The following is a 130224-nucleotide window of genomic DNA, read 5'->3' as shown; positions in this document are numbered from 1 at the left end:
CTAGGGCGATGGCTAGAAAACAAGATGAGAATTTGCAAGAAGACCAGTTTGATTACATGGACCTTTCTGACACTTTCCTAGCAGACATTGAAGGTCCTGGTAGCTCAGAAAAGGCCATAATAAGATCACCTAGTGTTAACAAGAATGTTATTATGCCATGGCCAGACGTAAACAGCCATTTATTAGACCGAAAGAATTTATTCGAAGAACAACATAAAGACCCTGAGGTTCTCCAGCTCAACCAGCGGGCGCAACCACAGGAGGAAGCAGACAAAGTGGCCGAATGCTATTACCATCAGGACGGCATTTTAATGAGGAAGTGGAGGTCTCCTGATGCTACCCCAGAGGAGGAATGGAGAGTGGTATACCAAGTGGTGGTGCCTAAAGTGTATAGGCAAGAAATTATTGGTCTTGCCCATGACATCCCCTTGGCTGGACACTTAGGTATAAGGAAGACTTGCCTTAAGATATTGCAGCATTTCTACTGGCCCAGACTTCGAAATGATGTCGCAGAATACTGCAAATCATGCCATATATGCAAGGTTGTTGGTAAGCCTAACCAGAAAATACCACCAGCACCACTTCTGCCTATTCCAGCCTTTGACAAACCTTTCAGCAGAGTTCTAATTGACTGCGTTGGACCTTTACCAAAGACCAAAACTGGAAATGCCTATTTATTGACAATCATGTGTACATCCACTCGCTTTCCTGAGGCTATTCCGCTTAGAAATATCAAGACACCTACTATTGCCAAAGCTCTTATCAAATTTTTCACATTAGTAGGACTTCCTAAGTTTATACAGTCCGACCAGGGATCAAATTTCATGTCAGGTTTATTTCAGCAAGTCGTGTACCAGTTAGGGATTGCTCAGTATAGATCAAGTGCGTACCATCCAGAATCTCAAGGTGCCTTAGAACGTTTTCATCAAACGTTGAAGAACATGATTAGAACTTTTTGTCTTCAATTTAACAGAGACTGGGATGATGGAGTTCACTTTCTACTTTTTGCAGTCCGAGAGGCTGTTCAAGAATCCCTTGGATTTAGTCCCTTTGAGTTGGTATTTGGCCATACTGTAAGGGGACCGTTAAAATTGATTAAGGAAAAGTGGCTTACTGAACATACTGACTTGAATCTTTTAGACAATGTATCTAGATTTAAAGAAAAATTGTATACTGCTTGTCAAATTGCTCAGAAAAACTTTTAAAAATGTACAGAACAAGATGAAAATTTGGTATGATAAAGATGCCAGGGATAGAGTTTTTGAGCCTGGTGATAAGGTACTTGTATTTTTGCCAGTCCCTGGACATCCTTTACAGGCTAAATATTGTGGTCCTTATACAATAGAGAGTAAAATCAATGATTTGAATTACATGTATATTGTAAAAACTCCAGGTCGGCGCAAACAAAATAGAGTGTGTCATATTAATATGTTAAAACCATATTTTGAGCGTACTAATGAATGTGAGAGTAAACCAGTTGCCACTTTAGGCATGGTTAAATTTGAGAACAATCATGACAAACCAGATGTAATTGAACAACCTTTTAGTTCTAAAACTATGGAAGAGACGGTTAGATTGAAAAATTCAGAAATTTTGTCAAATTTAGACTCAAAACTTGCACATCTGTCTTTTGATCGTAGAAAAAAAATAAAAGCTTTGGTATTTTCTTTCAAAAATCTTTTTCCAGATGTGCCAAACAAAACCACTGCTGTTTTTCATGATGTTGATGTAGGATATGCTTCTCCCATTAAGCAACATCCTTACCGGCTCAATCCACTCAAACTTGAAGTTATGAGAAAAGAAATTAAATATATGCTTGACAATGATATTATTGAGCCGAGTAACACTGAATGGAGCTCTCCTTGTCTCCTTGTGCCAAAACCAGATAAAACCTTTCGTTTCGTGACTGATTTCAGAAAAGTAAATTCAGTCTCAAAATCTGATTCCTATCCGATTCCAAGGATAGACGATTGTATTGATAACATTGGTCAAGCAAAATTTGTGAGTAAATATGATTTGTTGAAAGGTTATTGGCAAGTTCCACTGACACAGAGAGCTCGTGAAATATCAGCTTTTGTTACACCAGATGGCTTGTTTCAATATACTGTAATGCCGTTTGGCATGAAAAGTGCACCAGTTACATTTCAAAGAATGATCAATAATGTTATAAAAGATTTAAACTGTTGTTATGCTTATATTGATGGTCTAATTGTATGTAGTGATAGCTGTGAACAGCATTTAACACATTTGTATGATACTTTTGATAGATTGTCACAATCGAATTTTGTCAGGCCACTGTTGAATATTTAGGGCATATAGTTGGCCAAGGTCAAGTGAAACCTATTATGGCTAAAGTAGAAGCCATTACCAAATTTCCTCCTCCTACAAATAGAAAACAATTTTATGAGATATTTAGACATGATTGGATTTTACAGAAAATTTTGTTCAAATTTTGCTACTGTGGTTCAACCATTGACTCATCTTTTACGAAAAGATTCTAAATTTTTTCTGGAGTGAAAATTGTCAAAACGCTTTTGAAAATAGCAAATCACTTTTAATTAATAGTCCAGTTCTGATTACTCCAGACTTTGAAAAACAATTTAAACTTGCCGTTGATGCAAGCGATGTAGGAATTGGAGCTGTTTTATATCAAGAGACAGATGATAATGTTGAGAAATCTATATCATATTTTTCCAAGAAATTAGATAAACATCAGAAAAATTATTCAACTATTGAAAAAGCGTGTTTTGCAATGTTGTCAGCATTTCAACATTTTGATGTATATTTGAATCCCGCTGTATATCCTATTCTTGTTTGTACTGATCATAATCCTCTCACCTTCATACATAAAATGAGAAACAAAAATCAGAGGTTGACTAGGTGGAGTTTTTTTGTTACAGGAATATGATGTAATTGTAAAACATATTAAGGGTAAAGATAATGTTATAGCTGATGCTTTATCTAGAGATTATTAAAACACTTTGTATATACTATGTATTTTTGTTCATTTTATTCATGATAAGTTTTTGTTACACAAAAATTTCTTTTAAGGGGGATCGAGGTGTTATGATATTGTAGTTATTATATTTATTTATGTTGGCCTGATTTGTGTTGTGTGGCCTGATAGTTGTCTACAGAATAATCTTAGAACTGTGCAGTTTAGAAATCACTGGAACAATTACAGAATGATTGGAACTTTCCAGAATGATCTTAATAAAAGATGCGTTATATAAACTTCTACATTTTACTAGAAACTTTTGTTGTAACTTTCTAGGATGTTCCATTATAGACTGTTCTAGAATCTTCCATGATAACTATATATATACAGACACTAAAGTTAAACAATCACTCTTGGACTTGGACTTAGACATCGATAGACATTAGCATTCACAGCATTTGGATTGACACTTTTATTCTACAAACAACATCATACTGGATTTTGACCTTAGTAGTGAACGTAATATTCAGATTGGAATCCGAAAGATATCCGGATACAGATAAAGATAAAAGATTGGACTCATATTTTGACAGTTAAGTTGACAGTAATATTTGTGTAATATTCTTGTAAACTTTTATATAATAAATATTGTTAAATTTTATTATTGATTTGTGTCTTTTGTTGGCTACAATTTAAAGGCGATTTCTGGCCGTAACAATATACTGTTAAAGTCGTCTGATCTGTAAATCACTTGTTGTGGGTTGATACGGCTATCCATAAAACTATGTTCAATCCACAATGTTTTTCTAAAAATGTCCTTTACCAAGTCACGAATCAGGCAGTTGTCATCTAATAGTTCGTTTCAATTTATGCTGCATTGTTGTTTATTTTTTTGTTGTATTTCATTTTTCTGTTGTTTTGTTGTTTTCCTTTTAAGCTGGGGTCACACATTCACGGTTTTTACTGCCGTCCTTGAAAGGACCATTCCCGAATAAAATGTGTCAAAAGTCTGATTACGATCCTGTGAATCGTGGATGGAAATTCAAACTTTAATTAAAATTTGTAAAAAAAATAATTTTATCACGACAATGATAATTGAGGATAGTAATCCGACTTTTTCACTTTTTGTTTCGTTTCGCTGTCTGATTTCAAACAGGAGCAATAATCGGCAATGTGTGAACCCCGCATTATATATGATGTATTTCCCTCGGTTTTAGCTAGTAACCCAGATTTTTTTTCTCTCAATCGAAATATGATTTTAGAACAGTAGTATACTACTGATGCATGTATTCACCCCTACCCCACCGGGATCCTTGTGAAAAGTAAAATGACAAAAATACCGACCTTCCAGGACAATTCAAAACAGAAAGTCCCTTACCAAATGGCAAAATTAGAATTATTGAATTTGAAGTAGTAAAGTCTTTTACTCATGACGTGCGAGACTTAAAATAGGAACATCATCAAACATTTTTGTTTAATAAACTATATATGTGAGCAGATTATATATATATATATATGTTACAGACATTTTCTAAATTTAGGCATTTCGTAAAATGACTGAATTTTCAGGGATTTTATAAAATGCCTTACCTTGACAGGCATTATACAAAATGACTTAACTTACCTAGTCATTTTGTAAAACGACTAAAATTTTGAAGCAAAATTCAACAAATTACCTGTTTAATTTTAGGCAATTTGTAGAAGAAGGTTATCATTGACAAAAGTGGACAAAACCCAATATCTTAAAAAGAACATATCTAATGGTTCGGTAGAATTAATTTATTTTCTAAAAAATCCAGCTGGGAAGGTTTGCATGTCATATGATGCATACTTTTTGAGAAACTACATAAAGTACATACTCACTCTGTTTTTCAGATACCAGAAATGAATTTGTGTCAATTTTGTCAAAATGGCAGAAAGACAAGTTCTTCTGTCAGTAGAAAATAATGTATAATAGAAATTTTAGAAATTCTGGATTCAAAACAGAAAATTAAAACAAAACATATGAAGCAGAGAAAAAGATTTCTTTCTAATTAACTGATTGTTGTTTGTTTGCTTTCAGTCACAAATATGCCATCCATTTTTTTAGACGTAAGAAATTTGGTTATAATATTAATTCATATGGGTTATTTCTGTAGGGGATTGACCCGGATTAAGGATAAAAGTTTCAACTGCTGCTTGCAATTAAAAATGAAGGTATTTTGGATAGGGACATAAATTCAACCTGCAGAAAAGCCATAAATATAAATAAAAAAAATGTAGAGTTCTTTACGTGAAGAAAGATTTGCATTTTTCTAACATATGACAATATTTAATAATCCAATTCAGAAATAATGATAATTATAATTTTACACACCCACATCGAAACAAATTCCCATCTACAATATGGGTTTTGCCATACAAGGCTGTGTTTTGATGTGATGCAAATATATGGTCGGTAACGTCATCGGATACATTTTTCAATCAAGATAGCCTATTGCAAATTGTGGCTAGGTTTAAATTTATTTGTGCAAAAGATCACAATTGTTTGAAAAAAATGTTTTAAATTGACAATAAAGGGCAATTACTTCATAAGGGGTCAATTGACAATTGATTATCACGAAACACAATGCTGTCAAACGTTAAGTGTTTTGTCAGTAAAGGTAATGGAAGAACTAATGTGCGATGATTCTGGTTTCTCCAAATATGGTTGTAGTGCTAAAACCCGATTTTACGCCAATTAATTATGTATCTACAAAAGTTCAGGACAAATATTATGTTACAGTTCTGTCATCCACACATTTTGAGAAATGATAAATAATTGTCGAGTTTTTTTGAATAATTCAGTAAAATTTATTCTTGATTATTTAAACTCTCCTTTTTAAATTCAGTAATACTTTCCATAAATAAAATAGTTCTGGTGTTCAAAGCTTTCAATTGTTTTTATTTCTAATATTTCATTCTTAAATAATTTCAGGCATTTTTTGTAAAATGCCTAGAAAAATAAGTCATTATGTATAATGACTGAATCTTGCAGGCTATTTAGAGAATGCCTAAACTTTTCAGGCATTTTACAAAATTCCTTAAGTTAGAAAATGCCTGTAACATACATATAAACAAGTCTTAATTGAAAACAACGTTCAAACCTAGGATTGCATTTGATAAAAACCGCAATTTATTTACGTGTGCCTGCAAAACCAATCTCTTGGTAGAGGGGTATAATTAAGGCATAAGCAATAATTTCCAAAATACAAAACGCATTTGACTAACAGGTCAAACAACTGATGTTTTTGAACCCTGTCATAGGCAATTGCCAAATAAACGGATAACAAGATGTTGCAAAATCATTCTTAATATGAAATTAATACCTACGTGTGTAATAGAAAACGATTAACCTGCGGAAAAGATGGAATACCGCAAATAATAGGTGCAAACATTAGTACACCATATCCGGATTTCGACAATAAATAGCTCTTCAGTGATGTTAGGGTTCGAAACAGTATTTTGAAGGCCATGAAACTTACATCAATTTAGGATAGAATCTTGTACTTAAAAGAGTCAGACTAGGATAAACGGATCATATAAACCCAAAGGAAAATATAATACCAGCAAAAAGAAAATCTAAATTGAAAACAACTTTCATACCTATGATTGCTTTTGATTTAAACCGCAACTTGTATACGTGTGCATAAAAAACAAATGTCTTGATAGAGGGGTCTAAATACAGCACAAACAACATTATCCAAAAGACCCAAAAAGTGATAAAGTATATTTTCACAAAACGTATTTGACTGTATATTTATATAGTCGACGTATTGTCTTGTTCATGCTGGGGCAAATCATACGTTAGTCTGTCTTTTTTTCCTTGACATATACATGTTCCTTCATCTGAATAAAAGTGGTTTCAAATAGACCTTTACCAAGAACTTACGAAGCAATGTCATTCAACTTCGCTGAACAATTGTTATTATAGGCTGGTACTGGGTATATTCCTAAACAAACACTCTGCACAACTATTGAAACTAATAAGATGTTCTCAAACTTTTTTTAATGAAGATATATATATATATATATATATAAAATTAAAAAAACATGGTTTTACCAGAAAATATTCTTGTCTATACGAGGCAAATAGACATTGAAATTAGTACAGTTTTGATGCCTACAATGTATTGGAGTCCAATTACAGCTGTGCTCAGATTAATCATTTGTGTCCTTTTTTAATTACTTCTGTACTTCAAAGACAAATCATAAGCTTCACCGCTACAGAACAAGGAAAAGGTTGATGGATTGATGAGATTAGAAAGCGTTATGTTCTAATTCGTTACCTCAACCGAACATAAAGCATTTATCAATATCAAACACAACTCTCACTTGGGAGTAGCCACTTGCAAAAGTCAATGCATTTTTATTCCGATAATAAATAGACGTAATTCATTTTATATCAATGAAAATTGTGAGAATTGTCTGTCTCTGACTAGCGCATCAATATTTGCGACCTATCCTGGACTATCAACCTGTGCATAAATAATTTTTAAAATTATTTATTTGGAAAAGGCACCTAGAACACTTGACTGCATGACTCGAATGACTTGAACTACTATCAAACCACCCGTGCATGAAATGCTACCCGAATTCCTTATATATATCCAATCAAGCAGACCTATCTATAAATAGCATTTACACGTGTACCTTTTAGGCGAGTGATATGACAGCCAAATTTACATTTTTAATGCACCTACCTAACACACGGCTAAATCATATATCACTGGAAAGCTAAGAATGTGTACTTTCTAAATATCCCGGTCGTCAAAAGAAATTATGGTGCATTTTTTTTTTAAATCGAGGTCAAAGGTCATGGGTGCAATTTCAATTCACGGATACTTCCAGTAGAAAAATCGAGTCAAAACAAATGCAAAAACGAAATATTTTTATAGGAATGCTGTATTACTGTTGGGAAAATATATTTCTATCATGGTATTAATTAATTTTGGTTGATTTTAACGGTAACGCATGTTACGTAACGTTTTCTCTCGGAGTCTTTGAAAATCAACCATTAAGTCATACAAATGTATCTGTAGTCGCCCTTGCATTATCTAAATCTTATAATACCTCCATATCATTTAATTGCACGTATTTACAAACATATATCTACAAATTTGATATAAATAATCAGAAACAATATATTTGAAGCAAGGGGAAAATATAACATATGACGTATTTTTAATTGTTCAGAAAAGTCCCATGATGAGCTGTACATTAAAATTGAGGAAGCGTATGGTCTCCTGTTAGTTTGAAAGCCTGCCAACCGCTTCAAGATCAGACAACCATAGGGCAGATTTTTTTTTTATTATTGTTATGCAATATGTTGAGTCTGGATCATTTCATTTACATCACTAAATCAGATATGATAAGAGTACTAACTAACATTACTAAAATGAGTAAAGTGCTACTAGTATATTTATATCAACAAATTGACAATTTTAATATAAAACATCACAAGGAAAATATGATCACTCATTGTACGTCAGTCTGTGTTTGATTTTACTTTAGTCGGCCGCCGTGTTTCTTGGGATATCTAATTAATCAAACAACACTTGACAAAGTAGTTTGTATTTTTTTTTTAATTACGCTAGTGATGACGTTCGGCTACTTTGTCACTAAGTATTACTTTTTTATATCTTGTTTCACGGCTTCAAACGGAGGAGAAGGTTATCCTTATATTGAACCTTTTATTTGACTTTCTTATGTTAAAATCCCGTTAGCGTATAACCTAAATGACCAAAACGTCGGACCAATGGGAAGTTGGACCATTTAGGTGTCGGAATATTGCGATATCGGAATATTATAGCTTCATTTTAACTTGTAATCTCATCATTCTTATCGGTCAACATATCCATACAAAGACAACTTCCTTGGCATGGGAATATATCAGTACAGCAGAGGTTTTGCTCAAAGACGACACAAGATCTACTATATACAGATTGAATTAATTTTTAGGAATGTACATGAGGGATTTGTCAAAGAGACACCAACCCGTTCAAAAAGCAGGCAACAACTGAAGACCACCAATGGGTCATCAATGCAGCAAGAAACTCCAAAACCCGGAGGCGTTCTTCAACTGGCCCCTAAACAAAAATGTACTAGTTTGAAATGATAATGGACATCATACTAAGCTTCGAAATATACTCAAGAAATTAAAATAAAAAAAATCATACAAAACTAAGAAAGGCCAGATGCTCCTGACTTGGGACAGGCGCAAAATTGAGGCGGGTTTAACATTTTTTGGAAATCTCAACCCTCCCCCTATACCTAAACCAATGCGTAAACAGATCAAATCATGTAGAAAGTTGGATGACATCATACCGGACCGATGTTGCCTTTTAGCCAACCAAAGTCATACGGAGAACTTTTATTGTTTCTGTAGTTACATGTAGGTCGACATTGTCTTGGATAAAATGTTGACCCCCAGAAGAAAAATAATGCCATGTAGAATGTATGCCCCATTTTCAATTTTTCTAATCTCCTGATCAGTCAAACTTGTTAATAGTTATCAAAGGTGTGAACATAAATACGGTGCATTTGTAATGATAAACCTAAATGAAAAAAATTTAAAAAAAATATTTATAGATTATATACATTCTACTAAAGCCATACATCTAAGAACTTTGTCAATATATCGTACGCTTTATTCACTACCGCAGATGCGCCATCATCCAAAAGACAATACAGAAATGTTTTTAAAGCAGGAGGCATAATTGCAATTGAATATCCAGTGAATTTTTTTTTAGATAATGGATATTCATCTGATTGGATTAGCTTTAGGTGTCATACCACCAATTACTCCCTTAATTTAGAACGTGAAAGTAGGCCTACTCGGACAAAAAATAGTGCATTTGATGTCATTGTTCACCAAAACTAACCAACAAATTTGCAGAAATGAAAGTTTTGATGAAAGAGAAATATATTAAGACCATTTTGAGTCAAAATTTACCTGTCTATGAGTTTGCATTAAAAACTGAGGATTAATGCGCTCCAGAATATACTAATTTAAGATTTCCAGAAAACCATGGGTTATTTTTAGTGGTACCTCCTTTCGGAAGCTCTCTGCTTTCTTATATGATTTTGAATGTATGTTGAAAATTGGCATGCAGAAATTTGACACCTGTACAATTCAGGATATACCTAGTTTCTATGAAGTTAAACTTAAGGTAAAATATTTAGAAAGCTGTGAAAATTGCAAAATTTGGTTGAACAGATAGGGACTTTTAATTGGTGGTATGACACCCCCTAAATTTGCTTCCGTAAAATACTAGTAGCATAAAGTGCTTGCAACCAGTTTCGCAGTCACTGCTCAGATCTTTAAATTTGACAGACTGAATATCACAGTCATTTTAAACAGGTAATTTTCCGTCATAACGGCATAATACAAAATTATAGAGCTACTGTATACAATATTGGATGTACCTTGGCCTTGTTGAGGCTGTATACATGTAACTATAAATTGACCATATATTTTTAGTTTTTGTTCAAAATGTTGTGTAGTTTTCTCGTTGGATCCTCGGGCAGAAATCAAGCCCGGTTAACTGATCAAGTAATTAAAGTTGTTAACCAGAACTTCCTTGTGTACAGGCACGTCATCTTTAATCGTCGAAATGTTAGTAAAAGCTGTTTCATGTTCAGAATTACATAGCTCTTTACTTTCTGATTTCAAATTTTTAGCAAATATTTAGCGATGCAAGCTCGATGGTATAAAGATTTAATATAAAATTATCATGAGTTATTTTGTAAAACAGATCATTGTAGGAGATATATGTAGTAACACTCAATACAGCTTGAGTTTGCTCTTTAGAGGATACCTTATGAAGTTGTGTAACTTGCTTATAGGCTTTATACATTTGCAAAATAAACAAACCGAGACAAATCAGAATGAGCTGTAAATCTACTGCCCTCGTTGATATATGAGAAGAGACTGGTCGGTAGAATTAGTACATGTAGTACAAAGTCTTTGTACAGACAAAACAGAAGATGATAGGTTGTGCTTACTTTTGAAATATTTAAAGCAACTCTTATGATATTTGTATTTTCAAATGGGATGTTTTCATTTTTTTCATATTCATCGACCAGTCTTCTGTAGGCTCTCTGTGAACTTCATCTTTTCGTTTTCCCACTGCGGCAATACAACTGTATCTTCGTTTAAGTGTTTTTAGTTTCTATGTAGTAAATACATGACAGACTATGCATTTCAATCAATGGATAGTTTTTGATTAGTTTTTACTTTTTAGCATAGATAGGGTTACATCGTGAACTGGACTGTGAAAATTTGACACGACTCGGAAGATTTTCTACAATTTTCCGATACGATTCCTTATTTAGAAAGGGGTAAATTCACAGAACTCAAAAACTATGTTTTACTTTGATTTGATCTTAAATTCGGACGATATTATATCTATTTAAGCTACACTGAAGTTAAAGATAGAAATAGAACCGTTTAAATATGATTTATCGTACTCTAATAGCACTATTAGGTACACGGAAATCGACTAATATATTCAGTAAAAAAACGATAACGAAATGGATAAGGGATTCCGGAAACTATAGTGATTTTACCCAACATCATAAAATAACAGAAATTCGTGATTTTAAGAAATGTTGAGATAAAATCTTGATCTTGAATGAAAAATCGATAACTGATGAGTAATTTGGTGTGTTCTAAAACGGATAGAGTGCAAAAGCATTTAATAAAAATCTAATTGTAGATCCGAAAAGGTCAGGATTATGAAAATTTTCGTACAAAATGTCAAATATTTAGAAGGAATGCAAAAGCATGCGGACTTACAGTTGTAAATATTGTTTTTCATTTTTTTAAGAATCTAATTCACTTAATTATTCTATCTAAAAGAAGAGATACGACTAATTTCCTCTGCTTGAAAAATATGTCGTAATTTTATATTTTTCAACTAATTTCTGAAATAAACGTCAATTTTACAAAAACTGCACCGTACGATTTTGTGACGACCGGGCAAAAATCAAAGTTAAATCATTATTCTTTCATTTAAAAAAGAAATTAGCCGTGTGTTAGGTGGGTGCATTAAAGTCCTTAACTAGACGTCTTTTTCAAATATTACACTCGCCTATTTATACCAAACACAACAAACTTGCATCGATATATGCACAACTTTGATAAATATAAATAATCTACTCCATTATGCCTCTGCATTGTCATAGATTGTCTACAGATTCAGGATGCATACGAATTGCAGCTACGATAAATATAAATTAATATTATTAATTGCAGAATCAAGATGTATTTGTTGTTTGTGACATTTGTGGTAGCAATTGTATCGCTGGGTGTTCATAACCATGAATGTAAAGACTATAACCTGTCGGCATCAGACCAATCTCTGATAGATATGATGAAACATTACCTGCATACTTCAAGAAGAGAGGAATGTCCAACACAAAGCAAAACATCCAATACAGGTTTTGTATTATTTTCGCCTTTTTCTACCCAATCTTGTTTCGATCTTTTTAGAGGTTTTGTTTAAGAAGTTTCTTTTCCAAATATTTCGCTTTGTTTAAAAATGTGAATCATTAAATATAAATGTATTATACGAAAGTAGGTTGGTTAAAAAAAAAGCAATTTTTTTCTTTTATGATTATGAGTATGTTTAATTATAAAAATCAACATTTGCTATTTTTAAACAAAAGTGTAGATCATATAATAAAGAGCAGCAGTTTGAATTTATAATAAGATAGTTTTACTGTATTTAAAGAAAATGATTTCGTAGACAAACATTTGATACACAGTTTTTTGGTTACTAACAGGTTTATTTTGTTCATTTCTTTAGGAGTAACATATGTACGTTGGGGAAAGAAAAATTGTCCAAAAGGAGCTGACACAGTGTATACAGGTAAACGAAAGTAATTCTTATATAAACATTCTATACCGTTAGTTTTCCTGTTTGAATGGTTTGAAATTAGACATGCTTAGCACTCTTTATAGCTTGCTGGTCAGTGTGAGCCAAGGCTCGATCGAAGACCGTACTTTGACTTGTAATGGCTAAATTATACAAATTCTGACTTGAATGGAGAGATGTCTCATTGTCACTCATACCACATCTTCCGATATCTATATACCAAGTATTCAGTTCCTTAAAGTTCCAAAATTATCATTTCTTTTGCAAAAAGACACTTTTTTAATAATTATCTTTTATGAATATATGGAACATTACCAGCTGACATCAGATTTGGAAGCCATGAATTACTAATGTATCCCTACTGGCAGACAAAAAACATGTTATTTAAATCACAATAACTATGATATTTGTATAAAGTATCCGTTCAATTTGAATGAGTTGATTTTGTTATTAAAAAGTAATGCTTTTCTGTTAAATTTGTTTTTTTATGGTCTCAAGATATTATCTGATTAATTGATTCAAATTTGTTATGTAATTCATATAATTCACTTTCCATTTTCCCTTGATTGATACATATGGTTGTCTCATTTGCAATGATGTATCACCTTATTTTCATACTTAAGAAAGGCGGAAGATATTAAAAATCTATTTTGTTTTAATTGAATGATTGATATTTTGTTGCCTTTTAGGACAAGGATGTGGGAATTATCAAACACATAAAGGAGGTGGCGTGAATTATTTATGTCTCCCAAATGACCCAGAGAATGGGCAGCATCAATCGTATGACAATGCTCAAGTATATGGAGGTGAATATGAAGTTAGTTCAACATCCAAACCATCGGGGTGGTCAGGAAGTATGAGCAGCAAGGAAGTTCCTTGCTCTGTGTGTTACCGCAAACAGAGATCAGCTGTACTTATGATACCAGGTATTGTAATCCTTTATATTTTGGCAGATACTTCTTTCCCGAGTTAAGTCTTTTGAAGTGCACGTCGCGCTGATTAGATTTCGCAATTAACAAATTCAGTTTATGCAGTTGAATGAAAAAGTTACAATCTTTAAATAGTATTTAAATTTCCATTTCTTTAATTGAATATAATGCAATTTCTATGGAACGCCACAGCTGTCTTAGGTGTAACTCTGATATTACTTTATGTTGGTTTATTATTACTTAATGATATTTTGTCTTTACTTAATATGTTTTTGACGTTACGTAATGATGTTTTAATATAAATCAATATGGAATAGTCATTACTTAATGATATTTTAATATTACACGATGTGGTTTCGTCTTGACTTGATAAAGTTTTGTCATTACTCAATATGCTTTTGTCATTACTCGATGTGGTTTCACTATTATTTTATATGGTTGTGTCATTATTCAATGTGGTTTAATCATTACTTGATGTGTATGCGACTTAACGAAATGTAGTTGTTTCATTATATGATGTGGTTTTGTTATTTCGTAATGATAATTTGCATATTCTTTATATGGTTTACACATTACCTTATGATGTTTCAAAAGTTAAAGTTCAAATTGAAGTTTGAGTTGTTATTCAAAGTTATTTGGTATGAAAAAGGGGAACGGCAGACAATAATAATAAAAAAAAATAATAAAAATTTTACAGTATTTCGGATTTCGGACATAATTGGGATATCCCCAAACCGCTTGGTCCTGTTATTTTATCCGTAGCTCTCATTTAGAAGCAGTATTATAATAAATTTGTAAAATATTCCACGGAATGCTGTGTCTCGCCTCATATTGCTGCTTTCAGTGTAAAAGCGTAATGTTGATCGGCTGTACATTCATCGGTCATAAAAAAGTGGTTTTTTTTTTATAGAGGAACAACTCCTATACAAGTTTTACAAAACTTCATGGAGGTAATACATCTATCATGTCAAAACAGTTTAATTCGGTTTTATTTAACTAAAACAACACTGTATGGTTTTCAACAACGAGCAATTCCTATACCCCATAGAAAGCTATAAAAGGTCCCGAAATGACGCCACTATCGACGACGTTGTTGTGTCTCACTGCCTCTACATTGATGTAGCAGGCTCGACACAAATTAAAAGACTAAAACCTTATTGTTATCAAATGAGACACTTCAAATCAACTTCGAATCAACTCACACTTAAGGTACAGAAAATCGGGGGAGGGGGGCTCGGACTAATCGACAAAGCATCAATACTATAAAATAAGAATTCTCTGATTTTTTTTAGCGTGAATGATCATTTGAACATATATACGAATATCAATCTATTATTGTTACAAATGTAATCAGTTGAATTTCCTGATCTATCTCACACTAATTGAAAAATTAACTTTTGGAATATCTGTTTCATTCTTCTTACCTTTCTTGGGAACCCGAGATCCCCCCGAATGATTTCAATTACCCATTCATAACGATCTATTAAGACAGCCAATTGAAACTGTTTTTAAGCCACTGCAACTTTACCGCAACTGAAAGTTGGGGGCATAGTGTTTAACATCTGTCTGTCCGTCCGTCTATCCGTCCAATTATGGGTACATTGTATATAGTTATTCCGCATAACTCATCCAACAGTTTGAATCCTGGCAAGTTTTCTCTTATCTGTCTGTTTGTAAAATTGAGAATGGAAATGGGGAATGTGTCAAAGAGACAACAACCCGACCAAATAAAAAACAACAGCAGAGGGTCACCAACAGGTCTTCAATGTAGCGAGAAATTCCCGCACCCGGAGGCGTCCTTCAGCTGGCCCCTAAACAAATATATACTAGTCCAGTGATAATGAACGCCATACTTATTTCCAAATTGTACACAAGAAACTAAAATTAAAATAATGCAAGACTAACAAAGGCCAGAGGCTCCTGACTTGGGACAGGCGCAAAAATGCGGCGGGGTTAAACATGTTTGTGAGATCTCAACCCTCCCCCTATACCTCTAACCAATGTAGAAAAGTAAACGAATAACAATACGCACATTAAAATTCAGTTCAAGAGAAGTCCGAGTCTGATGTCAGAAGATGTAACCAAAGAAAATAAACAAAATGACAATAATACATAAATAACAACAGACTACTAGCAGTTAACTGACATGCCAGCTCCAGACTTCAATTAAACTGACTGAAATATTATGATTTCATCATATGAATATCAGGCACAATCCTTCCCGTTAGGGGTTTAGTATCATACCATCATAACATATATGAGAAGAACATAACCCGTGTCATGCCAACAACTGTTTTTAGAATAAATGTGTTTAGTTCCGATGCAAAGACCTTATCAGTGACTCAATATTAACGCCAAAATATGCAATCTTTAATGACTTGACAACAGTATCGTAATTATATCCCTTCTTAATAAGTCTATTCAAAGGTTTTGTAAGTTTCTGAGGTGAATACTGACACCTTTGTGCTTTATTAAGAATATTTCCATAAAAAATTGGATGTGAAATACCTGAACTTATTAGAAGTCTGCATGTTGAGCTATATTTACGAATGATGTCTTTATACCGATGATAAAATTTAGTAAATGTTTTGACTAGTTTGTGATATCGAAAACCCTGGTGTAATAATTTTTCAGTAATACATAAATTTCTGTCATTAAAATCTAAAACATTGTTACATACACGAGCGAATCGTACAAGTTGAGATATATAAACACCGTAAGATGGTGACAAGGGAACGGTTTCTATCCGGTTTAGTTATAAAAAAGGAGGTACTTTGATTACCGTATCATTGAGATAATCATCGATCCGAGACGATGATATAGGCAGCCATACTACAATGCATTCAACAATTAGTAAAACCGTTACTTTATAGTAAACTATAAACTACTTTGACATGTAAATTATATGAAAGAATTCAAACAATAAATTAGCGGCTATAAATAAGCTTACTCAACAGACTCAAAAACAATTATGACAAATAACAATCAACAAAAAACACTAATATAGAGGCGTCTGACTTGGTTCAGGCGCTAAAAAGTCTGACTTTGTTGAACATATGTTTCAAGGATCAATTATATGTAAACATGTAGCAGTGCTGTAACAGAACAAAATAATAACAAACTTTAAAAAAAAAGTTTTGTATCGTTGTGTTTTTTGTTTATCTACCTAAGTGGACTGTGCAATATTTATCCGAGGGTGGGGCCGGTGTACAGCAAATATTAAAAAGAAAACTGTATGCCCCGCCAATATTTATCATAAAAAAATTCTTGCCCCGCTTCAATTAATGAAAAAAAAGTCCTTGCCCCGCTGGAAAAAAATGAAACACATATATGGAAACATGATATTTATTTTAACTAAAATGCACAACATTCAATAATACATGTATATCAGAGTTAATATTTCAACTCAAATGCATATTATTCAATATTATAAAGATTTTATTTTTGAAGGAAGTCAACTTAGGAGCGCTGTGATTGAATGTTATGGTACAATATATTTTTTTGTATTTATCTATGAATAATTGCAGTGTGTATATTTACAATATAAATTTTATAACCTATTGAAATATTTTCTAGAGAATTATTTGAAAAAAAATTTCATAAATTTGGTGTAAAATGACGGTGGGCATCAGACGTCAGTTATGTTTTACTATTTTGAAGCTTTGGATATGTACATTTGATTTTTATCACAAAGAATAAAAATTATTCACTGAGAACAATACTGTGTTGAGAAAAGTGCTGATTCATCATAATAAGTCAAATTGATGGGTACTGATATAAAACTTTATTCTAGGAGTTCACTATAAACTATATTGTATAAAATGCACCAAACTATAGTTCTTTTATATTTCTTTTCACCTTTTCCAATAAATAGTTCAATTGGAAACACCAGAATTCAAGTCGCGACAAATGTTTTTAACTGAGATATTTGCCTTCTTTGCTGTGTAATTCCCTAAATGTATCACTTTGGTATTTCTCTAGCTATTAAAATTGGAAATGTTCTCGTTAAGTTTGTACTTTTTATGGAGTAAGGCAATATTTAGTCATACTAGAAGCATTTTCAATGTTAAAATTGGCAATCTAAGAAAACAAGAGGCCCACTTGAGGCCAAATTTAGATCCTGTGTAAAGAATTTGTTCACATCATTGGCAATTCATGCAGAAAATATTTCAATAGTGCTTGATATTGTAATAAATATTTTTAATTCTATCAGGCATATATAATTTTTCATTTTCTACTGTTTGCAAGGACTTTTGATGGAAATTAATACTCCCAAGGAACATAATTTAGCTTTTTCATAGATTAAGCTGTAATTCTTTTAATGTTTAAGAATTTAATTTTGTCATATTAAAGATTTATTAAAAATACAATTGAAGTTGTTTTATGTTTAAGGTAGATGGGGTGTCTAAATTATAATTCATAGATTTTTTTTATAATTTGCCAAAATGTATGTGTATCCTTCTTGTTTAAAAACATTAATTAAAAGAATGGGTCACGGGACTTATTTTCACACTACAGGTTGTGCAAAATTGACAGATTTTGTATAGATTATGCATGGAAAACCCAATTTTCCGCCATAAAACAAAAACTACACCTTAGAATTTTGAGATAAAATATGAGAAGACAGCTCTAATATTAAGCTTTCAGATAAGTAAATAAAAAAATTGGGTCACCGGACTCGTTTTCTTGCTACATAATAAAATGGGTAAATTCCTAACACATTCTATGGAATAAGTAACACTATCTGAATTATCTGCCCTTATATTTGAGTTGCATCCCCTTATTTTGTATGGAAGTGGAATTAAATAAAAGTATTCGTTTTTTTTTGTAAAATACAACCATAAAGATGATGAAACATGGCATTTTCTATATTATAATAAAAATTCTTACACATGAATTACCTACTGCTCTCAAAATTTGCACATTTTATCAAAGATCTATACCTTGTTTTCTTGTATTTCAAAATCCAATATGAAGGAAGACACCCTATCTACCTTAAGCATTTATTTACCATATGTTATGTCATATGTTTAATTAACAAAACATTGTTTATAGTTTTCCAGATATTTTATTTATATAGACAATGCTTAATAATAATGTACTATAAGCAATTTCATATTTTCATAAGTGCCAAACATTTATTTTTCTTATTTTAGTTTCAAAATTCTTAGTACGTACAATGTACATGTATATTTGGTACATTCTGGTGATCAGAATTTTTATAAATGATTATTAAAAGCATAAACACACAAAAATATATTGAAGCACTGTATTAGGTTATTTTGTTTTAGAATAGAACACAAATAGTTTTAATCTGTTATACTCTGATTTAATTTTTTTTATGCACACACGAAGGGTTTTTAAAAAAGTGTGCGCCCAAAACACTTTGGGCCCCGCTCATTAATTGCATGAAAAAAGTATGTGCCCCGTTCATGTTTTCACCGGCCCCACCCTCAAATACATAATGCACAGTCCCTAAACTCTTCAAAACTTTCAATGTCATGTATGTAGAGCCTTAAAATAGAAAAATAAAGCAAAAAACAAAAAAACAAATAAGATTACATTCCGCATTTATAAAAGTTTAAATGAAGTACATTACGCAAAAAATAGTTATTTTATACTGTACTTAGTATTAAAATTCAGATAAATTGTATTTGTGATACAATCATCGGAAAGCATGCTGTATATGTATCAGCCACCCTTGATGGTATCGGTATCAGCAAGGTTGCAAAGGCTTTATCACACCTTTAACCTGTTTGACGTCACGTCATCGATTGCAATCACGGTTGCAAAGACTTTATCAAACACTTAATCTGTATGACGTCATTGCAAACCTTATAACCGTATAACGTCATGTCACATAAAATTATTTACGTGAGGTATATGTATTTATCATATACTTAGCATTGTAATGAGCGGAAGTACACAAGTCATAATTTCCCAACCGGGCTGACAACCCATATCAGGGGGATCTCGTGCATTACTATACATTCGACACATCTGAACAGTATAATCTTTATCTTCCTAAAATTTTAAAATCAAATTTCAATATTTGGAGAAATTTTTTAAGTCATATCATATTTTCGTAATCTTGTAACAATAGGAGGTCTGCGAATGCATGCTTGTGAGTGATCAATACTTTGCTGATAAGCTTGGAGAGTTACATATTACATTGCCAATTACAAATTACTTCCTTATCATACAGGTCTGTTCGTACGGTTGTTTTTCCCCGAATCCAAGACATTAGTATCACATGTCGGCACATTTTGCAATATGTTGTACAATCTTTATAAGATAGTCTCTTCTGTGCTTTCTTAAACACTCGTTTATAAATATCGTTAATTCCTCAAACATATTTGCTTTCATACAAACTTGTTATTTCTGCACATAAAGAAAGATCATGTTTATATTGTTCTGCGTATCCTTTTTTTAATAGACAAATACATAATGTCGTTAATTTCTGTTATCGCAAATCAACTTTTTCGTGAAATTGTCTTTTTTTGTCTTAAAAATGATCCCTGACCAACTTTCTTGAAACATATTTCCAGCATTTTAATATGCACAGATATAATAATATTAAATCGAAAAGACTGTCAGTCAGGTATCAGCACAGAAATACGTTTTTCTTACTTTATTTTAAAAGTTAAATCAATTTGTGTCCACTCATGAAAAACTTCCCTGAATAAACTCAATACTACTCCACTTTTACTTTTAGAATGTGTCAATGATAATTTAAAGTTGATGCACTAATAGTTTCACTACACTCATATATTCAGATTTTAAACTTCATTATAAATATATAATTTAGAATATATTAGCTCTGCGTACTTTATCGATATGTACCATTTTAATCCCTTCCTACAAAACGATTTTTAACATGATTTCTTTTAATGTGATACATCTCATTGTGTCATTCATACAACATTCTCTTATTTCTTGTTAACAGTCTGCAGAAAAACCCGTCGTTTCAATTACTCTAAAATTCTACGTTCTTTGTAGAGCAATTGACAAAGAGGGACAAAAGATACCAAAGGGACAGTCAAACTCATAAATCGAAAATAAACTGACAACGCCATGACTAAAAATGAAAAAAGACAAACAGACAAACAATAGTACACATGACACAACATAGATCACTACAGTATAAGCAACATGAACCCCACCAAAACAAGAGGTGATCTAAGGTGCTCCGGAAGGGTTAGCAGATCCTGCCCCACATGTGGCACCCGTAGTGTTAGTTATGTGATAATACATCCGGTAAATAGTCTAATTCGGTATGTCACATTCATGAAAGGGAAGATGATTGTAGTTACGACGTAAAGAACATATCTGATATCATTTGTGAAACGGCTATTCCATAACGGTCAACCAACTCGTGATGGCGTCCGTAAATTTTACGAAGGGATGTTTTCAACCTCAACATTTGGAACTCTTGGTTTAATAGCTTCCTTGTGAGCAGCACCCCTCTATCAAGAAAATCATGATAGGAAATGCAAGCACGGGAATATCGTATCAATTGGGAGATATATACCCCGTACAACTGCCAAGTCTAACGTTTGACACTGTCCGAGATAAAAAAGACAATCAGTACTTTAATGTTAGCATACAAGAAGAGCATGATACTACGACATCATTACTTTAATTACAATATTGAAATGAACACATACGAGTATATATTAAGTATATTTAAACAAAAATAAAGTGTTATCAAAATTTTTGAAGTACACAAGTATATTATACATGTTAGATATGATACAATAATATGTTTCAAATATAAATGCAATTAGAATATCATTTATCAAAAATATATAACACAGTACATAGATTTTGATTTCGACCATCATCAATATATATCAATAATCATGTTCCCCGCAAATATCTCCAAACAAAACTATGGTTACGTTGTGAAACATAATTATATATACAAAAAGAGATGAGAACAATGAAGTAGTGACATGGTTAGGTAGCCGAGCTACTTGAATTAAACAAAACATTTCAGTATCTCTGATTATGATAAAACAATTAATAAATGTATTTATTACTTTCGTTCATTTTTCTCCTAGAGATTATTTAATAACGATGATCAGTTTTCTGTTTCAGGACTTTTATCTTCACTGGTCGAATCTGTCTTGTCCTGATCATTATGATCATTTAAACTTAGGCCGAGTTCCATCGGCTGTGTCTCTCCTCTAAATAAAGCAAATCATTTTTATTTATTATTTGAATCAAAAAACAGTCAAAACCGAAAAAAATAAAAAAAAATGTTTTTAATGATATCTGCAGATGGTCAAACGATTTACAAAAATATGATTAGGAATTAACTAACAATTGCGAAATAGTAGGGATAATTTAGTAAATACGGTGGCTCACATTAAACATTCAAAAGTAGTATTATTAGAAATAAAAAAATGTTAAGAAATTGTCATCCAGATCTTTTGCTTTAACCGACAACACATGCACAATATACGAGATAAATGTTCCTTTACAAATTAACCGTTGATGCAAAATCGTTGTGATTCTTTTCAAAAGGTTAAAGTGTCAATTGGTTTACTTATTATATACATGTTATAGTTAAAACATACTTAAAATTCTCTTTTGAATTTAAAGAGGAGTTCATTTTGCACACAATTGCAATCTCCTATAATGTTTTTTGGTTTATAATATTTGAAAGATATGGATACGTATACCTTTAAGTATAAATAACATGTGTTTTTTTCTCCCCTTTTTCAGATTAAAACTAATAACGGCATAAGGGGATTCGACTTTATGCAAAAACTATATCGGAATTAGCTTGTAAGTGTGTTTTAATATAGCGAGATGATTTCAAACGCCTTTAAAACAGCAACCCATGACGAACACACACAAAACGGATCTTTAGATCAATATACAATATAATATAGTACTGTTCAAACGTTTGGTACTATGTTATGTTATACTATGTGTATATGATAACAGGATTGATCAAATGAAAGACCGATTGAAAATTGACAAGTTAAACCACAACGTTTGATTGATATATAAGGTAAACTTTGGATTAGCTCTATTACTTACTCATCTAAAACTTTTATCGGTTCTGCCGGCTCAGTCCAAGTGTCATCATCTGTTTTTTTTGGGAAAGTTGGGTAATATTGTAATATTTTTTTCTTGTCTGTATTTGTAGTTGGCTGCTGGACTTCCTCGATACCTGTTGTTTCTATATATAGAAACATAATGTATACATAAAAAACTATTTTAAACAAAAGTAGAGTGATAATTGTTTGTGATTTCAGGTTAAGAGGTGTTTTATACAGAAGTAGAATGAACATGAATATAAAACTATAATTTATTATGTAGACTTGTATAGAGACACACAGACAAATAATAGTCCACAAGACACAACATAGAAAATTAAAGACTACGCAACATGAACACCATCAAAACCTTGGAGCAATTTCAGGTGCTCCGGAAGGGAAGGCAGATCCTGCTCCACATGTGGCAGCCGTCGTATTGCTTATGTTATTTCAAATACGATAAATAGTCTAATTCGGTAGGTCACCTTCGTCAAACGAGAAAGGGATTGTAGTTACGAAATAAGAAGCATATTTAATATCACCTTAAACGGTTATTCCATAACGATCAACTAACTCGTGATGGCGTCCATAAAATTTCCAAAATATTCTTTTTTTTTTCGTAAAGTTTTGTTTTCAATCGACCCTCGTTGTCAATTTCTAGATGTTATTTTAGATATGCGACAGACTTTACTGTATCTGTAGTATTCTTTATCTGTAGTTTGATGGGATAGTTTCGTTCAACATAGTCAACAAATTTTGGATTTGTTAGTGAGAAAACATCATCTTTATAGCGGAAAGTAAAATAAAGGATATAAAGTTACCGCAAGTTACATGAAACTTTTAATAACATTTTGTAGATACAAATATTTAGTTCAGAATTTTAGCTGTTGTTGCAAAAAATGTATTCAAAAGGAACAGAACATTCTTAATGTTACAGTGGGTTAACCGAACAGAGAAATGATCCGGTTAAACTTGTCAATCCATGTAAAAAAGTTTTTCTAAAGGTGAGCACATGTAACACTGAAATTAAATAAAAATCGTCATTAAATAGCAATTAATCAAATGACGCCATCAGCAAGTTCCTATTTGTTACTTCACTTTTTCTATTTTCTTATAAAAGTTTCTCTGCATCTTTCATTTTTTTCGAAATAAAAGACAAAATTAAAAAACAAATACACTTGAGGACAATCATTCCAGTGAGGAGTCGTCTGATAGTTTTGACAAAGAAAGACAGCAGGTTTATATTAACCCTCTGAACAATGCTAGTATGCCTTTTCCTGGCAGTTTTAAGATAATATGCAACCTTTCAGTTTACCTTCATCTTCTATTTTTAGCCATGTCCGCACTGTTGGTTGGTAGAAGGAGTCCCAGAATTGCTAAGCAATACAGCAATAGTAATTGTTGCAAGGTTTAACAAATTTGACCAATTAATTCGAGAGGAAAATATTGTAAGAAATCTAAAACAGGTTAAATCATAAAAGGGCAATAACTCCACCAAGGAGATGTCTGAAAATTTTGGCCATGTTGACTTATTTGTAGATCTTGTTTTAGCTATTTTCTAAAAACTTATCTATGTTTATTATAGGTTATAGAATAATAGGGAAAATGAAAAAAAAAATTGTACATTATTACATTTAAGAACAATAACTCCTATAAGAATTCGTTTGGCAGTATAAAAGTCAGCAGGTAGACCTCAACATTCCTAACATGTTTGCCTGTCAGATTTTATCTTTTCATAGAGGTTTTCAATCAAATAGGCACAAATGCTTTGTGGCCTGGTGTTCTATGTTTAACCATGTCGACAAGGTTGGATGGCAGGTTGTGTCACTTTACTTATGGGTTATACTAGATAATCCAAAACTGATTGTGGCGAAGTTTGGTAAAATGAAGCAAAGTAGATTCGGAAGAGAAGATGTTTGTAAAAATAAAAGTCGACGGACAGCGGACGTTAATTGAAAAGAAAAAATCAGATATCAGTCCAAGGCAAACCATTGGTCTGCAACACAGCAAACAAATCACCACCCTAAAGCGGGAGCTATCCTCTAAACAAAAGTATGTACTAGTTCAGTGAAAATAGACATTGAAACTTATCAATAACAAAAATATGAAAAAAACTTACGACTTACGAAGGCAAGATGTCTTGATTTGGGACAGGCTCATAAATGTAGCAGGGACAAACATGTTTGGTGATCTCAACCTCCCTCTATACCTCTCGCTTATTTCGAATAAAAAACACACATTATACGCATAGAAAAACTCAGCTTCAAAGAAGTCCTAATCTGATGTAAGAATATGCAACAGAAGAAACTAAGCAAAATGACTATACACAGATAAACAACACCTTAAAGCACACACTAGTTTACATGGAGAAGAAAGGATAAGACACAAGCTAGTAGGAAAGATATAATTTTAATTGCAAAAGAATTTCAGTCTCTCGTTGAATATAGTAAAATTAAACCGGCACAAATTAAAGTGACTAACCATCAAGGGTTAGTTTTAAACATTAAGACAGGGGCTTCAGAAAGAGGGAATTGATACTGGAAACTAAATAATTCTATTTTAAAGGAGATTGAATATAAAAAACAATCAACAGAGTAATAAATCAGTTCGAAAATTGATTACTCAATAGTGACAGTAGCGATATCCGTCTATCATGGGACAATCTAAAAATTGAAATTAGAGACGAATCTATTCTATACTGTAAAAGAAAATCGAAATTATGAAGGGAGACAACAAGAAAATTAGAAAGCGAATTAGAACACTTAAAAACAATTAGAGACGAACATTTAAACGAAGATGAAACACTAACATATAATATAAAACAATTGGAATTACAATTAGACACAATTTATGAATATAAAGCAAAGGGGGCTCAAACTAGATCAAGGGAGAAATAGATAGAACTAGGGGAAAAGAATAATTCTTATTTTCTGGGATTAGAAAAACAGCGACAAGTAAAAAAATCTATTAACAAACTCAAAAATGAAAATAACGAGGTAACAAAAAACCAAGAACAAATTTTAGAAATGATTAAAAACTATAATAAAATATTCTATACAACCACGGCTCCAGATAAAGATCTACTACATAAATATGTAGGTGATACTGTTATGGCAAGGGAGATAAATGTAGATGACTTTAAAATTTGTGATGGGGAGGTTACTATAGATGAATGCATTGAAGCTATTAACACGATGAAGCTAAATAAATCACCGGGTCTAGATGGTTTAACATTAGAATTTTATAAGACGTTCTGAGAAAAATTAAAAACAATGTTAGTAAAAGTTCTACATAAGGGACATGAGGAAAAACTTCTTTTATATACACAACGAACAGGTGTTCTTACTTTATTTAAAAAAAAATTGATACTTTATCTTTAGACAATTATCGTCCAATATCATTATTAAATGTAGATTTGAAAATTCTATCTCATGTTTTAGCACAGAGACTTAAAAAACTTCTTTCTAAATTAATTAATGAAGATCAAACCGGATATGTAAATAATAGTTTTATTGGATTTAATTTACGGCAAATCCAAGATATAATGGACTATACAGAATCAAACGGAATAGATGGGGCTATAATATTTGTTGATTTTACAAAAGCTTTTGATTCTTTGGAATGGGAATTTATGTTAAGTGTTCTAAAACATTTTTGTTTTAATGAATCATTCATATTATGGGTGGAAACATTATATAAGGGAATACAGACGTGTGTAATAAATAATGGATGGGTATACGAAATTTTTGAAAACTCTAAAGGAATCCGTCAAGGGTGTCCTTTATCGGCTTTAATTTTTTTTATCGGTCGAAATTATGGCCGAGCGATTGAGGCAAACCTCCGACATTAAAGGTTTTCGTATTACTATAGATGATAAAACACATAGCATCAAAATATCACAATTAGCTGATGATACAAGACTGTTTTGTAGTTCAGATATATCTAAAGCTATGAATATAATTGAGACATTTGGTTCTTTCTCAAGGTTGAAGCTAAACCGTAATAAAACAGAAGGAATTTGGATTGGGGCGCTTAAAAACAGCGTAGATAAGATTAAGGGCATACGCTGGACAGACAAACCCGTCAAAGCTTTAGGCATTTATTTTTTCACGATAGACTACAATGTGAAAAGTTAAATTAGGAACCTAAAATTGATAACATTAACAATGGTTGGGAAAATATTGATCATAAAATCTTTAATATTACCAAAATTTATATTTTTGGCTACTTCGTGCAAGTTTTACTTGAAAGAAATTGAAAGCTGCTGTTTCAAATATATTTGGGAAGGAAAAAATGACAAAGTAAAAAGAAACACACTTATTGGCGAATACCAAAAAGTGGGGTTGAAATGATTGATTTTGACAGTTATTTTACAGCACCGAAAGTCTCATGGGTCTCCAAATTAACAACAATCAATCTGCCGAATTGGAAGATTATTCCTATTAAATATTTTAACAATCTTGGTAAAAACTTTCTTGTCTTTAACATGAATCTAGATAATATCAAATCAATAGATGGACTTGGAAAAATACCCGGTTTTTATTTACAAGTAATTTCAACTTGGGTTAAAACAGGAGGAGGTTTATCAACATTTTCTTATCACTTTTCTAATATTAGAAAACAGATTATTTGGGGAAATAAATATATTAAATATCGCAACAAATGCTTGTTTTTCCCGAATTGTGTTTAAAGTGGATTGGTGTATATTAACGACATATTGGATCGTGAAGGAAATGTATCCGAAAGTTTTATTTTTAAAAAGTTAATTAATAAAACAAACTGGATTGCAGAGTTTAAGATGTTAAAATCCTGCATCCCAAAAGAATGGATGCAAGTTTAAAAAAAAAGAAAACTCCGTTAGGAGTATAATCAATATATGTAAGGTTTAATTAAGATGGCAAAATAAACAAATTGAAACAAAAGATATCAACAATAAAATATTCTATAAAACTTTAGTAGATAAAAAAATATATAAAGCCAATCGGTATCAACATTTTGACAAGATATTTAAAATTAGAATACGTACCACATATGTCATTTGTATACGATTTTATATTTAAAATTTTAAAGAAAAATAACTTAACAATTTTCAGATGGATACTGCTTCAGTATATTATTCCTACAAAGCAGCTACTATTAAAGTGGAAATATCTGAAAACGATAAATACAATTTTGGTAAAACAAAAGAAGAAGATTATTTGCATTTCTTTATTACATGTTCATTTTTGAAAGATTTTTGGTAGAAAGTACATTATCTTCTAGCAAAATTTAATTTTCAAAACAAGATATTAGCAAAACATATAGTATTTGGATACAAAATATCAGATCAAGGATATAACGGTTTTAATTATTTCTTGACAATACTAGGTTTATGTATTTTTACAAGTCGTACTATGTATCCGAGCAAAAACTGAAATTTTTAGATTTGTATACTATTTTTTATAAAGGAGCTACGAAGGTTTATGAATGAGAACAAAACAGTATCTCAAAATGTATTTTTCATAAAGTTAAAAACATTGATGTAATTGATGGAAAAAAAAACTAATGTTTATATTTTATTATATTCTGTGTATTTTCCTGGATACTCAGAAAGTATTTCACAGGGATACCTTATTGAAGCTTGGACAATGAAGTAAAGTTGTAACAAGCAATTTGAAGAACAACGAATATTTATTTGTAAAAAAAAAAAAAAAAAAAAAAAAAGATAAACAACACACTACTAGCAGTGACTATCATGCCAGCTTCAGACTTTAATAACACGGCTTAAAAGAAAATGTCACGAACAAGTGATAAGAAAAATGTATTAGTTTGATTAGCAAGTCCAGAATCCTGAATTCGAAACAATATTGGGGAATTGTCATTGGCTATTTGTGAGTCCATTGGAAATTTTCAAAGCCCAAAGCAATGTACATTCTATCTGTGGCAAAGAACAGTATAATTTCAAAACCCTATTTAGTTGAACATCGTTTTTGTGTTAATAATGTTGCTTTCAGAAACATTTCAAATATAGTATGAGCCAGAACGGTAATATGACAAAGGATAGTTTATCTGTTTATTGCAAATGATCAAAACTGAATAGATATCAAGCATTATTCAATTCATAATCGTTCTCAAACACAATATTGAGTTGAATATTACATGTTATAGAGGCCAAATAATTGTAAACTTGGAACTTTATTTTTGTTACTTTCAACTTTTACAATATAATATTTAAGCAACTACATGTAGTACTTTTATTTTGTACTGTAACTCAACCTTATTTGACGTTTTGTTTCATTTTATTTACATTTACGTGTATATATTTTTTTTTACAGATCAATGATAAACTTTCAAGTTTATAATTTTCGTTTTACAATGTTCCAAAAGACTCACACAAATGTGAAGATAATCGTCATTCAAAAAAAGGTGTTCACTGATTTCTTCATCGAATTTACACAATGTCAATAACTTGGAATCTTTTTCCACACCTTATACAAAATGTTATATGTGGCGATGGTTCTATGGAAATATTTGTATCGAAAAGTTTCGAAATAAACAACCATTATTTGACTATTAAGCTGAGCATTTGTTTAAATAGTTCTTCCATTTATAAAATAAAACAGATATGTTTATCTGTTTGTAGTTTGATAATTTTGTTTACTAAAGTTTTATTTACAAATGTGACGTTCACATTACGCATACAGTATATATTTTTATTACAAATATAATGTTATTCACACATACGCTGAAATTATTGACATTTGTTTATTGTAGATCAATAAATTTTCTATTGAACTTTACTGCTACATATATATTATCTGGTAGATTACAATTTACTAAAACTCACCTTCATTTGACGAACTATGTATTGATGATATTGTTTCTTCTTTTTCTGAAATTTAATAAAAAAATTAATCTGTATAGACACAATAGCATGCATTGCCATCTTATAAGTGTTTTTTTAATCATTTGGTTTGTCTCTTGTAAAAGATCGAACTAAGAGCCTTGTGTAAATATTTCATTTCAGCGACATGTGCCTACCCTTTTTAAATCCTCAACAAAGGCTTTAACATGCAAACACATTTTCTTTACACGTCACTTTATATAGCTAGTATTTACAAGTGCTCGGGTGTTCTTATTTGAATCTTTCAACCATCTGATTAACCCAATTTACAGTGAGTACTACTGATAACAGGTTGCTGTTGTGAAGTTTCCGTGGAAGATTTTTTTTTTATACATAATCGATTTATATATTAAATTATAAACTAAATCGAGTACCCTTTACCAAATAGATCGGGAGTATGTTCTAAAAACTAAAGACAAATAAGATCATTTTAGCTTTATACTTGCTCACAGATGCTATATACAGAAAATGTAAAAAAAAAAAAAAAAAAAAAACCCTGCCATCTAAATTAATTCTGAAATATGTAACTGAGGTATTCATCCATTAATTCATATGTGTGTCATGAATGCAATGATTAAAAATAAGATGACCGCAAGTATTTCAACTGGATATTATTAAGGAATATGGTTTTAAAATCTGACCTTAACTTGTCCACATTGATAGTGTTGATCACCGCTTTCCTAATCAAAATCGTTTTGAGTGACGTAATGAAAAAAAACATTTTTAACAATCATATATCCGTCAAACAGAACGTTTTTTCACCGCCTTCTAGTACCTCCTTCTGTAAATTGGTTAACGATTTGTCCATTTAAATGCATGCGAAATTGCACAAAAATTGGAGAAAGTTCGGATCAAAAAACCTTTCCCTTAAACTATTTTTGATTACAGCTCTTTTCATTTGATGCATGAAGATTGATATAATCTGCAATTTACCGTGATAAGATGGATTATCAATCGCAGTTGCTTCGTCTTCATGTTCTAAAAAACAAAGAAACGTGAATTATACTCTGTCAGATAATAGTTCGGATGTTTCTCTGAGTTACTGTATATAATTGCATTATCTTATGGTTGTAAATACTAGATGATATTGTGTATCAAAATCAATACACATGAAATCTCTAGTAGATACGTTTGTTCAAGGCATAAGATATACCAAAAGTATACTTGTTATACCATGATTCCTTTGAACAAACATTCTGGTTGGTCTTAAGATTGTCTGCATTGTGTAGAGTTTAACTGAGTATTGACATCAGTGAAGTTATAAACGGATGCAGTTCTTTCTGAGCTTGAATAATACGTTTCTATCCCAATATACTAATTTTGTAGAAAAGGCAATGAATAATGTCAATTTCTTGGTCAATATGAAAAGCAATAGTATTAATGGAAAGTGACAAAAAGGAATTGATCCATTTGAAACATGTATGGGTATCGGTAATGCGAAGTTCACAGTTGGTTAAATTTTAAAGCCTGCAACAAGAATAACAATCATTGTACATGCAGTTAAAATACTGATGTATGTTTTCATACTAATCATATACAAAATGTATATATAAGAGTTTGAAAGTGAAATGGTGTAGTACAAACTCACCTGAATTTGAATTTGATGAATCATCACAGCTTGACTTATCTTCTTCTTCTAATAGCAAAACAAAACATATGAAATTATGGACAAAAAAGCCAGAATACAATTTAAGTGTTAGATAACTTAGTAACATTCCTCAAAATTAAATATGGGGTTGATGTACATTTAATTCTTTGGAGTTAAGTGACCGATTAAAAGGTAACTAGCCTGAAGGAATACTCTGCGAGGAATGATATAAAGCAGTCGTGCTTTAAAGTTTTGTATGAAGTTGTAAAAAAAACTAAAATCAAATCCTTTTTTTTTCGTAGTTAGTTAATATCAGCTTCCTTAATTGAAAAATATACATCGGAATTCAGTGAGATCATCACAGGACCGAATCGGTAAGTTATATGCTATTGCAGTCTTTTTTGTAATAAAGTTAGTACAGACTACAAGTATAGTGTTTCGCTGGGATATTGTTTTTTCGAATGATTAGTTTTTTAAAGGAGTACTAGCTGTCAAATTCATGTTAACCGATAAGACTCAAATTTTCATATTTGATTGATAACTATGAATTAACAGGGTATGGGATTGATAATATTATTCTTCGTTTCGAGTGTATTGTAGTCCTGACTCCAATTAATAAATACCGAATTGGCCCCCAAACACCTCCGATGGTCATATCATTTTGAAACAGTATACATTAAAACATTTCCTATTCCTTTTCAATCTCATTGTTCACTTACCTAATCGATCTTGTAATAAAGGTTGTATTGAACGTGGTATACTCGGCCTTTGATCCATCGAACCTGGACCTATAAATTAATAAAAGAAATATATAGATCTTTTTTTGTCTAACTTACAAAACGTTGCTGTAGATGTCTTTAATCATTGCTATGAGAAAAAGGAATTGACAAGTGAAAGTCACAGAAGCTAGGATTAATCACCCTTATTTACAAGAAAAACGACCCATTAAATTTAGATAATTATAGACCAATTACCTTATTAAATGTAGATACTAAATGTATAGCATATTCTCTTGCACAAAGACTTAAACCAATATTGCATAAATTATTCATAGTTATCAAATTAAACGGTTGTGTAAAAAACAGATATATTGGATTTAACATTAGACAAATCTAAGATATTATAGATTATCCGGATAAAATCAATGTAGATGAAGCAATTCGTTTTAGACTTCACAAAGGCACTTGACTCGCTAGATTGGGACTTTATGTATTGTTCTTAAAAAAAAATTGGCTCTTAGAAATGTCTTTTAAGTGGATAAATACTTTATATACTGATATAAAGGGTTGTATATTAAATAATGGCTGCATTTCAAGACCCTTCGGCATTAAGCGCAGGATCCGTCAAGGGTGTCCCGCGAGTTTAATAATTTTCGTTATTGCCGTTGAACATTTAGCAAGTAGATTAAGACAAAATGTTTTTTTAAAGGTTTTCAAATTAAACTAAACAACAAAACCCATACTTTAAAATTAATTCAGCTTGCAGATAACACCACATTTAAAAAAAAACTAAAACAGGAAGTTTCATTAACTTTGACTATTATAGTGTTTGGATCACTTTCATGCCTAAAGCTCAAACGAAATAAAACAGAGGGATTTAAAGTACTGCAAAGATAAATTTGAAAACATAAAGTTTACAAAGGAACCGATAAACGTTTTGGGAATATACTTTGGACTTAATAAAAATGAGTGTAAAACATTAAACTTGCAACGACAATACGAAAAATCTAAAATTTTTTTATTAAAGACGGGAATAAATGAAATCAAACTATGTTAGATAAGATAAATCTTGTTAAATCATTAATCTTAACGAATATCATTTATGTTGCATCGGTAACCGAAATTGATGAAGATTACCTATCAAACTTTGAAAATAAAATGTATAGTTTTATATGGAACAATAAACCAGAAAAAGTTAAAAGTGATAAAAATTACAGTTCGGGCAGGCTTAAAATGATAGACATAGAAAAATATCTAGAAGCGGTAAATAGTAGTAAAACACTTTTTTTTAAATTGCAATTATACTTTTTGTGACATGCAAGGTAAAAATGGTAACCTTATGTATTTTTTGTGAAAAAGAAAATCTAACAAAAGAAAACAAACAAACCATGAAATGATGCAAATCCGCTGCTTACGTCGTCCTCTAAAAAAGAGAATAAAAGTCAATGATTCGAACAGAATAAACGATGACTTAGAATACTGTTTGCATTGACAAAATTGAGCGAATCAAATAAATTACGCTGATATGAATCCTAAGCTGTTATATTAACACTGTCGAACAAATGTATTCAAAACCCATTGCAAATCTAAAAACATGTTATAGTCTTGTATTATTTTTAACTTTAGTTTATTGTGTATAATTTGCAGTTAAGTATGGCGTTCACTGAACTATTATATATATTTATTTAGGGGCCAGCTGAAAAATGTCTCCAGGTGAAGGAATTTCTCGCTGCATTGAAGACCTATTGGTGACCTTCTGCAGTTGTCTGTTATATGATCGGGTTGTTGTCTCTTTGACACATTCCCCATTTGTATTCTTACATACTTTAGTTATTCCATGCTAATTTCTATAACTTTATCAAATCCTAGCTCTCTTTAATGGAAATGCTAGAAAATAGAAGATACATTGACTATTTCAATAAAATCGTTTAATATTTAGCTTCATATAGCTTATTGTTCTTAACAAAACATATAATCATAAGATATTGAATATTCAAAAAATGTCATGCACATAGTTTAATCTTATAAATGCTAATTGGTTTGATAATTGTGAAATACTTGTTTTTCATATGTTCGATGTATTACCTTCAACTGGTGGGGAAGGTGGCGGGGATCGTGATATGGGTGTTGCATGGTTTATTGTCTGTGGTTGTTCACTCGATATACTTTCTGTAAATAAAATGCCTAGTCAACATGGAGCAACATACACATTTTAATTCAAAAAAATTAGTTCAAATTTGCATAAACAATTGGTGATGGCGTTTTCACTGCACGAGACAACAAAACAGATGGTAGAGTATAAATACAATTTCACCCCGCGAATAAACATTGCTTCTGTAAAATTTCAAAACATAATAGAAAAGTTCAACTGTATTAATCGCTTGCCTTATAAAGATCTTACATATCATATATAATAGCACCAACTTTCGGGTTTCTTTAAACTTTTACAATCATATTTGCTACAAATAACATAGCGCATAGCAACCTAATGGATACAAGTAAAACAGTTTGTACATAATAAGGTTTTCAATATGTCACCTTGTCCATAAAACATAACAAAAAATTATTGCACTACTTAAAATACTGTCAGTAAATGACACAACAATATTTAAGATTGTGAATCTATAATTTGGAAGGAAACGTACGCACCCTCTTAAATCTACATTAAACACATGGTCATTGTAAAAAAATTAAACGACAATCATTAAAAGAGCATACATAAAGAAAAACATAGTATTTTGTATGGGGAAGAGCAAGTTATTTGCCTAGTAGTAACAACTCAAAATATAGCATTTACAGACAAAGTCTGTTAATACAACTTGTTGTATACAGACCCTTCGAATTTTAGTGTTTAAAATTCGACAGATGATATATTGTTTACATTCATATCAAAATCGCAGCTAAAACATGCGTAAGTGTGTTAGTAGAAATAAAATATCAGAATACAAATTAAAAGAAAAAAATGCTTGGAAAGAAGGAAGGAACCATTATATTTTTTTTTTTTTTTTTTTATAGATCATCACTTTCACATCGTAATTTAAGCTATGGTTTATAACCTGTTGTAAATCTTGTTGGTAGACATTTAGTCTGGTTGCTTATACCGTCTGATGTGTTGATTAATGGATGTTCTGCAAATATAATTGTTTTGTTTTAGTAATTGAAAAACTAAATTCAATACTTACACATGCTTGTTAAAATCAGGGAACATGCTAATTGAATATTAAATAGGGTTTACAATACAACATTCTTCTCTAAAGTCTCATGATAATATAAAAGCAACGACGTGCGGATTGATTCAGAAGAGATAACTCAGTTCGCAGTTTTATACAAATAAATACCACCGTATGGCATTCAAAACAAGAAAGAAGAAGAAGAAAATAAACCCGAACCAGACCAAATGCACAGCTAAATAGTTTTCGACTGAGAGCAACATTGTCGCGTTTTTATAGACAAATATTTAAAATTAACACTATTAGTGAAAATTAGGAAATATTTTTCTTTTAATATTATTTCGTGTTCTTGCGAATGATATGACTATCTACTTTAAGTAAAATGACGTTGAAGGTAGCATAACGACCTTTATCAGCGACATACATCAAAACATCTAAACACTAAACGTGGAATAAGTAAGGTCTTTCCAATGTGCCTTCTTTAACATGATTCAAATATATAAATAAACATATTATATTCCTAAAATGTTATCAAATAATTCCTGGTATGAACGGGTCAGGTATCTGGTTTAAAGCTTTACTTTTAGAAGGTTGGGTGTATTCTGCGTCTATGGATGTAATTTCTGCAAATGGATTGTAGTCTTTAATATCTAAAATTATTAAAAGCACATCAATAACTCAGAGTTTTTTTAAATATTTAAAGAAACAACAAATTAGGAAATTGCATATGTACTAACATATACTTGTCTGAGACATTCCCACATTGAAAAAAGCCGAAACTAAACATTGACTTATTTAATGGAATAGAAGATTCATTATACATATATATGAATGATGTCAATAATTGAAATTGTTAAGTAAGGTTAAAATACTGAAGAATATTAAAAGACACCGTAGAAAAGGCATCTACAAGTTTGTTAATTTTTCTTGTCAATAAATACCTTCAATGGAAGGAGATGATGATAGTGATGGTAATGGTTTCTGGGAACGGGTTAGAGGTCCTGGTTCCTCTTGAAGCGGTTCCATGCGTATATTATCTATAAATATCATATTTTTTTTTAAAACAGTGTAGAACAAAACAACGAATAGTGTGCTTGTAAATATATCTGCGTATAGTCATACAGAAGTAGACTTTTTAGACGATTTAGTACTCTATTATATATTGTTAAAGTGTCAATTGAATAAATATGTAATTGTCTGTAACTCACTGGGATTCGCTTTTAACAAACATATCACTCCGTCAAAGAAAATGTGTAACTACTAATACTAATTGTTTTACTGGCTGAAAGTTGATATACGCCATGCCGTCGAACAGTTCAAGGTATGTATGTTGTATAAAATATGTCTTAAAATTGTTGCAAACTTTATTCATTAATATTCTATAATGATATTACATATTGTACATGTATATATGAATAAGTGATAAACATGTTAATCATTTCCCTAATATTAAAAACTGTACATGAATTTAAATTATATGACCTCTACAAATGTTTAAATCAGCTCTGAAATCGATAGTTTCATTATGCAAATTAAAGAAGATATGAGATACTGTCAAAGTACTTTTATTCGTTAAGTAACTTTTTTTGCAGAAACAGTTTATTGAAATTTGTTCAATAAATAAAACACAGTTAGAGATATTGAAAAGAAGAAGGATTAAATTTGTTCATTTATCTTGTCAGTAAATACCTTCAATGGAAAGAGATCGTAGCAGTGATGCTGGTAATGGTATCTGTGAACGGGGTATAAGTTTTGGTGGATCGTGAAGTGGTTCCATACATATGTTATCTATAAATAGCACGAGTTGTTAATATAATAATTTAAAACAAAAATGCGAATAGTGTGTTTATAGATGACTATGCTATTCGTCATACAACCGATTTGTTTTAGACTCGATACGATTCTCTATTTTTTATACTTTATATATTATTGAAGTGTTAATTTATCGAAAACATTGAACGTCTTTAAATTCTTTTTACTCGCTGGGTTGGGTCGTTAACAAACATCTCACTTAAAAAAAGAAGGTTAACATTTAATAGGAGTTATACAGTTTCATTGACTGAAAGTTGAAGTCCGTGATGCCATTGAACAGCTGAAGTTATAAATGGATGCAACTTAAAAAAATAAGCTATGATAATCGGATTATCATACGCATTTCATTTTGTACTTCTAGTAAAAAAACTCATCATAGATACCAGGATTCAAATTTTAGTATTACGCCAGACGCGCGTTTCGTCTACAGAAGACTCATCAGTGACCCTCGATTCAACAAATGTTAAAAGGTCAAATAAAGTACGATGTTTTAGAGCATTGAAGTCCAAACATTCCTAAAAGTTTTGCCAAATACAGCTTAGGTAATTTATTCCTAAAAAAAGCCTAAGTTTTTCAAAAATTAAGAAATATTTGTTAACAGTTAATTTTATAATTATGAACATATCAATGATAACTCAAGTCAACACAGAAGTGCTGAATACTGGGCGGATGCTACCCACGGGGAAATAAATATCAACCAGCAGTGGCATCGACCCAGTTGTTGTAAATAAACTCATCAAATATACCAGGATTCAAATTTTAGTTTTACGCCAGACGCGCGTTTCTTCTACAGAAGACTCATCAGTGACGCTCGATTCAAAAACTGGGGTCATAAAATAATCAGAAAGTTGATTAAGTGATAAAAAATACATGTAATCGTTGGGTACCAATTTTTAAAATTTTCGTGAACGGCTTTATCACCGTCATTTAGTGTCCAAAGATATAAAAAAAAACTGTTGCACTAATATTGACGTGGAAAGAGCACATGCATCTCATGAAAAAACATGCTATCATGAAGTATTCATTTTGGAATTTGTAAGAATAGATGACTCGGCTTATTTCCGAAATAAATTATTCAAAAACAAAATAATTAATGTATTGAGTAATGAAAGACAAATAAGTAAGTGACTACTAACACTTTATTTTGCAATGTTCTTCAAATAATCCTAATGCCTCATACGAGTGTCACAGTATCTCAGATTCTTTTTGTCTGATTGCTTAAATTTATTGATTTGTTTTCAGAAAAAAAATGGTTTTAATGAATTTCAGAACCAATGAACATGTAAATTTTGGTAAAACCACTCAAACGAAACACAGGAATAAAAATACATTTTTAACTTGCCTAATCCGACACGAGTATTATTCCAACATCCTTGTTTAACAGACACATGTTCATGGTCCGAATATTGTCCTATCATTGCAGTACAAAGCAAAGTATTCTGACACCCTGCTTAATCCGAAATTGTTTTTCTAAGCAGTGTATTTGAACGACTGGGAGAATCCATGGGGACTATAAAATGCGATGATCACGCTGAACTGCGATGGTCTGCGCCGATGACCGATAGTCTATATAGGTTATGAGTCACAGTTTTATACTAAATGAGAGATCGTTCTCTTGAAACTGGCTGCATGAGTACATTCTGTGTTAACAGTTTATCTTTTCTTTGTTCCACTTATCTGAGATAACAAAATGTGTTAAAGTAATATCAGCTCTGAGCTCTCAGTTCTGACAAGTTTCACGTTGACCTTTTTATCATAATACAGAGAGTATCTCTCCGGATCGATATGTAGAGAATTCCAATAACAGTATACGTAAAAAAATCTCATTTAATTTCCGCTATCTACTAATTATTGCCGTTAGTATTACAAAAATAAATACAAGTTCGGCAGGGGCATTGCAATGTACATTTATGAAATAAAAATAAATTCCACGAAATTTCATGATTGGTTTTTCAACAAAGACGATATAGCTAATCGTGACGTCATATAAATGAAAACAAACAAATTGACGGTCATAATGTTACTTATACGATTCAAATTTTGATAAAATTACACCATAACGGCGATTTTGAGGTAGGTGTTGTTTGAATTTCGATAATATTGTAGTTATCGAACATTAGTTAATCAAAGCAATTAAAAATGGCGGGTCCCTCCTTTTTTTCAATTATTTGAATTCGAGTTATCTCCCTGTGTACGCAAACCTTACTTTAATTGAATAAACATGAAAAGCTGCCTTTGATAAGTAAACTTACGTTTTCCTCTACATGAAACATATTTACCAAAAGTTCAGGTAATTCATCGCACTTCAGAGTAATACCGCAGTCCCATTAGGCCACGATCGCACTACGATCTGTGAAAAAAATGAAAATTTTGACGATCGATTTGGTCGTAGTGAGTTTTTCTAGATCGTGATGAGCGTGGCCAACTTTAAACATGTTCAAAACAATCGTGATGTGGTCGTCGCGAAATCAGGTCGTAGTAGACACGTAGTTAGAGTGCAGTAAGGTTGTTAGATCGCAAAGGTCGCAATACCATCGAAACGAGAGTGTAGCAAAAGCGTGATTATATTCGAAGAGACGGCGCTTTAAGCTAACAGCGACGTTATTACTACCTCACTACGACCATCACGTTCTCTCTGCGACCCAACTACGCTTTCACTACGACTATACCACGCTTACACCAAGCTGTTAAAGACCATAGTACGACTCTAGCACGCCCATGCCGTCATTATCCCGCTCTTCTTACGACCTGGCTACGTTCATACTACGACCATCATGATAATTGTCATTTTCACATAAAATATATACAAGCTCTCAAGGCTTAGTTTGTTTGTTTGTCATTTGGACCTCTTGTTCTTTTTCTCTAACGGCATCATGACCATGGTTAACACATCTGTGTTATCTCTGCTATCGTTCACTTAAACATTGAGCTTGATGGACCAGCAATAGGTTGTGATTGGTCGGTCAAAATCTCTGCTTGATCAGGACTCTTAGGGCTCCCTCATTCTCAACATCTACCCTTACCACCAAATCCAAATGTTTAAGTAGATTTTGATGGCATAACTGTTTTTTTCAAAAACATCTACGTATTAATCAGAAATAAAAGGAATGGAACAGAATTGATACGGAACACGATATTGACGTTATTTTAACAGCGTAACTTGAGATCGCGGTATGAACGTAGTATAATCGTGGCAAGAACGTGCTATAATCGCAGTAGAAGCGTATTGCAATCGGATAACTCGTGGTATGATCGTAGTGGAAACATGATGAGCGTAGTAGGATCATGATAATCGTAGAAATAGTGAGAAAGTTGATTAAACATAGCGGGATCATACATGTAGTAACAGCGTAATGAAGCCGTAGTATCATCGTGATAACAACGAAAATAAACATTATCATGCCGCTCATAGCGCGACCTCACCACGATCTGAATAAACTTTAGATCGCGGTGAGCGTGGTGCGATTGTGGTCTAGTGGAACTGGGCCATAACCGCCATTGAATTTCAGCGTAGATACCAACAAAATAGCATCACAATGCCACAATCGCACCCAAGAATGAACAAAAATACACTTCAGCGGCAAACAATCGCACTTCAGTGTGAACATCGCAGTTCGGAGTACCATCAAGGTTTACAGTCCTTCATTTTTATAGCGATGAAAAAAAATGTTGCATTGATCCATTTAACAAGAATATGACTTTGTCGAATTACTTTGTACTATAAATTTGTTTAACTTGAGAAAATGACAACCCTATAAATCAATAATTGTAAATCGACAGAAACCATCAAAAGATAAAAAGTTATTATTAAACTTGTCAGTAATAACCTTCTATTGATGATGATTGCAGATGTGATGTTCGTGGCAATTGTTGCGATGATGTTGGTGGTGATGGTGAGATGGTTTTCCGTATAACCGGTATTTTTCTTGTTTCTGTCGGCACATCAACTGTAAATGTAACAAGGTCAGATATATGATAATTGTGTTCCGCTCGTTATGTGGTTGATACGTTTGTTTTTGTCAGTATATTTTGTTCCCTTTTTTATGTTCACCAGTTGCAGCCCAGGCAGTGAATAAGAGTTGTGCACATGATGATCAGTGTGACTCAGATTGATACTTTTCTCATTGACATGTAACTCTGCTACATTTTCAATCGTTAATTAGTTCAGGGAACTTCGGCTCGGTAAAATAAAAGGAAAAGAGTACCTCTATCTCTTGTAATTTCTGCAATACTACTGAATGAAATCTTTCAAAAAAGGTGAATATCTGTATAGTAATCACATGAAATCGTCGAAAAAACTATCATAAATTTACCCTTAAATCATTTTTTTTATTTTCCTCCATAGATTCGTCTTAAATGAATGAATGTTGTTAATACATATATTTCCGTTTTAAGGATTAAGAAATAAGCATATGGTCACCGACTTAGTTTTTTTTGTAATTAACAATCCGTGTCATGGTAGGTAGTGAAAAACGTCTAAAATCTTCGTTTCATGGGTTATAACTTAATGACTTTACGATTAATTCAACGTTTGTTTTATTTTTTCATCTAGAACAATGCTTTAATTAATTATGTGTACCGTAAAAACGAAGTCAGTTACACTACTATTATTTTATACAATTAAAACAGAAATGTGTGTACCAACAACATATAGTTTTGTAAGAAAAATACAAATTTAGATTGTTTTTCGCCGATTTCAAATGCTTTCTATACAAATAGACACCTATTTCGAACGAATTTAATCAGTAGTATTTCATGGAAAAAAATAAAAAGCACAATATTTTTTGATTTTATGATACAGTTTTACGATCCAAAGGTGATGATAAATGTCTCTTTCGGTTTGTCGAAATGCAACTACTTTTGATTTAGATTCAGATATATTATTAGTGGAGTGATAGATCAAGAAAAAGGTGCTTATTCTACGACCTAAATGGACCGGCATACCTGCAGGCTAAAAACGATTTCTTTGCAAAGCCAATACATTAAGCTAATTTTTTGCCCGGTCGTAGACATTTCATGCTGTGTAGTTTTTCATAAAATGGAAAGAAGAAACAAATTTGGGTATTTTTTCAAATTTCAAGATGTGAAAAATTTAAAATTTGGTTTCTTTGTTTTTGTCTTTTGACATATGGATTTGTATTGTATACAGAGTTTAATTGTTTATACATAATGTTAAACTAGAATTCTTTATTTTTGATCTTAATTTTTTCCATTTTCACTCAGTTTATTAGCGACAGCACACTTTGTATTATTTAAACGAAGAGGTTACAACATTTGTAAATTTAGATTTCATTGATAATTTCATGATTTTCCGAATTAAAATGTTTTACACTTCCTATTGTAAAGTTTCGAAGCCATTTCAAGTCGTAACTTCTTAATAACTTAGCTTATCATTGAGGATTTTCAACTTTGCATTATAGTTCAAGGAATATGTTATGACCTACTCATCATTATGATGCTCATTTAAATATTGTAGTAATGTTTCTAACCTTCCTGTCGACAAACTGCGAAAAGTAATGGCAATAACAAAATGCATACTTGCTTTAAACATAAACCTGTTAACTATATTTTATCTTGCTTTGGTATAACAATTACACCATGAGTTTGGTTTTAAATTTTTTATTTAAAATCAAAACTCTCGTGGTCTTTGTGCATGTTATTCTAAAGTTCGTAGATATCGGACTAGTTTAGCAAATTTGGAAATAGACAGAATCCAAGATGTCCTATGTGCCTAATGCTATTGCTGTTCTTAGAAAAGGTGGTCGTATTATACATCAGGGAGCAGAAAATATTGACTTAAATGCTGAAACAATCGATGGTAAAAATACGTTTCACTCCATGCCAGGAGTTGTATTTCAGTATCAGAACGAATCATCGAACGCCAATATGAGTTCCATAAAGGTTAAACGGGGACTAGAAAGATGTTTGACGTTGAATGATCCGAATACCAATCTTATGGCATGTTTACCTTTCGACAAGCCAGTATGGACCTCCTAATTATTCTAATGTTTATTGGAAGATTGTGTCTTGTTTCATCAAAAGCCGAGATATATCTGTCCTGTCTTTGGCATTTCTTTTCTTTCGAGACAAAACATAGATTCGATTCCATTTTCTGCAGAAAGTATTGAACAAATGTCCCATTTTGGACCGGTTCTTACGAGAGGCTAAATCTGAAATGTCGTCTGTAGCCTATGCTCCGGTTATAGATGCCAAGCCTCGACATGGAAATATTATTTACAACTATGAAACATGGTTTAGATATACCAAACCGTGCTGGTCAACAATATGTTGTGCAAACTTTTGACAACTAACTGTTTGCTGTTGCCCATATGTAAAATGGTCTATTTCAGACGTGTTCGAGGATGAACTTTGGTATATGAGGCTAGCTCTCATGGCTCTTTTGTTTAATTTTAAAGCATTCGTCAATTGGTGTTAAGACGGAAATCGTTAATTAATATTGAACAAAAGAGGTACGAAAGATACCAAAGGGACAGTTAAACTCATAAATCTAAAACAAACTGACAACGCCATGGCTAAAAATGAAAAAGACAAACAGAAAAACAATAGTACACAACAATGAAAACTAAAGAATAAACAACACGAACCCCACCAAAAAACTAGGGGTGATCTCCGGAAGTGCTCCGGAAGGGTAAGCAGATCTTGCTCCACATGTGGCACCCGTCGTGTTGCTTATGTGATTACAAATGCGGTAAATAGTCTAATTCGGTAGGTCACATTCATGAAAGGGAAGGGGATTGTAGTTACGACGTAAGGAACATATCCGATATCATGTGTGAAACGGTTATTCCATAACGGTCAACCAACTCGTGATGGCGTCCGTAAAATTTACGAAGGGATGATTTCAACTTCACCATTTGGAACTCTTGGTTTAATAGCTACCTTGTGAGCAGTCACCCTCTATCAAGAAAATCATGATAAGAAATGCAAGCACGGGAATATCGTATCAATTGGGAGATATATACCCCGTAAGCAGGTGCTGCTGGAATGTTGCTACTTAGAAATGGAAAGTTCACAATTGGAAAGCTGAAATCATCTCTTTTGTCGTAAAGTTTTGTTTTCAACCGACCCTCATTGTCAATTTCTAGATGTAAGTCAAGATATGAAGCCGACTTAACTGTATCTGTAGTATCCTTTATCTCCAATTCGATGGGATAGATGCGTTCCACATAGTCACCAAATTTTGAATTGTTTAGTGAAAGAACGTCATCTATATAGCGGAAAGTAGAGTTAAAGGATATTGCTAACTTCTTATCTTTCTTCCTAAGAAGTTCCTGCATGAAGTCAGCCTCATAATAATAAAGAAACAAGTCGGCAAGTAGAGGGGCAAAGTTTGTTCCTATTGGGATGCCGACAGTCTGTTGAAAAACACGTCCTCCGAACGTTACAAATATGTTGTCAATCAGAAAATCAAGCATCTTGATAATATCGGTTTCAGAGAATTTTTTGTTTGAATCAGAGTGATTCTTTACAAAGTATGATTTATCCCTCCCTAGGACAAGATACTTGTATCTACGTTGGCCATTCTTTTTTATGAAGCAAAGTAATACCAACTCTTTCAATTTGTCTTTTAGTTTGGAATGTGGAATACTTGTGTAAAGAGTAGAAAAGTCAAATGTTTTAATACTGTTACAAGATGAAAGAGAGTTAGATTGTATGTACTCTAAAAGATCTTTGGAATATTTAAGTATCCATATCTGATTCACGCCAAATGTATATATGTCACAGTTCATTTGCTGAAACACCCAAAAGCGCTGAAGGTATTGCACAGGTTTTTTTCTGATTTTAAAGAACAAATATTGCCATTGCTTGAAGAATTCAGAATACACTCTAGCTTGTAAACAATCACCAGCCTTCGCATTTTGGGATTTGTTTCTTCGTGCAGTTGATATATTGTTGTAGAACATTAGGGCTGAACGGAATTGGCAGTGACTTTTACATTTGAAAATGGTAGCTGCAATGTTGCGATGCTTTTTCATTACCAATCGGACGAACTATGCTAGGTGGACACCAGCCTAAATATTGGATATGTTGAATATGTCTGAAACGGTAAAATCTGTCTTTAGGTCAGGTGGGTTTTCAATCAGACATAAACATGGAGCCTTAAATAGTATCTGGAGTAATATGGCTATTATGAAAGATTCTCAGATCACAATAGTTAAAAAGGCCAAACAAGTATAAAGTTGAATAGCATTGAAGACAAAAATTCGAAAAAGTTGTGCCAAATCTCAAGTTTTTAAACGGGAGATTAGGAATCGCCGTTAACATTGGAAATGCATTCATTGTATGATCCGAAGCGAAAGTTTAGGTATTTTCATGATGATCTAAACAAGCTAAGGGTGGAGTTTGCCGCCACATAGGATCCCAGTCTTGTGAAAATTCCTCCCTGTGAAAACACGTTTTTACTGCACATCCAACGTGCAATGCTTCAAACGAAAGTTGGGATAAACTCTCATATTGCTAAACCAGAGATCATACTTTTCAAAGACTCTGGTTGGTAAGAGGGTAAAAATTGGTTAGCTCTCGGTTTTCTTTGAGGGACCTTTGTCAGTAGATTTCCTTCAAGACCTTGTTTTTACGTATACGGACAAGGGAAAACAGCTTGCAATAACAACTGTGCATGCAACCAACAGAAATCCGCGTATACCAATATTTGTTCATATGAAGGGTCTGATGGTTGTAGAAATTACTTAACTCACCGAACACTATTAGAAGAAGACGACGATGAAAACGATGACTGATGTCAGGTTTTCAAAAGTTGTCATGCTCTTTGTTTATTAGAATACCCCATACAACCACTCTTTCTAAGGGGTCCATGTGTGTTTTTGTAAGACAAAGGCACACAAAACCTAAAACGTTCATTGAGCTAGAATATAAGCTAAAACTTTAGTCCATCATTAATCTCATTTGATTTAGTTGCCTTGTGAAATATTTGTGACTGCAATAAATAAACATTAAAGCAAAAACCAAATTGACTACGATTCTGTTTATAAATGCCGTAAGATTCAGAAATATATCTTTAGAAGTACATGCGATGTAAAAAAAATTGTATTGGAATTCGGTTGTTTCATTCTTCCTTTTAACATGTGCATTTGGTGGTTTTATTATTTTCAAATTAATTTGAAAATGAAGTGTCACAGTTTATTTCAGTATGAGTTTCTTGTTAAGTAAAAATTCAGATATTTTTTTGGAGACTTTTTATAATCTCTTGTGAAATAAATTGACAATAGTAAAAAAAATCACTTATCTTTGACCTTATTTAAAAACAAAATTGCATCATATTTCAATTCTACGACCAGGCAAAAATTAAAGAATAAACATTTCTCTCTCCAAAAAGTCATAATTTAGCCTGCAGGTAGGGTGGTCTATTAAAGTTGAAAAATTGTTGGCTTGGTCACTCCACTATATAACCCAGAACTGCATTTTACCCAAATGTTATATTTTTAGCCATGGCAGACGGAGTCATCGGACACATTTCTAAAACTAGTTACCCTTAAAATGAGTGTGTCAGGTTTGGTAAAATTTGTTAAAGAAGTGTTTATACCACATCTTCTTATATCTTACCAGAGGACATGAAAGAGAAGAATTTTGTAAAATACTACAAATATTTACGAATAATTGTTAGAAATTGACTATATAACTATTAAAGGGGTCAATTGACAATTTTGGTCATGTTTGTCATATTTGTAGATACCATTTTGCGGAACATTATTGCTTTTGACAGTTTATCAATATCTATAATGATATTTAGGATAATAACTAAAAAACTACAAAATGTTCTTAAAATAACCAATTCGGGGACACTAATCAAACAACGTGTTGTCTAATTCTTCTAGAAATTTCAGGAAAGATAGAAATTAACTTGGAGACGATTTTGTAAGATTTACTTTTTTAATGCTTAAGTTTCTGAGATATAAACCAAAACCTGCATTCTACTCCTACACATATCTTCTATTTTTAGACATGGCGGCCATTTTAGGTGTTAAGCGCGGTCATCTGACACATTAATTAAAATATATACTCTAATAATAATTGTGATTGTGGACGCGTAGTTTCACTTGAGAAGATTTGTTTTTTAAGTTAACGGACGACAACGGACGACAGACAACGGATGATGACGATGAACGACGGATGCTAAGTGATAAAAAAAAGCCCATTTTGCCCTTTTGGGACAGGTGATCTCAAAAGGTAGGATATTGACTGAATAAGCATACCCGCAAAACGCACGCGTTTATGATTTTGTGCATAAATTCACTGTTTTTACACACGGATTAATCATGGAAAGATAACCGTTCATATATAACTGTGTCTATTTTTGTTCTCATCTTTTTTAATATTTTGCTTTCATTAAACAAAAGCAAGATATACAAAGCTTTGTACATGCCAATTCTCAAATAATCTTCGACTGTTTGGAAGGCAAATACTACTAGAGATAGTCCCCAGTTTTTTTCTTCAATTTTTGAAGAAATATAATACAGCCGTAAATTTCGTAAATTGACAATGTGTAATTCAAAAATTCATAGACAAGTAAATGTTGGCTAATAATGGTCTGCATATATTTTTTTCACAAATTGATTCCTGCAATTCATTGGCTAGTTTAGGTGTGAACAATGACAGCATTAAGTAAATTAACAAAAATACCGAACTCCAAAGAAAATTGGAGAGTTTACTTCTATGAAAAGTTGGTTACTCCTACTTAAAGTTATTTGACTTACCTTACTTCATATTTCTAAAAAAGTTTCGGAAAGGTTTTCTTGTATAGCCAAATACAGGAAATAAGGATAAAAGTAAATTACTATGACTTGCTCAAACAATCATGTGACATATATTGATATTGCGAATTGCCTTTTTCAGTGGTATTGAAAAATAAGACGGATTGATTCTTATAATATACTTAACATTGCAATCTGCAAAACAATATTCTAATTTTAAAATGTACCTATCTCAAATGTTGGATCAGAAACTGTTACTTCAAATTGTTTCTTGTCGCTGAGTATTTCGTGTGATTTTTTCATCAAGGATTTTTCTGCAAATGTAACCAATCTGATTATGGAGTAGCATCAAAAAAGAGTATCACACAAATCTAACTGAACATACATTCAGGTTTCTTTAAATTCATACACAACAGTAAAAACGGCAGTTGTCATCAACACTATTTTTAAATTGTTTCATGTTCTTTCAATATATTTCAGAACGTGTCATATTGTTTAATTATTATCGTTATATCTCATTCTGAATTTATATATTCTCGTTTTATTATTTTAGTTAAATGACTGGTAATCGTAGAGTGTGGACCTCAATTTGTGCATTACACAGGCAAATTTTACTCACATCAATTTCACGTGAATTTGAATTCACGTGAATCTCACATGAAATTCACATCAATTTCACCTCAAACGAGCTTATACGTGAAACTCACGTGAAAACAATTTTTGTGAGTTGCACGTGATTCTCATGTGAAACTCATGTGAATTTCACATGAAAATCACGTAAAATTTTTCACGTAAAATTCACATGAACTTTTAAAATAGAGTAATTCAAATAACATCGAAATTTTCAAATTTAATTAAAATCATGAAAAATATCAAATTTTTTTGTTGTAAATTTCACGTGAAATTCATGTGAAAAATTTCACATCAGATTCATGTGAATTTCAATTCACGTGAAATTCACATGAAAATTTTCATGTGAGTTTGATGTATAAGCTCGATTGGGGTGAATCTCACGTGAAATTTTTCATGTGAATTTCACGTGAGATTGATGTGAAATTCATATGAGCAAATTTTGCCTGTGTATATGTCATTTTAGGATTCTTTATGATACAAATATCATGGTCAGGACTGTTGGACTGTCTAATTACTCATGAGGAGTATAATCATTTCAAAAAGTTTATAAAAGATACGTTATTTCAATATAAATTTCAATTTCAGACATAGTCTCTGTTCCTTATGTATTGATTTAGCAACGATTGATTTCATATACAAATATAATGTTTATACAGTCGTAGTTATATATTATCAGGTTTACTAGACCTAAAAATGATCGGTTTTTTTAACGTTTATGTTCAAATACATGCATCAATGTAGTTCTGTGTTATAAGCATTCTAACCCATATGTAATACAAAGATTTGTATTTCATTCAGAGGAGTTAGCATGTTCTTTACGTTATAAGCATGCATTTGACAATTCATGAAACGTACTTTCTTAACATATATATAATTTTCCATCATTTATTACTTGGCGTACAACATAACTAGTTAAAATTGATGCAGAAGTTGTCGTCAGTCAATAAATAATAATAATCTGAATTGACTTGAAAGGTCAACAGAATATGCACATAATATTTGATCATTTTTTGTATACTAAATAATAAGATATATCTCCATTTTCCAATTGCAAGACATAGCAACTTGAAAACTGGAGCTTTATTTTTGACCTGATATTATTGTTCCGTGTCCTGTTCAACTTAGCCTTTTATTAAAAACATATCATGTCCTGTAAAACGTCGGTAAAAAGTCCGGGATATGACAGTTTTTTTTTTCCATTTCAACATGTTCAATCCACCATTTTCTACATATTAAGTAAATACCTTCATCAAGTCCGGACTATAACAGTTGTTATCCATTCGTTTGATTCGTTTGAGCTTTTGATTAGGAAATTCCCGTTTTGAATTTTCTTTCGGAGTTAAGAATTCTTTATATTTGACTTGAACCGTTTGATCTTTTGAATTTGCGTTTTGAAATTACCTTGGAGTTCGTTTTTTTACTTAACTTTTTGGAAGATTTAAAAGTGTTTTAACAGTTTGAAATTAGCCATAAGAGTTAAGATGATGGCAAACTTATCAAAAAGTCCCTTTACATGAGCATAATGTCTGAATGGTTAATTCACAACAAAGAAACATGTATAATTTTTTCGTCATATTGTTATGTATTATTTCAATAAAAAAGATAATACATTATGTATAATTTACATACCTGCAGGGCCATTTGGAGATGTGTAATGATGTGAATGGTCCTCTGGATAATTTGCTTAATAAAATACATGAAAGTGGCATGGTAAATACGTTTCAATTCAGAAAGTTTACGTAAATGACATGTATACATCATTGATACTAGTATTTAATAATATCCATTAGTGTGTGCATCAGTTTTAAATCCACAGATACATTAAAAACTTAATTTTAAACAGTTTTAAAGAAAATCTAAGTTAAAAGTCACTTAAAACAAGAAGTAGGATCAAACACGACTACGGAATCTTTTTCTAGAGGTAGAAAATACTCGAGTATCGATGGAAACATAGTTTGCTAGGTTGTATTCAATTTGATATAATTAATAGTCTCTTAAATTAAATTCAATATGAATAAATTGTTTAGTTTATCTTTTCTATAAACGTACAGATATTAAAATATAGAATAGAAGCGGGGAATATGTCATAAAGACTATAACCCGACTAAAGCGTCGGGTCTAGGATAAAAAGGTATACACAAAATCAAAAAAAAGATATGTTCTCAAGACGGCTCTTGAAATGACAATTATGCAGAACCTGCAGAAGTTAAGAAGCATGTGTGGTTTAAACTAATTAAATGAATTTGCTTTTATGTGACTGATATTTCAAATACTATTTTAATGCATTCAAACTTATTTTGGCACATATTATCACTGTTTCAATCAAATCTGATAGTACTGACTCTTTTTAACATTTAACGTACTAAAAATGAATAAGGAATAGTATAATTGTGTAGTTATTAATTAAACCGATTGATTTAGTAAACATAGGAGATCTCAAGAAATGAAACAGTTGGAAACATATTTTATAATCCATAAGGAGTTTTGATAGAATGAACAGCAATTCTTTTTGAACAAACCTAAACACGCATTCTGCTCAATTGTAAATAATAAAATTTATGAAATAAACATAACAAAAATATTTAGGTTCAAAAAGATCAGTTTACCTGTTTTTGAAGGATGTCCATTCTCTAAAAATCAAAAAAATGTGAAGTTAATTCTGAAGTATACATTTACATTATACTAATTCAGCAATGACAGATTAAACTTCAAGCTCTACATCCAGTCCGTAACTTTTTTTTGGGGTCTAGGTACTTTTTAATAATTTTTTTGAGTTTATTTATGCAATGTTGCACAAGTTTATATATCACAAGTAACCTGGCTTAGGTGTGTGCCTGTTTCAATTGTTCAGTGTTTGTTTTTTGTTTATGTATGGCATATTTGTTTTTTTATTAATTGTTTTGTAATGAATTAAGCTGCTAGTTTTTTCATATTGTTAAAGCTTTCTATATGGTATGGGGTTTACTCATTGTTCAAGCCAGAGGGCTTTCTTCATTGCTTATACCTACTTCAATTCAAATGTGTTGCCTCGTGTATATTTATATCATATCACCTTACATGTATGTGTAGCTAACAAACCGTGTGTTCATTTGTTCGACAATATGACCTAAAATTAAATAATGATTTGGCATCGACAGTCTTTTTTCTAGTAAACAAATAGTAAGAACAAATTGATCATACATGTTGATACACTGTTTAAGGATTTCCGAAATATAATCGATATAAGTCACGTATCTTACCATCGATGTTTCGATATTCAGGCACAAGAAGAGGTGCTCTGTTCCTAGGATCTGTAACTTCTTTAAATGATTTAATGCTATCTGAAATCAGTAACAATCTTGTACCGAGTCCTCATGAACATACCTAACAATGTTTTCAATTAAATATTTAAAGAATGATTTTGAGAACCCAAGTTAAAAACCTGTATAATAATAGAGAAGTTCATGAAAACAGATGAAGGATATCAATCAATAACACATATTTACATATAGAAAGGAAAATACTAATTTTTAAGATTAAAAATAATAACTTATTTGAAAAATCTATATATATTTACGTTAATTTCATATATCAAATTTCTCATTAAACTTACCTGGACAGTTGTTCATGTGATAATGGTTTTGTTCAATTCATGTACATCAATGCAACAATTTGCAAAATACATTTATACAGTCGATGTTAAAACTTTGGTGGTAGATAATAAACTACACAAATAAAACACTAACTGATATTTATAAATTATCTTTATGAAGTTTCAGTGCACATATTTGTTACCATTTATGTTTTTGTCCTAGTTGTATTTGTTCTTCCCTTTAAAGTGGATTAGATCCAAGAACAGAAACAATTTGTTTTCACCTTTTGAATAATTGAAATGTAATGATCTAATATTTAGATTGATCAATTGCTTTGAAAATTTATTTCTATATTGTGTTTCATATGTACAGCCAGTCCATTGTTTAGTTTGTTAGTAAATCCTTGCATAACCATATGCATAAATTTCAACATGTTTAACATTACAAACACGTGTTACCGCACACTAAATTTTTTAAACACGATTGTACAAACCACCCTCCTTCCCTTTTATAAATACTGCTGTTTTAGTTAATTTTTGAATTGTTTCAAATATATTACATTATTATTATGTTATAAGTTAATTATCCTCCTTAAGGAGAGTAGGAATATACATGCATATAAAATACAAAATATGGTATGTTACAGATCGAATAACCGTGTTGATGCTGAAAAAGTTCCAATTAGATTGTCATTTATCAGAAAAAATGTCAGACGTTTACAGAAATAATTATATCATACTAGAACACACCGCGAAACTGCGGGCATTTAGAATGTGATTAAAATTATGTAAACTGGTGTAGGATAGATTTGTGTTAAAGATGTTATCACTGGAGAATTTAACGAAAGTGATTAAAAGTCAAAGATACCAATGGACAAGGCAATTCATTTAGCCATCTTTCTTGTTTCAAAGTTCGTCATTATTTTGTTTTTGTTTTCCGTTAATTTCAATAATTTTGGTCCGTGAATGGTAAACCTGAAACTGAAAGTAAATACCAAATACATTTTATTGATGCCTGAATTAACTGAAAATTAACAGTCTTAAACGGAAGTCTTATCGGAAACAATAAACGCACGCCTTCATTTTCGTTTTTTTCCCCAAAATAACCCAAACTAAATAATTTTAAGCAAGGATGATAATTTGACTATACAAGATACCGTTTGATCTAGTGAAAACTGTGCGACAGATTTGATCCATCGGATCACTAGAGACACAAGATGAAAACACATTTTGTATATATAATCCGTCCTAACAGCAGCCTTACCATGTTAGATCTGGCAAATGTATTTATCTTCCCTAGCCTTGATTCGAACTCATGCTAGTTAGATATCGTGGCATAAATCGCCTTGCACTATTATCGGCATGCTTGACCAATCGACCACCTAGGCTCGAGTGACAAGATAAAACAAAACACAGTCTAATGAATAGTATCATAAACTTAAATGTTTGGCTTAGTCTAAATGCTCTATTGAAATGAGTTGTCAGTCCCTTACATGATGCAAACAATTAGTTGGCAATACATGTATATGAACAAAGTTATTATACAAAAAAATAGGATTATAAATTGATTACCATCCTGTTGTTCATTTTCAGGGTCAGTATACATGTCATCCGCAAGGTCACACCGTTCGTCGTCATAAAGTTCTTCTGCAACTGCAACAAAGAACAGATATTTATTTTGAAAAGGTTCATGCACAACAAATTTAAGGCTTATGTTTCATAGTAAGTATTGCAACTAAGTAATACAGCTTCGATGAGGAGGTGACATAAAATAATCAACATCCTTCATTAGGAACAAACAATTACGAAAAGGATAAGCAACCATAGAAAAAGTTTATAAACCAAATATAAGTAACACTAAGAGTTATTGACCCAAATAAAAACTTAGGATGACCTCATGTGCTGCCGTAGGGTATTCAGATCCCGAATTGAACACAGTAGCTGGATGAAAAGAGTAACTTTTATTATTCCAGTTGCTTACACCAAATATATCTATACAAGTATTGATTTAAATCTAAGGTCACTCTTAACAACTATAATGTCGTGCTAACATTTCTGTATCATCTAATTGGATAATGCTTATTTATTGTCAAACAGACATATGAAGACACTTTAAGAAAATAATCAAAAAGAAATTACTTTTTTTGAATATGACCAATGATGTCTTCATAAGACGAATGTATTTCAAAATAGGCTAAATACAACAACTAACTTAGAATTACATGTTATGAAGTGATTTGACATTTAAAAAATAATCTTAATCTCCAAATTGAATTGAAAAGAGTAAACAAAATTTCTTTGGAGCAAATCTCTTAAAGTTACATGATATATGGCTCACTTTCTATGTTGTGATGTGACACTATTGTATTAGATAATAATGAAGGTTGGTAGCTATTCAAAGGTTTGAACCACCTGCATATGTTTGCTCCTGTCCTTTGTCAGGAATCGGATGTTCAGTAGTTATCGTTTGTTGATGTGGTTCATAAGTGTTTCTCGTTTCTTGTTTTTAATATAGATTAGACCGTTTGTTTTCCTGTCTAAATGATTAAAAACTAATCATTTCTGGGTTCCTTTATAACGTGCTGTTCGGAACCACATCTTCTTATATCTACTGAGTCTAAGCCCTTATTCAAATTTAAATGAGTTTTAAGAGCCAACAATAATGCCAAAGTTAAGCTTGATAATACATGTATATGAACATAATAATTATACGAAAAAAAATTAGAAAATCATTACCATGCTGTTGTTCATTTTCAGGAGGAACATACTCGTTATCCGCAGTCTCTCGACGTTCATTGCCATCAGCAACCTTCTTGTCATTTTTATTCGCAACATGAGATGAACTTGTTCCTGAAATATTAATAGTAATTGCCATTCTTAAAGTTTCTATTTGGCATTTATTTCTTTTTTTTTAATATTTTATGCAACTGGAATGTCGCTATCCTTAAGAGCAACACAAAACTGCACTGACAATGCCAGTAACCCATAGTTTTGTAAAAAATGTGACATTTATATGATAAAAAGAAAAAACAATACTTGAAACAAGACTCAAAATCTTCAAATCATTTATCCGAAAATAAATCAAGCACTTTTAGGCACGTTTTTTTTGGTTTTTTTAATGATTCACGATGATAAAAAACAACATCGTTCCTTTTAGTTCAATTTGAAGAAAAAATTGCACGCATAACTACATTTTAACAATCCAAACTTAAAGATAACTCCCAAAAACGTTCATTCGCCTCACAACTTTTTGGAACTTTTGGTCCTCGGCGACCTTCAACTTTGTAGTTGTTATGGCTTTCAAAATTTTTACATCTGAACATAGTTTTGTGTGGACGTATCGCGCGTCTGGCGTATAAAAATATTTGTAACCTGTTACCTTTTGATGGCTATTATTTGTTTGTTTCTATGTCCTATATTTCCTCCCATTTATCTGTTTATTTATTATAACCCTGTCGTGTAATGTTGTCATTTTAATGAAAATTTTTGAAAATACCTTTACGTACGTTATCTTTGTTCTGATCACCTGTGTACAGGTACAGGTGTGTTGTGAACAAATGGTGGACGACAATATTTGGTCGCTTTCAGACTCTGGTTGTAAGGAAAATCTTAATTCCGATTTAGAGAGATTGTTTAGGGGCCATACATAAAAGATAAACACCAGGGCAGATTTTCATAATGTTTAGAAACCTAAAACGAAATGCAGGGTTATCAAGGGAAGTGCATTACCTACTAAACTGAAGTTGACCCACGATAAAGGCCCTCAACAAAACCAAAACTAAACGTTCATCAAAGTCTAATGTCGTGGAAATAGAGAAGTTGAAAAATAGGATAGGGGTTGATAATCTAAATAGATATATAGTTTCTTTAACAGTAGACTTTCCGAAACATATTGCCGGGTAAAACCAAGGCATTTTGTCGCATTCCAATGTTGATAAGAAAAGAGATGAAAGTAGATTATGATTTAATATATCCGTGACACTTAATAGAAATAGACCGGGTGTCAAAAGTAATAAAAGGGTACACGTACCTACACCAAGGTCAGATTTGATCAGCTTGAGTGACCATGATATTGGTCTCGACTCAATACGCAATTATGATTTTAATGAATTTGATTTCTTATCAGATAACTATCACCCTAATATGGGTTTTATAACACCACCTGTAATTGGTGCTAACCAAAATGATGTCTTTCATAGAGCTTGCAATGAACTTACTAGTGAAGTAGACAAAGGTGGGGTCTTCGATGAAAACCTTACAGCTACTGAGTGGAACATTCCTCATTTCTTCAGGAGAAAATTGGGTCTAAATAGCTATAGGGACAAATCTATCAAGAGCAGTTAATGCTTCCTTGTCTATCAAATCTAGTAAATGGTGTATAACTGAAATAACTAAAAGGCATTTAATTCCTGACAATTGTTCCTTGATGGTTATACCCAAGGTAAATACAGAGATATCGAAGAATATCATCAGGCAAGCACTTTCTAGTGATGTGTACTCGCAAGAGTCTGAACAATCTATGATTGCAAATCAATTGGCCATTATAAAAGAGCCAATCGATCCTTCTATAGTCATGAGTGAGTTATCAGACTCCATTAGCTTATTGGATATGTTTATTATAGTTTGTCTATGAAAAGGCAATATGATATTAGAAGATTTTTGAACCCTTGATATCAGAGAGTTTGTTCACATGATATACCAGTTAACCAAAATATCTTTGATGCCAATATTATGCCAAAAATTAAAAAGCTGTGGGATCCAACTAAGATCCCTATTGACATAATACTTATAGTTCAAACAGACGAAACATGTATGGAAGTTTTAACTCTAAAGGATCTGATGCAGGAAGCAAGCAGCAGCAGGGCAACAGGTTTACTTATCTTATTTTCCTTGGTTATTATTGCTCATTTGCTGTTTATCAGAAAAGTAGGGCTTTGGGTAATCTATTTTGCGTGTCTTTTTAGGTGATTATTTTCACATCATTGTTCAAAGTTGTGTAAAATGTATATGAACGAGGAGATGACATCAAAAGGAAAAACAAAATACGAAATAATGACACAAGGGAATAACGTAAAAACGACGCATGATTTGTATACAACATGTATAAGATGTGATTTGTCTTGTTAAACGTTGGGATGTTAAAATACGAAAAAACTCCGAAGATTCAAACGGAAAGTTCCTATTTAAATGGCTACATCAAAAGCTGTCATATTCCTGATTCCAAATGCATGTTTATAAAAATAAATAAGTTTTCATGATATAATTAATTTCTTCAAAACATGCTATATATTCATAAATGCATAATTTGCGTTCATTTAATTTACGACATGTACTTGTTAAAAAGATATAAATGTTGGTTATATAAAAAAGTATACATTTAATAATTTGCATCGTAGGAACCTTTTTTTTTGCTTTCTGTGGCGTTCGGTTTTTGATGGAGAGATGCTTCATCAACAAACATACCAGAAATAATTATATCATACTAGAACACACCGCGAAACTGCGGGCATTTAGATTGTGATTAAAATTATGTAAACTGGTGTAGGATAGATTTGTGTTAAAGATGTTATCGCTGGAGAATTTAACGAAAGTGATTAAAAGTCAAAGATACCAATGGACAAGGCAATTCATTTAGCCATCTTTCTTTTTTCAAAGTTCGTCATTATTTTGTTTTTGTTTTCCGTTAATTTCAATAATTTTGGTCCGTGAATGGTAAACCTGAAACTGAAAGTAAATACCAAATACATGTTATTGATGCCTGAATTAACTGAAAATTAACAGTCTTAAACGGAAGTCTTATCGGAAACAATAAACGCACGCCTTCATTTTCGTTTTTTTCCCAAAATAACCCAAACTAAATAATTTTAAGCAAGGATGATAATTTGACTATACAAGATACCGTTTGATCTAGTGAAAACTGTGCGACAGATTTGATCCATCGGATCACTAGAGACACAAGATGAAAACACATTTTGTATATATAATCCGTCTAAACAGCAGCCTTACCATGTTAGATCTGGCAAATGTATTTATCTTCCCTAGCCTTGATTCGAACTCATGCTAGTAAGATATCGTGGCATAAATGTAAATTATTGCACTATTATCGGCATGCTTGACCAATCGACCACCTAGGCTCGAGTGACAAGATAAAACAAAACACAGTCTAATGAATAGTATCATAAACTTAAATGTTTGGCTTAGTCTAAATGCTCTATTGAAATGAGTTGTCAGTCCCTTACATGATGCAAACAATTAGTTGGCAATACATGTATATGAACAAAGTTATTATACAAAAAAATAGGATTATAAATTGATTACCATCCTGTTGTTCATTTTCAGGGTCAGTATACATGTCATCCGCAGGGTCACACCGTTCATCGTCATAAAGTTCTTCTGCAACTGCAACAAAGAACAGATATTTATTTTGAAAAGGTTCATGCACAACAAATTTAAGGCTTATGTTTCATAGTAAGTATTGCAACTAAGTAATACAGCTTCGATGAGGAGGTGACATAAAATAATCAACATCCTTCATTAGGAACAAACAATTACGAAAAGGATAAGCAACCGTAGAAAAACTTTATAAACCAAATATAAGTAACACTAAGAGTTATTGACCCAAATAAAAACTTAGGATGACCTCATGTGCTCCCGTAGGGTATTCAGATCCCGAATGGAACACAGTAGCTGGATGAAAAGAGTAACTTTTATTATTCCAGTTGCTTACACCAAATATATCTATACAAGTATTGATTTAAATCTAAGGTCACTCTGAACAACTATAATGTCGTGCTAACATTTCTGTATCATCTAATTGGATAATGTTTATTTATTGTCAAACAGACATATGAAGACACTTTAAGAAAATAATCAAAAAGAAATTACTTTTTTTGAATATGACCAATGATGTCTTCATAAGACGAATGTATTTCAAAATAGGCTAAATACAACAACTAACTTAGAATTACATGTTATGAAGTGATTTGACATTTAAAAAATAATCTTAATCTCCAAATTGAATTGAAAAGAGTAAACAAAATTTCTTTGGAGCAAATCTCTTAAAGTTACATGATATATGGCTCACTTTCTATGTTGTGATGTGACACTATTGTATTAGATAATAATGAAGGTTGGTAGCTATTCAAAGGTTTGAACCACCTGCATATGTTTGCTCCTGTCCTTTGTCAGGAATCGGATGTTCAGTAGTTATCGTTTGTTGATGTGGTTCATAAGTGTTTCTCGTTTCTTGTTTTTAATATAGATTAGACCGTTTGTTTTCCTGTCTAAATGATTAAAAACTAATCATTTCTGGGTTCCTTTATAACGTGCTGTTCGGAACCACATCTTCTTATATCTACTGAGTCTAAGCCCTTATTCAAATTTAAATGAGTTTTAAGAGCCAACAATAATGCCAAAGTTAAGCTTGATAATACATGAATATGAACATAATAATTATACAAAAAAATTAGAAAATCATTACCATGCTGTTGTTCATTTTCAGGGGGAACATACTCGTTATCCGCAGTCTCTCGACGTTCATTGCCATCAGCAACCTTCTTGTCATTTTTATTCGCAACATGAGATGAACTTGTTCCTGAAATATAAATAGTAATTGCCATTCTTAAAGTTTCTATTTGGCATTTATTTCTTTTTTTTTAATATTTTATGCAACTGGAATGTCGCTATCCTTAAGAGCAACACAAAACTGCACTGACAATGCCAGTAACCCATAGTTTTGTAAAAAATGTGACATTTATATGATAAAAAGAAAAAACAATACTTGAAACAAGACTCTTCAAATCATTTATCCGAAAATAAATCCAGCACTTTTAGGCACGTTTTTTTTTTTTTTTTTTTTTTAATGATTCACGATAATAAAAAACAACATCGTTCCTTTTAGTTCAATCTGAAGAAAAAATTGCACGCATAACTACAGTTTACCAATCCAAACTTAAAGATAACTCCCAAAAACGTTCATTCGCCTCACAACGTTTTGGAACTTTTGTTCCTCGGTGATCTTCAACTTTATAGTTGCTATGGCTTTCAAACTTTTTACATCTGAACATAGTTTTGTGTGGACGTATCGCGCGTCTGGCGTATAAAAATATTTGTAACCTGTTACCTTTTGATGGCTATTATTTGTTTGTTTCTATGTCCTATATTTCCTCCCATTTATCTGTTTATTTATTATAACCCTGTCGTGTAATGTTGTCATTGTAATGAAAATTTTTGAAAATACCTTTACGTACGTCATCTTTGTTCTGATCACCTGTGTACAGGTACAGGTGTGTTGTGAACAAATGGTGGACGACAATGTATGGTCGCTTTCAGACTCTGGTTGTAAGGAAAATCTTAATTCCGATTTAGAGAGATTGTTTAGGGGTCATACACAAAAGATAAACACCAGGGCAGATTTTCATAATGTTTAGAAACCTAAAACGAAATGCAGGGTTATCAAGGGAAGTGCATTACCTACTAAACTGAAGTTGACCCACGATAAAGGCCCTCAACAAAACCAAACTAAACGTTCATCACAGCCTAATGTCGTGGAAATAGAGAAGTTGACAAATAGGATAGGGGTTGATAATCTAAATAGATATATAGTTTCTTTAACAGCAGACTTTCCGAAACATATTGCCGGGTAAAACCAAAACATTTTGTCGCATTCCAATGTTGATAAGAAAAGAGATGAAAGTAGATTATGATATAATATATCCGTGACACTTAATAGAAATAGACCGGGTGTCAAAAGTAATAAAAGGGTACACGTACCTACACCAAGGTCAGCTTTGATCAGCTTGAGTGACCATGATATTGGTCTCGACCCAATACGCAATTATGATTTTAATGAATTTGATTTCTTATCAGATAATTATCACCCTAATATGGGTTTTATAACACCACCTGTAATTGGTGCTAACCAAAATGATGTCTTTCATAGAGCTTGCAATGAACTTACTAGTGAAGTAGACACAGGTGGGGTCTTCGATGAAAACCTTACAGCTACAGAGTGGAACATTCCTCATTTCTTCAGGAGAAAATTGGGTCTAAATAGCTATAGGGACAAATCTATCAAAAGCAGTTAATGCTTCCTTGTCTATCAAATCTAGTAAATGGTGTATAACTGAAATAACTAAAAGGCATTTAATTCCTGACAATTGTTCCTTGATGGTTATACCCAAGGTAAATACAGAGATATCGAAGAATATCATCAGGCAAGCACTTTCTAGTGATGTGTACTCGCAAGAGTCTGAATAATCTATGATTGCAAATCAATTGGCCATTATAAAAGAGCCAATCGATCCTTCTATAGTCATGAGTGAGTTATCAGACTCCATTAGCTTATTGGCTATGTTTATTATAGTTTGTCTATGAAAAGGCAATATGATATTAGAAGATTTTTGAACCCTTGATATCAGAGAGTTTGTTCACATGATATACCAGTTAACCAAAATATATTTGATGCCAATATTATGCCAAAAATTAAAAAGCTGTTGGATCCAACTAAGATCCCTATTGACATAATACTTATAGTTCAAACAGACGAAACATGTCTGGAAGTTTTAACTCTAAAGGATCTGATGCAGGAAGCAAGCAGCAGCAGGGCAACAGGTCTACTTATCTTATTTTCCTTGGTTATTATTGCTCATTTGCTGTTTATCAGAAAAGTAGGGCTTTGGGTAATCTATTTTGCATGTCTTTTTATGTGATTATTTTCACATCATTGTTCAAAGTTGTATAAAATGTATATGAACGAGGAGATGACACCAAAAGGAAAAACAAAATACGAAATAATGACACAAGGGAATAACGTAAAAACGACGCATGATTTGTATACAACATGTATAAGATGTGATTTGTCTTGTTAAACGTTGGGATGTTAAAATACGAAAAAACTCCGAAGATTCAAACGGGAAGTTCCTATTTAAATGGCTACCTCAAAAGCTGTCATATTCATGATTCCAAATGCATGTTTATAAAAATAAATAAGTTTTCATGATATAATTGATTTCTTCAAAACATGCTATATATTCATAAATGCATAATTTGCTTTCATTTAATTTACGACATGTACTTGTTAAATAGATATAAATGTTGGTTATATAAAAAGTATACATTTAATAATTTGCATCGTAGGAACCTTTTTTTTTGCTTTCTGTGGCGTTCGGTTTTTGATGGAGAGATGTTTCATCAACAAACATACCATGTTTAACTTTTTCACCTCATGTTCATTTTATATTATATAATAATATATATAGGAATAGAAATATGTATGTGTTAATAAAATGGCATATATCTTCATAAAACGAAAAGTATGTCCATAAACGCAAACAGTTGCTCATTAGAAGTAAGTATGTGTTCATAAAGTTGTTATTCAAAAAATCTAAATATGTGTTCATTTAAAAAAGGTTTGTGTACTTTTACACATATAAATGATGGTAATATAACAAAGATATGCGTTCAATTATTCGTATTGAGGTAAAACACGTAAATATGTACTAGTTGATTCCTCCGTTATTAATGGAAGCCCTAGAGAGCATTGAGGGTATAGTGCAACCCGTGTACACTTTCTATCATAAATAACCGAGAGGTGTAACTAACGTATATACACCATTTTTACATGGGAAATGTCCACTACTACATAGAAAGTTCTAGGAAACTGGAAAGTATGTTAGTTTAGTGAAGAGATTCACCAGGCTGCTCGACCGGAACAGACCATCCAAAGGCGTATCAGTAGATTGGTTCCAGGTCAAGTTTGGTGCACCCTAAACTGAATTGCCAGCAGGTACCTATTTAATTTAAACTCTGGTATAGTACTAGAGGAGTGCTTGTTATAACACTTAAATCAGCACCCCAAGTCAGAATTGAACCCAGATCATTCGAAACTGCAGCCATTGGTCTTAACCACTAAATGATGAACCTGCACATCTCTATCAATCCCGAAAGACAGTAACACTGATTCCACTGTACCCTTGCAGTTCTCGATAGGGGCTCCGAATTACTAAGACATATACGAGGACTTACATAAAAATATTATCATCAAATGCCAATAAATTAACGCATATTATTGTTTATGTAACCAACAAATATATTTTTCATGAACACATATTTACTTTTAAATATATATTTCATATATATATACATTTCAATTTATTGTCATATACTTCATTGTATAGACACATATTTTGATATTTTGAGTCTAAATATTTTAATGATATCTGTTTGATGAACAGGTTTTTTCTTTTTAAATATTTTAACGTGTAACAGGCATTAGTCTACAAAAAAGTTTTGATTCCTGGAGTTACATTGTAAGTGTTAGCACTCCTTTTTCACAAAACTTCTTGTACATTTCAACACCAGAAAATGAATACTCAGATTTGAAACAAAGTAATATCTATATATATCAAATGAATAACAAGTCGCTTACAGTACTAATAATGTTAAAAATAAAAACAACAGTAGTAAACTGCAGTTCAAAAGTCATTACAGATTGGGGAAAAAAACAATTATCGGTGATAAATTTAATCCGACTGAAACGTATCAACTATGAGACGAAGACAACGGAACAACAGAAAGACTGACGTGCATATACAAAAAATGCCAACATAAATAGAAACGACAACTGACATACATCTGAATACGTACATGAGATTTTAAGGAACAAAATGGTGGGTTTAATCTGGTTATAATCGAGGAAAACAGAACAGGGTGATTGGGTTTTGTCGAGTGGTACATTTCTATCTACATAACTGATACGAGTATTCCCTTACGTTCAAACAAACCATTACTACATGTACATCCTTATCAAAAACTATCGAACCTATTATTTAAATTTTAAAAATAAGAATCATTGCTCACAAGATATTTTTTTAAGAAGAAACCATATCACGGGAATATATATGTAAAATGCATGCCCTGATTTATCGTATATAGATTGCTTCACAAAACCGGAAGGTTGATATATAATAACCACAATAACATTACTTGTCGAGAAGTAAGATTCTGAACGGATTCAATTTTCAATTTTAAGATGTAAGTCAAGATATGTGGCATCATAATTGTTTGCATTTAACGCAGCCAAAACAGTGACATTATTTTAATTATTAAGTATACGTAACAAGATCTATATTGCTGAATTGGTAGTCAAAGAAAAAACGAACTTATTCCATCTCTATATTGAGAAATTATGTATTAAGTTTGCCTTTATCAGACTAAAGGAACATTTGAAAAGTAGAAAGACACAGTTTGTGCCTATAGGAATTACCGATTGTTGTTAGACTTATTTAATATCTTATTGGTTTACAATTTGAATTGAAGACATGTTTACAACTATTTAATGAGAGCTTACAATATGCTTATATATGTTTGAAATCAAACGGTGCTCCGTAATGGGGACGCATGAGTTCTTTGCCATGGAAATTAGACAAATTGTGGAGAGGCATTACAGATAGTGAAATACTATGAGGAATTCTATTTATGGATTAATTGAATATTTAAATTGTATGTTGATTTTTTTATGCTAGTCATTTTGGAGACAATTGTAGATTGTTGTTAAGTATAAGCCAAGGCTCCGTCTTGAAGGATGTTATGTGACCTATAATTATTGACTTTTTACGAATTGAGACTTGGATGGAGAGTTGTATCAATTTTATTATTCCACATCTTCGTATATCTATGAAATAATAGTCATTTCCGCAAAACTCTGATGAGCAAACTAACTTTCTCTTGGGTATGAATTTTAGAACGTTGAAACATAGTAAACTCATTAAATTAATCTGTAGTGTAGTTATGTTGTTTTGTTTGATGTTTGTTGTGATCTTATGTTTAGTTTTTACATCGACTTCCCTACTTACATAATCTATATGAAATATAATTGTAGATACCATTATTGTAAAACATCAAACATTATATTTCTAAACAAAATGACAAAAAAAAACGCTTTCGAAATTTAAATTTAATATTGATTAACATGGTAGATAATGGTTATAATAGTTGTTTGCACCTTACAGCAAAACAGAAAAAGTGCTTTTATGGGATATCTGACTTCCAAAAAGTAGCAAAGTTCTATACAAAACATGTTTATACTATAATTTATTGTTTTTCAACTTCAAATTCGTTTGTCTGTCCTTTTTCTCATTGGTCTATTTGAGTGGGGATTTCAATTGTTATTCTGAAAATAAACAGAACAAATTTATGAATACATTTGAATTTTGACAGTATTTGTTTTCAATTTCGAATAACAAACAGACTAAATAAAATGAGGACCAAACTGGAATAAAGACAGACAAACAACCCGTAACCCCCTTCATCTTAAATCCTTAAATCCGACTGTTGGTAAACCTGTGTTCAAAAGTCATAAATCGATTAAAGAAAACAAATCTGGGTTACAAAAAACCAAAAGACGCAACATACATATAAACGGACTATATGATAACAACTGCTTATATTCCTGACATGGTACATGACATTGTAAGGGAAACACGGTAGGTTGAACCAGGTTTATTATCTAGCCAAATGTTTCGTTTATATGGCAATGTTAGATAACTTCGACATCCCTTAGAAAAAAGGAAAACGGTACCTTGTCCTTTGAATATATGAAACGAGATGCAAACATTTTATAATTATTTTCACAAAAATAGTATATGAGTATGACGGTCTTGAAATTCGTTTTTTAATTTAAATACTTTACCCACGTCATTAGTATTTGCACTAGCACAACACAATTATTTTCCCATGGAAATGGAAATAATTCCACTATACTGACAAATAATACAAACATTGATGTTTTCACTTCTAATATGTTAATAACCTGCATATAGTGAGCACCAGCTGGTTGCATGTAAAAGTAATCTCCAGAACTTTGTATAAACAACCGCTTTCATGTAAAAATTTATATTGTAATTGCTTGTGATTGGTGTTTCAAGTCAGAAATATGTGTGCAAATATGGAAATATACATTATACCATATAATCGTCATAACCAGTTATGTGATTTCAAATATAAACAATTCAAACTTTGCTAACTCAAATATGTGTTTAGATCACTTTAATATGAAACATTTCAAAAAGGGGTCGTCTTGTTAACGCCTATTTGTCTTGAAGTACATATAAATGTTAATTTAACGTTAGCCAATACTAACTTTTCGTGTTCCTTTCATAAATAACACAATATGCCTTTTTTTTAAATTGATCTGAAGACTATCAGGTTTTTTTTTTAATACAGGTGTAAATTAATTATGGAGTGCAGTTGAAACGGAAACGAAACTGTGTTGATTTTAAATTCACATTGACTAAAATAATTTGAATTACTACAAATGTATGTTGCTATTTTTTAATTGACATATACATTGACACTTACTTCTCTTTTTGTAGATGCATAATGCAGCAGTTATAACTATCACAAGCCCTACAATTGTTATCAAAACAATGCCTGCAGTCTGCCATCCACCATCATGCACGTTCCCATGTTCTACAAATTTAGATAGAGGTTATACTCAAGATATGTTTGATCTGGTCAATTTTATCACTAAAGTATAAAATGAATTCATCAAAAAGGCAAATTTAAACAAGATTTGACCGAAATTGTGATCGATTCATCACATAATTTTACTTCTTATTACATAATATGTATAGGTGGATAAAGGATGATTTCTTGAACATTATGAATTTTAAGTTTTGTTATTTACAGCCTTTATATTCAACTTAAACATAACATTCATCATTGTTCAAGGCAGTACGGTGACCTATAGTTATTATTTTTCTGTACCATGTTGGTGGCTTGTGACAAGTTGTCTCATTGGCAATCATACCACATCTTTTTTTTCATATAAACCAAGTTGATGCTTATACAGTTATTAAGCGAAACAAAAAAAACACATCGAATCGTTGAGCTGTGTAAAAAACAGACAACAATTGCCCTTGTTGCTTTTAATAATAAGTAAATGACTTTGAAATATAACGTATCTATTTTGTCATTCGATACAGCACTTCGGTGTTGACATGAATATCAAGAATATGGTCATTTTATAAATTTACTGTAACAAAACGTTGAACTTTTCGAAAACTAAGGATTTTTTTATCCCATTAGTAGATTACTTAAGCCGTATTTGGCAACACTTTTTTGGAATTTTGGGTCCTCAATGCTCTTCGACTTTGTACTTGGTTGGCTTTATAAATATTCTGATCTGAGCGTCACTGATGAATCTTATGTAGACGAAACGCGTACCTGGCATATTAAATTATAATTATTGTACCTTTGATAACTATAAATACTTTATTTAAACGACCACCTAGCTATATATAGAATGTACAGTTGACAAATAAATGAAATGTTATACAAAATGCAGAACATGTTTACCTGTTGTCTGTACAAGCTCTACAGTTAGAGATATGTTGCCGTATCTATTATGCACTTCACAATAGTATTTGGAGAAATCTTTTACTTCGAGGTTTCTTATAAACAAAGAGATAATGTATCCATCAACATGAATTATTTGTCCATGGAATGAGTCCTGTATTATCGCAGGTGTAATGACTTTCGTGTATTTCTTCGAATTATTTATCAATACATCCCTTCCATCGTCGATCTTAAACCAAAAGATATCTATTGGTGCCGGTTGACTGACGAATTTAACAATCAAAATCGTGTCATCTTCTAGTTTGCCTTTGTTTGAATATACATTTTCAGATGCGGCTGCTGGAGTGCCTATGAAGGAATGAAATACAAATGATGACGATGTGCATGCATTGTATACTGTAAAAACAATAACATATTTTAATGGTATATTCTTGCAACTGTTGGATTCTGCATTTTGCGATAAAGAGTCAAATAAATGGACGTAAAATCAAATGGTATTGATAAGCAAGTCCTTAAATAAAGAAAATATTAAACCAAAATGTTCAAAAGAAAATAACAAAAATCCTGAAATCTGAGGAAAAATATAAATTGAAATTCCCTTAGCAAATGGCAAAAACATAATTCTAGACTTATAAAACAAATGGGTAACAACTTTTATTTGTCGGACTTTGTACAGGCATTTTCTTAATAACAAAATGTTGGATTAAACCTGGTTTTATAACTAGCTAAATATTTCATTTGTATGACAGTCGCACAAAAATCAATTGCATTGACAACGATGTGTGAGCCAAAAGTACAAATGTCAAAAATAGGGGTACAACAGTCAACATTGTGTTATTATCTTAATCCTTATAAAACAAAGAAAAACTTGCCTTCACTGATAAAAGAAACAAATCCATTTTGCATTTTATTACCATATTTGTCCGCGATACCATTTTGTGCACGACATATATATATTCCACTGTCCTGATACCGTTCATTCAAATTTGTAACTGGTAAGATAACTTCACCTGCTCCTGTGGCAGTTTTTCTGCCTTCTAAATGTCGAATGAATTGATTGTGCATGGAGAAATGTTCCCATTTATCAAATTCATAAACAGCAGGGTTTCCATTCGGCTTACAATTGAATTGTCGCAACTCGTCATCTTCTGTAGTGTTCTTGTATGTTATTTCAATTGACGGGTGGTCTGTAAAAAAGTTTAAATGTTGTTACAGCTGACCATTATTTAGTACAGTATTAAACGTCTGGTGTTTGTTTAGAATTCACGATCCATCCGGAGTGCATGCATGATTCAGACTTATAAAACATATAGGGCAGATACATGTAGCACACATGCTGTAAAAACAGAAAAAAAGTTTCACAGAAGGCTTAGGCTATGCATATATTTTTATGAGGCAAACAATAGTCAACGTGTTGCATTTTTGATACCAATGTGAAACAAACATTTGCATAGATAACAGTCTTGCAGTATATGATTATCTAGTATAATAGTATAAACCAAAAGTCAGATGTCACAATGACTGCAAAACAATAAAACATAATGTATTTGATGAGTAGTGGAACTTATGTCAAATTTGTTGTGGTTGATAACGTATTGTATTTTTAATTAATGCAAAGGGCAAAACCACCGACTTTCGATAGAAAAACTGACAATTCTAGTCAATTAAGATTGGAGCCGAGTGCACCTGCACGAGCGGGGTTCGAACTCACAACCTCAGTGTTGACTGGCTAGTAATTACAGTAGTAACTACTCAGACCACTCGTCCACCGAGGCCCTTTCCCAGAGGCTCGAAGAATTAACTGGAAACATAGACAGTTATGACAAGTAACAGTCCAATCCGAATGTTCAAAATACTAATAATGACGAGCAAGTTCTGAGGATATTGACTGTTGCAACACTAATCATTAAACAAAATGTGGTTACATTCCTCAAATGCACTGATGTTGTACAAGGCAAGGATGCAATTTCACCAGATCTAACTTTAATACCAGCACAACAGTCGCAGAGTGTTAATTCCATTTGTCTTACAAGGCAAGATAACAATACATGTAATGCAACAGATAGACGACACTATCACAGTCACACGCCTCAAATATTATCGTTAACCAATTAACTGAGAGCAGCAATCCGTCTCACTAAAATTGTATTAACAAAAGCTGCCAACAGTGTTCTGTGTCAATTGGAGGAACTCCAAATCAAATCAAAATCAGCATGTAGTTAACAATCTAATTTAGTGGCACAAAGCTTTTCTCATTTATTGGGCAACTTATTTTGAAAATTATCCTACTGAATAACCGAGGCTTATAAAATATGCGACTTAATTGCAAACCTGGCAGAAAAAGTTGTTTTTGAGTCAGCATTTTCTTAAGATCAGGAATATAGGCAGTATAGGGAAGTAGATACTCTGCATTTATCATCGGATGGAGTAAATGAGGAGTTGTCCAATAAGGCATAAGCCATGCATGGGGCTTATTGGGAAAACCAATGCCTCGTCTTAACATCTGAATCTGTTTTATGTGTTTTGATGTTGTATCAGGGAAATAGGAACCTCTAATAAAACACACATATGTTCTTTCAGGAAACACGTTGAAGGGTCTCTTGTATTTGCCACTGTCTCATAAATGTGTTATCATGTCAGTATTAGTTATAGTATTATATTAGTTATGTGTAACAAAAGGTTAAGAATTTCACACTTTTTTTAATTTAATTTTCAACCTGTTGCTCTTGCCTAATGTTTTCCTCATTTTAACTAGTAAATATTTATTATTGTATTCGGTGTATTTTCGATACATGAATAAGAATGGAATAATTTAAGGATATTATAGTCGAAAGTGTTTTGATATAGATATTTATCAATTTTATACAGACGTATATTTTACGTGGAATAAGAGAAGGTAAAATTAGGTAGATGTCTTCAAATGAAATGGGGACAGGGACCTCTTCCATTCAATCTTTTATACATGGAGAACTAATTATTGCAGTATGTTGGTTGCCATGGGAACAAATGCCTCTATCAATCATAATAAGAAACGGTATCCCAATGTAGATATAAGTGTCAAAAGACTCTTCATTAAATCTATGTTTGATTTGTGATGAAAAATGAAATGGGGACAAGGGCCTCTTTTTTCAATCTTGTGTATATTGTAGACTTAGGTAACATTGTGTAGTGTATATGATTTTAGCTAGGTGTTGGCTACCATTGGGATCTGACAACCATAATTTGAGAGGATATACATATATGTATAAATAAAAGTGAAAAGATCAGCTTTATTTGTTCTTTGTCATAACTAATTTGAGATATTTGAAAGAGATACAACCATTCTGTATCATTATTTTCGACGATAACTTAAAATGCTTAACACTTAATAAAAACTAAGTATTTACGTTTGCGCATTTAGGCATGCAATAGTATACCTATTTACCCCAATTATCAGAGGATTATAAAACCAACAGTTATAAATCCCCGTCTGCCATTGCAACTGACGATGGGTTAAACTCTTGACCGACCTTCTGTCCTAAATTTTGACATCCCATAAAGTTTGTTGATTAACTATACGAACTGTAATAAACTCAGGGGGACATGCATTTATCTTTCACGAAATTTAGCAGTCGAAAATAATATATCGTATCAACAAAGTAACGAATAAAAAAGATTTTTAACAGGACTAGAGAAATTTGTCAATATAGGTTTATTTGGCGTGTGTTGCCATGGGGACATGGGACTCTGTGACCATTTTTTTATTTGTAAAAACATTATAATCATGGGATAGATGTCATGTCAAAGTTCTCGGAATCCAGAATGAAAGCTCTTAGATAGATGTGGATTACTTAGATTGGTGATTATTTATTGTTTTTATATATAAATTTGTGTTTTTAATTTTGTTAGTTAGGACTAAAGTGTTTTTTTTTTTAATTTTTGATCACAGACTTGGATGGGCTTCTTTTTTATTTTAATTGATAAATATTGTTTGTTTGTAATTATTTCATCCCTTCACACAGAGGAAGCCTGTGTGGACAAAAATGCTAATTTTTATCAAAAATGATTTTTGGCAAACTAGGCGGTAATGTAAAAAGCGACATAACTCTGACTTTATGTTGAAGAAATGCTAATACTTAGATAGTTTCTTCCCCTGATGTTATCTGGTTTCAGATGGTGCTTCCGTTTGCAGATAGAAAGTGGAAGAAACATTTTGGAACTAAAATTAAACCCACCATCCCTCCTGGGATATCTAATTTTGATAGTAAATTATTTTTGAAACCATTTTAAATTTGAAATATATCAACGTTGTTTAATTGTAGTATTGTGTATATTCAACATTCATTCGTTTAGGCACATCAGGTTCATATTCTACTTTGTTATACAAGAAATCAGTGTTATATTCGAATGAAATCCCCATCTTTGATTGGCGAATGAACCCCAAGTACATATGTAGCCGCCGTTTTGAATGTTATCATTCTTGTCATTTATATCAATATTAGATATAGGAAGATGTGGTGTGAGTGCCAATGAGACAACTCTCCATACAAATAACAATTTAAAAAGTAAACCATTATAGGTTAAAGTACGGCCTTCAACACGGAGCCTTAGCTCACACCGAACAACAAGCTATAAAGGGCCCCAAAATTACTAGTGTAAAACCATTCAAACGGGAAAACCAACGGTCTAATCTATATTAACAAAACGAGAAACGAGAAACACGTATATATTACATAAACAAACGACAACTACTGTACATCAGATTCCTGACTTAGGACAGGTGCAAACATTTGCAGCGGGATTAAACGTTTTAATGGATCCAAACCTTCTCCCTTTTTCTGAAACAATAGCATAACATCACAACAAAGAAAAACATACGATAAAATATCAATTGGCAGACTTAACTCAATCAAAAAACGTATGATTAAACAATGAACGAAAAAATTTTGATCTGCGATATCTGAATACAAATGCACAGATAATTAAATATTAGAGACAAACATTCATGACCAAAAAGCTAACAAACAAATTCAAAAACAGGACATGACTGAGAAATATTTAACCAATCAATGTTCACTTTAGAAAAAAACCGGTTTTTTTATAATCTTGGCCTAGATTTACTTATATAACTAGAACGTGTATTTCATGAAAACTCGTACGAGTGATATATATATTTTTTGGTCAACCCTTGGCACATATGTAGATATATATATATCTATATTATGAACAACTTGTTTGTTCTTGTGAAATGTCCTTGTGATTTCAAAAATGATACATGTATTTTTGACAAGTTTATAATGCCAGATAAACGTCACACATGACATTTATACAATGTTGTCTTTTTTTATTCTTTAAACACATATTCATATGATAATATAACTTCATCCTGACAAGCTTTTATAGCCTGGCCAATTTTGAAGTTTTGACTTCCTCGGTTGCTATTCAGTAACTGTATCCTTTATGTAAACTTTTTTGTCCTGAAAAGATAGATATTGAACTTGCATTTCTAAGGATTATTTGTTTAACTTACAATAAACTTCAATCATTCGGGATTGGATGATCCCCTTAGTATCAGCTAAATTATAACTTCGGCATGACAGTTCCTTTCTATTTTGCAACCTATTGAATTCAACGCTTAGTATAGATGTAATTCTGTATGTCTCCGTCGGGTTAATAATCTCACTTTGATCTTCTGAACTATTAGATATCACATATCCATCTATTGTCCATTCAGAGGATGCTTGTGGTCTGCTCCCTATAGATATGCATGAAATGTTCACAAGTTTTCCTTCAAATAAAGTTGGCAACTCAATCATTGTAAGATGAGTCGGTGAAACTAAAAATGACAGAAAGATATGCTTTCATATTTAAAACATCATCATTCATTTCATTAGTTTCTTTTTATTTGAAAAGTTTGCCTGGGATGATTTATAATGCAATTCGCGTGACAAATATGCATGTAATTGATACTTATTTTATTTAACAAGTCATCTAGATTTAACAATAGATACTTTTAAGATATAAATGAACTTTATCTTACAATCGCTAATGCATCTCCCCTTGTATCTTCTTATCTGTTTTGACAAAAGTACGATAGAAAAGGGAAAACCAGTGTCAAGGATAATTGTTAAAAATTTTGTACTTACGATTAAGATAGAACATGGCATGAATCTCTAACGGATGATTTAGTTCTGAATGGTTAGCAGTGCAGGTCACATTCGTGAAATCATCCGTTCTTGTTGGGTTTATAGTGTAAGAAAGCATTCTAGTTTCTTTCCTTGTTAACAAAGTTTCGTTCATCATTAATGATAATACTGGTGGAGGAAATCCACCATCCGCTTCGCATGTGGCATTGAACATTTCATTTGCGTCAACTGTAATAATATTTTCATTGGTTGAGCTTGGAAGTGAAATCTTGCTTGGTGCAACTATATTAAGAAAAATGTCAAGAATTCATAAAATGCATGAAATGGTTATTGATGTGTAAATACTATTTCTACAATATATGTTATTATTGACAGAAGACTGATTTTTTTTTAAAACAAATAAAAGAGACAAATCGAGCAATTAAGGTGACGTGTTTCGTGTTTATTTGCACTGCTTTCCTTTATAACAAACACTACACGTCTTTCTTATCAAATAACTATTTGCTCTTTGATATTAGGTAACATAAAATTTGTGTGTGTAGTTAAATATCAAAAGAAATCGATGGAAATAGTAATTTCTCCTACTTTAATGTGTTGACCATATGTTGGCACATCTCATACATACACAGTCAATTTTGAAGCATCACGAGTAAACACTAAGCATAAACTTTTTAATGCATAATAAGCTTTAACCATATTGTATTTTTTTTAAATGGTCAAGTGCATTCCTTCATATCGGTACAATACACCAAAGATAATAACACAATTTTAACAACTGTACATGTATATCTACTTTTGACATATTTATCTATTGTACCGGTTTCTTTTGTAAAAAGTCAGGTATATGACAGTTGTTACATAATCGTTATACTGAATCAGATAATTGACTCCACATGATAATTTGTCGAGCAAATTATATCACCAAAAATATCAAATCAAAATATGACAAACTTTTTGCAAAACATGTGTATCCTGCACTTGTAGAATTTTCAAACTAAGAAGATTATCTGCATACTAACATTAAAGACTGTAAACAATATGTGTGTATGCTTCAAAAATGTTGCAGGGATACATACTTGTATAATTTCAAATATCAGTTTTACATATGAGTATTAATACAAATATATTTGTTCTTAAACATTTATATTCAAAGACACAAAGTTATGTTATATTTGTAGATGTGAAGATGAAACTATAAATTGGACATTTAGTTGATAATTGTCAAGTGACATAAAGAAAAAATAGTTCCGTGCTTGTCTGGAGAATTTACAAATGTATATGTAAAAATTGAATTAAAAAAAATCTAGGTTTTGGAGAAACTAGTTAGAAATATTTTGGTATTTTTTGCCCAAAATTATGTATACCAATTCAAACTAAAAGATTAGCTTCCTTATGCACTTGTACTAAAATAGACAGAAAAACTTTTATAACTCAGAATTATATATAACAAGAAAATACAACAGAGTTCGTGCACTTGGAAATCTAAAGTCCCTTATGCTACTCATTTATCCTGTATGGTAGTCTCACAACCATATTCTATTGATATATGTTTGGCAATCGCCAATGGCAGTCAGCAGGGTTAAAGAACATCAGTTGTTCGACCTGTTAGTCAAATGCGTTTTGTTTAAATATACTTTTCACTTTTTTTTGGTCTTTTGGAAAATGTTGTTTGTGCTGTATTTAGACCCTTCTACGACGAAATTTGTTTTACATGCACACGTAGAAAAATTGCGGTTTTTATCCAACGCAATCATAGGTTTGAACGTAGTTTTCAATTTAGCAATATTTACCCAGCACATGTGAATCTTATGCCATCTATTTAATAATATATAGATATTTCTATATAAAGAAATTGTGAAACAGGAAAGAGAGAGTGAGAGAGTGATTCAGTGAAGGTGAGGAATATGAGAGACGAAAAGAGATCTTCATGATGATATGCTGCTGGATCGGGAATGATTTTTGAAACCGAATCAGATGCTCTATATATTTTCTCTACGCGGATATCAGGATGGCATTTAGATCTTAAACAAATTGCAATGGTACGAGAACTGTAACTGTTGGTAGGAGTATTCAACATTCCTTATTTAAGTAGTTACGATAGATTTTAGGCTACCTAGAGCAAATCATGGTATTTTTATTTAATTACAAAATGTATCATGTCATTAAAATATTTCGATCATCATGACCTGCGATTTTATTTTTTTTTTAGATATTTCAATGCATCCTCAACTTTCTATGATGTTTTATTTGCTCATATTTTTCTAAAATATATCAACCAATAGTAATACCTTTTGAAATGTACATTTACATTTAAATGTAACCACATACATGTATTTTATTTTGATGGAAAAGTCTCCAGTGTTAATTTTACATGCAAAAATAATGGAAACTGATGAACATTCTGATAATAATGATTATTGGTTTGACTTTCAACACTGTACTATATAAATTCATAAAAAAAGTGTGGTAACAATAAAAAGAATGATCAAAGCTAACAAAAGATTGATAACGTCTACGGTATATCAGTTGAAACGAAAAAAAAAAGATGTTTGTCTTTGTCAAACAAACAATGCTAGATCATCATTGTTGATGTTTATACAGATGTGTGATTCAATTTTTAACTATTTTAGAAACACTTTTCCCACATGTAATTCTTGCAACCTAGCATTTTGTTTTCATCAATTATTTTCTAAATGAACCTGTGCATTTTGTACCTTTAAAGTTTTATCTAACAATATTTAAAAAAAAATGAGGATGTAATGAACATTTGTTGCTAATACCTGTCCATGTTTGTATAAAATTACTCCTGTATAGTCACAATAGATAGGAAATAAGTAACATCTTGATATGTTTTATACTCACCTATAAGGTATAAATTATAATTGAGTGTCCCGTTGTCACTAATGCACTTGTAGCTTCCCTCATCATCTTTGTGTATGTCATTTATAACTAAATTGAATCCATTATCATTTATAATTTGCAGTCTCTGTCTCAGAGAAATCGGAAGACTTTGCAGAATGTTCTTTCCAGTACTGTACTGATGGTCACCAACTCCATACCACCTTACAGAATCATCGTCCCATTCACACGGGAGGAATGCTTGAGATCCATTTTTGGCGTAGATATTTGTAGCAGCAGCAATCTTTCCAATAAATCCTACCAACATATTAAAAAAAATTGTCTTTGAAATAAAGTGCAAATGAGGCGGTAGTAGTTGAAAGATGTTTAAAGCTCGTGAATCGACTTCAGTGTCAATGTTTTAGATAAACATGCACATGCTGTTACTAGACGTGTAAAAAATAAATATCAACCAGAATAGTATACTAATGAAATTAGTAATTCAAAATTCCAAAGAGATTTTTTTTTTTCACAAAAAAGAAAGACACTGAAAATTTGGGGCATTTGAAGGATATGATTTCAACAACAAAACAGGAAGTTGACATTGTAACACACGAAGGAAAGGTCCTTATATACAAAAATGATATTGCTAACTGCTTAAATGATCATTTTAGCACAGTAGGTGAGAAGCTAATACCAAATCCTCACAAAAGTTTTAAATCTGAGAAAATTAATAACTTTGTTAAATCAAAAATAAATGATGATGCTAAAATCTCATTATATACTGTCACAAATAATGAGGTTCTACAAGCCCTAAAGAATCTAGACATACCTAAAGTAATCGGAACTGATGGTGTTGGACAAAATGTTTTAGAATTATCAGGATTGATTGCAGCAATCCCCATTGCTCACATAATAAACAGTTTATGTAAAGGAGTATTTCCTTATATATTAAAATTTGCTAAAAGTTGCTCCCATATTTAAAGGAGGGCAGAAAATAGATCCAAACAATTTTCGACCCATTTCAATTTTACCCATTGTGTCCAAGTTATTTGAAAAAAATGTCTTTAAACAACTACATTTATTCTTAATCACACACAAATTATTAATACAACAGCAGTCTGGATTTAGAGAAAAACATTTTTGTCATACAGCACTCATTAAAATTCTTGTTAGAAGAATTGAACAATGGAAATTTTACCGCTATTATATTTTTTTTTAGATTGAGAAGGCATTTGATACAGTAAATCAAAATATACTTTTATCTAAACTAAAATTATACAGTTGTGATGACCACTCTGTAAAATAGTTTTCATCATATTAGTCTCAGAGAATTCAAAAAAGTTAAGTTAGGAACGACTGAATCTGAATATAAAACTGTAACTTATGGAGTTCCCCGAGTTCTATACTTGGACCTTTATTGTTCAATGATCTACTATTAACCTTAGAATATACAGAGTCCGATCTTTATGCTGATGATACAATTTTACATTTGTCATCTAAATCTATTGTAAAACAAATATATGCTTGAATAAAGACTAGGACAATGTTATTAAATGGTGTAAAGAAAATGATATGATGATCAATAGCAAAAGATCAATATGTATGTTTGTTGGATCAGACAGAAAACTGGAAAGCTGCAATGAATGTGTATGTGCTTTATCACAAGATAAAATCACTTTAAATAATGTTGAATTTGAAAAAACTTCTTGGAATTATTATTGATAAAAATCTATCAAAGTTATAAAATATGCGAAACTAAACCAGCCAGAATATACCTGTTAAAATGGTTGAAACGTTATTTACTGTCAAAGGTTCTTATTCTTTTTTAAAATATCTTTATATTATTAATTTTTGACTACTGTTGTACAGTATGGGAAACATAAGCTCCAAAAACATGCTGCAAGATTAGTTTTATCTGCTTCTTTTGATTTTCCATCAACATTAATGTTTAAAAAGCTTGCATGAATGACTATATTTACGAGGATACAATATTTTCAAGCTGTGTTAATGTTTAATGTATGAATAGTCTAGCACCTGATTTTCTATCTTTGAAATTTAATGCTTGTGCTGATCTTTAAAATTATTGTCTCAGGTCGACAACATCAAGACTTCTTCATGTATCAAGACCTAATTCTGAATTTAAAAAAAAAACATTTAAATATTCTGGTCTTATTTCCTGGAATAATTTACCAAATAATATCAAAGAAATAGATTTTTTAGATACATTTAAGATCATTCAGAAAAATTAGTGAGACAATAAAAGTAATAAATAGAAACCGAGAAAATCGAAAATGCGTGCGGTCATCTATGCTAGTATAATCAGGCATGCAATCAGTCGGAATGAGGATACAATCATATAAATACCGATCAACTAATCATACTGATATCTATCGATCTAGGAAGTGAAAATATGTCGCTAGTAAGTTTAGACAGCAACTCGTCGTATCAGTCAATTCGTGATTTTGACAGTAATATTGATGCTGGATCAAAATCGGTTATTCTGGCTCAAAACTCTATTTGACAGTGTACATGTATGTGCAAGGATCACACACAAACTGATAAAGTCTGACTGATGTTAAAATACGCGTGCTCAACGTATTAACTAAGTTATGTTAATGCCATCCGTAAAGGTTTGGTAGTAGGTTTCTTGCTACATTCGTTGCAGGCCATAAGTTTTTAAGTTGACGATGATAATTATAGGTACATTTACCTATGGGTCATCTCAAAAATACAATTTCCAAAGATATATGGTTAAAGACTTAATAAAACTAAAACAATGTGATATATGATATTAATTTCAAAATGAAATTTAGCGTTATATAATTTTAAAGTCATTCCCTGTTCACATCTAAATGTATCATAAAAAATAACTTGACAAAAGCCTTTTGCCTTTCTAATTTTTATAGCCGCCTGAAAAAACCATATATCATAAATCGAAATTGAATCGTAGATGAGAACCATAGTAGAAACAAATTAAAAACAATATAAAGTTATGTAGTAAATTGTAAAACTATAAAAGAAAAAGTTTGCACTATCATTGAGTTATATAAAGGGAAATTTTACATCATAACAATTTACAAGATCTTGTCTTCCTGTACTTTGTTCATTGAATAATTTATGGAGTTGGTTGATTGTTGTTTGCTTTACCTCCAGTGACAAACATTTCATGCATGTTCAAAACGAGATCAAATAAATTTTTAATACAATAGGTAGATCTTACAAAAGGCGGTAGACATTGAGGTAGGACATGAAAATTGAAATATCACTGGAAACTGATCATGAGGGTTTATTGAATAAAGACAGAAATAAATCCTTGCAAAAGCTGGCAACATCCACAAGCCTTAAATAGTTGGTACAAAAACAGTTAATTTTCAGAGAGCGTTGATCAATGAAATATATTCTGAAACTTTAAGCACCACTTTTATAATAGTAACTATGAAATTTTGGTGCAACTTTATTTTATTTATCTCTGTACATTATATTTTGGTATGATTTTTTGTACTTTAGCTCTCCTAATTTGTTTCGTGTGTTGTCCTTTCAGAATCTCGAACGGGTCAAGCAAAGACGTTAAAACTGGTACATGTATCTGCTGTTTCAAAGCTAAAATATTGGCATATAACAGCAAGAGCACAGATTCGGAGCCAGAAAAGTTTCCGGATAGGATGACTATTCCTCATGCTAAATGATATCTGCATGTGAACTTACGCGTAAACACTGGCTCAGCGTGTCAATCTAGTACAAAGCATGGTTAATACTCATAATATATTTACATGTAATTGTCCGGAGTATTTATTTTGTTATCATAATTTATTTTACCATTATTCTATACAGTGAAGTGTTTTTCTTCTACTGGTTTATATCAAACCTCCTTTAATTTCCTCCGATCGAATTAAAAAAAAAGTGGCAGGGGATGTTTTTCAACCAAACACTTTTGCATCTTATGATATATTTGACGGTAAATACTTTGAAATCAAATGTTCCTATTGTAATAAATATTATTAAATTAACGCTGTATTTTTAAGTCATGGAACAGTTTTGAGGTTATTCTGTATACGCATCTTTCTATAACAAAAGATTAAGTTAACTCTTAATATTTTGATTTGTCTTTATCGTTGGGTAGCTGCCACATTAATGTATACATTTATCTCATTTTATTTAAAACCAAAGTCTTGAATTGGGTATATGAAGATTGGCATATCTGGATCTCTCCAGTCCGACAGTATACCCTTGCTAAAGGACTGTTCGGCTGCCTTTATAACAACAATCATACCTGATATCAAAAAATAGAAAAAGCAAATATTGTCACTTAGACGAGACTATCGTCGTTATACGCTTATGACTTGTTGCCAATCAATGCATTTTTTCTGTTCCACTTCCCTCCTCCTACATATAGTATGGTTGGATAGGATATAATGTAACCAATTTAAGGCGAATGTTGAATAAGTCGCTTAGTTAACGAGTTTCGGTTGACAAATCTCATAACTAACATCTTCTAAAAGTATTTTGTGAACGACGTTTGTAAATACAGTTACTCCTGAACTTCATAAACTATAATGGCAATTGTGTAGTAGTCCAAAATGTGCAGCACAAAGCATCTGAAAATGGTTAACAATAGCACTGAAAAAAAATCATCGTTTTTACTCTAGCATTGTGTGCACGTGTAGTATACGTGTATTTAAAGGTCCAACAGTAAAGCCGCCGTATAATACTTCAATCGACCCGATTTACTTAAATATCTGCATCTAGATTTCAAGTCTGAATATTTGTCACACATTAACCGAATCTGTTGTGGTTTCGAGTTATATGCCCTTACTAGGCGATATAGCTAACGTCATTTGTAGTCATTATCGAGCTCATTTCATGTTCATTTTAGAATTGTCCGAAGCCTTATTATTTCTTTATGTTGAGTTTTAATACGTTTAATATATATTGGACATTACTGCATTGAGTGCAAGCGTGTTATCCTATACAACTAATATAAAATAAATCGCTGTATAATACGCCAATCGATCCGCGACCTGATATACTTTTTGAAGTTATTTCGTAATAAGATAACTATATGGCTTAATATTGGCTTTTTATCCAGATATGTGTTACACATATGTTGTAACTTTAAAATACACATATACTGCACGTGCAAATAATGCTACATGTAGGTAAAAAACGATGATTTGTCTGCTATTTTGAACCATTTGCAGATGTATTGTGTTTCACTTATAGGACTACTAGAAAAATGTCATTATAGTTTTTGAAGTTCAAGAGTAACTGAATTTGCCTTTTACGTTCGCAAATTATTTTTAGAAGGGGTTAGTTATAAGATTTGTCAACCGAATTAGCAGTGTGGTATTCGTTGCAAGTTGGGTAACGTCAGTTAAGGCTGATTTTAACGTAAGTTACGGCTGACTTCAACGTCATTACTGCCAGATTTGATATTTACGACAAAACATTTTCTGAAGCTGAATAATCGATAGACAATTGTATGACATTAAAATTGCATGAGGTATTTAGGTTATTTAAATTTCTAAAATTGTCCTCTCCGCCGCTCCAATTTAAGATTATAACACACCAATGACTGCTTTACCCCATGTTTTGACATATTTACCTAGCCCATTTGTTTGTTTTGCTGACATATTATTGTATATATATATTCTATGAGATGGTAATACAAGTCAGAGGTTTAGCTAGATATGAAACCAGGTAACACCCACCTTTTTTCTTAATTAGAAAATGCCTGTTACAAGTCAGGAACATGAGTTGCGTTCCATTCGTTTTGTTTTGATTAAACTTTTGATTTTGCCATTCGCCAAGAAATTATTCTTTTCGATTTTTCCTTGGAGTTCGTTATTTAGTTTTGTGTACATTTTATTTATATTATGCTCTGTTTGGATGAATTGATTGTTACCGATCATATTTCTTAAAATTGTTCTAATAGTAATCAAGGGTACCAGGCTGATAATTTGATACGCCAGACGCGCGTTTTGTCTCTAAAAGATTAATTATTTTAAAATGAATATATACAAAATGTAAAATCATTGAACTGCATACTGCTCTTTAATCAAAAATATATATTTATTCATTTACAAATACATGTATACGTATTTTCTTAATATACGATAAAAATTAAATGTAAGTTCTAAATATATTCCCTTTGTACATGTAATGGTGAAACATTTTAAATTGACGTTTGTTTGTTTAAAAAGATTTATTTCACAAACGATGACTCAATAAAATTTGATTTCTGTTTTTAAATACTTGATTGTATTGCGCAGTTTAAAACTTCTTTGATTGTGTATGCATATGTTCAGACGGTAGAAAGGAATATTCACGACATTATTTATTATGACCATAGAAAATGTTATCTGTAACCAGCGATTGCATGTCAATGATATACCAAAATTTCTTAAAATAGTAACATTCATATAATTGCATTGCACATTGTTTGATTCTGTAAGGAAAATTCTGTGTGCAACTGTTACAAAAAGGAAAAAAATATGTATAATGCAATTAAAACCTGAAGTCGGCGAAATTTGATACACAGTTTCAAAATGAAAATGACGAACACACTTGTAAACAGTCCATACGCAAATGCAGTTTGTTTATCGGGTAATTTTAACTGTACAGTTACGACATAAATTCATTTGGTAATTCAGTATCTTACTATTCAAAAATAGTTAGTAACCACGATACTCGTTAAATAAAGGAAAACTAAAGAAGCTGACAAAAACTTAATATAAAGCATCATCATTTGCTTACAAAATTAAAACATGTGACAGATTAGTTAATATGATGATCATTCGATAACGGGTTAATGCAGGTCATCACTTTTGACAATGCGTGTGAAACTATCTTCAATCAGAATAATAGATAAAGCAATCATATAGGTATTAATTCAAAGCAATCGTTTTATAAAAACATTCAGAAATGTTGTCAGTAATAAAAGACGAACAACTATGTGAAAAAGATAATGAACACATAATTTAGCAATGTCTCGCAAATCATTATACAACATTTGATCATTTTCAAGAACATACGTTTCTTATCGCTTTAAATTCTTCACTGTCCCCGTAGACAATTACGTTTTTGTCCCCATATATAAATCCTGAAAAACATCGTTTTTGTGTGTTAATCACATTACATAAACTGCTTGATTGGTGAATTAGGTTTTGACAATTCACATCAAATCACGACATTTGATTAAGAGGGAATCTTGGATAATCACAGGTCTGTTCTGTGTTCCTCTGGAATTATTACCTTGGATGAAGAACAGGATTTTCAATCACTGAACTTAATACTTAAACTACATAATTGACCTAGCAAATAACGGTAACTTTCTGGATTTTCAAGTGTTCAACGAAACCTCTTTCTAAATTATTAACCTTAATTTTATCATATCAAAGCCGGGCTTCAAAGTCATTGTGAAACTATATGTATTCTCTAGATGGCGGGAATTAGAACAGGATACTAAACTGCTTTGAAAGTACATGTATGTGGAACTGTACAGCCCTACTGCATGCTACGATATTTTGATCCAAAAGCAAGGTATTTAAGTGTGATTGCTTACTTGAGACCTGGTTCTATCGGATTTCTAGAAAAATTGTTCTGCTTTGCTATTCGAAGGCCGACACGCTGTAATATTTTGTAGAACATATCTGGGGGCATTTAAAGAAAGTGAACAAAGGAGTGTCAAGCCTCCTGCCTATATTAGTAATTATTTGGTCATATAGACCAAAACTGCGTCGTATTAAACCCTCCAGGAATAAGCCATAATCTTCTGCATCATCTCATTTGTCTTCTCTTCTCTTTCTTCCGACAGCTAGTTGGTTACTATTTGTAACTTGTAAGTTCAGTCCGGTCTGAAAAAAAGCTGCTTGATATTAAAAATGTGCTCTTATCTAAGATCCATCATGAATAATAAGCATTCATGACATTAAAGAAATCCGACATAACAGTAATTAGCATTTCTGACACGAAATTTTCAGTTATCATCTATCCATTTTGCATTCGTTACGTATTTCTTTTGTCCGTTATCCTTCTTTTCATGTCCGTTCATCGTTCGTGTTATCCGTTATACGGCCAGTAGAAGTCCGTTGGTAAACGATGAATGACGGACCACTTACGGATACAAAACAGACACGGAACGGACGAGTATCGCAAACTACGGACGACTACCGGACGTTCAACGGACGTTCATCCGTTGGACGTCCGTTCAAAGTTTAAAACATGCTCAAACTTTTCAACCGGATAGAACGGACGTCGACGGCTAAAACGGACAAATTAAACGGACACATTAAACGGACATGGAACGGATATTGACGACGTCTTTAGAAGGGATAAGAACAGACGTTTTACGGACATGGACGTTTTGAAAAAGAGAAAAAGAGTTATCAGTTCGTGCTATTCGGTAAGGTGTGACCGGGGCTAACCATATTTTTGAAATTTACTTTTCTCAATCTTCGTTTAGACTTTGTATTATTTAATAAGTTAATTACGCAACTGTCTTAAATGCAGAAGGAAAGAGGAATATTAGTTTAATAGAGACAGCGAAAGAGCAAATATGAAGAGGTCAATAAAATACATTAAGTCGAGTCAAGGGGACATTTCAAAATAAAGATTAAAATCAACCAAGCAATAACAAAGTACCACACTAATAACATAAAATTGGGCTACATAAAAATCAACCCTTAAACTAAGAGTTAATACCTGGGCGTTCCGAGGAAATAAGCAGTTCTACTACACTATTGGTATTCTCAGAGTTTGCATTTTTGTCTTTGTTAATTTTGCAATATACAAAAAAATGTCAATAACCAATTTCTCTTTCAAATAAATAAATAAATACTTGGCATGAAATACATTTTATCCTGTCCAGTACTACAGTGAAAACTTTAAATAACATTTCATTGCAATTGCACCATCATCGGAACTAAACCAATCAAATTTTCGCCCCTTTTGTCCGTTTTAAAATTTAGCTTTAGTAGCTTTTTCACAAGAAGTTATCGAAATATTTCGTAAATACATGTACAGCAAATACAAAAGGAATGTTGCTTTAAAAAACCCAATATATATGTTTATGACTCAGAATATTTTTTTCTGAAATAAAATGCACGATTAATTTCCTATCAAATTCAAGAAATTTTTTTTGTTACCGTATTTCGTATGAAGCTGGATGTTACGTGCTATGATTGGTGGTATTACACCTCAATGCAATAGAAAATTCGATGGACGAAAAAGTTAGCTTTAATTGATTCATCAATTGATATAATTTCATAACTTTGAACTTATTGAAATCTAAGTACTCAGTTAAAGACAATTTAATTTACGTTGGACATACATGCAACTTACAAGATAAAGATTAACACGGCAACAACGAAAACAAAACAAAGAGACAAATAAATACACATAGAATGAACATATGTATACCTTAACTGCATAGCGCTAGTCAAAAGTAGTATTACAAACGTTAACATTATAGATTTCTAATCAGGAATAAAACATTAGTTGCAAAGCGTTGTAAAAGATTATAATTTTCATTAAACGGTTAAAAGTACCTGTTGCTATAACATAACATGATGTATATAAAACAAATATACATACCTGAGAATAAAAAAAATAATAATAAGGAATGAAAAACTGTTTTCATCGTCGATTTGTAAGTACATGTAGAGGATTTTTAATCGTCATGTTATCATGGTGATTGTTTACACTCTCCCCTAACTTATATACAGTTGCTAGTGGAAAAACCGTTCTATATAAATAACTTCAATTCGAGACCTCATTTTGGATGAATGAAAATCTTTTTTTAAGTAATAATCATTATGGTATTCCCTATTTTTCCTTACCTTTTTTTGTATCGAGTTCGTCTTTGATAGTTGCAGTATGTCTATGTGTGACATTTACAATCTATGTACATAAAAAATGTAATAGCTTTTCAATTGGAGTTTGTATTATGACTGTTTGTATTTCTATCTTATACGTCGTTATTATGTGCAATTTTTACATTTGATATTTTGAGTTCAAAAGTATATCCAAGATTTGATTTTCACCCCGATATATTGTGTCATACAAGTGTGAGGTTTAGCTAGATTTAAAACCAGCTTATCCTTTTACATGCTGCTTTACCATAATATTTCAAAACATGTACCCGAAATGTTTTTTGCATGCACACTCATTAAAAATGCGATTTTCATCCAACTCAATAATAGGTTTTAACGTTGTTTCCAATTTGGAGCATAATTATGTTTGCCTTTTCGTAAAAATTAAGGATTTTCTTATCCCAGAATTAGATTACCTTAGCCGTATTTGGCACAACTTTTTTGAATTTTGTGTCCTCAATGCTCTTCATCTTTGTACTTGTTTGACTTTATAATTATTTTGAGCTGAGCGTCACTGATGAGTTTTATGAGCACGAAACATGTGTGTGGCGTTCTAAATTATAATCCTGGTACCTTTGATAACTACAAACACCACTGGGTCGATGCCACTGCTGGTGTACGTTTCGTCCCCGAGGGTATAACCAGCCCAGTAGTCAGCATTTCGGTGTTGATATGAATATCAATTTTATGCTCATTGTAATAAATTTCCTGTTACAAAACTTTGAACTTTTTGAAAAACTAAGGATTTTCTTATCCCAGGAATATATAGATACCTTAGCCGTATTTGGCACAACTTTATGGATTTTTTGTTCCTCAATGCTCTTCAACTTTGTTCTTGTTTGGCTGTATAACTTTGAATTATAATCCTGGTAACTTTGATAACTATTAAGACCATTGGGTCAATGTCACTGTTGGTGGACGTTTCGTCCCCGAGGTTATCACATGCCTAAGTAGTCAACACTTCGGTGTTGACATGAATATCAATGTTATGGTCATTTTTATAAATTTCCTGTTACAAAACTTTGAACTTTTCAAAATAACTAAGTATTTTTTACCCAAGGAATAGATTACCTTAGCCGTATTTGGCACAACGTTTTTGAATTTTGGTCCTCAAAGCTCTTCAACTTTGTACTTCTTTGGCTTTATAACTTTTTTTGATCTGAGCCTTACTGGTGAGTCTTCTGTAGACAAAACGCGTGTCTGGGGTACTAAATTATAATCCTGGTACCTTTGATAACTATTATATGATCCGTTCATCCTATTTCAATTCTCCAAAATTCAAAAGTCTATTCTTAATGGGGTAAATTATAATATGGCCTTCCAAATATTGTTTCGATTCCTGACATCACTGAGGAGACATTACTTGTCGAAATCCGGATATGGAATACTAATTTTAGCACCTTTAGTTTACGGTATACCATCTTTTTCCACAAGTTTTATAATTTTCTATTTGATATAAAATGTGTAATTAAGATCCATTGTGTTCAATCTGGTGATCTGTTTGTCAATGGTAGTCAGCGGCCTTTTAGAACATTCGTTGTTCGAATAGCTCGAAATGCGTTTTGTGACAATATTATTTTTCACTTTTTTTGTCTTTTGGAAAATGTTGTTTGTGCTGTATTCAGGCCTCTTTATCAACACGTTTGTTTTGTATGCATACGCATATTATCCAACGCAATCATAGGTTAAACTTTGCGTTCAATTTAACATATACATGTATATATAGAGAGATAAGCATGTAATTTTGGTCGTCAATGCACTTCTACTTTGTACTTGTTTTGCTTTCAAACTATTTTGTTCTCAGCATCACTAATGAGTTATATGAAGACGAAACACACGTCTGGTGTATTGACTATTAAGCTTGGTACCTTTGATAACTATGTTACCTATTTATTAAAACTATTTGAACAATTTCAAGGAGTTGAACTGATTATTATAGAGGACAGTGGTCACTTCAACGGAAATTCCACTGTTACACTTTAAATCAATGTGCAAAGGTACATTACTTAACAGTAAACGAAAGTTGAATCGTGCAGTAAGTAAACAGAACATTTAAAAACTTAAAATCGAAATTAAGATTATTTTTTATATTTAAAATTGAATAATTTGGCTTAATATTTATTATGAGTCACAGACACTCTATATATAGCTTGAGAGTGTCCCACTAATTCCCCGTATTTGTAAGTCGTAGTGGCCCACATAGCTTGTTTTTCTTTGAGTCGATTGATTGGTTTTTCAAGGCCATGTCTATCGTTTACATGTTCTATATGGGAAATTACTTTGCAAATATGTGCTGACGTTAAGAAATGGAGCGATCCTAGCCTAATAAACAAAATATAAAAACACTTCAATGTCATAATTCAAGGACTTCAAGTTTTTAAATTGTAAATCTTAAATGTTTATGACCTAAAACAAAATATTGAAGTGGGTTATCGTATTCAAATTACGTTTTCATCTAGATATTATCATGAAACCTTTGATTGCAAAAACAGAACAAAAATCTCTACAACATGTCAAAATAGAACAAATGTAAATTGATTGTTAAATGACAATAATAATGAACATCAATACATTAAATATAGATATATAAAAACACGACAATGTTTGTGTTAACTTTTTTTAAATCTTTAAAAGTCAATTTTTATTGAAAAATATGTCAGAAAATATTACATCACAGTTTTTATTGTATACATGTTGTACCTCTTGTAAATGACGGCTAAATGTGTAAGGTGCTCATGAATTCTCTTGCAAACCGTCACCTTGTATTGAAAAGGATAAAGTCAATTGCAACAAATGTATCCAAGATGTCTAGCAATATCCTTTAACTCTACTTTCCGTTATATAGATGATGTTCTTTCACTAAATAGTTCAAAATTTAGTGACTGTCGAACGCAGTTAAGTCAGCCTCTTATATTGACTTACATCTAGAAATTGACAATGAGGGTCGAATAAAAACAAAACTTTACGACAAAAGAGATGATTCTAGCTTTCCAATTGTGAACTTTCCATTTCTAAGTAGCAACATTCCAGTAGCACCTGCATACGGTGTTTATATGTCCCAATTAATACGATTTCCCGTGCACGTATTTCCTATCATGGTTTTCTTTGAAGCTATTAAATCAAGATTTCTAAATGGTGCAGTTGAAATCATCTCTTCGTAAAATTTACGGACGCCATCATGAGTTGGTTGACCGTTATGGAATAACCGTTTCACAAATGATATCGCAAATGTTTCTTACGTCGTAACTACAATCCACTTCCCTTTCATAAATGTGACCGACCGAATTAGACTATTTACCGGATGTGTTATCCAATAGCAACACGACGAACGCCACATGTGGATCAGGATCTGCGTACCCTTCCTTTGAGATCACCCCTAGTTTTTAGTGGGGTTCGTGTTGTTTATTCTTTAATTTTCTATGTTGTGTCATGTGTACTATTGTTTGTCTGTTTGTCCTTTTCAATTTTAGCCATGGCGTTGTCAATTTATTTTCGAACTATGAGTTTGACTGTCCCTCTGCATATCTTTCGTCCCTCTTTTAGGAAAACAATTATCTAAGATACCTGGCACGATCTCTTGTCACAAAGGATCTCTTTTTTGTATATTTAGTGTTTAACTCTCGTATAAGCCAAGTAATGTTTTATTGACTAAAAGTAAATCGGAAATGTATAATTAGACTCGCCTTTTTGGAATTCGGAGGTAAAAAGGGCAAGTATAATATATCACTATTAAAGATTAATAGAAAAAAACTACACATTTAAATTACTGCGCTGACTCCACCAGTCAGCTTTAAGTAGGTTTAGAAAGATTTCAAGAATGAGTTGTTGGTTTTTATTTCTTTTTTGTTTAACAACAAATATTTACTTTATTCTAAAGATATCTTGTTACAATTATACTTCACTGTCCAAGCGCCAGAGGAGTATTCCTGTGAAAAAAAAACCTTCTGAGTTGCCAGGAACATACTCAGAATATAATAAACAATATTACATAAACTATTACAATATATGCAAATTATTCTATTAAATCAATTTCTTCAAATTTATGAAAAATACACTTTGAGAATTTTTTTTGCTTTCATTCATAACCATTCTTAATTCTTTTATAAACAATTCATACACATCTATATATTTCAATTTTTGCTCTGAAACATAGTATGACTTGAAAATGCAAAAACCTAACACTGTCAAAAAATAGTTTAAACCATAATAACCTTTATCTGATATTTTGTATCCAAAAACTAATTGTTTAACTGATATCTTATTTTTAAATAAAATTGAGTTGTGCAAGAAGATGTTCCACTTTATTCCAAAAGTCTTTTAAAAAAGAACATGTTATAAAGAAATGAAAGTAATCTTCGTCTTCTGTTTGACAAAAATTACATTTACTATTAGTAGTAATTTTCCATTTAAATAGTAATTGCTTTGTGGGAATAATATAATTTAGCAGTTTCCATCTAAACATTTTCATCTTATTCTCTCTTAAATTTTTATATATAAAATCGTTTACGAATGACATACATGTATTTGGCTAGCTATCTAACTTTAAATTTCTTGTCCAAATATTGATACCAATTAGCTGTGTATAGTTTTGATCTACTAGACTATTATATAACATTTTATTATAGATATCTTTTGCTTGTATTTGTTTATTTCCCCATCTCAAATAATCCTTATTGATACTGATTTTACTCTTTAAAGAGTTTTCTTTGATTAGAACATATTTTTATTGTTTGTCTTTTCGGCCGTTGTTTTGCATTGACATTGTCAATCTGTTTTTGTATATTTCTAGTATCTTTCGTCTTTCTTTTATATTGCTTGGTCTTCAAAATACTCATTGAAACTTCTTTTTAAATATTTGCATCAAATTTATAAGTGATGAAAACCGCTTTCACAGTTATTGTGAAATTTCACTATAGGGACGACGGGAATCAATAATAGAAAGAATTATAAAAGTTTTCTAAGTCTCATCTTCTTGCAACAGAATAATAACAAATTTTTATTTTAAACATTTACAAACTAAAAGAAAATTGGAAAAAAAATTGTTTTTTTTCTCTTATATTTGAGTGTGAATTTACATTACTATAAGACGTGTCACGGACTTTTCTATCCCAAATTCATGTATTTGGTTTTGATGTTTTATTTGTAATTCCCATCGGATTTTGTCTAATGCTTAGTCCGTTTCTGTGTGAGTTAAGTGTTAATGTTGTGTCATTGTTCTCCTCTTATATGTAATGCATTTCCTTCAGTTTTGGTTTTTTACCCCAATTTTTTGTCCATAGATTTACGAGTTTTGAACAGCGGTATACTACTTATAATATTGGCCAACGTAAAATATACAATTTTCTTCTCCCATGTAACTTTTAGAGGACTCATTGTTTCACAAACTGTCCATATTCCCACTGGAACCAGCTGTGTTCCTATATTTGCTCTTTTTTAATATGAAGCTGACGTCATATATGGATTCTGTATGATACTTCCTTGTTGTTTATACTTTCTGACCATCAGGATGGCTTCCATGAAGCATAAAGTTCATATTTACCTTCATGTACCTGGTCATTGTCATAAGATTGGTGCTGTCCATTGTCAGGATGATTTGGAGGACATAGATAGTTGACACCTCCTCCTTTGTATAAATATTGATTCCCACTGACTGTAATTTTGTTTAAATCACTTGCAAATAAACCCATTACTCATTACTAAACAGTTTAAGATTTATATACTAGTATTAAATATAAAGCTAATACAAGAATAATTATTACCAGTATAGTCACTCCTTTTGGTGAACTCTTCTTTTCAAAACGTACATATGTCACTCCTAAATATAAACACAAAAGACAACAAAGAAAACCATGACAACGAAATTGAAAATAAAAATGCCTTTTGTTGTTGACTTCTTTTTAGACAATTTATAAATATATCAGGAATATTCAATTTTTACACGCAGGATTATCCTATAATTAGCTATACAGCATCCAACATAGTATTACCTGATTCATGTCTTTTTGTTGTTTGATGAATTAGTTTTTCGATAACGTCATTATCATCACAATTTTTAAAACAGTTGGTCATGTTGATTTGTATAATTCCAAATATGTCAAATTTATTACTCAAACTAGTTACTTTTTTCTTCATATTTTACATTTTACAATGCAGTTATCTTCTACTTTTTAAACAATAGAAAAAAAGATGCACCAAGCTGAAGTGTGTACCTGACATGACCAGCACAATGGTTGTCCTCAAGGATGAACAATAGAGAACCCTTGTGTGGCACATACGATCACCAATTGTTATTGAAGGGGTTTGTAATGCTCAGTCGCAGTGTTTATTTTTATGTTCTTTTTAATTTTTAGATAAATAGAACACTATTGAAGTGTCTTCAAAAATGAAAAGCCCTAATAGTTACACGTCTAATATGATACTTCTAAACAATTGGTAAAGATACTAACAAACATATTCCCGTAGCAGAACCATATTGAATGAGGACAAAGTCTAAGTTCGATATACTTCTTTAGGTTGATACTTATAGATTATCGTTGATCATCTCAACGAGATTGATTTTCTCGCTTAAGCTGGTACAGCGAAAGTGAGAAAAGCAATCGAGTTGAGATGACCAATGATAATCTTTTTATCGCTATTTTACCTATGACGACGTTGTCAATTTCATGTCAATTTCGTTAGCAGCACCACGTGGCCTCCTTAGTTTCTAGCAATAATTTTTCCATTTCAAGTGAGAAGCATGATATGAAAATTATCACAAAAAAAGATCAAAGGAAAAATGCACAAAATAGCGATAAAAGTATATATAGATTTTAACATGACATTTTTCATATCAGATTTTTTATCAGCCCTAGGTCATGATGTCAGCCCGAGAGCCGACAGGCTCGAGTGATGATTTTGACCATGGGCTGAGAAAGGTCCGATATGAAAAATGATATGGTATGTTCTTTTTATGATACATTTCAGTAGAAGACATACAGATTAAAACTATTTTATAAACTTTGAATCAATGCATTCAGTGTTGTTATATTGTTTTGCAGTTTTTGATAATTATATATTTTCTTGATTTTTAATATCTTTTTATCCAACTTTGTTATGTTTTACACACAAAATAACCATTGATGTGTATTTTCCGGACTTTGCCGAATGACGTCGAAATATGACGTCGAAATATCATGCGATAATACGAAAACCGAGAAGGCTTATTTATAATTCAGAATTCAGCATTCAGAATTCGGCATTCAGAATTCGGAATTCGGAATTCAGAATTGGGAAATCATTTTTATCAAATGTTATAACATACATATTGTAATAATTGATATATCATGTTTTAGTTGTGATATGAAAATTGTATGCCTGTCTTTATGTTAACTATTCCACCTTATATAAATAGTTTATATCTTTTTTGTTGTCAATAATATAATCTATAGTGGGAGTTGCTTTTCGTCATATCTTTGTGCTTTTGCCGTTTTGGAATCTACCCCTGTAAGTCTCTGGTTCCAAATGTCCCCATCATCACCGTCCTAACATACACCCCTACGTTGTTTTTCAATCCTAGTTTCATAGTCTATTAGCTCCCTCAAAATATGTCCATTACACGATAATACAAATACTAACTATCCCCACCCCTGACTGTATCATGTCCGAAAAAAAGAAGAAGCAAACAACCGTTTAACGTCATATTAATCAGTTCTTCTTCACTATAGGTGCGAATCCAGGTGGATATCTTCACTGCGAAACGAAAAAGATGCGAATCAGATAAAGATATTTTTTAGATTAAGCATCACTTTATCAGACTCGTATCTAAAACTATCCATCTGTATTTTGTTGCAGATTTCATACTCCCCAAGTAATTAACCCTCTTCAAAAGTCAACACATTGATGTTGACTCGAATTAATCCGACAAAATTTCCAGCAATTGTTTATAAGACTAAGGTAGCTCTTAAGTCATAATCAAAGATAATTAAAAATTTTTGTAAAGATTACAAGAGGTGTTAATTATAATTAGATCTACTAAACATATGAAAAGAAGAGATGACAAAACAAAACATGAGGCTTTTGTGTCGCTCACCTTGGTCTATGTGCTGCAGTGCATATTAAACGAAGGACACTCAAGAACTATATAGGCAAGAATACAAAGAATGAAACTGCCAAATGTCCTAAAAATTAACAATTCAGGCAAGTAATCACACAGCAGGTTGTCCGATGCGTGTGAAAATTTCAACGGTAGATAGATCTTGATGATTAAGTTTCAGAGATATAAGCTTAACTTTTTTTACCCCCTTTTCTATTTTTAGCTATGGCGGCCATTTTGGTTGATGGGCGAGGTTTTCAGATACATTTTGCTAAACAACATTCCCTGAGGATGGTTCAGGCTAAGTTTGGTTTAATTTGGCCCTGCCGTTTCTGAGGATATGAATTTTGTAAAAGATTACAAAAGTGTACAAAAAATGACAAAAAAATGACTTCAAAGGGCAATAATCCTTATGGGGTCAATTAATAAGAATGTGAATCTCCAAGGAACTGAGACAAATATCAGGCAAATATCCATCATGAGGCGAATAATGGGAGTAAAAACGGACAAATACAAATAATATGGAGAATGGAGTTGGTCATTTTAGAGAAACTTAACCCATAAAGTTATGGCAGATGCATTGTCGGTAAAATGAGCTGTCGGAATAATGAGCTGTCGGAGTAATGGGTTGTCTGAATAATAGTTGTAGGACAAACGCGACTCACCTTGCCGGCTCCTATCAGGCAAAATATAATGCAAGGTTGCACGGATGTTTTAAAATTAAAAAATCGTTTTTGAGTTACATTGTCCGAAGTGTGGACGACGGTCGGACGGACAACGGTTATACAACAATACCGTAATAGTGTTGTTTTTAAACGCACATATACAAAATTAATATTTGATCCTGTAAAATCTCTCAATTTCTTCAGCTATTTCAATTTCAACTATTGAAATCTATCATCGTTTTTGTGGAATCTAAATTTTATATTTTTGAAGATATTTTTAAAATATTCTGATACATGTATAAAATACCTATTTGGTATTGATACTCATATGGTCCAGCTGGTAAAATTCCTACCGTACGTGTATGACCCGGCTTAAGTTAATATACAGACCGACTATGACATCATACAACTGTGTTAAGTCGGAAGTAAATAAAACAATGCATTCTCAATACACATTGCGACATGTGAAATAATAAAATTTCACCCAAAAGTCTGCAGACCTTAAGGTGGTATGGGAGTCTAAAATAAAAATGATAGAATTTGTTCATACTTTGCGAAAACGTTGTATCTATTGATACATGTTGAAAAATAACATAAAAATGATAGGTCATCGCGCATTTTCTCAAGCTACAGGACGAGACAAAATGACACATTTTGTATGGATTATATAGGAAAAAACATCATTTTGTGATTAGAAACTAAACAAAATGATAGAACTGTTAAATACTTCAGGGAAAGATAGCTTTCAGACACTGCTTTGAGAATATCAAAAGAAAAGACAGGGTCACCGTACGTTTTTTCCGGCTAAAATACAAAATAGGAAAATTCCATACAGAATCCTTCAGAAAATGCACTTTTTTAGAGTTACCTCCCCTTAAAATGCCAATTTAAAAAAAAAATAAAAACAACCAAAAATAATTAACATTTGCAAAAATATCAATATTTAGAAGTTATATTCTTATAAATTGGTACTTTAAATGAAAATGTACATTAAACATCTGCATTCCTGCATCAAATTTTGCTAACTTGATGGAAAATCTGGACCTTTGATTCTCTGTTTTTTACAATCCAAGATGGAGGAAGACACCCATACCACCTTACTATCACAATAACAACTGTGTAAAGTGTTAAGCCAATTATAAGAGGCATTTTCAAAATACAGCGCGACATATGCGAAATATATTCTCCCTTTAAATATTATTATTAAAAGAAGTCCGTATCTCTTGTAACTAAATACCTAAATGAAAATGTCATAAAAAATTAAACAGACCCTAAGGCTATATATAATAACAAAGAATTGTGTAAAGTTTAAAGCCAATCAGATATCGTTCTTATCGCGTCAGTGGAAAGGAGATTGCAAATAAATATAGGATATAATATATCTTTAAACTTTTTTTCACAATCAAACATCTTTCCGAGAAAACGTTTCACGGAACTAGTAAATATTCCCTTCAGAAACATGCGTTTATACAAGGGCAAATGACAAAAAAGGGATTGTAGTTAGACTCGTAGGCATGTAATATAGTGTTGAGAGAGAGAAAGCCCAAAGTTAGAAAAGTGCTAGAATCCGCGTCACCTGTTTGTCGCCTTGCTTTTTCCCCTTAAATAATCCCTTCCAAATTAATATAGATATAAACTATATGGAGGTCCGTAAATTTACTGTTTACAAATATTTGAATTTTTTGAAATACTAAGGCTTTTCTACCTCAGGCATAGATTACCTTAGCTGTATTTTGCAAAACTTTTAGGAATTTTGGTCCTCAATGCTCTTCAACTTCGTAATTTATTTGGCCTTTTTAACTTTTTTTTATTAGAGCGTCACTGATGAGTCTTTTGTAGACGAAACGCGCGCCTGGCGTATATACTAAATTTAGTCCTGGTATGTATGATGAGTTTATCTACATGTCAAAATACGGATAATTAAGAATATTTTTTTTACAAAGTTTTGCCAGAGAAATTATCTTTCGATCATGAAAAAGATTTTACTACCTAAGTTTTATGTAATTATATATTTAATTTTAACGCTAATCGGATTTTCGCCTTTTGTTTAAAATAAGATATTTTCGGGGTTTGATGAACATGCATGTTTTAAGAGAGTAAATAAAGACAAGGAATATAAACAGCGTAGTGTTGTATGTTGGGATGGTGGTAAGGGTGGAAGTTAAAATCATAGGATTACAGGGGTCGATTTCAAACCAGTAAACACACAAAGATGAAATGAAAGCAAACCCTCCTATATAAATTATGCCATGGACAAATAATTAGAATTTCTTTATATAAGAAGGAGTAGATGATATAAATACAGGTATTAAATTTTCATATCACAATGAAAACAAATAGTAATTATTACAATAATAACTAAGTTGATAACATTATAAAACGAATATTTCCGAATTCTGAATTCCGAATTCTGAATGCTGAATTCCGAATGTTGAATTCTGAATTATATGTGAGCCTTCTCGGCTTTCGTACGATAACGTTACATAAAAGCATGCGATAATATCCGGAAGAAGTGAATATGAAATGGAAGCAGTTGATATAAACCGGAAGCAGTTGATAACATAGAGAATAATACATTGCAAAATCCGTATCATATGCCGTATCATGCCGAGATATCAATGTCATCTAGAGGGCCTTTAGGACCGAGGGATGATATTGGTCGAGGGTGATACGGCACGTGATACGGATTTTGCCATGTTTATTACGCTTTATCATATATTTCAACAGGAGAGTATATATGAACTGCTTCCTGATCCCTAGCACTTGGGTTACCTTCATTTCATCTTTTGACTTTTGTCTTGTTTTAAAAGCTTTAAAAGAAATGCTCGATTACTCATTCGAAACACATGGGTTACCTTACAATTTGCTTGTTGTTGTTTTAAAAAAGATTTTTTTTTGTATGGTATTTCGTTGAATTCTTTTTTTATAGTTGCATTTCTTGTGTCAGAAATATGAAAACTTGACGTTTGCCTTATGTAGATAATGATGGATTAAACTTGGTTCTATAGCAGCTAAAGCTCTCACTTGTATGACAGTTCTGTTATATACTCGACGAGGGTTGGTTAAAACTAGACTTGTTGACAAAAGTGATGATTTCAGCTTTGCAAGTAAATATTGTGAATTCTCAATTTCTATATAGCTACATTTTATAGAATATGTATCTCCATTGTTGATACTATATTCCAAAGTTTGTATTTTCCTAAATGAGTTCCCTGATTGAAGGTGTCTGCTCAAAGGAAAGCTACGACAGTTATGTTCCAATCGCCGTTACCGCAATCTCGTCGTGTCTGTCGCGAATGTGACCTACTGGACTAGATCTGTCACCGGGTTAGTAAATACGTGTTTCAAAAAAAGGGTGCCACATTTCATAACAAGTTTTCGGTGGGGTCTGTATGGCCTTTGTGGCGTTATGATTCAAAAATATTGCATGAAAAGCAAACTAAATGTTATAATTTTACGACGCATATAATGGACATCTGTTTAGATTAATACTACGACAACCATCCGGTTTTATGTGAAAAAGAACAGTCATCGAACATAATTAACACTCATCATTGAAAATAAATACAAGTATTTGAAAGGATGATAATTTACGAAATGTTAAATAGGTCACTCACTAAACATGCGTCAAAATAACCATTTTGATGTAAGTGAAATTAATGCCAATTTGAGATGATAACTATTTAGATAGTACAGTACAAATATTCAAATTTTTAAAAATAGGGACTTTTTCTACAGACTAAAATGATATGTTGTTAGTTATAACTATATATTTCTGAAAGTAATGGTGGGTTACAAAGTACATTGGATATACATGTTCATACTATATGGCGCTGTGCGCAACAGCAAAGCATACATGTATGAGGGCTATGATGTATACAGGCGTCCTTAAACACATGGTAAGTATATATAATTTTCAGGTTCAACATTTGACTGTTTTTTGTAATTATCTTTGAAGTCCCTTTAGCATGACTCGGGTTATTCCTCATTTTCAAAAGGTTTCTGGACCCAACAATATAAACAAACTCACAATTGTCATGACTATGTGTTAACACAAGGCAGGTGTTTTAGTTTTTCTTTCTTTTTTTGATGAGGAAAACCCTGTTCTAAAGTAAAACCTTAAAACACCGGTTAATGTATAAAATTTTCAAACACCTAACAGTTTAGTGTAAAATATAGTGATAGAAATGCACGATTACATGCTAAAATATGTGACAAATGCCAATATTTTCTTTCTATCATGATTTCTCCTTCTTACTGAATTTTTTTGATTTTCCAAATGTGTTTTATGTAGATGTAACAAGTGTACCTGGGTTAGTATATAGTAATTATGGAACAGGAGAAAACAATCAAATTATTCTGAGATGTAAAGTACGCAGTGATGTAGAACCTAATTTTCTGGCAAGTTTAGTTTATGTTTAAACACATCTAAGCTAACACAGTTGTGATACAAAAAAGCCTCAAGTTCCAATAAAACGTTTTATCCATAATAGCACTGAAATTGAAAAAAATCGTTGATTCAACTAGGACATTTTTACGGCAGCCAGTAAGTATCATTGTTTAGTCTTACGACCACACTAACTCGTTATTGATACTTATAATCACGACAAAGATAAACTCGTTTTCTTGAATATGCTAGTTCTTTTTCATGACTAGGATAACTTGTTATTATGACTTAGTAACTTGTTCAATGTATTAACCGTTATGACTAACTAACGAATAAAGTGAAGAAAAAAAAACTATTAAGACACAAACCCAGCTTTCTTAATGCTCCATTTCAAGCATGTGACTGAACTTATGATTTGATTCTGAACATGCATCTTTAAGTTGGTAAAAAAGACTATTTAAGACTTGAAATTTACCTTGTATAACCCATGGAAGTATGCACAAGGGGCACTATGTGTTGACAATGACACCTGGGATAAACGGTGGACTATATTATAAAACAAATCTATGTTATTATTTTTGCACATACATATAAGTTATACATTCATATTCATGACACAGACAGAGTTTGCGTACAAAATATTTATAACATTCTACATTTGATAAATGCACCAAAAGACACACTCGGTCTACATATTACCTTTACTTATAACTGATATTTAAATTTGTATTTTTAAATAAAGGCAACAGTAGTATACCGATGTTCAAACTCATAAATCCATGGACAAAAACAAAATCGGGGTAACAAACTAAAACTGAGGGAAACGCATTAAATATAAGAGGAGAACAACGACACAACACTACAATGTAACACACACAGAAACGGACCAAGCAACAGAAAAATCCCACGAGAATAACAAATATAACATCAAAACCAAATACATGAGTTTGGGATAGACAAGTACCGTGACCCGTCTTATCGCAATGTGAATTTACACTCAACAATAAGAGAAAACAAACGACGCAACTTTAAAATGTAACACATTCAGAAACGAACTATAATATAACAATGGCCATATTCCTGACTTGGTACAGGACTTTAACACCTGGAGTACAGTGTAATGAGTCGGTCAGTGAAGATAAATGTTCTTTACTAAGTCGTTTTTTATTTTTTTATTATGAATATTTTGAAAGTATGATGCACAACAATTTATTTTTTTAACCATATAGTATGACTTTTTACTTTCAATTACTCTGTTCATTATATATACTATGTATTAAATGTCATTCAAAAAGATTCAAATAATCAGTTTCAGTTTTGTATTTTTAATTTGAATGATAAAATGGTTCTTCAGTGTTTATTTTTTTATTGACGGACAGTGGGAGAGGAAGGATAGCATAACATCTACAAAAAGCACAATCAACGCAAGTGAGGTTAACAGATATTCGATAAGATTAAGGAAATGGCCAAATCAGCAATACACGAGTACGCAAGCTTCAAACTCTGGAATTTTTAGATGTCGTGTAAATGCGGGAGGATCAACTGTCTTTGAAAGACAATTTAAAGTTTCTGTTCAAGGTAAATAGGAATATGAAAAAAAAACATGTTTTTTCACGTAACTGTTGTCTTGAATGTAAATTTGTCAATTAAGTCCTATTCTCTAATTAGACATTTTAAAATGTATAGGACTGATATGAAAGGGGATACATGCATAACAGAATATGCTTATCTTTTTGGGTATATTGCTAATAATTTTCAAAGATTTAACAGCGTTATCTACTGCTTATTGGTACATTTTTAGGAGACTTTATTTATCAATGCTTGTCGGCTCACGTCATCTAAATTTGATATAATTTGTTTTATTGTTCAATAGTAATGCCTTTGTTTGGCTTTATTCATGAATAGACTGATCATTCAAAAAAAAAAATAGCACACTTTAAAGATTCAACGAATTGTCTTTTGAAGAAAATGCCAAAGAAAAAAAGAATTTTGCTTTATCAGCTTCATTCTTTACCATGACAGATATAGGAAGATGTGGTGTGAGTGCCAATGAAACAACTCTCCATCCAAATAACAATTTAAAAAAGTAAACCATTATAGGTCAATGTACGGCGTTCAACACGGAGCCTTGGCTCACACCGAACAACAAGCTATAAGAGGCCCCAAAATTACTAGTGTAAAACCATTCAAACGGGAAAACTAACGGTCTAATCTATATAGAAAAAAAAACAAAAAAACAAAAAAAACGAGAAACGAGAAACACGTATAAATTTCATAAACTAACGACAACTACTGTACATCAGATTCCTGACTTAGGACAAGTGCAAACATTTGCAGCAGTTAAACGTTTTAATGGATCCAAACCTTCTCCCTTTTTCTGAAACAATAGCATAACATCACAACATAGAAAAACATTATTTGAGTCCTTTGACAAACCATTCAATATTCAGGATATATTTCGGTCAACACTACAGACCCAAATAGTAAGAAAAATGACAGTCAAATTTTAAATTCCCTCTTTACATTTTATTGATTTGATTTACCCTGAAACGTAAAAATTGGACTGGAGAAAATATTTGACTGTTTATATTAACAAATTGTACCCTTCAATTATCAAAAAACTATGCTATGTATTACCTCAGTGTAAAAAATAGGACATCAGATAATATAACTTGAAACGATAATAGTTATATGAATTCTAGAATCAGTATTAACCACCACTAGACTGGAATCCTATACACAGGAAGGGGAAGGACTTGTTGAAGTTATCCAAGGAAACAAATGGAATCGGTTTGACTTCCGGGGCTTCAGTACAATAGAGGCATCCTTGGTGTGTAGATCACTTGGATATCCGTATGTATACCATTTGATATAATTCTTGTAGAATATACAATTTGAGATATAACTATATTGTGTTTGAAGCTTTACGGACGTCCATTGAAAGTCTTACTTTTGAAACTTTTGTTTACCTGGCGACGCGTAGCAAAGCTGACAATACAATACAGTTATCTCTATTCTTATGCAAAACAAGTACATAATTCAATTTCAATCTTTATTTCAGTAAAAAATATCATTCCAAGAAAAGAGGTTAACTTCTATGGCACCTAAACCAGATGACGTCACTGTTATGCTTCGGGTGTCAAACGTAAACACTAGGAGTTTTCTGGCTTCTTGAACGATTAAAAATGTAACAAAATTTCATAATGGCTTGTAGAAGTTACATCTCAATGCACTCCGCAATTCAAAATGTCGGCTTCCTAAGTCACAGACAAGGAGATAGAAAATTGTATGCTTACTGTCATCCAATCAGAACCATCGATATATAAATAATTCCATTAGAATTATGTTTGCAACATAATCATCTTTACATATTTACAGTTCCTTATGACTTACATGTACATATTTAGATGGTTGTGCGCCTAGCCTGTGTTGCACCGCTCAATTCGATATGTGCCTTTATAAAGTCAGGAACTTGTCAATCAGTTTCTTACTATATATGGTTATATTTAGCTTGTTGGTTGCACATAAATCAGGCTGTTGGTTTTCTGGCAATCATACAATATCTCATTATTTGATTTTTTTAGCACAATCTGCCATTTCGTAAAATAATAAATAGTTTGTCTATTCAAGTATGGAGGAATACCACGCAATCGCTTGATAGATGACAAACCCGTGTTTGAAATACTACTTATCTCAAGACGAAATCGACATCGTATGTGTATATTTGGACTCCGATGCTCTCCGAATGCTACATATATAAGTCAGTGCGACTGCCCGGAACCGAAGACCGACTGTATGTTTCTGGTTGGAGTAACGTGTAGATTACAACCTATAGAAAGTATGTAATAGTGCAATATCTGATAAAAATGTGAAGATGTGGCATGATTGTCAATTAGACAACTTTCCACCATAGTTCAAATGAAGTAAATGTAGGCATTACAAGTATCTATTTATTAATTGACAAACTGAAAGAGTTGGTATTGCTTTGTTATATAAAAAAAGAAAGGTCAACTCAGATACGCGTATCCTGTATTAGGGAAGGATTAGTCCTACTTTGTAAAGAATCACTTTGATTCAAACAAAATATTATCTGAAACTGACATTATCCAGATGCTTGATTTCTTAATTGACAACATATATGTTACGTTTGCATTGGAAGACGTGTTTTTCAACGAACTATCGGCATTCCATGGGAACCAATCGTGCCCTTCTTCTTGTCAAATTGTTCCGTTTTTGTTATGAGGCTGGCTTATACAGAACTGGGGAAGAAAGATAAAAAGTTGGAAATATCATTTGACGTTTAGATAAAGACGATGTTCTCTCATTAAATTATTGAAATTTGGTGACTATGTTAAACGCATCTATCCCATCGAACCAGAGATAAAGGATTCAAAAGGTACAGTTAAGTCTGTCTAATATATTGACTTACACCGAGAAATTGACAATTAGCTATAGGGTCGATTGAAAACAAAGCTTTACGACAAAAGAGATGATTTGCTTCCCAATTGTGAACTTTCCATTTCTATGTAGCAACATTCCGGCAGCACCTACATACAGAATAGATATCTCCAAATTAACACGATATTCTAAAGCCTGTATTTCCTATCATTTACTGGATGAAGGGATGCTTTTCACAAGGAAGCTTTCAAACCAACTGATGAGTTAAAATCATCCCTAGCGACCGTTATGGAATATCCGTTTCACAGATGGTTTCGGATATGTTACTTATGTCATTATTACAATCCCGTTCCCTTTTCACGAATGTAACCTACCGGAATAGACTAGTAGTTACGTTGTGTGTAAGAAAATAAGCAACACAACGGGTGCCACATGTGCAGCATGATCTGCTTACCCTTCCTGACCATTTGAGATCACCCTAAGTTTTTAGTAGTGTTCGTAAGTTTAGTCTTTAGTTTTCTCAGTGGCGTCTTGTGTACTATTATTTGTCTGTTTGTCTTTTTTTTTTAATTTTTAGCCATTGCGTTATCAGTTTATTTTATATCGATGAGTTTGACTGATCCTCTGGTATCTTTCGCCCCTCTTTTACTTTTATCTACATCTGTTTCGTATCATATCAAACAGTATTTTATATTTTTAAAATATAACATTATTGTTAAATCATGCCATGTCTTTGGACCCTTGCTTTGATCAATTCATATTTTGTACATTTCATAATGACACTACATCACAAGTGCTTCATGTTGACTACTTCAAAATGCAGTTAAATTCTATACACAGCACGATAAGTTAATCAGGTTTTTTTTTAATCTAAATAGCTTCTATCAATTACCAATTATTTTGTTTGTTTCAGTTTTTTTTATATAATTCATCGCCTTTGTAATATGTATTATATTTGCTCTTGACCCGCTGTCTATTTTCTTTACAAACAAGCTGACCAATTGAACATTTAGGTTGACTTGAATTTCAAACAAACATCATTTGCTTATTTTTATTATGAAGGAAGGTTATTTGTATTGGAAATAAAAGATTTTACTTTCCAAAATTCAACTGTCTACCGTTTCGCAAGCGAACAATAGTTATTCCTCGTCTAAAAAAAATCCAACAGATCTAATTAATAACAAATGCGTAAATATGATGTTATAAGCTCTGTTATTGTTATCTTAAATTAAATATATTTAACGAAACACCGTTTACGAAAAACAAACAATCCGGTCAAGTGGTAAGATATGCAAAATTCCCGTTTGAATGGTTTAACACTAGTTTTTTTTTTTTACCCTTTATAGTTTGCTGTTCGGTGTGAGCCTAGGCTCCATGTTGAAGGCCGTACCATAACCTATAATGGTTTACTTTTATAAATTGTTACTTGGATGGAGAGTTGTCTCATTGGCACTCATACCACATCTTCCTATATCTAAACATTACAATTTTCTCATGTACACTACAGGAGTTAAATCAGTTCCTGTAAGCCATTTCAATAGTCGAAATTGGTTTAAAAAAAGTAAGAGTTAATTCTATTTTAGGTATTATTGTAGTGGTCATGTAGACAATGTTTCAGAACTATTATATTAAGTTTGTTGAAGTCATGAAATTCAATGATAAATACTTTAAAAACACATGAAGTACTGACTTAAGTTCCAGATGTACCAGTTCGATTGACAGTGAAAGTACCAGGCATGGATCTCAAGAACTTACGCGAAGGTGTTGTTGAAGTGTTCTTCAATGGCCACTGTGGATTTGTGTGCTTCAACGGAATCAACGGGCCGTCAGAAGTCAATGCACTTTGTCACACACTTGGTTTCAGGTACATAATTATAAACGAATTAAAAAATAACATGTGATTTATTTACCCTACTACCTACAATAACACAGTGATATATTGTGATATCTCGTGCAATGTTGATTATCGTTACGTCACATGATATAACAATAAAGAGCTTTTTTCGGGATGAAAAATAATTCATAATTTGTACTGACATTTTACTATATTTGTAGTACAAATTAAGCTTTAATAAAAAACATCAATTTAAGATCAAGATTTAAACTGATCAACTTGGTTTTTTTTTGTGCATTCGGCACGAAACAGTTGGGAGAGTGCAATTCAAATAATATTATAGTAATCTTTTGATATGATAAATAAACGATCCACGTGAATTGAGAGCCTTTCTTGGATTTAAACATGGAATAAAGTTCTGTTTATAATTTGTATTTTTCACCCGAAAAGCAATTATTTACTGAAAAGGGGAAAAAGGCCATTAGTCCGGATAAACAGTTATCGTTCTTTGATTTTCGTTGTCTAAAAATGAAGTACCTAGTGTGAACAGTGTATAACTTGTTTGCATATACATCTCAATTCATTTCTTTCTCTTTTTTACAGACAAATAAATGTTCAGGTATAAATAAAAGCAGTTTGAAAAGTTCAAATATTAGTTTGTCTGACACTGTCAAACTGAATATCAGACCCCTTAACAAAAAAATCATATGTTGTGTTAAAGTCTGTAGAGTTTTCTATAATGTTTATATAATATGTCCCAAAAGCAGCTAACATTGTTAAAGGAAAGAGCCGGTGGGAATTTTGTAATTTTCGTTTTATTTGTTTCTCTACAAAAAAAGTATTCTCTCGATATATTTAGTCACGACAAGTTCACGGTGATCTGTTTTGTGGTTTCATTTAATCATAATTATGAAACATGTTTTAATATCCATGAATTTTTTATCATAAGAATTTACAAAAGCGCAAACAGAACGTAGTTACATGTACTTAAACATGATATTATAGCAAAAATTTTAAACCATTTGTAACTGGCTTTTTTATATATTGCTCAAGGTTTGGTGGTCTGAGTTATAGGAAACAATACGTTTACCTTTCGAAGAATTCATTGGACATGACGAGAGAGTACTTACAAAACATCACGTGCCCCGAGGACCTAATGCATTTTAATCAATGTAGTCATACAGAATGGGGATAACGATGTGAAGCAACATCGTGTGGGTGTGATCTTGGAAATTCTATGGCATTGGCTATAAGATATTGGACCGATATGGAAATAAGTAAGTTTAAAAGCAACACGCATGCGTAGTATGAAAACATCATGTGTATGTGATCTTAGAGTGTTCTGGGCAATGGCTATAAGATGTTGGACCGATACGGTAAAGGTAACACGCATGCGTAGATTGAAAAGATAATTATGTTTATCTGATCGCTATGGACCTTATTAAAATCTTGACTTGTGAAATGCTTATATGTACGGACACTTTATTTTAACACTTTGTATACCCCTGCCCCCCCCCCCACCCCCCAAAAAAAAAATCACGAAAAATAGAAAAATATTATGTTGAGGATATAATAATGACGGATGAGAAATGTGAAGTATCATTGATTCTTCATTTATAGAAATAATGTTCCAATCACTCAAGTTGACGATTGTTTTCTTACATTTTCACTAAATTGTGTTTAATATAGGCAGGTATTGTTTACATAGATATTGATACGAACTATTAAAATAAGCAACTCATAATCAAAAAAAAGTATGTGCTCAAATAAAATTAAGGTTTGATTTACGAAAGAAGAAAAAAACACAATACTGAAATCAAAAATGTACTTTGTCTTGTTTCAATAGTTTTTAAAAACCGATTTATGGAATCCATGATCCAGTAAACGTATCAATAACTTTGTAAAAAATAAATTATTACGGAACAAAACAGTCATAATTACTTGTTTCCATTAAATTACCACTAAGGTATGAATCCAGAAGTGCGTGTACGACTAGCAGGGTCGAATACAGAAAACGAAGGACGAGTTGAACTATATAACAACAACATTTGGGGACCTTTGGCAGACACTTCGATTGGTAATCCGGAAGCAGACCTGTTTTGTAGAATGATGGGATATAAGTGAGTATTACAATAATTTTATTGCTGTACTGGTGCAAAAATACCTGAAGGTTGAGCCGTATAACGCGGGCAAAATATTATGATGGATGTTTGGTGTATCGTTCGAGGATTGAATGAATTTGATAATATACCTTTCGCAAGTTTAGGACCCTCGTAATAAGTTGTTATACTTTATGGTACCTTAGTGTGGTATCATCTCAAGTCAGGATAACATTATTGCATATAGTTGTTACCCTCTATTTAAGATCTGACGTTAGCAAATGGAATATACTAAAAAAAAGTCCCAATAAAACATGTAAAGAAAGAGGCGGAAAATACCAAAGAAACATTAAAAACTCATAGCTTCCCATTTATGCAAATATAAGACTATGACATTGCTGACCAAATGACACAATAAACATGCAGTGCTGCTGCAAGAATTTCTAAAATAAGATTCGACGTAATAAAACTTTATTCTATTAGGATTAAAGTTAGACCTAAACATATTGTTATGGCCCCTATTTGTCTGTTGTTGGTGACCATTAATTTGTCATAATTCGTGTTATTCAGTGGCTGTTCCCGTATTCATTACGTTAAGACCTGGACATTGTTATGGTCCCTATTTGCCTGGTGATAAGGACCATCTTTAATGTGTCATTATTCGTGTTATTTAGAGGCTGTCTCACGTAAAACTATGACATATTGTTATGTTCCCAATTCGGCGATTGATCATCATTTTCAATGTGTCTTTATTCGTTTTATTTAAAGGCTGTCTCACGTTAGACTACGACATATTGTTATGTTCCCAATTTGGCTATTGATGATCATTTTTTAATGTGTCTTTATTCGTGTTTTTTAAAGGCTGTCTCACATAAAACCTGTACATATTGTTATGGTCCCTATTTTACTATTGATGATGACTATTTTTAATGTGTCTTTATTCGTGATATTTAGAGGCTGTCTCACTTAAGACCTGTACATCTTTTACAATTGATGATGACAATCTTTATTTGTCATTATTTGTGTTATTCAGTGGCAGTTCCTTTAATCGTTCATTCAGTGACAAACCGTTACGTCTGATGTTTTGGTTAAAAAAGAGGATTCATTCCCGATTGTCCAACTTTGTAAATTTTTTGAGTTCTCAATGTCCCACATGAAAAGTTCTGATTGTCCAACATTATTTCATGAAGTAAAATGTTCTTAAATAAACAAGGTAACTGTTGTTTGTTTTGCTAAATAAACAAGAATTGATTATTGCACATTTGTCATAGATTTTTTAAAAGTATAAACAAAAAGGTTTTTAAATCATTTTTGATTAAAAAAATGTAATATTTTTGATAAATGAAATATATCAACTATGTTACGTTTTGTTTAAAACAAATGTCAATAACGTAATTTTGACTTTTTTTTCTATATAAAGTTTGTAAATAGATTTAGAAATAATGCATGCAATTATAAAAAAAGAAGGTAAAAATTCATTTACATTTTACACTAAAATTGTTGATAGAGAAATGTTTACACTGGTCTTTGCAATTTTACTGGGGAAGTCAGGGGACATTGATACAACATTCTCTGCACTATTGAAAACAACTAACACCCAACGTCAGATTCATCTTAACTCAACAACTTTCTTTATTGAAAACGAAGTTGCTGTCTTGAATTCTGCCAGATCAACCTTTCCGAGAATCTATACTTGTATTTTTTCAAATACTTCCAGTATCTTTGCAAGAACCAAACTTCCACTAAAAATAAGAAGATGTGGTATGATCGCCAATGAGACAACTCTCCACAAGAGACCAAATGACATAGAAATTAAAAACTACATGTCACCATATGGCTTTCAAAAATGAACATAGCCCATACCGCATATTCAGCTATAAAAGGCCCTGATATGAAACATGTAAAACATATTGTAACCAGTTGAAAAATGCTTATCTCATCAGAGGTGTACTAACAAAAAACCATCTTACTTATGCATCCACGCAATAAAGACACTTAGACACTAAGAATAGATCTGAGAGTACTTGTAGTTACTGACAGTTAGTTCAAAGCCAGTAAAAAAAATCGTGCACCTAAGACTAAAATTTTGATTGTATTTGTTCAATTGTAAAATAGATAAATGTTGGGTTTTTTTTGGTTTTTTTTCATACTTTATGAAATACGTTGATTAGTAACCTGTAATTAACTGCTTCAAACTATAAACATAAGTTATTATCACTATCAAAACAATTCCCAATTGTCCCAAATTTAAAACTTCCCAATTGTCCCACAAAATTCCATTACCTTTTTACCTGTAATTTCAAAAAGTGGGACAATCGGGAAGACACCAAAAAGAGGATGATTTTTACTCCTACAGCTTTGACGCATTACATGCAATTGTATTATCATGCTGTTGGAATAGAAAAGTTTTGAAAGACACATCTTACAGTTAGAAAACTTATTTTCTTGACATAGGTACATGTATCTAAAAGGCTTGGAATTAAAACGCATGTACTTAAGGTATTAAAAACAATAAAACAATATAAAATATATTCTTTTTTGTGTGTTCAAACAACCAGCACAATAGATAGGCGGGATATATTTCAATAAGATTAAAAACCAAACGCACAAATTAAAACAAAACAGATTTTGGCAGGAAAAGCTAAAGTATTTATATTCTTAGCCTGAGCTACATGATTTGTAGTAGATGTTATGGATTTTGAACTAGCGTTCAGTAACTGCGAGTACTCACAGTTATGTCCAGTGTGTTGTCGTCTTATTCACAGATACCAGGAAGATCTGTCTTTTGTGTCTTTTGTAAGTGTTGTTAATGTTATTTGTATCGATCTGATATGTGAATTATTTTTCAATTGATTTTTTATGGATTTATGCGAGTTGTGACGTGTTGTCTCGCATGATTTACTAGCGGTAAACGATACTTACTGATAAAAGTGTCTGTGAGTTGTCGCAAAATGTGGCGAATTGATCATAGCCAACAGCTAGGTTTTTACGGATGCTTGCGATCAATTGCAAGTTGGAGGTCCTTAAGAACTCGTTAGAAAAAAAATTGTAATTGTGAAAAGGAAATAATTTACATCAGATCTGTAAAATATTTTAAGGGATGACATCAATTGGTCTTGTAGCTTCTTCATGTTCTTCGTAAGCAGCAATCTTCGTTGGGGGTAAACCATCAATGATAATATGTGTGAACAGTTCTTATATATATTTGTAGGATGAATGCTGAACTGAACTGTGCAAGAATGGTTCGTTTTAGGCTTCATGAATAAGCGAAGTCCTTAAATAGTTGAGCTAAAGAAAACTCTCGTTCATACTTTAAAATTACTGAACATATTAAATTTAACAAACGATTGAGCATGTCCTTGTAGAAGGTAGACTTCTGACAAATTGCAAATATCTAGAGTAGATGTGTTCATATTCTTTTTAATTTGATTTAAGTTGTTTGAATTGGGTAGTATAAAATTAAGAAGATGTGGTATGGTTGGCAATGAGACAGCTCGCCATATAAACCAATTGACACACAAATTTAAAACTCTTGGACACCGTACCTTGAAGATAATTTGACACTGATAAAAAAAGGTTTTTTCTGAAGTCACAAACGATCGCCATCCAGCTCAAACACAGCATGTTAACATCGTTTGAAACATCTGCTTTATTCGGCAAGAAAGACACCAATTTCAAAAGTAAGTAAGTTACATTCCAATATTTCAATTTGAAATAGTTTAATGAAATGTGTCCTACTACTAAATAATAAGCGAAGTAACTTTTTGTCCAATCATCAAGCAGAAACTGTTCTTACGTGTATGTCCTGAGTTTATTGAACAACCCATATATATGCACTGTCATGTCAAAAGGAAAAATATCAAGGTGAAAGAGGCAATCAAATTGATGTATTTCAAAAGTTAAATCACAAAATACCGAACTCCGGGGAAACTTCAAAAAAGGAAAGTCCCTAGTCAAATGCTAAAATCAAAAGCTCAAACACATCCAACGAATAGATAACACATACCAGATATTACATTCAAATCCGTTGGGTAAAGTTAAAAATGTTATATCATACTTTTAAGTGTAATGAGATTCGAGTAAAGCTTTGGAGTTGAAATTTTATAAACATACTACAATGGAGATATAAACATCCTTTTTGGTTTCAATTATAAATTACTTTGATTCAAATGGATTTAAAGGCTTTTTTTTTAAATTGCCTAAAATAGACCATTGACACATTGCAATATAAAGTTTCTTGTTACAACATTATGTAAACCAAAATATGTCTCCTTAATGTTTTGTCACACATAAAAATGTTTCTGACAGGTCTGTGCTGAATTCATTAACGAAACCGCAATGTTTTGGACGCATAGACTTAAGAAAGTGTTGTTTCTTATCCATACAATTATCATACTTAAAGAGAGAGATGCTACAGATATAAAAGGAACATTGAAACTTATAAGTAAAAACAAACTGACAACGCCATGGCTAAAATAGAAAAAAAGACCAACAGACAAACCACAGTTCACAAAACACAACATAGAAAACTTAAGACTGATCAACACGAATCCTACAAAAACTCAAATGATTTGTGTCGGTGTCTACTCAGCGAATTTGTTACAACTTTCATTCATTCGACACCATAAATTTATCTTGTTCACTACGCCAGGCCGTGTTGGCAATACAGTCAATGAAATATCAGTACATTAACATAAATATATGCAACAGAAAATGTTTAAAAAATAATACTTACACGTTTGAGTGATAAGTCAACGAAAATTTGACAAGAGACATGGGCACAATACATGAAAACTCAATACAAATACCAGATTATGATAGCTAATTACACTGATTCAAAAAATATATGGGTTTGTTATACTCTTGCATGAAATTTAGGAGATATTTTGATACGTTAAGTTTAGAAATAGTCACTTCTGACTTAATTGATAGCTGTATTTACACCGATTCCAAAATGTTATGGCTTCTATATACCTTTGTGTGTAATAAAGGAGATAATGTGCTAATTCAGGTTTAAAGATGGTTTAAAACAGTCCAGAAAATGGTAACTTACCGTTTACGCATGGGCACTACCTTTTTAAAATTTTAAGGTAAAATGTTATCAAATATTTGAAAAAGATCCTATGGCTTTATCCTGTACAATATTGAAACAATATTCATTTAACTGTCATTTTAAATATTTCAGGAGAAATAACACAAATAATATGTCATAGAATTGTTCCACACTAAACACATTATATTGCCATCACAAAAATACATATGCTGATAGGTTTCAGATATGATACAGGAACAAGCGACCTTTTAACATGACCTTGCCTGTTGACCTTAATCTCATTTTACAAGCTATATTAGGACCCATGGATCTCAAATATAAATCGCTAGGTCTAAACAGTTTAGTTTTGAGTATAAAAAAACAAAGCTAAAATTTTAATTATAAAAGATAGATAACTCTAATTAGTTGTTAGTTTGTCAATTCGGTTCGAAGCTGTCAAACCTTCCTGAGAATGTAACAAACATTTTAAAATATAATTTTGTAGATATTTCTTTTGCTTACAAAGATGTAAAAAGAAGTTAAACAGTATTTTGGGAGTTATTTCTAACAACCCATTAAACAGGGTGATTTTCGTATACATAGAAGCTGTATGATATCATATACCAACAATCTAAGAAATAAAAGTGGGTGAAAACAAAATAATCAGAACCAAATCAATTGGGATTTCCATGGAAAAGCGGATATATCTTTTTAGTATCAACAACATGAACAGTACTATTTGTTTTTTGTACCAGATGTGCATTTCGACAGTAAATGTCTTTTCAGTTATGTTTTAGACCAAAATATTTGTAAATCAAAAGCTTATAACAAACCAATACAAATAACTTTTTTTAAACAAACATGGCCAAAAATTACAGCCAAAGCCTGGCCAGGAAGTAAAACTTTGTATGTGGAAGATATATTCCTTGATTTCAAATATTTTCAAAATTGTTGTTACGGCAAATTTTATTATTACAAAATCCGTATTTACATGCATTGCAGTAACATGTATTAATTAATGTAGTACAAGCTTATGTGATTATGAAACCTTGCGGGACTAAGGCCGTGTTTACACCAAAACGCCATGTACAGTAAACATGTTTACATTTAGTTTAATGTAATGTACACTGGTTTCACATTAAATTGTTCACATCTATAAACCTTGTTTAATTACCTGTACATAAGATTTGTTCACACTCGTAAACTATATGTCACATTTACTATTTGTCATTTAAATGTTATTTACGTAGAACCGAATGCAAACTTTTCGGACAACTTTTTTAGCAGTTAGGGAACGACCATTTGACTTCAACAAGGGTGGATGGATTTTTCTTTAAACATATTCGGATCTCCAATTTGATAAAAAAAAAAAGTAAATTCTGGTCATAGAGATGATAAAAAATATTCTAAATCCAGAGTTTGCCCATACATCACAGTGTTAAATATTGAAAAAAAAAATATTTGATTGCTGGCATTGAAAAAAAACTGAATAAAACGTTTGCGCGAAAAAAAATCTGACTCAGAAAAAAAAATATACCCCCCCCCTTTTTTTTGAAGTTAAGTGGGTGCTCCTGTAAGAAAGACATTTTGACGATTTGTAGTAGTTTAAAGATACCATAGATGTCTCGATTACGCATTGAAAAACGTAGGCTTTACCAGTGTGCTTACAGACGAAGAAAAGGGATTGAGATATAAAGAATCACTTCATTTTTATCTTTTCTGTTTCTTTCAAATTGTATTTCATATCCAATGAGTACTTGGCAAAGGGAGGGGGTAATGTTTTTTTATTTTTTTATTTATTTCTAAGTGTATTTGAAGGGATCTGAGATACTAGACATACAAAACAATTTATCTCACACTTTTTTTAGTAATGCATTTATGAGTGAATCGTTGTTTGAGGAAAGACAGTGGCAAATATTTCCGTGTACGTCCAGTCGTTTCGGGAAGACCTTTTCAAATGAATGATAAGGGGTAAAATAAAGCTACCTTAATTTTTTTATAACAAATAAATATATCAAGTTTAGACAAATATTTGTGTAAAATATTTTATTAATAATTGTTATGAATATCCTTTTTTCAAAAATCGTTCCTTCCTTAAATATAAATGGTAAAATTAAAGTTCTAAATGCTAAGTTTTGTGTACACTTAACGTACACAAGGCCTACATTGACTATCGACTGCATGTAGACAAAACATGATTTGAACTACATGTAAACATTACGTTTTATCAATGGTAACGTAATTGTGTTTAGTTTACGTGTGAGTTACACTAACACAACACCGGTCGCGAGTTTAGGTCAATGTGAACAGGGCCATACATGTCATCAGCAGGGATATCGACGTAGTGGTAGTAATAACATTAACGGTACCAGTAAATATTCATTAGCGAGTTTTTACTTGATACAATTCGTCTATAGGAAAGCTCATTGAATACATGTTACTTTTTCATTGCCTGATGACCCCAACTGACGAGTTTAGATATCTTTCGAACATGAAATATCGTGATTATCGCTGTCACAACTATTTATCGAATTTTTTAAAGACTACACTTTCCCAAAGTAATCACTTGAAGTGATAGTCACTGTATGGCCCTACAGTACCGTAGATACCAACTTATCACAATAATTATTTACAATTTATTTCAAATTTTACAATCAATGGACGTGTGAGTACATACTTCATCGTACATTAATTATGTGGTTGAATGACAAAATACATGTATCATGAACGCTCAAAGCCGAATATTTGAAAGCAAACAATTTATAATCATTGAACCTGAAATGCTGTTATCTATAAAAGGTCATTAACAATTAATATTTTTCTTTTCTTAAAGAAAAACAAAACGTGTCAGCCTCGTTCAATGACTAATTAGAAAAAAGAAAATATGAAGTAAATGTCAATGCGGTAACTCTTCAAAAGAGACCGACAAAATAATGCTGAAATTTATAACTTTAGGTCACCGTACGACCTTCAGACAATACACTAAGCCCATACCGCATATCAAGCTAAAGCTTTCATTAGTTTATCTGTCGAAATGTATCTAAATAAACTAAGACTAAGGCATTGTTCAGCAAAAACAAATGTTTATTTCAGCATATTTTTACTTTGTACAAACGACACAAAGAACATCTGCTTCATTAGTATACGGAGGACATCTTAAAGTTCCACACTTAGTTCGAAGAGGATAAAATAAAGCTCCGTTTCCACTTCCATTCTTCTTATCCAATGGTTCTGCATTTTTGTCAACACAGGCGAAGTCCTTTTTGAAGTGACCTTTATGATCGCTCATCAAATAACCGTTATATTCTGAGTTCCACCCTTTATAACAAGTCTGTCTACCTAAATTATTTTGGATTAAACGAAAACGATAAATAGTTACTATTCAGTCTGGATTTGGTTAGATATAAAACATCATAGTAACATCATAGTAACATCATGTGATATCTATGATTAAACACTACTATCAAATGTATGTAAAGTTATTTTATTAAAATGTTCAATGGTGAATTAATTTTTTTTCTATATATTTTCTTACCTAAGATTAAAGAAAGAATAAGATTTCGAAACGTTTAATCATTAACCCATAGGCAAAAACAAGGTCATCGTCAATAATGGCATTGTTACTTATGTGTGAGGGGTTGTATTATCGTCTTGATATTTAATTGTGTAAATCACACTTTTTAAGTTGGTTGCAAGCTTATGTCAAAACATAACTTTGAGTTAAAAATGAATTTGTTCTAAAATTTAACACGAAGTATTTGTATTGTGCTTTGGATATGATATCCGTCTCAAAGTATCTGCAATTGCATTTGAAAATGATCTTCATTTTGGAAATTGTTTTACTCATTTTACCTGGAATCATCATGACAGCTGATCTTCGTTTTTGATAACACACAGCACATGGTATTTCCTTGTCGCCCATACTTTCTGACCATCCTGATGGTTTAGTTTTTGCATCAAGTCTATATTCACCCCCATGTACCTGATCATTGTCATATGATTGATGCTGTCCGTTCTGTGGATCATTAGGGAGACATAGATAGTTGACACCACCTCCTCTATATGAATGTTGATTTCCTCCGACTTGTCCTGAAAAGAAAAAGCATGTGTTTAAAATATCAATTGTAAAACAAAACTTTAGTGAAGAAAAAAACATATCATTCAAATGAGACAAACATCCTTCAAAACAATCAAGTCGGCTTTTTAAATCACAGAAGCGAGTTTGTTCACACGTTCATTATATCAAAATATTTTTCATTTTACGTTTTTCAAATAGTATTTATATCCTTCTTCGGCAGTATAGGCGTAAAAACAAATATAAAACACTACTGACGATATTTAAAGTTATTAGAGTCAGTGTGACACAAACTAAGGCCGTGTTCACACCAAACGCCGTGTGCAGTAAACATGTTTACAACTAGTTTACTGTAATGTACACTAGTTTCACATTAAATTTGTTCACATCTATGCACCTTGTTTCATTACCTGTACATAAGATTTATTCACACTCGTAAACTATATGTCATTTATTAAATGTTCATTACGTAAAACCAAATTTAAATTTTCTGACAACTTTTCTAGCAGTTAAGGAACGACCGCTTCACTTCAAAAAAAGGGGGGATGGATTTTTCCTTGAAAACTAATCTGCTCCACTATATGATAGAAAAAAATATTATTCGGGTTATATAGAGGATTAAGATAAAAAACAATATTCTGAATTCAAAGTTTCCCCTTACATTATAGTGTTAAATATTGAAAATAAAATATTTGATTGCTACCATCGAAAATAAGTGAATAAAAACCTTGGCTTGAATAAAATCTGACTCAGACCCTCCCCTCCCCCCTTATTTGTTTAAAGTAATTAAGTGGTTGCTCCTTTATGAAAGCCATTTTGATGATTTGCAGTAGTTTACAGATACTAAAAATTTCTCGATTACGCATTTAAAAACGTAGGCTGCATCAGCGTATTTACAGGCGAAGAAAAGGGATTGGGATGTTGAAGATGTTGACTACATTTTTATCTTTTCTGTTTGTTTCAAATGGTATTTTTTTTCTCTAAATAGTATTTGGCAAAAGGAGGGGGTAACATTTTTTTAAAGAGTATTTTAACGGATCTGAGATACTTGAGATACTTGCAGTAATGCATATATGAGTGAATCGTTGTTTGAGTAAAGACCAGTGGCAAATATTTCTGTTTACCTCCAGTCGATTCGGGCAGACCTTTTCAAGTACATTGTGTGTTCGGCAATGATCATGATTGAGTCTTGATAAGGAGTTAATAAAGCTACGTAAAATGTTTTTATAACAAATACATATATTAAGTTATGACAAATATTTCTGTAAAGAACTTTATTAATAATTGTTATAAGTACATGTATCAATTTTATTCAAAAATCGTTTCTTCTTTCAATATACATGGTAAAATTAATGTTCTAAATGCCTAGTTTTGTGTACGCTTAACCTACACAAGGCCTACATTGACTTTCGACTGCATGTAGACAAAACATGATTTAAACTGCCTGTAAACACTGAGTTTAACGAATGGGATCATAATTGTGTATAGTTTATGTTTGAGTTTCACTTACACAACACAGACTTAAGGTCAATGTGAAAACAGCCTTAATTAATTAAACTTATACAAGAATTAATTTAGATTACCTGTATACACTATGTCAACTCCCTTTGGACAGTTTGTCTTTCCCCAACGTATATAGGTCACTCCTAAAGATATAACAAAATGAAAGTTATGATAAGAAAACTTCTAAGCCTCTTGTTATTTATGTCTACTTTGAAGGGGTTAAATCAATTAGAATTACAGCTGCATACCACTTTAAGGTAGATCATAAGTAAATATTTTTTGAGACAAAATTTTCTTATACTTATCCAGAATGAAGATTTTAATATGTTCTTTTCAAAAATATAAAAAAAAGTATTATAGGGGTCACCGTGCTATTTTTCAAGCTATGAGTCGTTGAAAATTGCCTAAATTTGGTAAGATTGTTCATGGAAAAACATGTGTGCATAAAAAAAATCTATGAGATAGAATTTTGAAGTAAATTGTGAAAAGATAGGTTTTGTAACATGTTTTAACAAAATAAAAAGGAAAAAGGTGTCACCGAACTTGATTTCTTGCTACATGAAAAAAAAATCACTATCTGTCCAGTATAACTTTGTTACTAAAAGAGTTATCTTCCCTAAAATAGCTCATTTGAAAAGAAAATGATACTAAAAGCAAAACCAATGATATTTTGAATTATACAATAAATTGCCACGTTTTCTTTACATTATTAAACAGCCTAACCATTTAATTGCTAACCTGTCTCCAAATTTGCAGATTTAGGCCAATAACTACACCGATTTTTTACTGTGATTGGTCAATCCAAGAATGCGGTATACCATGAAACTACTTTAATTATTTGAAGCTTCGAACATAGTATTGTATGATGTATATAGTTATTGGTGACGAATGGGTATATTCAAAACAACTTTATAATCATAATCAATATAATTTGTTTTTAATTTACATTTTTACGTTTCCTTCAACATTAAAATGGTAATAAAACAAACATCATGATTGATAAAATTAAAACAACCTGCATTGAGTATTTTGCTTTGTGGTGGACATTCTTCTTTTCTTGACGTATGAAGGTAATGTTTCATCATATCAACCAGCGACTGATCTGAGGCTGACAGGTCATAGTCCTTACAATCATGGCTGTACACAACTATTATTACAGTTACTAGTACAAATTGCACATTATCTAACCACATATTGATTCTACAATTCATAAAGAATTACAATCGTTATCTTAAACATTCTGTATCCTCTAAATAATTGAAGGTTAAGTTTAGAACAGCTAAACTTTATCATTTATCTATCTTGTTGGTCTAAGATGTGGTCTGTTTATTCGATTGGTATTATATAAAAAAGAAGATGTGGTATGATTGCCAAGGAGACAACTATCCACGAAAGACCAAAATGACACAGACATTAACAACTAAAGGTCACCGTACGGCCTTCAACAATGAGCAAAGCCCATACCGCATAGTCAGCTACAAAAGGCCCCGATAAGACAATGTAAAACAATTCAAACGAGAAAACTAACGGCCTTATTTATGTAAAAAAATGAACGAAAAACAAATATGTAACACATAAACAAACGACAACCACTGAATATACAGGCTCCTGACTTGGGACAGGCACATAGTTACATAAATAATGTGGCGGGGATAAACATGTTAGCGGGATCCCAACCCTCCCCTAACATGGCACAGTGGTATAACAGTACAACATAAGAACGAACTATAAAAATCAGTTGAAAAAGGCTTAACTCATCAGATGGACAAAAATATAAGTGGACGTGGCCGGGTACTTATACATCCCGACACAAAAAGACACAATGAACAGATCCTAGATCCGAGAGTACTCACAGTTATCTGACAGCTAGTTCAAAGCCACTAACAACTAATAAAATAATCATGCATCTAAGACTATTGCCTTTTTGGTTGAGTTGGTGTTGCTCGCTGTCTATATTTTAAACTGTTTCAAATAAAAACTAGCATGCATTATCAAAATTACAATACTTAATGATTCTAAAATGCAAAATTGCCATGTATATCATCTCTTTAATGATATTGTATAAAAAAAAACGTTGGTCAAGGATTAATTTCCCTGACTAATAACAGAGGACAGTATTATGCCGATGTATTGTTTATGCAATTGACCAATTCAATGTAAAGTGATGCAGCTCCTATGAACAACAATATACGCCTGGTATTGTTTCTTCGTGAACTTTTTCAGTGTAAATGTTTCTTTCTACCTTTTAACATGTAGAGTAAACGTTAATAACATACCTCTCTCCTTGTATTCTGTTTTGAAAATGCAATATGATAGGTCTACAACATTATCACGGCGGCTGGTGCTATATAATATACAATATAGTATAATGAGGGGTTTGCGTGACTAGATATTGACTTTTTTTATACATATATGTAATATGTATATCAGATATCTAGTGGTATGCAGAATGATAGTTAAAACCAACTAACACTATCTTCGTAATATCTCTCATAGAAAGAGGATGCATCTTCACAGTTTGAGTCAAGCATTTAAGAAAATATGTCTAACACTGTATCACTAAACTTTAAATTGTGACTTGTTTAGAGCTAACATTATATCTGATCCAACATGTAAAAGTGGTTTGGATATTGAGGACATGCACCATTTTTTCTTTGATTGTCCTTTCTATCTAAATGAGAGGGCTATTATGTATAATGGTCTCAGCTGGCTTCCCGAATGATGTGATTTGAACTTAAAACTACTGGTTTTCGGAAAAGAAACTCTTTCCTATGATCAAAATGTGCAAATTGTTAAACAAGTATTCAATTTTATAAAGAGATCAAAACGATTTCTCGTAGTATAGTATTAGGTAAAACGCACATTATCATCATTATCATCATCATCCTAATCTCTGTCGTTCTTTCCTCATTCCCTCTGCTTTTTTTCAGTATAGTTAAGTAATATTTATGTTGTTTATATTATATGATGCATGCTCACGTTCAATTTGTATTGTGATATATTTTGTATTGTGGAGAAGACTTTATAAGTATGTTTTACTTGTGTCTGATCCTTTTTTGCTTTGAACAAATAAAAAATGTTTAAACTAAACTAAACTTTGATAGAAAGGATACTTAAAACAGTCCAATGTAAGTGTCCTTAATATCTTTAAAACAATCTAGATATTGACAAGGTGGAACAATCGAGAAATAAGTATACGGCACATTATGATTTCTGATTTCCAGTTAAGAATCTGTCATTTAAACAAAGTGCATATCAAAGCTTGTGTTTTCAATCATGATAAACTTAATACATGGTAGTAATTTAAGGAGAAGTTATTGGATAATTGGTTTCAAGTATCAAGTCATCCCTTACGCATAACAATGTTTTGTTAGTGTATCCTTCCTATTGTCCATATTGAAGCGCCAATTACTGATGAGTCTTGTGTAAACGATACAAATACTTGGAAAAGGTCTTACAAAAAGGGTTTGTATCAGTGATTTGTTACCAGTTCATTAATTATGATCTGATCATTTGATTGCTTATTACGATTGTTTCAGCATTTAATAATATTTTTTTCAGAAAAATTGAGAAAATTGTGTAATATTTCTTTAATATCGGCTGTTTTCAGTCTTACTTTTGAAATACTTTTGAAGATGTAACTCTGTTTGGTTAAATCAAATTAGCTAGATTATACAAAACATATAATGTATCGTTATGCTCATGGAATTCAAGGTTAAACTTGGTAATACAAAGGTCGTTTTATAACTTTTAATTGAGAATTGAAACGGGGAAAGTGTTAAATAGATAACAATCGGACCAACAAGTAGATAACAGGCAAAAGCAACCAATAGTTTCTCAACACATAGAGAATATACCGCACAAAGAAGCTGGCTTCAGCTGGCCCTTACACACAACATGTACAATAGTTCTAAGAACATAGACGTTACACTAAACTCAAAAACACATAAACAGCAAAATAACAAAACAAACAGATCTCCGAGGTAAATTCATAATCAAATTGCAAAATCTAGATCTCGAAAATATACCACAAATGGATAACAACTGTCTTAGTACAGGCTCGTTTTTACATTGTCTTATGTAGAACATTTTGATTTTGACCTGGTTTTATAGCTAACTGAACCTCTCAGTTGTATTACAGATGCGTGCAGTTCTATCATATTGACGAGGGTTTGTTGTGCACAAGACTGGACAAAAAAGAGATGATTTCAGCTTTACAATTGTGAATTGTCAATTTCTATGTAACTACATTTTATAAGCGCCTGCATATGGAGTATATATCTCCATGTTGATACTATATTCTACAGATTGAATATACTTTAATGAGTTTCTTGATAGTTAGTTGCTACTCACGAGAAAGCCACCAGTTCAAAATGCGAAGTTGAAATGATCCCTTCGCAAATTGTATGGACGCCATTACGAGTTGGTTGATCGTTATTGAATATCTAACTCATAGATAACGACGTACATGTTCCAATCGTCCTTGCCACAATTCTGTTCTCTTTGCTTCAAATGTGACCTAACACTATATACTTATCACTGAGTTAAAAATTACGTGAGAAACAAGACGGGTGTCACAATTTCATCAGGATGGTTACCTTCTGGAGTCCAAGAGTTCGTTCAGAGTTTTTGTAGTGGTCTGAATGACTGTGGTTACATAATGATAATAAGAACATAACATTAAATGCAAACTAAATGTTATAATTGTAATGACACATGAAATATTTCAAGAGTAGCGAATATCTGCTTAGAGTAATACCACAACAACCATCCGATTTTCATATATACTGAGTGCCAATGAAAACGCAACACTTTTGTTTTTAAAAAAAATCTTATAATTTTTATTTTATTTATATTAGAACTTTGTATAGTTGGTTTAAAATTACTTTTAAGACAATTGACGACACCTTTACGGTTGAGTGATTTTAGAACAAATGCGAAGTAAGGGTTATTTTGAACGGACATACACCGAGTTCACCGCTTTTCAACATACGCACCATTTTCACGATTTTGTCATTTAAAGCTTGGCTAATGTCATGAATTTTCCTGCTCTTCTTGTAAGGAAACTGAAATTAACATCTGATTAAATGCCAGGACTTTCTGACAACCAGAGACAACCAGCGACATGCAGTTTTGAACTGCATACAATTACGAGAAGACTGAAGTTGTAGCTTCTACAATAACCCAAATCATCCACAAATTCAACCAAAATGGATCATTTAATGATAAGCGACATCCCGGGGTACAAAAAGCAAGAAACGCTCAGCCAGACCGATGCATTTGGTCTTAAACATATTCGATATTGACTCTGATGGGTGTGTAAAGGTTACGAGAGTATAATGGTGGTCACGTTAGATTCTTTGGAGCAATTTCAGTAAAGCACCATTTGCGCAGAAATTGTTAAAGAGCACCAAAGTCTTTCCTTAGTGACATCTAAACGGCCGTAAGGCGTAAATATCGAATTCTGTAGACCAAAAATCATTCATTGTGTACCAAAAACCGTCAGTGGGGGTTACATAGACATTTGGCACCCATCTTGGCCAAAAGTCATGTCTTTCGCCCGATTTAAGTCCGATCGTGCAAATTTTGCATCAGATTGGACATGGTTTAGACGATGAAAACCACCACCAATATCATAAAGTCAGCTTCAACTTGATATGCGGGACAAGTGGAACAACATTCCTCGAGATCACATTAAACGTCCGGGATGATAAGTTCCACGGCGCTGTCGAAATTGCGCTGCACAACGGGGTTGTAACATGTTTTGTTAGGACTGCGAGTTGATGATTTGACATTGGATGTTTCGTTTACCTATAGCGTCTAAAAGATGACAATGTAAGATTTTTGTTTGATATTGATCTATTGTTAGAATTGTTAATTTTCAAGAACAATTTATTTTGAAAGATTATCATTTCTAACATAAATTTTATTTTTTGAAAAAAGTGTGGCGTTTTCATTGGCACTCAGTATATAAAAATATCAGTCATAAAGACGTAAAATACATACAAAATTGAAAAATTAATTCATGTATTTGAAAGGATGCTAATTTACGAGTTGTTAGATAGGCGAATTGGTAACTAAACATGTGTTCTCGACACTTTAATTTCAAAAATTACCATTTCAATGTAAATGAAAATTAAGGCCAATTTGAGATCATTACTATTTAGATAGTACAGTACAAGTATTCAAATTATTAAAGTCAGTTACCTTTTTCTAGAGAAGTGATATTTTAGTAGATATACCTATATATTTCTAAGAGTTAATAATGGGCTACAAAGTACATTGGATAATTATATTCTTATTGTTTGGTGTTGTGCACCACAACAAAGCTTACATGTATGAAGGCTATGATGTAAATAGGCTCCCTGAAACACATTGTAAGTATATATAATTCTCAGGTTCAACGTTGGACTGTATTTTTATCGTTATCTTTGAAATCTGCTTAAGCATGTCTACAGCTAAATTTTGAAACATCGGAGGGCTACGAAACTTCAAATTAAAAAAGGATGCATTTTGTTTATAAGTAATTGACAAGTTTTCATTATAAAACTTATGTACATATATTTTTTTCTGAAGACAAATCTTAAATTTACCGAAATTTACCTTTTCGTAAAAATCCGGTGATCGCAATTACGCAGTTGCGAAGGGGAAACTAAATTGGCTGAGATAGTCTATACACGTAAACATCACTCCTTCATCTAAATAATATATTACCTGAATATCCATGTAACTTTGTTGATTTTTAACGAAGATGAAAATCGGTCACAAAAATTCAAAATACGACAATAATTTCACAACAACACTGACCGAATGAATTTACTCTTTTTGACGATGATTCGAAATGAATGCGTAAAAATTATACGATCGTGCACAGAAGACTAAGTTTATGATAAATGTATGCATTGGTGTAAGAACTGGATTAAGTTTTTTCAATAGACATGTGTTTCATATGACTTTAAAATATTGTCTGGTCTCTCAGATATAAAAATACCATACAAGAAAGGTCATCATATAAACGAACAATAAACAAAATTAAAAAAATGTTGTAAAAATTGTTTTAATAGCAAAAATATCGGTTTTACTACATTTCAAAAAGGTTTCTGGACCTACCAATATAAACGAACTCACAATTATCATGATAATGCGTAAAACCAAGGCAGGTTTGTTTGTTTTTTGTTTGTTTTTTGTTGTTTTTTTAAACAAAATGGCGCTCTTGTAAAACCTTGAAATAAAGTGTTTGTTTTTTTTTAATTTAGTAACGACATTACAGCTAAGTGTAAAATAAATGATTGAAATGCACGATTACGTACTTATGTGACAAATGCTATTATTTTCTTTCCATCATGGGTGATAAAAATGTTTTCTTTCTTTCTACTGAGGATTTAGATTTTTCAAATGTGTTTTATTTAGATGTAACAAGTGTACCTGGATTAAAATTCCTTCCACCTTACTATAGCAATTATGGATCAGGAGAAAACAATCAAATCATTCTTAGATGTAACGTACGCAGTGATGAAGAACCTAATTTTCAGGTAAAGTTTTTATTTATGTATAAACTCATTATTGGGACTTATAAAGTTGTTAAAATCACTAACTTATTAACATTATAACGAATACAATCTGAAAACAAACAATACCCAGAGACAAACCGGCTTTCATACTGCTCCTCTTTGATCATGTGACTGAACTTATAATTTTAATTTGATTCCAATAATGCAGCCTCTAGTTGGTAAAAAATCCCAATCCATAGTGAATATAACTGACAATGATAAATATCCTCAATTGGATTAATGATATAAAAAGGTCGCTCAGTGATCAGTCTATTTTTCAAACAATGCATATACTTTACCGTTTTGTCGGTACACTAATAGAATATAGATATAGCCTATAAAGATATGGAACTGATATGTTCATTATTTATATTATGTATTAAATGGCACTACAAAAAAGATTCAAATGATCCTTTTTAGTTTCGAATATTGTATTCGAATGATCAATCGTTTCTTCAGTTTAATATTTCTACTGTTGGCCAGTGGGAGAGGATAGATAGCATAACATCTGCAAAAAATACAATCAACGCAAGTGAAGAAAGCAGATATTCGATTGGACGAAGAAAATGGCTAGGTCAGCAATACACGAGTACACTTTTGATACGAAATACACAAGCTTCAGACTCTGACATATTTAGTTGTCGTGTTAATGCAGGAAGATAAACTACATAAGAAAGACATTTCACAGTTAATGTTCAATGTAAAAAAATGAAATAACTTGTTGCACAATATCTGCGTTTTTTTTATTAACAGAACAAGTAATTTGTTATAAATTGTGTCGTATTCTCTAAAGACATTTTGAATCGTTGTGGATTCGTATGACAGGTGATGCATGCATACCAGTAAATGATTATCATATCGACGCAAACAGTATGGCGTCGTTTGAAGCTATTAAGATATCCACGAATATCGTGTTTGGCCTTATGGGGATCTGGACTAATCGACTGCGTATACTTTCACGCATGAATTACCATGCACACGAATGACAGTCATTTCTTATAATTTAATTCTGAATACCTTTTTAAACCGTAGAAAACCTTTGGGTTACTGGATATTTTTCAATGTTCTTTGTTTTTGACTGTTTAGGTGTGCTATTTGTAGTGTCACTCTGATCGTGACTCGGTCTTGTTGTCAAATACCTCGAGATACCTGGTCTTCTTTCAACACTTTTAAAAGTTTTAGGTTTTTCCTTATGCTGGTGGGAATTGTCTTTTCCAGCGGACTTACTTTCCTGAGTACCAAGGTTCAAATGATAATGTTCCGTGTCACTGTCTGACCTACTTCTACCCTTTGTATTCAGGAGAGGTTTTGTCGTGCATTTGAAATCGACATCATTATCCTCGAATAACTCATCGTAATCTTCAGTTTGTTCATTAGTCTGTACATCATTTTCACTTGCATAAAATACTGGATTGCAGACACCCTCCATGTTGGTCATATATGTATTGTCTTCTTCAACTTCACAATCAGAATGCTCTTCGCACTCATATTGTCTATGTCCTAGTTGACCATATTATTTTGCACAGGGTAAGTGGGTCGGCATTAATGTACAAATGGTTTTTAAAAATCGAATAAATGAAAAAAAAAAATCGTTTTGACAGAAGAAGGGGGGATATACCTCTTAAATCTCCAATAGGATAACGCGGATGAATCATCCAAATTGCATTTTTTTTTGCAAAAACATATGTTTTTTAAAACAAAAGTAAAGACAAAAATACATTCACTTAATAGTACGGTGACCAAGTAAGGAAAAGTCGCTTATTTAAGGAGTTTAATCGTCATTCGGACTATACGGCTGTAAATTACAGTATTGGTAGTTCAAAGGTTACACTTCACATTTTGACTTGTCGTAAAAAAATCGTACGGTGCGATTTTTGTATAATGGGCTTTAAAGTTCGTTTCCTTACTTTAAAGAAAAAATAATTTCAAAAGAATTTTAGCCTGCATTCTAAAAGAACATTCATGATATGCTTTTTGTTATTATATACATTGTTGTAACACATTATTTTAACAATTTCAAACAAAGTTTAGCAAAATTAATCCGTTATTGTGGAGTTTTTGTAAAAATTGAATACTACGAATATTTTGCAATTAATAGAGTACGTTTCAACTCATTTTCATCATTTATTTTTACGCAAATGTAAAATAAACAACATTTATATGATATTTCAAACCTTCATTGAACAACATTTTCAAAATCATTTATCTCAAAAGCATTATTTCAACTTGTGCATTGAAACAAAATATACACTACAAAATGAAGATACAGGTTTTCCTCTTGAAATTCGACTGGTAAAAAACAAATGAACCGGACCGATACTATTATTCTATATTATAGATAATCTTTTGTATCACAACGATTTTTCATGCTAACATTTGTTAAATTCGATCTTTTTTGTTAGTTGTTGTCCCATTTCGTGTTGGTTATCATGTTTTTTTTATGTATTTTTAAAATATTTCATATTTTCGTATGTTTATTTGATATGGGTTTTTTTCTTTTTATATATTTCAAAAATTGAGAACCAAGTCTGAATTTGGACATGTTGTTATCTGGAAAATGTTTGAATTCCTTTACGATTAGGTTCTGGAAGTAAAAAAGGCAATACATGGCTTTTAATTTTGAAAACTGTATCGTATGACAGAGAAAAAGTCCCGAATCACTTCCTTTACTGTAAAGAATAAAGTTCTTAAGACTTACTGATTGGAATCTGCCAGCAATGTGTTGTAGAGTATGTGCCGTTTGTTGAACCTGATTTGGTGAACCAATTCAGTTCTGATGCCTCTTGTGCACTTTCCCGACCTTCTTTTGGCCCATCACTCACAACGTACACCAGTCTGAGAGGTGGTATGGCATTGCTTAAATGTATTGATGATAACAAAAAAGCAAAACAATTGGTGACCTTTCAGGTAATTATGATAAAAATATGACCCAATGCTTTTCACAAGCGCACACAGTAGCAAACATTTTTTTTACCGCCCCGACATGAAAAGCTCAATAAAGTTGTCTGTTGAAAAGAAAAGCCGCACAAAGAGTACACCTTCAACCAAAGTGTATTAGATCATTGAAGGGAGAAGGACTCCTGATTGGAAGAAGTTTCTTTCTGTTAATTCTGTTAAAGAAAACCAACAGGCTCTCCTTTATTTATTTGGTAGTTTTTCTTCTTCAAAACTATGACAAATCCCCTATGATTCCACCTTATAGTGAGCTTTACTCAGATGGAACGTTTGTAAATCCTAAATTGTCGAAGTTATTTCAGACAATAATGTTAATTACTGTCGTAACTTGCTTAGCACTCAGGAAGGGCAAATACTCTTATGATAATTAATGCCTTATACTTTGACATGAAGTTAACAGAAATGAAAAAGAGCGACAGAATAATCATACGAACCTCTGATACGGGTGTGATTGTTCTGTGTGTTCACTACTGCAAACAAATGACACATGCATGCGAGTTGTAGGTGCAGTTGGGTGTGCACGGATTGAAAGTTTATTCTTAGATGTATGATAATTAGTTGTTGGTGGCTTTGAACTAGCTGTCAGATAACTGCGGGTACTCTGATATCTTATCCTATTGTCTTTCTGTTGTTGTGATGTACAAGTACCCGGCTACGTCCAATTATATTTTGGCCATCTGATGATTAATCAGGCCGTTAGTTTTCTGTTTGAATTGTTTTACAAAAGACTTTAAAGGACACACACGACTATTGTAGTTACAGAGCTTTGGGAGTACTGACGAAGATGAAGCCCTTTTTTGTGCAAGAGTTAGTTTCGAAGATGCATGATCTGCGGAATGATCTCTTTAAATCGTTCCATCATGATATGAATAAAATTCGCGTCAAGCTTTCCACCAGTAAAAAAGTAGGTTTAGTCAGGTTACCTCTCTATGAAGCGGTAATTTTGACCGCATGACACATTGATAAACATCCTGTTCCGTCACCTTAAGAAAATTAATAATTTCATTACACCCCGTTTATTTTAGAGGGCATATGTCAGCAGAATTATTGCAGGATCTTTTGTGTTCATTAAAGAGAAAATCTTCATGTGAAAAGTGTTTGTTCACAACAAAACCTTACATGTACGAGGCTTTGCTCCTTTCAAGGGTAAGAACTATGTAGAAATTCCTTGACAGATGAATTAGAAGATACTCCTGGATGCAATCTGTTTTGTGATCATTTTGATTGGATTTTTTAATTGTAACTGTTCTTCGAGGTAATAATTTTGGTTGCAATGAATTATATGCATGAGCTTTTTCAAAATAAACATTCGGGATAGAAGGCTTTACTTGAACACAAATCTATCTTTTATTGCTGAGGTTGAATGTCACCCGGCAAGGTAACTACTGTAACTTTAACGGAATTGGTATTGATCTTGTATAATAGAACAAGTGTTTGAAAATCGCCAATTTTCAGAATTAATCGATTATTAAGTAATAATTTCCTTTTTTTTTTTACATTTTCGAGATAAATCAGTTTCAATTGATTTGAAATTCAACACA

At 31.9% G+C, this 130224-nt stretch overlaps 2 protein-coding genes across 2 annotated transcripts; both read right to left on the bottom strand.

The window, feature by feature from the left end:
* Positions 1–21386: 21386 nt before the first annotated feature.
* Positions 21387–85942, bottom strand: LOC139480833 (uncharacterized). Its single transcript, XM_071263734.1, has 28 exons — positions 85837–85942; positions 76267–76560; positions 73405–73686; positions 72789–73094; positions 68152–68466; positions 67280–67627; positions 66281–66391; positions 59403–59516; positions 58241–58321; positions 54659–54772; positions 53495–53575; positions 51591–51671; positions 50958–50981; positions 49981–50034; positions 47946–48032; positions 40816–40935; positions 36866–36964; positions 36118–36213; positions 35758–35826; positions 35063–35134; positions 34092–34175; positions 33394–33429; positions 32007–32075; positions 31288–31335; positions 30633–30677; positions 29643–29687; positions 22818–22959; positions 21387–21955 (listed from the first exon to the last, which is right to left on the bottom strand). The coding sequence occupies exons 1-28, from the start codon at positions 85880–85882 to the stop codon at positions 21850–21852; spliced, it is 3369 nt and encodes a 1122-aa protein (XP_071119835.1). The 5' UTR covers positions 85883–85942; the 3' UTR covers positions 21387–21849.
* A 29725-nt stretch (positions 85943–115667) lies between these two features.
* On the bottom strand, positions 115668–119374 carry LOC139482788 (short-chain collagen C4-like). Its single transcript, XM_071266845.1, has 4 exons — positions 119194–119374; positions 118259–118321; positions 116453–116689; positions 115668–115939 (listed from the first exon to the last, which is right to left on the bottom strand). Exons 1-4 carry the CDS (start codon positions 119369–119371, stop codon positions 115701–115703), a joined length of 717 nt encoding a protein of 238 aa, XP_071122946.1. The 5' UTR covers positions 119372–119374; the 3' UTR covers positions 115668–115700.
* Positions 119375–130224: the final 10850 nt, after the last annotated feature.

This window comes from Mytilus edulis, chromosome 7 (assembly GCF_963676685.1).
Source record: "Mytilus edulis chromosome 7, xbMytEdul2.2, whole genome shotgun sequence".
In the NCBI taxonomy this organism is placed as follows: Eukaryota; Metazoa; Mollusca; class Bivalvia; order Mytilida; family Mytilidae; genus Mytilus; species Mytilus edulis.
This window is presented reverse-complemented; position numbering and strand designations above follow the sequence as displayed.

Excerpts from the sequence above, each read along its gene's own strand:
- LOC139480833 (XM_071263734.1), bottom strand. The coding sequence starts at position 85,882 with ATGAAAACAGTTTTTCATTCCTTATTATTATTTTTTTTATTCTCAG. Across the intron at positions 66,392-67,279 it reads AGAGCTTGTACAGACAACAG|AACATGGGAACGTGCATGAT; the intron begins GTAAACATGTTC and ends CTAAATTTGTAG. Across the intron at positions 48,033-49,980 it reads ATCTCCAAATGGCCCTGCAG|AAAAATCCTTGATGAAAAAA; the intron begins GTATGTAAATTA and ends TTACATTTGCAG.
- LOC139482788 (XM_071266845.1), bottom strand. The coding sequence starts at position 119,371 with ATGTGGTTAGATAATGTGCAATTTGTACTAGTAACTGTAATAATAGTT. Across the intron at positions 118,322-119,193 it reads AAGCAAAATACTCAATGCAG|GAGTGACCTATATACGTTGG; the intron begins GTTGTTTTAATT and ends TTATATCTTTAG. Across the intron at positions 115,940-116,452 it reads AGCTGTCATGATGATTCCAG|GTAGACAGACTTGTTATAAA; the intron begins GTAAAATGAGTA and ends AAAATAATTTAG.